The sequence below is a fragment of the Salmo salar genome, chromosome ssa20, assembly GCF_905237065.1.
Source record: "Salmo salar chromosome ssa20, Ssal_v3.1, whole genome shotgun sequence".
Taxonomy (NCBI): Eukaryota; Metazoa; Chordata; class Actinopteri; order Salmoniformes; family Salmonidae; genus Salmo; species Salmo salar.
In genome coordinates this window covers 60786676-60901977 of record NC_059461.1, presented here as the reverse complement: position 1 = coordinate 60901977, position 115302 = coordinate 60786676, and the positions used below count along the sequence as shown (strand labels likewise).

Below are 115302 nucleotides of genomic sequence, written 5' to 3'. Positions count from 1 at the left end.
ATCAACTCACTAGGGGAGAGTGTGTTAAGTTGAGCCACCCTTGTTTCTAGGAAACCATACACAAAATTAATAATTTGACCAAATATTTGGGAAGAGATCATCATTTCATGGAGTCTGTGAAGGAAGAAACCACATGGAAAAAGTGGTAAGCAAGTAAGTTCCAAAAAACAGATTTTCACCAAGTCAAATTCATTTATTGTGCTAAGAGTTAAGAGGTGTCATGATGGTTGTAACTAAACCAAAGTAGATAATTTAAAGATTTTTCTATACATCAGTTGGGGTGTCTATAAGCTTCAATATGAGGTCCTAAACCTAGTGTGAAAGTGCATCCTTGTACGTAGCTGTGTGGGCTAATAAAGTCAAAATGTTTTCCATGGGGTAAGTTGAGCAAATGGTTGACCCAATGGCAAGTTGAGCAAATTGAAATGTTTTCTTCCCAGGCCTCACGCAAGGCATTATCTCTGCGATTTGGGAAATAAAGATATGCATGGTTTTAAAAAGGTAGTGGTAATATTTCTTTCAGTGCAGAAATTTGTAGGGGTAAGTTGTGCCAAGATGCCACTTTTTTTGGAAAAGCTATGTTTTCAAAACTGTAATGTTTACATGAATTCTGATTATTTCAAGGGATACACAACATCCTGAAATATACGTATACTGAACAAAAATATAAACGCAACATGTAAATTGTTGGTCCCATGTTTCATGAGCTGAAATAAAAGATCCCAGAATGTTCCATACGCACAAAAAACTTATTTCTCTCACATTTTGTGCACAAATTTGTTTACATCGCTGTTAGTGAGCATTTCTCCTTTGCTAAGATAATCCATCCACCTGACAGGTGTGGCATATCAAGAAGCTGATTAAACAGCAGGATTATTACACAGGTGCACCTTGTGCTGGGGACAATAAAAGGCCACTCTAAAATCTGCAGTTTTGTCACACAGCACAATGCCACAGATGTCTCAAGTTTTGATGGAGCGTGCAATTGGCATGCTGACTGCAGGAATGTCCACCAGAGCTGTTGCCAGAGAATGTAATGTTAATTTCTCTACCATAAGCTGCCTCCCATGTTGTTTTAGAGAATTTGGCAGGATGTCCAACCAACCTCACAACAGCAGACCATGTGTTACCACGCCAGCCTAGGACCACCACATCTGGCTTCTTCACCTGTGGGATTGTCTGAGACCAGCCACCTGGACAGGTAATGAAACTGAGGAGTATTTTTGTCTGTAATAAAGCCCTTTTGTGGGAAACAACTCATTCTGATTGGCTGGGCCTGGCTCCCCAGTGGGTGGGCCTGGCTCCCAAGTTGGTGGACTTATGCCCTCCCAGGCCCACCCATGGCTGCGCCCCTGCCCAGTCATGTGAAATCCATAGATTAGGGCCTAATGAATTCATTTCAATTGATTGATTTCCTTATATGAACTGTAACTCGTTAAAATCGTTGAAATTGTTGCATGTTGTGTTTATATTTTTGTTCAGTATAGATATCTTTGTTAGAAAGAATACTATATTTCCCTTGATGGAGTGATGCTGAACGTAAAAAAATGGGTCAACTTACCCCACTCTTCCCTACAGGATATACAGTACCTTTTCTCATTAGATCATTAGATTCAGTGCTGTACTGTATGTATTCAAATACAGGACCACACTGATATAGTAATGTGTCCAAAATGGCACCCTATTCCCTATATGGCAACCTAATTCCTTATGGACGCTGAACAAAAGTAGTGCACTAAATAGGGAATAGGGTGCCATTTGGGACGGAGCCATAGAAAGTCACTACAACCATGATTTTGGGACTATTGAGAGAACAATTATCCGAAAAACAATGTGATAAACTTAGAACTCTGGATAGAAAAAGCCTGAATTACCTACAGTAGATGTGACACATTTTCCCCCACAATTTTTTTAAGTTTAAACAATTATAAAATCAAAGGCAGGCACAAATGATAGATAACCATTAATACATACAAAACAAAACAAATAGAAAGTGTTTCTTTAGCACCTACTGTAGGGGTCGTATACATCACATAGAAGGGCCATGTGATAGAGACAATCTAAGTACGTGTCCCAAATTACACCCTATTCCCTAAATAGTGCACTACTTACAGTGCAAAGTAGGGAATAGGGTACCATTTGGGATGCATATTACAGTATAACATCCAGTGGATTCTTAGGCACCTGTTGAACTTCAACATGAATCAGTCTCCATACTTCAGTACAGAGAGCAGACCTGGGTTTAAATACTATTTTGAATCATGTAAAATACTTCAGCTGTGATCAATTGAGCGTGCCTGTTGTAATGGAACCAATATAAAAGTCCCAATGGGCACTCCAGGCAGGCTAAAGCAAATATATTTGAAAGATTTCAAATAGTGTTTGAACCCAGGTCTGACAGAGAGCTACAATAGGACATTACAGTAGGACATTATAGTAGGACATTATAGTAGGACATATTCCCAGTGTTAGCAGACTATTGACAGTGGCTTGACACGGGATAACAAACATACACGTTAACAACTATGACAGTTCTATGACAATTTTGCGTTCATACTGAAAACTGAATACCAGGAATACCGGTATTCGACTCTGGGCCTGGAAGGTAGAAACACTTCTGGCTTTCATTCTTTCCTTCTAATCAGGAACTGATTACATTGTGGGACTCTCTAGCCAATCAGTAACATCAATCAATCAATCAATCAATCAGTCAATCAATTAACTACAAGGTAGAAAAGACAACCAGCAGTGTTGCTGCCCTACAGGCCTGGAGCTGAATAGCCCTGCTGCATTGTCTTTTACCAACTCACTGGACCACTATCCATCCTACAGGCCTGGAACTGAATAGCCCTGCTACATGGTCTTCTACCAACTCACTGGACCACCATCCATCCTACAGGCCTGGAGCTGAATAGCCCTGCTACATGGTCTTCTACCAACTCACTGGACCACTATCCATCCTACAGGCCTGGAGCTGAATAGCCCTGCTACATGGTCTTCTACCAACTCACTGGACCACTATCCATCCTACAGGCCTGGAGCTGAATAGCCCTGCTACATGGTCTTCTACCAACTCACTGGACCACCATCCATCCTACAGGCCTGGAGCTGAATAGCCCTGCTACATGGTCTTCTACCAACTCACTGGACCACTATCCATCCTACAGGCCTGGAGCTGAATAGCCCTGCTACATGGTCTTCTACCAACTCACTGGACCACCATCCATCCTACAGGCCTGGAGCTGAATAGCCCTGCTACATGGTCTTCTACCAACTCACTGGACCACTATCCATCCTACAGGCCTGGAGCTGAATAGCCCTGCTACATGGTCTTCTACCAACTCACTGGACCACCATCCATCCTACAGGCCTGGAGCTGAATAGCCCTGCTACATGGTCTTCTACCAACTCACTGGACCACCATCCATCCTACAGGCCTGGAGCTGAATAGCCCTGCTACATGGTCTTCTACCAACTCACTGGACCACCATCCATCCTACAGGCCTGGAGCTGAATAGCCCTGCTACATGGTCTTTTACCAACTCACTGGACCACTATCCATCCTACAGGCCTGGAGCTGAATAGCCCTGCTACATGGTCTTCTACCAACTCACTGGACCACTATCCATCCTACAGGCCTGGAGCTGAATAGCCCTGCTACATGGTCTTTTACCAACTCACTGGACCACCATCCATCTTACATTACAGAGGCATCTGCTGCTTTAGCACCTTTGGACAAATCATAAACATTTTTGGGATCAAATATGACATCATAAAACAAAGCAATAATAAACGCGGGCAAGTGCCTTAAACAGAACAGGTTACAGGTACTTCCCTAGTTGGGGCTGTCTCCCCATATAGATAGATTGTTTTACCTCTATGGTCTCCCCTACAGCAGAGCAGAAGAGGTGCAAGATTTCAAGTAGGTTTTTGTACGGAAATAAACTCTCATTGTTGATTGTGTTGTTTCAGTTGTCCCCTCCCTCTCTTTATGTCCCAATGTAAAAAAAAAAAAATTAAAAAAAGGCACAAAAAATAAAAAATATATCTGTCAGCGTTTATTTTTCTGTGGTGAATGTCTGTCTGTCAGTCAGTCTGTCTGTCTCAGTGGTCCTGTCGAAGGAAGTCTGTCTGTCTGTCAGACCTCTGAGCTGTCCAAGCCACTGCTAGTGAACCCTGATGTCATCATGGGCTCAGTGGAGCATGACGTTGCCGTGGGAACCTCCATCTTCTTCTTTTCCTGTCTGGACCGTACGGTTAGCACTATGACGATGATGATGAGGATGGTGAGGAGGAGGCCCACCAGGATCCCTATGATCAAGACCAGGCCGTCCTCGCTCTCAGCAGGATGGTTCAGCTCCCTGGGCACCACACCCCGAGTGAGGACCTCCCGGTCAGGGCTGGTGCGGCGCTGGCGGCTGAGGTCCAGGGAGATATGGAGAATGTTGGTGCCACGGTTGTTGTCCAGGCCGATGTCCTCTGTTAGGTCTGGCACCCCGTTTGCTGACCGCCTGGAGCGAGACTGGGACTGGGACAGTGACGGTCCTCCTGCAGCCATAGTTTGACGCTGGGTTTCTCTGTCCATGCTGCTGTGTTGGGTCAGGGAGTGGCCTCCTGAAGCCATACTGCTGTGCTGGATGAGTGTGTGGTACTCCAGACTTCTCTTCCCGATGCCCCTGTTGGCGTTCTCTCTGGAGCGGACAGTGTAGATGGTGTGGATGAACCACTCTCTCCCTGCTGACACCTGGACACCAGTGGAACAGGGTTAGTCATAAGGGCCGGGTAGTTTACTTGACAATGAAAGGAACAATTTCTGGTCCTACTGCTTATCATTAAAGCTAGAGTTTTTCATTGAAACAATAACAAAGCGACACCCTGCCTCTGTTTTGGGCCTGGAGAAATGTAATGACTCTCAAATTCATCAACAGTTGAACTAAGCTCATGAGGCATTTCTAAGTTATATTCGTCAAGAATCAATGGGTGTATATCATTCATTTATAAGTTAAAGCAGTGAAAGAGAGTGTTAGAAATAGGAATTAGACAGGGATGTTTCTTCTCCACTATTCTTTTCACGCTCGCTATAGAACCACTGGCAGAAAGAATACGTCAAGATTCAAAGATAACAGGAATTGTCATCGATAAATAGTGTGGTGTAAATAAGCAGGATGTGTGTTGTGTTATGCTGCGTAGGGTCAGGGAGACCTACCTGGAACAGTGCTGTAGAGTCCATGCTGAAGCCGTCAGATCCAGGCTGTCTGACCAGGGCCAGGGCCTGAGGGTCGTCTACAGCCAGCAGAGCCCTGAACCCTACGTTACCAAACGACCTGGCCTGGGTCTCTGGCTGGGCCTTATCCTGGAGGGGGAGAAGAGGGAAACACTAGTAAACACTGTACCAACATTGGACCATGTCAAGGTGTATAGGGTATTCATGTGAATTTACCCTGTACTACATCCTTGTCTGCATCCCAAACGATCCCCAGATAATGCACTACTTTTGACCAGAGCACTATGGGCCCTGTACTGTACAGTACTGTACTTACGATGATCTTGAATCTGTAGAGCAGCGAGGGAGCATCAGCCAGACAGCCATACTCATTGTTGTTGGGGTTGTACTTGGGCACGTATCCATCTGCGCCGGTGCACAGGAACACCTTCTCTATGTTACAGATAAAGGAATCTCCCAGGTTCTGGACTGGATCCACCATCACTCTGCCATAGATCATATCCCCTGGGAGGAGATCAGCTGTGAGTTAATACAGTAATGAATCAATCAGTCAAACAGATAGTCAATGGGGCTACCTCCATCCCAAATAGCACCCTATTCCCTGTGTAGTGCACTACTTCTGATCAGGACCCATGAGAAGGTGGTGTGTGTGAGAAGGCGGTGTTTGTTTGTAGCGTTACATTACCTTGTGAGAAGGCGGTGTTTGTTTGTAGCGTTACATTACCTTGTGAGAAGGCGGTGTTTGTTTGTAGCGGTACATTACCTTGTGAGAAGGCGGTGTTTGTTTGTAGTGTTACATTACCTTGTGAGAAGGCGGTGTCGCTCTCCTGTCCGAAGCCCATGGATCCGTCAGACAGCCACAGAGTTCTTTTAGACAGCAGCAACATCTGAGTGTTCAGACTGAACTCAGCCGCAACCGGGTCACTAACCTGGGATAGGACACACACAGTACAACGTTTTACCATCTTAGTATAGGACAACACATACCATTCAGTTACCATCAGAGAACACAGACCAATCACAGTGTTACCATCAGCCTACACCTCCTAAGCTGTTTCCCACTACAGTACATCTCTGTGTGAACTCAAAGATTGTCATCTCACAGACACTTTTAATGACATGATATTGATGTACACTCTTAGAAAAAAGGGTTCCAAAAGGGTTCTTCGGCTGTCCCCATAGGAGAACACTTTTTGGTGTCAGGTAGAACCAATTTTGAGTTCCATGTAGAACACATTCTACAGAGGGTTCTACATGGAACCCAAAATGGTTCTACCTGCAACCAAAAAGGGTTTTCTTATGGTGACAGCCAAAGAACCCTTTAAGGTTCTAGAAGATAGCACCTTTTTTCCCTAAGATTGTAGTAACGTTAATCCTAGGATGATCTGACCTGCTGGAAGCGTATGTCCAGGTCGAAGGTGACAGGTTCTCTGGGGTTACAGACAGGAGGCAGGGAGTACTCCAGACTGGGGGGAGAGGTACAGGGCAGCAGCTTCACTGTGTAGGTACCTGAGTAGTCACGCACCTGGGACAGAGAGGGGGCACAAGACACAGTTATTTACTTCGGGTTGAAACTTAATTTAATCAGGTCATTTAGAACAAAAATTATCTTTTTACTTTTAGTTATTTTACACAAGTGCCGATAACACACTACAACTTAAGAAAGAAATTCTGTAAATGACATATGCTACTCCCAAGTCTTTACACTAAAGACAGAGAAACCAGATTAAAAAATAAGAATATATTGATAACACAGTATTAAAGATAAAAGAAAAGAAGATGCTGTCCTCACAGCGAAGTCTGATGTGAAGGTCCACTGCTGCATGGGCTGGTTGTAGGTGGGCTCGCTCCTCACCAGGCTGAGGTTAAAGGTCACCCCAGGGTGGTCCGCACACATCACCATGGACGACAGAGAGGACGCTGGGTACAGACACAGGTAAGGCTAGGCTAATAGAGAACTGAAGGGGAATATGTACAGATTCAAGCGTGTCATAGTAGGAGTGCTGACTTAGGATCAGTTTTACATCACAATGTTTAAGATTACACGGACCTGATACTAGATAAGCACTCCTACTCTGAGACACTTGATACATACGGTGGGTTACTAGTTTAAGCCGTGGATGTACTGTATGAAAAGAGTAGATAATGTGAACATACCAGAGTGTGATATGACAAACAGTCCTCTGAACCGAGCCTCAGTTCTGAAGTTGACCACCAGACGACCCTGTTCGTTGATACGCATACTGGTGGGGTACAGGGCTCCTACAGAATACAGCCAGTCAGTCTCCCTGACACACTGACCTAACACATCCCTACTATTATAGCCCACCCACAGAGGAAGGTGCGGTGAAGGACACCTGCAGAATGCAACCCGTCGGCCTCACTGTCACACCAAACTAACACATCTTCATTCATTGCTGTAAAAGATATCACATAGCCATATCATCTGTGCTCGAAGCACACCAGACAGTGTTGTATTTTTTTGTTTGTTTTTGCCTCATTCTGTAAAGAATGAAATTACTTTTGAATATGTTTAATTTGATGTGAGACTTGCCTTGTAGCTCAGCCTCAGGAGGGCTACCGATGCCATCCCGCCACAAGATGGCAGTGTCGTATACGAAGGTGAGTCGTAGCTCAGACTGCAGGTCAAAATGCTGCCAGCCCCCTGCCCCCACCGGGGAGTGGAACACATAGGAGACATGGAGGGGCACCCGGAGGGTCACATAGGACTGGACCAGGTTCAACACCTAGAGAGAGATATACATCAAATCAAGCTGTATTTAACATGCATTTAAACATCAATACACTTTACAGTAACTTTACAGTAACACAGAATACTAGCAATAGTAGGTTCAAGCTACAGAGAGACAGAAAAAAGAGGGAGAAATAAAGAGAGAGAAATAGAGAGAGGAAAACAAAATAGTGAGCGAAATAGAGAGGAAAATAGAGAGAGAGAGAGAGAGAGAGAGAGAGAGAGAGAGAGAGAGAGAGAGAGAAAAAGAGAAAGAAAGCGAGAGAGAGAGGGCATATAGCAGCACCTATATATTCTGCATAGATTCTGTCAGACCTGGGCCCTGACAGTAAATCTCAGTAAGACAAAAAAAATGGTGTTACAAAAAAAGTCCAGTTGCCAGGACCATGAATACAAAGTCCATCTAGACACCATTGCCCTAGAGCACACAAAAAACTATACATACTTCGGCCTAAACATCAGCGCCACAGGTAACTTCCACAAAGCTGTGAACTATCTGAGAGGCAAGTAGGGCCTTCTATGCCATCAAAAGGAACATAAAATTCAACATACCAATTAAGATCTGGCAAAAAATATTTGAATCAGTTATAGAACCCATTGCCCTTTATGGTTGTGAGGTCTGGGGTCCGCTAACCGACCAAGAATTCACAAAATGGGCCAAACACCAAATTGAGACTCTGCATGCAGAATTCTGCAAAAATATCCTCAGTGTACAACGTAAAACTCCAAATAATTAATACAGAGCAGAATTAGGCCGATACTCGCTAATTATCAAAATCCAGAAATGAGCCGTTAAATTCTACAACCACCTAAAAGGAAGCGATTCCCAAACCTTCCATAACAAAGCCATCACCTACAGAGAAATGAACCTGGAGAAGAGCCCCCTAAGCAAGCTGGTCCTGGGGCTCTGTTCACATACACAAACAGGCCCCACAGAGCCCCAGGACAGCAACACAATTAGACCCAAACCAAATCGTGAGAAAACAAAAGATAATTACTTGACACATTGGAAAGAATTTACAAAAAAACAGAGCTGCACTTCCTAACCTCCTGCCAAACATATTTCCCTCAGATTACACAGACCCACAAAGAATTCGAAAACAAATCCAATTTTGATAAACTCCCATATCTATTGGGTGAAAGACAGTACTACAGTGTGCCATCACAGCAGCAAGATTTTTGACCTGTTGCCACAAGGAAAGGGCAACTAGTGAAGAACAAACACCACTGTAAATACAACCTCCATTTATGGCTATTTATTTTGCCTTTTGTACTTTAACTATTTGCACATCATTACAACACTGTATAAAGACATAATATGAGATTTGAAATGTATTTTTGGGGGAACTTTGTGAGTGTAATATTCACTGTTCATTTTTTAATGTTTATTTCACTTTTGTTTATTATCTATTTCACTTGCTTTGTCAATGTAAACATATGTTTCACATGCCAATAAAGCCCTTAAATCGAATTGAATTGAAAGAGGGGGAGAAAGAGAGAGAGAGAGAGAGAGAGAGAGAGACAGAGAGAGAGAGACAGAGAAGGGGAGAGAGTGATAGTGAAATAAAAAGAGAAAGAGAGAGAGAGAAATAGAGACTGATAGAAGTACATACATTACATCAAACTTTGCTAAATGCATTTAAGCATCCACACACTTAAACATCCAACAAGCAGGGTGTTTACAAAAGGTCCCTAGTAATAGTTAATATATAGGCCTATGCTAAACATTCACAAGCTGCCTATCTGTATGGAGCTTGCAAATACCTCATGGGAACAGTATTCAGACCCACTCATAACTTAACAAATACCTCATGGGAACAGTATTCAGACCCACTCATAACTTAACAAATACCTCATGGGAACAGTATTCAGACCCAGTCATAACTTAACAAATACCTCATGGGAACAGTATTCAGACCCACTCATAACTTAACAAATACCTCATGGGAACAGTATTCGGACCCACTCATAACTTAACAAATACCTCATGGGAACAGTATTCAGACCCAGTCATAACTTAACAAATACCTCATGGGAAAAGTATTCAGACCCAGTCATAACTTAACAAATACCTCATGGGAACAGCATTCAGACCCACTCATAACTTAACAAATACCTCATGGGAACAGTATTCAGACCCACTCATAACTTGATATATGATTATGGCTTGGTGTTTATCTATATTCTATAGATTGATGTGATTCTGTATGTAATAAATATAGCAGGTGACATATAGAGGGTATTACGGTGGCTTATGTAGTGCTGAAGTGCATATAGTGTGATCAATGAGTGTTACTATCAGCAGACAGCATCATACCACTTAATATACACTGAGCGTACAAAACATTAAGAACACCTGCTCTTTCCATGACATAGACTGACCAGGTGAATCCAGGTGAAAGCTATGATCCCTTTTTGATGTCACTTGTTAAATCCACTTCAATCAGTGTAGATGAAGGGGAGGAGACAGGTTAAAGAAGGTTTTTTAAGCCTCTAGACAATTGAGACATGGATTGTGTATGTGTGTCATTCAGAGGGTGAAGGGGCAAGACAAAATATTTAAGTGCATTTGAACCGGGTATGGTATTAGGTGCCAGGCGCACTGGTTTGTGTCAAGAACTGCAACGCTGCTGGGCTTTTCAAGCTCAACAGTTTCCAGTGTGTTTCAAGAATGGTTCTCCACCTAAAGGACATCCAGCCAACTTGACACAACTGTGCGAGGCATTGGAGTCAACATGGGCCAGCATCCCTTTCGACACCTTGTAGTCCATGCCCTGACGAATTGAGGCTGTTCTGAGGGCAAAAGGGGGTGCAACACAATATTAGGAATGTGTTCCTAATGTTTTGTACACAGTGTAGATACACAGTGCTGTACTGTATGAGCTGTACTAGTACTACTGGAGCACTTATGGATTCAAGAGGGTTTACTCTGACATTTACACTGGCCACATTTCAGACAGATGGTATCTTTTCAACAGAGTTAAATCCAGATATATGGCAACAATAGCAAACCATTACATTTACAACTGGTGCATGTTTGGTTGTGTTATTCAATTATTGATTTGTCAACAATGAAGATAAAACCATCCCATTCTGAAGTTAATCATGCTATCAAGACATAACAATCCAGGCTGTTGATTTGTTCTATTGTACTTGGAACCCTTAAACAACAGATAGACTACAGCAAGACAAAGAACCAGAGAGAAAGAGAAAAAGAGAGAGCGAAAGAGAGAGAAGGCAGGGAGAAAGATAGATAAAGAGAGAGAGTGAGAGAGAGAGAGAGAGAGAGAAAGGCAGGGAGAAAGATAGATAAAGAGAGAGAGTGAGAGAGAGAGAGAGAAAGAGATAGAAAGGCAGGGAGAAAGATAGATAAAGAGAGAGTGAGAGAGAGAGAGAGAGAGAGAGAAAGAGAGAGAGAGAGAAAGAGATAGAAAGGCAGGGAGAAAGATAGATAAAGAGAGAGAGAGAGAGAGAGAGAGAGAGAGAGAGAGAAAAGATAGAAAGGCAGGGAGAAAGATAGATAAAGAGAGTGAGAGAGAGAGAGAGAGAGAAAGAGATAGAAAGGCAGGGAGAAAGATAGATAAAGAGAGAGAGTGAGAGAGAGAGAGAGAGAGAAGAGATAGAAAGGCAGGGAGAAAGATAGATAAAGAGAGAGAGAGAGAAAGAGAGAGAGAAAGAGAGAGAAAGGCAGGGAGAAAGATAGATAAAGAGAGTGAGAGAGAGAGAGAGAGAGAGAAGATAGAAAGGCAGGGAGAAAGATAGATAAAGAGAGAGAGAGAGAGAGAAAGAGATAGAAAGGCAGGGAGAAAGATAGATAAAGAGAGAGAGAGAGAGAGAAAGAGATAGAAAGGCAGGGAGAAAGATAGATAAAGAGAGAGAGAGAGAGAGAGAAAGAGATAGAAAGGCAGGGAGAAAGATAGATAAAGAGAGAGAGAGAGAGAGAGAGAGAGAGAGAGAAAGAGATAGAAAGGCAGGGAGAAAGATAGATAAAGAGAGAGAGAGAGAGAGAGAGAGAGAGAAAGAGATAGAAAGGCAGGGAGAAAGATAGATAAAGAGAGAGTGAGAGAGAGAGAGAGAGAGAGAGAAAGAGATAGAAAGGCAGGGAGAAAGATAGATAAAGAGAGAGAGTGAGAGAGAGAGAGAGAGAGAGAGAGAAAGAGAGAGAAAGGCAGGGAGAAAGATAGATAAAGAGAGAGAGAGAGAGAGAGAGAGAGAGAGAAAGAGATAGAAAGGAGAGAGAGAAGGAAGGAGGAGAGAGAGAGAGAGTAGAAGGATTTGAATGGTAGCTGCTCCGTCCGGTGACCTGTGAGAGGGTTACCTGTATGCACTAGCTCTCCCTTCATGATGGGACCTGCCTATGCCCTGGATGAGAGAGAGAGGGGGGGGGGGTGAGAGAGAAAGAAAAGGAGAAGAGAGAGAGAGAGAAAGGAGAGAGAGAAGGAAAGAGGAGAGAGAGATCGATCTCAGAGAACTGGTAGAACCCAGAGAGAGCTGAGACAGATGATTTGCTGTATGACCCTGGCGCTGCCTGCTGAGCCCTAATGGATACCTGTGGTCTGATAAGCTGGGGACAAAGCCTCTCGCCATGACACACAGAGAGACAGAGTCAGTCCCAGCACGGTGAGAGGCCAGTCTGGGGCCCCAAGCTTGGTCGGACTCAGTCTCTCTGTACTCCTCAACCTCTCCACTCAGCCCCCCAGCCTCCCAGTCAGTCAGTCAGACCCTTAAGAGCCTCTCAGGTCAGAGAGAACACAGGGGCACAAATAATGTTCCTCTAGACAAGAGCTATTGAGTCTTTCTGTTTGTTCTTCCTGACCACACTGATTGAAGCTTACAGTACAACTCACCTGTAGGACAGCCCATATGGATGTGACACAGGCACACAGGAAGACCCTGCAGTAGGGGTATAGGGTTTCTGGGTGAATAGAGACATGTCTGTAGTACCTGGCGGGGTCTCATTCTCTCTCTTAGTTATGGATCTTACTTAAAACAGCACAGTGATGCTTAATGCACCTAGGTCTCTGGCTATGTACCAAATGGCAACTTATTCCCTATGGGCCCTGGTCAAAAGTAATGCATTACAAAACAAAGGGAATAGTGTGCCATTTGGGCCAGTGATACTTAAAACACCTCAGTCTGTTGTCACATGGCTGCCAGAGACTAGCAACAGCACGTCAAACCTGCAGATAGGAGGGACATTGACCAAGTTAAACCAGTGTTGGTACACAGTACTAAGGCAGACCCTGACATTCAGGATTATCAAGTGCTGATCAACTCCGACCTCTCCCACAAAGCTCTGTCTTGTCAGAATATTAACTTATTTCAGTTTCAACGTAAACAAATGGGCTAACGCTGGATTACAACCTGCCAGAAGGAAAGTCATAAAGTGTGGAGGAAGTTTACTTTAGAAGAGAATGATGATCACCGCCGCCATAAATATCATTATCTTATACTTACTATGAATCTTAACTCATCCATGTTTGCATGCAATATCCATTTACAGTATCATTTATCTTGCAAAATGGAATTTCACTTTACATAGAATATAATGATATTCCATGGAGTTGGTGTCTTTTCAACCATACAATATGCTTAACCTTAAATTGGGTTAGTAGTTAGCCTCTCATAAATTCTACATGCACTGTTGATTTCTTTCCTTTACACACGCACACGCACGCGCACGCACACACACACACACATTGCTAGGGGGCTTCTAGTTGATGATCTACAGCAGGGAGGATCCGTAGCGTGAGGAGACCTTTACCACAACATGTCCTTTGCTCCTGTGTGTGTGTGTGTGTGTGTGTGTGTGTGTGTGTGTGTGTGTGTGTGTGTGTGTGTCTAGCGTGAGGAGACCTTTACCACAACATGTCCTTTGCTCCTGTGTGTGTGTGTGTGTGTGTGTGTGTGTGTGTGTGTGTGTGTGTGTGTGTGTCTAGCGTGAGGAGACCTTAACCATACCAAGACCTTTGCTCTCTCTCTCTCTGCAGGCATCTCTCCTCTCTGCAGGCATCTCTTTATGACCACAGCCTGCTTAATTAAGTGCTAGTGAACTAATAGACTGACTGGGGTTTAACTGCACTGAAGTGACTGGAGGTTTCCACGGGAAATCTACATGACAGGAGCACTGAACCATGTGACCAGCGTTTGAGATCTCCACTCAGGGAGGGAGGGAGAGAGAGAGGGAGGGAGGGAGGGAGACGGGGAGGGAGGGAGAGAGAGAGAGAGAAGTAGGGAGGGAGTTTAAGGGAGAGTTTAAGACCTGTAAGAGCGGTCCCTCCATCACACAGCAGCAGCTGTTTAAAGAGCACAGCACAGAAAAGAGCAGAAGGTTTTAATAATGGTGCTGTGAATGTTGGAGAAGCCATTTTGACAAGATAAATAGCAGGCCTCGTGATGAGTTGTGGGAATCCATAAAGCCCTGTGTTTGGTTAGTTATTAGTGGTGAGGTTAACATGGGGTTTAGAAGAACAATGTCTGGAGGAGCCTCTCAAGGGGTAGCTAACAGAGATGTGGCTGTAATGGATTCTGTCGGTGAAAAGGAAAATTACAAGAACTATTACAGGAAAGAACTGGAGGTCAAATACCGAGCAAGTAAATCCTGACATTTCAAGAAATCATCATGACACCTCTTCCCAAGAAATCATGACACCTCTTCCCAAGAAATCATGACACCTCTCCCCTAGAAATCATCATGACACCTCTCCCCAAGAAATCATCATGACACCTCTCCCCAAGAGTCATCATGACACCTCTCCCCAAGAAATCATCATGACACCTCTCCCCAAGAGTCATCATGACACCTCTCCCCAAGAAATCATCATGACACCTCTCCCCAAGAAATCATCATGACACCTCTCCCCAAGAAATCATCATGACACCTCTCCCCAAGAAATCATCATGACACCTCTCCCCAAGAGTCATCATGACACCTCTCCCCAAGAGTCATCATGACACCTCTCCCCAAGAGTCATCATGACACCTCTCCCCAAGAAATCATCATGACACCTCTCCCCAAGAGTCATCACACCTCTCCCCAAGAAATCATCATGACACCTCTCCCCAAGAGTCATCATGACACCTCTCCCCAAGAAATCATCATGACACCTCTCCCCAAGAAATCATCATGACACCTCTCCCCAAGAGTCATCATGACACCTCTCCCCAAGAAATCATGACACCTCTCCCCAAGAAATCATCATGACACCTCTCCCCAAGAGTCATCATGACACCTCTCCCCAAGAGTCATCATGACACCTCTCCCCAAGAGATCATCATGACACCTCTCCCCAAGAAATCATCATGACACCTCTCCCCAAGAGTCATCATGACACCTCTCCCCAAGAAATCATCATGACACCTCTCCCCAAGAGTCATCATGACACCTCTCCCCAAGAAATCATCATGACACCTCTCCCCAAGAGTCATCATGACACCTCTCCCCAAGAAATCATCATGACACCTCTCCCCAAGAGTCATCATGACACCTCTCCCCAAGAGTCATCATGACACCTCTCCCCAAGAAATCATGACACCTCTCCCCAAGAGTCATCATGACACCTCTCCCCAAGAGTCATCATGACACCTCTCCCCAAGAAATCATCATGACACCTCTCCCCAAGAGTCATCATGACACCTCTCCCCAAGAGTCATCATGACACCTCTCCCCAAGAGTCATCATGACACCTCTCCCCAAGAGTCATCATGACACCTCTCCCCAAGAGTCATCATGACACCTCTCCCCAAGAGTCATCATGACACCTCTCCCCAAGAAATCATCATGACACCTCTCCCCAAGAGTCATCATGACACCTCTCCCCAAGAAATCATCATGACACCTCTCCCCAAGAGTCATCATGACACCTCTCCCCAAGAGTCATCATGACACCTCTCCCCAAGAGTCATCATGACACCTCTCCCCAAGAAATCATCATGACACCTCTCCCCAAGAAATCATCATGACACCTCTCCCCAAGAGTCATCATGACACCTCTCCCCAAGAGTCATCATGACACCTCTCCCCAAGAAATCATCATGACACCTCTCCCCAAGAGATCATCATGACACCTCTCCCCAAGAAATCATCATGACACCTCTCCCCAAGAGTCATCATGACACCTCTCCCCAAGAGATCATCATGACACCTCTCCCCAAGAAATCATCATGACACCTCTCCCCAAGAGTCATCATACACCTCTCCCCAAGAAATCATCGACACCTCTCCCCAAGAAATCATCATGACACCTCTCCCCAAGAAATCATCATGACACCTCTCCCCAAGAAATCATCATGACACCTCTCCCCAAGAAATCATCATGACACCTCTCCCCAAGAGCCTCCAAGAGTCATCATGACACCTCTCCCCAAGAAATCATCATGACACCTCTCCCCAAGAGATCATCATGACACCTCTCCCCAAGAGTCATCATCACCTCTCCCCAAGAGTCATCATGACACCTCTCCCCAAGAAATCATCATGACACCTCTCCCCGAGAAATCATCATGACACCTCTCCCCAAGAGTCATCACACCTCTCCCCAAGAGATCATCATGACACCTCTCCCCAAGAAATCATCATGACACCTCTCCCCAAGAAATCATCATGACACCTCTCCCCATACTTATTTTGCAATTGGTCAGGGGTATGGTGGGATTGTGGGGTGGGGCAGCTCACCTATCTGTCTGTCTGTTCTGATAGTGCCCCCACGGGCGCACACACACACACACACACACACACACAGCTCTCTCACCTGTCCGTCTGTACCGATGGTCCCTCCACAGTCTGACAGTAGCTCAGACATGTCATAGTAACTAGTGAACTCCCATAGACAGGCCTCTAGGTTGAGGTTCCTGTAGAAGCGCAGTATGCTGGATCCCCTCAGGGGGGCGCTGTACTGGTAGGGAGAGGTCTCCCCTATCACCTCAGGGTTCTTGGTGGCGTTGGTTATGAAGCCGTGGCGGGTCTTGACCTCGGTGTAGTCCAGCAGGTTAGAACAGCGGTGGTTCCCCACACGAGTACCATCAGGACTCAACGTCAGCTCAAAGTTAGACAGAGGACGGGTGGAGACCACGGGGAGCATGCCTGGGAGAGGAGAGGAGAGAGGAGAGGGGAGACAAGGGGTTAGGAGAGAGAAAGGCAGGGGCGGGAGATAGAGTGAAATAGAGAGTGAGAAAGAATGACAGAGAGAGAAAGAGTGTCAGAAATAGAGAGCAAGAGAGAAAGAGAAACTAGAAGTCTCTCTGTGTTCCTCACCGTCTATGTGTGGCATGGTGACAGTGATCTTGATGAGGTTGGGGTGGTCTGGGTCCTCTGCTCCGGTGTAGCGTAGCTTGGCAGAGAAGGGCTCAGCGCCCACTGTACCCACCACACGAGGCTGGCACATACCATTCTCTATACTGATGGAGACTATGGAGCTGCTGAGTTCCAGGCCCTCATCTCCATTAGAGTTCACAGCCCGGGCTGCACACTGCACCCTAGAGCCAGCCTGGAGGGAGAGACACACATCTCAAATCAATACAGTCAACTGGATCATTCACTTAGTAGTGGTGGGCATCTCACATCAATACAGTCAACTCAATCACATCAATACAGTCAACTCAATCACATCAATACAGTCAACTCAATCACATCAATACAGTGATCTCAATCACATCAATACAGTCAACTCAATCACATCAATACAGTCAACTCAATCATTCAATTTAGGTATTTTCAGAGGTTCAACTCTTTGACTGAGCCAGTCCAAATTCACACTCAGTTCACTGATAATGTGTTCTCTACCTGGAAATAGACAGAGTCCAAGGTGATGATCTTGGAGGAGGAGAAGAAGGTATTAAAGTCCACCTCTCTCATGGAGCTGGTGACCCCGTCCAGGCTGGTGGGAGCGCTGACCAACCATCGGTAGTGTGTCAGTGTGTCATTGATGTGCTCGCTGATACAGATGGAGCCAGTCTTGTCGTAGTCAGGGTACTTAGGGTTACAAGCCTGAGGGAGGGAGAGAGGGAGGAGGGAGTGGGAATGAGGCAAAATATACTGTCATGTAGTCCAAGGGAAAATGTGCATTGTTCATCAACATCACTCACCTGTGCTTCAATATTAAATTAAATCCTAATTGAATCCTAATTGACACATTCCTAAACCTAAGAAACAACTTAGTTTTTAAAGTAAATTAAGACCAGACAGTGAATACAATGATGCCATGGTCTTCGTCCTAAATGGCATCCTATTCCCTATATAGTGCACTTCCCTATGGGACTCTGGCCAAATGTAGTGCACTAAACTGAGAATAGGGTGCCATTTGGAACGAACCTCTGGACTGGGAGGTTAAAAGTCCCTGATAAACCATTATCCGTACCGTGACACAGACAACGGGGTAGCCTGCCACTGGGGGGGTGTGTCTGGCCCTGGAGGTGTCGTCATACTGCAGTAGGGAGAACACCTGGGGGACGGAGGGGAAGGTGACGTCCGCCATGCTGTTGGTCTCCTCTATGTAGATAATGGCCTTACTCATCTGGGGACGGACAGAAAATAAACAGATCAAACAAAAGTGTTGTTAAAGGTAGTGATACACGACGTAAACAGCATTATCGGGCCAACTAACGCAACAACGAAACTTCTCTCTTGTTCTTGTCCCTCAGCTATCATGTTGAAGGTAAGTGAAGCGTACCCGCTTATCTGCAATATTCTCAGTTCATCCTGCTACTTGTGTCAACGTCATATTGCTGAGTCTATGTGATGTTATTGTTCCAGTCCTCACCTGCGTCTCAGCCACCATGTTCTCATCAGGTTTCAGGTGGACAGTGAAGGCTTCTCTCATCTCTCTGACTCCATCATACAAGATCTCTACCTCGATGTAGTGCTCTGTGTCACCCTCCTTGAACTCAATGTCTGGGGTAAACAACAACAACACAGCTCTAAGTTAGACAGGAAACATCTAAACACTGCAGATACCGAGTTACCTTATCAAGAGGATTATTTCCATAGGGTCAGTATCCTAATCAGATCACACTGTCAGGAAAAACTCATGGCCTTATTGATGTGGGAGGTTGTGAGATGTTGATGTGTGAGATGTTATAACATTTCTCACCTTCAGATACAGGATGGTAGTCCTCTCCGGAGGTGGCTGATCCGTCCTTGGTGTGGACGCGGACCACAGAGACCTTGGAGGTGTCTCCTACCCTCAGCACTGGGATCTTCACCATGGACACCTGGCCTGACCCGCTAGGCTCACTCACACTGAACTTAGTCTCCCCAAACTTGATGATGGCCTCTGGGGAGAACATGGATGGGAGTCACAGAGTCAGACATGGAGCAGTGTGAACTCAACAATGTTACAAACAGACACACAGAGTAGAATGAGTTGAAGACACACACCCTCAAACAAATTAACAAGATGCAGACTAGTATATTATGAACTTGAGAAAATAAGGGAAGTAATGCAATATGTATCTGGGAATATTATAGAGTGTGCAACTTGTATTTTCTACAGATGAAATTATTCCATCTATGAGTCAGTCAGTCTTACTGTCTGCTTCGTCCTTGATCTTGACCAGAGTCTCGTTCTGTTTCCCGATGGACGCTCCGAACGGAGACTCACTGCGGGGCGACCCCAACACCAGCCTCAGCTCCTCCTCCTCCTCATGCTCCGTGTCATCAACCAGGGACAGAACACACGGCTTCTCCACCTCCCCTGGAAAGAGAAGGAAGGGATAGAGAGATGGAGATGGGAGGAAAGAGAGAGAGAGAGAGAGAGAGAGAGAGAGAGAGAGAGAGAGAGAGAGAATTGAGATCAAGAGAGAGAGAGAGAGAGATTGAGATCAAGAGAGATTAGCCAAAAATGAGTAACCAGTTGTTGAAAAAAACGATACCCTTTTGGCCTACGAGGTGTTCCTTGTGATACAATTTTTTTTACAGTGTTTTACAGAATAGTTTTCAGTGTTACGTGTTTTTTTACAGCGTTTTACAGAATAGGTTTCAGTGTTACCTGTTTTTTTACAGCGTTTTACAGAATAGTTTTCAGTGTTACCTGTTTGTTTTTTTACAGCGTTTTACAGAATAGTTTTCAGTGTTACCTGTTTGTTTTTTTACAGCGTTTTACAGAATAGTTTTCAGTGTTACCTGTTTGTTTTTTTACAGCGTTTTACAGAATAGTTTTCAGTGTTACCTGTTTTTTTACAGAATAGTTTTCAGTGTTACCTGTTTTTTTACACTGTTTAACAGAATAGTTTTCAGTGTTACCTGTTTTTTTGACAGTGTTTTACAGAATAGTTTTCAGTGTTACCAGTTTTTTTTACAGTGTTTTACAGAATAGTTTTCAGTGTTACCTGGTAGGAAGGTGATGATGGAAGCGTCTGTGTTGGGTCGTTCGTTGAAGTCCATCATGACCTGAGCGGTACCCTGTCTGGTGTAACAGCGGACCGTTGACCTGTAACTGATGTCTCCACTACGATACACCACGACTGAGATCTGACCTGAGTTCTCATGCCCCATGTACATGGCATCACGGAACTGCACCTTGGGCACTGTTAGAGGACAATCACATCAACAAATCATCTACATTAGATCAAGTGCATCGTGAAACAGTGTTGATCATAACCATGACATACTGCTCATAACTGTCTACAGCTGATCGTATAATGCACTATAAGCCTTTATAAAAGCTTTATAAATGCATTTATATGGACACCTACAGTATTGAGATACCAAAGTTTTTTTTACGTATCCAATTTTTTGTGGTATCCAATTGTTAGTAGTTACTGTCTTGTCTCATCGCTACAACTCCCGCACGGACTCAGGAGAGGCGAAGGTCAAGAGCCATGCGTCCTCCGAAACACAACCCAACCAAGCCGCATTGCTTCTTAACACAGCGCGCATCCAACCCAGAAGCCAGCCGCACCAATGTGTCGGAGGAGCACCGTACACCTAGCGACCTGGTCAGCGTGCACTGCGCCCGGCCCGCCACAGGAGTCACTAGTGTGCGATGAGACAAGGATATCCCTGCCGGCCAAACCCTCCCTAACCCGAACGACGCTGGGCCAATTGTGCGCTGCCCTGTGGGCCTCCCGGTCACAGCCAGTCGTAGCCGGACCCAGAGTCTCTGGTGGCACAGCTAACACTGCGACGCAGTGCCTAGACCACTGCACCACCCGGGAGGCCCTTTGATACCAACGTTTTAATTGGCAGCATTGTTCAATCGTCTTTACTGGTGTTGGTATGTTTCAGAGATGCCCTGTTTTGTCAGCGCAAGTTATGATATGTTTCTAAACTTCTGAGTGAAATGCCAGTGCCCGTTTTAATCTATATTTATAGTTCATTGATAATTAGACGCATTCTGACAAATCAGATACGTGGTGACTAAATCAGCTAGGTTCACTCACAGTCAAGATACGTTGTGACTCGAGCCTATGGGCCCTGGTTAAAATTAGTGCACTACATAGGGAATAAGGTGGCATTTGGGATGCAGAATATCAGCAAGATTCACTCACGGTCAGAGACGGAGTCGTTGATGAGGATGGTGGCCTTCCCCGGTTCTCCCAGGATGCCGTTCATGGGCATGCGGAGGACCAGCTCGAATGTCTCGGTCCCCTCCAGCACCGGCTGACCCAGGTCATCCAGGATGGTAACCCTGAACGTCTGCTGGCTGACCCCCGGGGCAAAGTCCAGGTTCCTGCTGATACCGACGTAGTCCACACCAGCTAGAGGAGAGGAGAAACAGTCAATACCCACTAGAGGAGAGAGAGGGAGAGAGAGAGCGATCAGAGGGAGGGATGAGAGAACGTCTGCTGGCTGACCCTCGGGGTAAAGTCCAGGCTACGACTGATCCCTACGTAGTCCACACCGGCTAGAGGAGTGAGAGAAGAGTGAGGGATGAGTGGGGAGAGGGATGAGACAGGATGATGTATTTTATGTTATTTTAACACCAGGGGCTGTATGTATCAAGCGTCTCAGAGTAGGAGTGCTGATTTCAGATCAGGTACTCCCTGTCCTTAAACAATCTTGTTCATTTTTTATCTAAATGGCAAAACTGATCCTAGATCAGCACTCCTACTATGAGACACTTGATACATATGGGCCTAGATCTCCTATGACTCTATAATTCAATGGAGTATCATCAGTAGAGGTGAGTTAGATGAAAGGAAATACTACAACATGTTGATCAAATGTTGCTTCCTCTCAACAGTACATAGCAGTGAGGGAGCACTAGGAATCTGTGTGAGGATTAAGACTGCAGTGGCGTGAGACATCTGATATCTCCCTAGGTCACCAGGAGGGTGTAAACATGTTCTTCATCCACTCAGAGCTATGAAGAGACAGGGTGTTGATGGGATGGCCTTTACCCCCCCCGACTGCTTCCAACCCTACAGTAGCTATGGACGTCTGACCCACAGACCCAACTATGTGTTGCTGAACCAGCTGTGTGTGTCCCTCTGCTTGGAACTGCATTATAAAGCTACAGTATGTGTGTCTGCTTGGGATGGCAGTCTCAACAGATTAGATAGGATAGAAATAATATTTTGCTGAGGGCTGGAGAAGAGATAATTAAGAATTGAGAGGGAAAGAGAGACAGTGGGGAGGGAGAGAGAAAGGGAGGAGTGAAGGAGGAGGGGAGGAGAGAGAGAGGAGTTAAGAGGAGTGAGAAAGAGAGAAAGAGAGAGACAAAGAGAAAAGAGAGATAGAGGAGGATGAGGAGTGCTCGGGGCAGGAGATAAGAAGAAGGCTGCAGGCAGGGGGAAGGTTTTAGTTTCAGGAGATATATAGATACTCTCTTTATCCAGACTTATACACCAGACTGTGAGGGATTCAGTCTACATTCCTCTGTCTTTACTCAATCTAGCTTTATTCCCACCACTGTCCCTCCCAACTCTGTCCCCCCCAACTCTGTCCCCCCCAACCTTGTCCCTCCCAACCTTGTCCCCCCCACCACTGTCCCTCCCAACTCTGTCCCTCCCAACCTTGTCCCCCCCACCACTGTCCCTCCCAACTCTGTCCCCCCCAACCTTGTCCCCCCCAACCTTGTCCCTCCCACCACTGTCCCTCCCAACTCTGTCCCTCCCAACCTTGTCCCCCCCACCACTGTCCCTCCCAACCCTGTCCCTCCCAACTCTGTCCCTCCCAACTCTGTCCCTCCCAACTCTGTCCCTCCCAACTCTGTCCCTCCCAACTCTGTCCCTCCCAACCTTGTCCCTCCCAACCCTGTCCCTCCCAACCCTGTCCCTCCCAACCCTGTCCCTCCCAACCCTGTCCCCCCCAACCCTGTCCCTCCCAACCCTGTCCCTCCCAACCCTGTCCCTCCCAACCCTGTCCCTCCCAACCCTGTCCCTCCCAACTCTGTCCCTCCCAACCTTGTCCCCCCCCACCACTGTCCCTCCCAACTCTGTCCCTCCCAACCCTGTCCCTCCCAACTCTGTCCCCCCCAACCCTGTCCCGCCCAACCCTGTCCCTCCCAACCCTGTCCCTCCCAACCCTGTCCCTCCCAACTCTGTCCCTCCCAACCCTGTCCCTCCCAACCTTGTCCCCCCCACCACTGTCCCTCCCAACTCTGTCCCTCCCAACCCTGTCCCTCCCAACCCTGTCCCTCCCAACCCTGTCCCTCCCAACCCTGTCCCTCCCAACCCTGTCCCTCCCAACTCTGTCCCCCCCAACCCTGTCCCTCCCAACCTTGTCCCTCCCAACCTTGTCCCCCCCACCACTGTCCCTCCCAACTCTGTCCCCCCCAACCCTCCCAACTCTGTCCCTCCCAACTCTGTCCCTCCCAACTCTGTCCCTCCCAACTCTGTCCCTCCCAACTCTGTCCCTCCCAACCCTGTCCCTCCCAACCCTGTCCCTCCCAACCCTGTCCCTCCCAACCTTGTCCCTCCCAACCTTGTCCCTCCCAACCTTGTCCCTCCCAACCCTGTCCCTCCCAACCCTGTCCCTCCCAACCCTGTCCCTCCAACTTTGTCCCTCCCAACCCTAAAGGCCTACCTTCCTCTGCACCTTCCAACAGCTACCAGACTGGGGTTAAGTATCAAATGGCACCCTATCTGCTGTGGGTCCTGGTCAATAGCTGGGGCTGAGCAGAGCACTGTTTACATTCCAGAGGTCATATAACATCCCAACACATCCAACCTGCGTTGCTCTGGGCGTTCTCTCTGCTTCCACACCACCAGAGTGACAGACAGACAAACCCTGAGGAGTACTAAAGCATATTGTTCCACCTGGTTAACCTTTCCCTAAGCTCTATATGGCTCTTTAAATACAGCGCTAAAACCAGTGTGCTGTAACACAAAGGCAGTGGATTGTAGTACAGTCCCCTGTGTGAGAGCAGTGTGTTTTATTGTAGGGACAGGAACACCGACCTTCAGCAGACAGTGTGCTGTCATAGACATACAGAGGTTTGTGTTGTATAGTGTTGTATTGTATCTACCTTCAGCAGAGACAGGGTCTGTTTTCCTGGAGCGTACAGTGACCGTGGCTGTTTTAGAGAGGTCAGTGCCTGTCCTATACACCTTGACCTCCACATAACCATCACTCTCATCCACACGGTAGTCTGTGCCTCCGAAGTAGAATACTGGAGCTGTGGAGGAGAGGAAACACAGGAAGATGTTATACATCAGGATAATGTTTCAGTCAGTTTCACAGCTGGATACCGTCTGATGTAATTATTGAGTTGAATTTGTAATGACCCACTTTTTAACTACAATTGCTTCTGAGGACAGAACTAAATGACTGCACATTGAGCTACTAGCTGGCACACAACACAACACTAGTAATTTCTAGCCCTTAAAGCACCTGAATTACAGTATAGTACATTTGAGTGGATGTTATTCTGTAAGATGTACAGAATGTAAATGTAAAGACTAGAAGCCTGAAGGCATTGCTCTATTTCTGTGTCTGGTTGAAAGCTCTATTTCTGTGTCTGGTTGAAAGCTCTATTTCTGTGTCTGGTTGAAAGCTCTATTTCTGTGTCTGGTTGAAAGCTCTATTTCTGTGTCTGGTTGAAAGCTTTACTTCTGTGTCTGGTTGAAAGCTCTATTTCTGTGTCTGGTTGCAAGCTCTACTTCTGTGTCTGGTTGCAAGCTCTACTTCTGTGTCTGGTTGCAAGCTCTACTTCTGTGTCTGGTTGAAAGCTCTACTTCTGTGTCTGGTTGAAAGCTCTACTTCTGTGTCTGGTTGAAAGCTCTATTTCTGTGTCTAGTTGAAAGCTCTATTTCTGTGTCTAGTTGAAAGCTCTATTTCTGTGTCTGGTTGAAAGCTCTATTTCTGTGTCTAGTTGAAAGCTCTATTTCTGTGTCTGGTTGAAAGCTTTACTTCTGTGTCTGGTTGAAAGCTCTATTTCTGTGTCTGGTTGCAAGCTCTACTTCTGTGTCTGGTTGAAAGCTCTATTTCTGTGTCTGGTTGAAAGGAGCTGGTGCAGTGTAGTCGACTCTGGTAGAGGAGTGTGTTTGTGTGTGCGATGTAGACGAGTTGGAGGAGTTCAGGCCTGCCTGTCTGCAATTAGTACTTTCCTGAGCCCAGATTCCTCTAGAGTCAATCTCCCCCACACTGTTCTGTTCCTCTCACACTCTCTCACTTTCTCTCGCTTTCTCTATCCCTCTCTCTATCTCTCTTTATCCCTCTTTCTCTCTCTTTATCCCTCTCTCTCTCTCTCTTTATCCCTCTCACCCTCTCGGGACTTCGCATGCTGTGAATAGGGCTGGTTCTTGGGAAGTTGCTGTCAACTAACATCACAGCTGACTCAAACAACCAGAAACACAGGGAGGGTGTTGATTGAGCGTAACGGCCCTCACAGTAAGAGTAGGACCCTGGGCTCATTTACTGTACGTTCTGGGAAAATAAACAGCTTTGAGGTAAACTGGAGTGGCAGTTGTTGGCTCTGAACTATATGAATTATATGAGTGCTTTACTCATTTTTTTGCGTGTGAAAATGGACCAGACCAACCCTTCTCTCCAGACTACTGAACAGTAGAAGCCTGGTCCTTCACAGAGGAACTGGATACAGGCTCGGTCCCAAATGGAACCATATTCCCTATACAGAACACTACGCAGGGAATAGGATGTCATTTCAGACACAGCCATGGTGAATACATTAATGAATTTAATGGTGGTGATATCGCCACAGGCATAAACCCTGTTTCCATGACGATGATCACACCTCTAGGCTGGTCTGGTGTTTCTCATCTCAAAGTGACACAGATAAATGGGATGATAGGAGAGGAGGAGAGCAGAGAGAAGGAGAAGAGGCTAATACTGGATGAAAAATACCTCTGCATAGAACTAATGTGTCCATCTGATAAAACAGTACTGTAGTAACTCAGCCAAATACTCATTTTATCTGATGCATTAACTTAATCTAAATAAACACTGTAAAAGGAAATTATACATGAACAGCTTTTCAAAGCATGTTAAATAACAGAGATATCTGTTACTGTATACTGTGTTCAAGCAAAACACCTGATACCTATTTTTATCAGACAGGCTGATATCTATGTTTATCAGACAGGTGTAAAGACGTAAATTATATCCCTTCTAACACCTTACTAAGTCACACATAATCCTTGACTCAGAGAATACCATAACACTTTTCAACAATTTAAACAGGGTTGGATATCATCATCTCACAGAATTAGCCAGTCAGACAAGCTGCAGAGGGAAAACTGTTGTTTTAGACAAAGCCTGAGGATTTGTGGTTGAAGGCATTGTTGTCAGGTACAGTATGAAAGTGCCTTGAATTGGTAGTAGGCTTACAGGGTGCACAAACAGGACAAATACACCTGTCCTCCTTTATCTAGGTCGAGAACAAACCTAGAGTGTGTGTGGAGAACAAACCAAGAATAAGTATGTGTTACAAATGGCATCCTATCCCTTATATAGTGCATTACTTTTGAACAGAGCCCTGTCCAGAAGGAGTGCACTATGTAGGGAATAGGGTCCCATTTGGGATGCAGACAAAGTGTGCGACATGATCAAACCTAGACAAAGAGTGTGGGGAGTCAGGGTTTATGCAGCTGCCAGTGTCTTTCCCTACAGACAAATCAAACAAGGCAGGCTTTAGACTGGCTCAGCACCATCTCTGCGCTTGTGCGGTAATCAGATCTGTGTGTGTGGGTTTGTGTGTGGAGTCCCAGACCTGCAGTTGTAGTAATCAGATAAGGTTGGTTTGTACAGCAGACAAACACCATCTTCAAAGAGGCACGGCCCATTAGGTGTAAGATAAACCCTGGCTCCTGGCCTGAGGGAGGACCCCCCTAGACACAGCACCACCACACCCCAGGGCTTACCTTTCTCCTACCCAGACCCAGGCACACATCTCTCTGAGTAGTTACCTGAGGTCAAGGCAGGTGGAGGTTTAAATAAGTGGCATCCTAAATGGGACAAAAACAAGGCTCAAGCTGTGGCCAAAGACAGACTCCAGTGGTAGACGATTGTTGCAGCCTTATTTCTCACCCAGGACAAAGAGGACTAATTAAGTCATCCAAAATTACACAGATTTGGATGAATAGGGTGTCATTTTTGAAGTACTAAATCTGTTCCCACCAGACAGTGAGGTGCCATTTATAATCTTGGGAAAACAAACCATTGTTTAATAGGAAGTACAATCATTTCCTTGAATTTTACAGAGTGAACTTTGTTGTGTAAATTAACCTCTGAACATGAGATCAGAATACAAAGGACATGTTACAGTAAAGCATTGGTGTTAATGACTGTATGTGTGTGTGATGACAAGTGGCGCACACACACACACACACACACACACCCACACACCTCCATCGACACCTCCTTAAAGGGACTGTTGTACTCCTCCAACTACACAAGCTGCTTGATCAGTGTTGAACTTTAGTTGGCAGTCCCACAGCGCTGAATGCCTTATCTAACAGTCCCACAGCACTGAATGCCTTATCTAACAGTCCCACAGCGCTGAATGCCTTATCTAACAGTCCCACAGCGCTGAATGCCTTATCTAACAGTCCCACAGCGCTGAATGCCTTATCTAACAGTCCCACAGCGCTGAATGCCTTATCTAACAGTCCCACAGCGCTGAATGCCTTATCTAACAGTCCCACAGCGCTGAATGCCTTATCTAACAGTCCCACAGCGCTGAATGCCTTATCTAACAGTCCCACAGCGCTGAATGCCTTATCTAACAGTCCCACAGCGCTGAATGCCTTATCTAACAGTCCCACAGCGCTGAATGCCTTATCTAACAGAGGCAGCATGGTTACTGCTACTTTGCCTTCTGTATAACACTAATCCCAGTTCTCTAATAGAACGCAGTGTAGCAGCAGCTGTATATCAAACCTAAAGTCATCTAAAATTATACTGGATAATTCAATGACCTACTATAACTACACTGAACAAAAATATGAATGCAACATGCAACAATTTCAAAGATTTTACAGAGTTACAGTTAGTTCATAAAAGGAAATCAGTCAATTTAAATAAACACATTAGGTCCTAATCTATATATTTAACATGACTGGGAATACAGATATACATCTGCTGGTCACAGATACCTGAAAAAAAAGGTAGGAAAACCTGTCACTATCTGGTGTGACCACCATTTGCCTCATGGAGCGCGACACATCTCCTTTGCATAGAGTTGGTCAGGCTGTTGATTGTGGCCTGTTGAATGATGTCACACTCCTCTTCAATGGCTTTGTGAAGTTGCTGGATATTGGCGGAACTGGAACACGTTGTCGTATACGTCGATCCAGAGCATCCCAAACATGCTCAATGGGTGACATGTCTGCTGAGTATGCAGGCCATGGAAGAAATGGGACATTTTAAGCTTCCAGGAATTGTGTACAGATCCATGCGACATGGGGCTGTGCATTATCATGCTGAAACCTGAGGTGATGGCAGCGGATGAATGGCACAACAATGGGCCTCAGGATCTCGTCACGGTATCGCTGTGCATTCAAATTGCCATCGATAAAATGCAATTGTGTTCATTGTTCGTAGCTTATGCCTGCTCATACCAATGTTGACATCAGCAAACCGCTCACCCACACAACGCCATACACGCTGTCTGCCATCTGTCTAGTACAGTTGAAATCGAGATTAATCCGTGAGGAGCACACTTCTCCAGCGTGCCAGTGGACATCGAAGGTGAGCATTTGCCCACTGAAGTCTGGTACGACGCTGAACTGCAGTCAGGTCAGACCCTGTTGAGGATGACAAGCACGCAGATGAGCTTCCCTGAGAGGGTTTCTGACAGTTTGTGCAGAAATTATTCGATTGTGCAAACCCCCAGTTTCGTCAGCTGTCCGGGTGGCTGGTCTCAGACGATCCCGCTGTTGAAGAAGCCCTGATGTGGAGGTCCTGGGCTGGCGTAGTTACACTTAGTCTGCGGTCGTAAGGCCGGTTGGACGTACTGCCAAATTCTCTATAACAACTTTGGAGGTGGCTTATGGTAGTGAATGTATTATTACATTCTCTGGCAACAGCTCTGGTGGACATTCCTGCAGTCAGCATGCCAATTGCACGCTCCCTCAAAACTTGAGACATCTGTGGCATTGTGCTGTGTTACAAAACTGCACATTTTAGAGTGGCCTTTTATTGTCCCCAGCACAAGGTGCACCTGTCTAACAATCATGCTGTTTAATCAGCTTCTTGACATGCCACACCTGTCAGGTGGATGGATTATCTTGGCAAAGGAGAAATGCTCACTAACAGAGATGTAAACTAATTTGTGCACAACATTTGAGAGAGATAAGCTTTTTATGAGTGTGGAACATTTCTGGGAGCTTTTATTTCACTTTACATGTTGAGTTTATATTTTTGTTCAGTATATTTAGCTATATTATACTTGAAAGTAGTCAGATTTGTAGGTTCACTCTGTGAGTGCATCCCAAATGGCACCCTATTTGCTATATAGTGCACTACTTTTGACCAGAGACTAATGGGATGTATAGGGAATAGGGTGCCATTTGAGACATATACTCTTTCTGCCACGTTGGCAGGCCTGCAGGCAGCGCTGGTCTCATGGAGATAGTAGTGGATGTTCTTAGTCAGAACCACAATGGAGGATTCAGAAACATCATTCACACATACGCGCACACACACACAGACATGAACGTACAGACACACACATGAACGTACAGACACACACACACACAGACATGAACGTACAGACACACACACACACACATGAACGTACAGACACACACACACAGACATGAACGTACAGAGACACACACACAGACATGAACGTACAGACACACACACACACACACAGACATGAATGTACAGACACACACACACACCCATGAATGTACAGACACACACACACACGACATGAATGTACAGACACACACACACAGACATGAATGTACAGACACACACACACAGACATGAATGTACAGACACACACACACAGACATGAATGTACAGACACACACACACAGACATGAATGTACAGACACACACACACAGACATGAATGTACAGACACACACACACACAGACATGAATGTACAGACACACACACACACAGACATGAATGTACAGACACACACACACACAGACATGAATGTACAGACACACACACACACAGACATGAATGTACAGACACACACACACACAGACATGAATGTACAGACACACACACACACAGACATGAATGTACAGACACACACACACACAGACATGCATGTACAGACACACACACACACAGACATGAATGTGCAGACACACACACATGAATGTACAGACACACACACAGACATGAATGTACAGACACACACACAGACATGAATGTACAGACACACACACAGACATGAATGTACAGACACACACACACAGACATGAATGTACAGACACACACACACAGACATGAATGTACAGACACACACAGAGACATGAATTTGCACACACACACACAGACATGAATGTACAGACACACACATGAATGTACAGACACACACACAGACATGAATTTACAGACACACACACAGAGACATGAATGTACAGACACACACACAGACATGAATGTACAGACACACACACAGCTCTTCTGCATGCACAGACAGCTATCCCCATATCCCCATATCTCCTTATACATCCAGGGAAGTACCACATCCACATGCATATATTTACAGTATGCAGTACACCTGCCTGCCAGCCTACCTGCCTTCCGTACGTATGACAGGACGTGTCCTTTCACGCACAGGTAATTGCTGTTTGATAGAGACTCAATCGCCCGTGCATGCCACGCATCCGGATGCACCGCGGGGAAGGAGAGCTGTGGTATGGAGCCACCGGGGCGGGGTGTGGGGTGGAGTGGGACAGTAAAACATGAGAATGCTTGTAGAGCAGAATTACAGTCTTGTATTTATGCAGTGGTGTCACTGGTCTGTAAATCTCAGGAACACTCTAAGGTCTGTAAGGTATGATTATGGTTCTGGTGAGAGTGGGACATGGGGTGGGTCTGGGTCCTGGACGAGGATGAGAAGTTGGCTGACCCTAAACCCTGTTATTACCTCCCTACCGCCCCATCTGGATTCACCAGGATTCCAGGTCACACAACAGATGTGCTGCAGCATTTTGGGGAGAGATTGTGTAGTGTTAACTGTAGTGTTACAATTACACCTACAGGGCTAGACTGCATGTTCAGCAAGCTCTACAGTAGGTCAGAGTATCATTTCTGTATTCCAATAAAACCTGTCGCCCGTCTGTTACACACATGATCCTAGTAAATCCTGATTATAATCAGGCGGGGAAAGGCAGCTCCTGTCCTCGGGGGCCTGAGTATCTGCAGAAGATTTTTGTTCTGTTTCAGAGCAGCGTTTTAAACCTGGGGCAACTCCATGACCGATCATATTTCTGGGGATAAAAAGTGAAAAGCAGCAGACTCCAAGTACCAGAGTTGCCCTTTACTGATTGAGATCATAAACAGTTTACAATCGGTACCTATAATACAGTTTTAGTTGGGTTGTATCTCTGGCTGTGTTTGGATAGAAGGGACACTGGCTACATCTACATCCAGCTCTAATGTACATCCTTTTCTCTCTGGAAGTAGAAGGGCTGGGGGTGTCATTTGTCAGGGGGGAAACAGTCACCTCCTAAAGCCCCTGACTGTTTAATGGGACTGGGTCAGTCCAGACGGGACCGGGTACAGCTGCCAGCTGCTGAAACCTCAGCCGGAGGTTTCAGCCGGAGAGGCACGGCAGGACCATCACAGGACCATCACATCCATGCACGTACCGTCCCAAAAGACCACCACTTCAACAGTACAACACACAGAGGAGAAATACTGATTCCATGCTCTGCCTGTACTGCCTGAGTATCTGTGTCATGTGTGGAGGAAAGGAAGCAGGATTACATGTTTATAATCCCTTGTACTGTATCGTACACTACTTTTGACCAGGGTCCATGGGGAATAGGGTATCATATGGAATGTACCCATGGTCTGGGAGAACAGTAATATATATTGATTTATTTCTTAACTCTGATTTGACAGCTATTCTTTTCATTGTGAGTTAACTGTGTATTAATGTTTAGATAGCAGGTCAAGGATGTTTGAGAGGCCGGTAGGACGGTGAACAGGGAAGACAGATTTCCTATAAGCACCCTGAGATGAGATTAGCTAACTGTACTGACAATCATCACCATGCTATACATACTACATCGCCCTTTGGTCACAGTTTGAGAGAGTGGGCTGTAATCTGTGACTGACCGGCAGTGTGCTGGCCATGCTGGTACAACAACCACTGTGTCAGATTAATACAATCACACTACAGACTGGAACAGAAACTTGTTCTAGAATATAAAATATATAAAATAGATAATTCCAAATGTATGGAACTGAAGTTCCTCTTGGCATGAACTTAAGTTGTGGCATGTTTTGTGTCTTGGTATAGAACACTGTCATTGTTCTAGTTAATTAACAACCAAAACAACAAGAGACGAGGCTTAATACGTCCCCAGTCGTGAGATTAGTTTACCTCAGACAAAGAGGCTCCCCATGTTAACAGCAGTCACAGTCTCTCCTCTAAATCTTCCTTCAGTACTTATCTGTCTGACATCATCGTGCTCTCAGAGCCGTGGCCCGGGGCCTCGACAAGGCGTCTGACTGACAACCAGGATCCTCTCCCTCCTGCATATCAGTTTGTCGGATGGAGTGGTTAATTCAGGTTCATGTATAGAATGACACACACACACACACACACCATAGAAGGGGTAGGTAGGGCAGGGGGAAATACATACTTTGTGGAAACTTGCTTTGTGTACCAACGTATTGTTATCTTAGAATGGGATCCTGATTCTGTCTGCATGGCGTCAAGAATCAGATGAAGACAAAGGGTCAGAGAGGAAACCATAGCCTGAAGCTACTGTCTGACAAGCTGTCTAACCCCCTCACTAGTGACGTCAGGAGCTGTAACCTGATCAACACAAAGAGGGCATGAGGTAAAACAGTGAGGTGGCACCTCCCCAGAGCATCCTGGATCAGGTGCTGAGGGAGTTTAAGGTGCCAGGATATGATGAGATGGAAGGATGGAGAGACAGAGAGATAGTCCTGGAGAGACAGGGCTGATGTCAGCCTATAGATAAACTTGTCAAGAAGGAGGTGATAATGGAAAGGACTGTGCTCTGTTACATGAAATAAGGAGTAGAGGGAGGAGGTAGAAAGGCCTGTCTGTTGAAGGAGAAGAGCAGTACTGTAGATTGATTACCTGTCAGATCGTACCTACAGTAGGGAATAAGGTGTGATTTGGGATGCACCCCAGATCATTGCTAAGGCATGTGTTAGAGTGTATGTTAGAGTGTGAGTGAGAGTGTGAGAGTATTATGTTCATACTGACCGTGACAATTCAGTGTGTTGTCTAGAAACCAGCTCCCCACTACTACAACACTTCCTACTGAAAGGAACCCTGTTTCATTGGGAGGAACACTGTGAAACTGTGACATTCTGAACAGGATTAGAGGTGAGTTACATTCCATGGCTGTTATACAGGAGTACAGACTCTTATAGGGTTGTTATATACGGGTACAGACTCTTATAGGGTTGTTATATACGGGTACAGACTCTTATAGGGTTGTTATATACGGGTACAGACTCTTATAGGGTTGTTATATACGGGTACAGACTCTTATAGGGTTGTTATACAGGGGTTGTTATACAGGGGTACAGACTATTATAGGGTTGTTATATACGGATACAGACTCTTATAGGGTTGTTATACAGGGGTTGTTATACAGGGGTACAGACTATTATAGGGTTGTTATATACGGATACAGACTCTTATAGGGTTGTTATACAGGGGTTGTTATACAGGGGTACAGACTATTATAGGGTTGTTATATACGGATACAGACTCTTATAGGGTTGTTATATACGGATACAGACTCTTATAGGGTTGCTATACAGGAGTTGTTATACAGGGGTACAGACTATTATAGGGATGTTATATACGGATACAGACTATTATAGGGGTGTTATATAGGAGTTGTTATACTGGGGTACAGACTATTATAGGGTTATTATTCAGGGGTACAGACTATTATAGTGGTGTTATATAGGAATTGTTATACAGGGGTACATACTATTATAGGGTTTGTTATACTGAGGTACAGACTATTATAGGGGTGTTATATAGGAGTTGTTATACTGGGGTACAGACTATTATAGGGTTATTATTCAGGGGTACAGACTATTATAGGGGTGTTATATAGGAGTTGTTATACAGGGGTACAGACTATTATAGGGGTGTTATACAGGAGTTGTTATACTGGGGTACAGACTATTATAGGGTTATTATTCAGGGGTACAGACTATTATAGGGGTGCTATACAGGAGTTGTTATACAGGGGTACAGACTATTATAGGGTTGTTATATACGGGTACAGACTATTATAGGGGTGTTATATAGGAGTTGTTATACTGGGGTACAGACTATTATAGGGTTATTATTCAGGGGTACAGACTATTATAGGGGTGTTATATAGGAGTTGTTATACAGGGGTACATACTATTATAGGGTTGTTATACTGGGGTACAGACTATTATAGGGGTGTTATATAGGAGTTGTTATACTGGGGTACAGACTATTATAGGGTTATTATTCAGGGATACAGACTATTATAGGGGTGTTATATAGGAGTTGTTATACAGGGGTACAGACTATTATAGGGGTGTTATACAGGAGTTGTTATACTGGGGTACAGACTATTATAGGGTTATTATTCAGGGGTACAGACTATTATAGGGGTGTTATATAGGAGTTGTTATACTAGGGTACATACTATTATAGGGTTATTATGCAGGAGTTGTTATACAGGGGTACATACTATTATAGGGGTGTTATATAGAAGTTGTTATACTGGGGTACAGACTATTATAGGGGTGTTATATAGGAGTTGTTCTACAGGGGTACATACTATTATAGGGTTATTATACAGGAGTTGTTATACCAGGGTGCATACTATTATAGGAGTGTTATATAGGAGTTGTTATACTGGGGTACAGACTATTATAGGGGTGTTATATAGGAGTTGTTATACTGGGGTACAGACTATTATTGGGGTGTTATATAGGAGTTGTTATACTGGGGTACATACTATTATAGGGTTATTATACAGGAGTTGTTATACAGGGGTACATACTATTGTAGGGGTGTTATACAGGAGTTGTTATACTGGGGTACAGACTATTATAGGGGTGTTATACAGGAGTTGTTATACTGGGGTACAGACTATTATAGGGTTGTTATTCAGGGGTGTTATATAGGAGTTGTTCTACAGGGGTACAGACTATTATAGGGTTGTTATATAGGAGTTGTTATACTGGGGTACATACTATTATAGGGTTATTATTCAGGAGTTGTTATACAGGGGTACATACTATTGTAGGGGTGTTATACAGGAGTTGTTATACTGGGGTACAGACTATTATAGGGGTGTTATATAGGAGTTGTTATACAGGGGTACATACTATTATAGGGTTGTTATACAGGAGTTGTTATACAGGGGTACATACTATTATATGGTTATTATACAGGAGTTGTTATACTGGGGTACAGACTATTATAGGGTTGTTATACAGGGGTGTTATTTTTTATAAATGTTTTATTTAACCTTTATTTAACTAGGCAAGTCAGTTAAGAACAAATTCTTATTTACAATGACGGCCTACCGGGGAACAGTGGGTTAACTGCCTTGCTCACGGGCAGAAAGACAGATTTTTACACTGTCAGCTCGGGGATTAGATCCAGCAACCTTTCGGTTACTGGCCCAATGCTCTAAACACTAGGCTACCTGCCACCCCATACAGGGGTACAGACTATTCAAACCGTTGACACTTTAGTTCAGCGTCCCAACAGCTGCTCTGACACTGAGGGGAATACCAGGGAATAGTAGGGGATAAAGATCTTATGCTCACACTGGTAGAGGTCCCTGTACACCATCTTAGGTTACAGAGGAAGGAGCTACTGTACAGTAGAGAGCCATCTCAAGTATGCCTCCTGTGGCAGCCATGTCTCACACGCACGCACACACACACACACACACACACACACACACACACACACAGTCTTTAAGTAGTGTGTCTGCCTCTGTTCCCGAGGAGGCTATAAGAGTACCTGTAACCCGGTCTGAGTAATGCAGTGGGACCACTTATCATTGACTAAGCTCTCTTTCCCACAGGTCAAAATATGTAACATCATTTCCTGCCAGTGTCATTCAGCACACAGGCACACGATGCTGAATGACAATGTCCCCTGGGAATATGTGACTAAGAACGTCACTACGGTCTGAGACTCAATGGCTAAGAAACTATTTGGACATTAAACAACGAATGCTAGAATAAATACATGCCCCAAAGTATTTGGGATAGTTGAATTGGAGATCGAAGACTGAAACTAAATAAATTTGTTTCTATTCTAAAATCAGGTTGTTTAAAATAAGAGGTAACACAAAATCACACTCTCAAACAATGATTAAGTGGAATTTCTATCCAATGGGATAAGATGTTATTGAATATGTCATACAGTCCATCCTTTATGTACCGCATTTGACTGATATCCTCCAGAACGTCATGGTTCTTGCCTTGACTAGGGAGTGAAGCTCAAATATAATTTACTATGAGAGGGACTGACTGTTAGAGAGACATGTTTGGTAAGAGGGGAGTTGTCCTGTCTAGATGGTCTACCCTGTGAGAGAACATCTGGTGAATCTTTACTCAGTCTGAGATGGTAGATCAGACCAGTGCTACGTCTCAAATGGCACGCTATTCCCTACATAGTGCACTACTTTTGACGAGGGCCCATAGGGCTTTGAGCAAATTAAGTGTACTATATAGGGAATAGGGAGTTATTTGGGACGTGGGCAAAAGTAGTGCACAATTTAGGGAATTGGGTGCCATTTGAGATTCCCCCCGGTATAGATATAACCATGTTTACTGTATCTTAATGATCTGCATTAAACAATGTTTTCTTTCCATCTACAGGCCTCCTACATTACTTTTAGGACTCAATTAAACTCCTGCAGCGAGGTTTTGGATGCTGAGGGGAGAGTTGCATCACCCCAATTAGTTATGTTTCAGATGGACGTTTTGATGGTGTTTGTATGCAGCCAGAGAGTTTTGATGAACGTTTGAAAAGGACGATTCAGTGATTATACAAACGGATTTTCACATCCACTGTTCCCTGCCTGCCACCCCTTCACAGCGGTGCTTCCTTTAGATGTCCAGGGTACATACACACACACCCCCCCCCCACACACACACAGCCAGGATTTATAGGGAGAAGGGAGAGAGGGAACTAGCCAGGCAGATATGTAAAAAAGTAATCTCCAAGAGCTGCTGTTGAACAAAGGCCGTTTGGAAGATATGAGATTGTCAGGGCTTTCGGAAGAATCGGACCAATACGCAGCGTGATCGTAGTTCCACATCTTCTATTCAGTCATGAAACTAAATGCAATAAACCATAAACTTGAAATACAAAAAAACAAGAAAGCCGTGACGCAGAGCGGACATACACTACTCACAAAATAATCACCCACAAAACACAAGTGGGACAAACATCAACTTAAATATGGCCTCCAATTAGAGACAACGACAACCGGCTGCCTCTAATTGGAGGTCATGCCAAACAAAAACTAACCTAGAAATACAAAACTAGAAACTAAACATAGAAATACAAAAACGGACAAACACCCCCTGTCACGCCCTGACCTACTCTACCATAGAAAATAACAACTTACTATGGTCAGGACGTGACAGAGACACAGGAGACTATCAGATGTGGATATGAGCCTTGCGATAAGGGCTTCCCTCTAGCAAGAAGAGACTCACAGGGGCTGTGTCCCAAATTGCACCCTACTTGTCATGGCTGTCTGAAGAATGGGACCAAAGCGCAGCGTGTGTATCGTTCCACATTTTATTATAACTCTGAAACTATGCAAGACATACAAATAAACTAACGAACAAAACAACAAACCGTGACAAAGAGGTGCAACATACACTTACTCAAAATAATCTCGCACAAAACCTAGTGGGAAAAACAGCAACTTCAATATGATCCCCAATTAGAGACAACGATGGCAGCTGCCTCTAATTGGAGATCATCCCAAAAAACAACAACATAGAAATACAAAAACTAGAAACCCACATAGAAATACATAAACTAGACAAAAAAACAACATAGAAAAAAATAAACTAGAACCAACATAGACATAAATAAACTAGACAAAACCCTCTGTCACGCCCTGACCTACTCTACCATAGAAAAAATAAAAGCTTTCTATGGTCAGGACGTGACACTACTCCTTACATCGTGCGCTACTTTGGACCAAAGCACGACCTGGTCACTCACATGCACATACACACACTTACACACAAGCCACAATTCCTCTATTGCAGGTATTCCCAAACTGGGGTACGAGCAATGCATTCAGGGTACGCCACCAAAATGTAATATATATATATATTTTTTTTTTCACATTTTCAAACAGAACATTTCTATTTTCCAACGGGGCTATACATTTGTGTGATTTTTTTTCTCTCGCCTGATTAGCCTCGTTTCACTGGCAAAAATAAAATTAAAGCATCTAGTGTTCAGCGAAATAACATCACTATGTCAAATGCAGGTAGCCTAGTCACATAATTAACATCCAATCACATTAACCGTTACTCTCTCGGGGGAATGTGGCAACCTGGCGGTTCTGACCTAGAATATGTGGATAACTACAAATACCTAGGTGTCTGGTTAGACTGTAAACTCTCCTTCCAGCCTCACATTAAGCATCTCCAATCCAAAATTAAATCTAGAATCGGCTTCCTATTTTGCAACAAAGCCTCCTTCACTCGTGCTGCCAAACATACCCTCGTAAAACTGACTATCCTACCGATCCTTGACTTCGGCGATGTCATTTACAAAATAGCCCCCAACACTACTCAGCAAACTGGATGTAGTCTATCACAGTGCCATCCGTTTTATCACCAAAGCCCCATATACTACCCACCACTGCGACCTCTAAGCTCTCGTTGGCTGGCCCTCACTACATATCTGTCGCCAAACCCACTGGCTCCAGGTCATCTATAAGTCTTTGCTAGGTAAAGCCCTGCCTTATCTCAGTTCACTGGTCACCATAGCAACACCCACCCGTAGCACACGCTCCAGCAGGTATATTGCACTGGTCATCCCCAAAGCCAATACTTTCTTTGGCCGCCTTTCCTTCCAGTTCTGTGCTGCCAATGATTGGAACGAATTGCAAAAATCACTGAAGCTGGAGTCTTATATCTCCCTCTCCAACTTTAAGCATCAGCTGTCAGAGCAGCTTACCGATCACTGTACCTGTACACAGCCAATCTGTAAATAGCACACCCAACTACCTCATCCCCATATTATTACTTACCCTCTTGCTCTTTTGCACCCCAGTATCTCCACTTGCACATCATCATCTGCACATATATCACTCCAGTATTAATGCTAAATTGTAAATATTTTCGCCTCTATGGCCTGTTTATCATCTACCTCCCTACTCTTCTACATTTGCACACACTGTACATAGATCTTTCTATTTTTATTTTATTTAGTGTTATTTACTGTACGTTTTTTATGTGTAACTCTGTGTTGTTGTTTTTGTCGCACTGCTATGCTTTATCTTGGCCAGGTCGCAGTTGTAAATGAGAACTTGTTCTCAACTGCCCTACTAAAACATAACAAATAAAAAGTATGTAGCCAAACGTAGCTGCTGCTCATTCCGTTTGCTAGAAAATTGATTAATGGTTAAAAAAAGTAGGGCCCGCCTCCATAGAGACACATACCAGCTCTACTGGTAGTACTGCTACCAGCAGTAGTACTGCTACCTGCACCTGTCGATGACACAAGTTGTTCTGCTTCCATGAGCAAATCCAATGCTAGCATCAGTAATTCTACATTTGTTGTTAGCCCAGCTAGCGTGGACACTGACAGTTGTGAATCTGATGCAGCCGAAGAGCTACTGCCCCTTTAACCTGTTGGGTGTAGGGGGCAGTATTGACACAGCCGGATAAAAAATGTACCCGATTTAATCTGGTTACTACTCCTGCCCAGTAACTAGAATATGCATATAATTATTGGCTTTGGATAGAAAACACCCTAAAGTTTCTAAAACTGTTTGAATGGTGTCTGTGAGTATAACAGAACTCATATGGCAGGCAAAAACCTGAGAAGATTCCTTACAGGAAGTGGCCTGTCTGACAAGTTGTTGTTCATCTTGGCTCTTTTTATTGAAGACTGAGGATCTTTGCTGTAACGTGACACTTCCTACGGCTCCCATAGGCTCTCAGAGCCCGGGAAAAAGCTGAATGATATCGAGGCAGCCTCTGGCTGAAACACATTATCGCGTTTGGCAAGTGGCCGATCAGAGGACAATGGGCTTAGGCGCGTGCACGAGTCGACCCCGTGCTTTATTTTCTTTCCTCTTTTTACCTAAACGCAGATTCCCGGTCGGAATATTATCGCTTTTTTACGAGAAAAATGGCATAAAAATTGATTTTAAACAGCGGTTGACATGCTTCGAAGTACGGTAATGGAATATTTAGACATTTTTTGTCACGAAATGCACCATGCTCGTCACCCTTATTTACCCTTTCGGATAGTGTCTTGAACGCACGAACAAAACACCGCTATTTGGATATAACAATGGATTATTTGGGACCAAACCAACATTTGTTATTGAAGTAGAAGTCCTGGGAGTGCATTCTGACGAAGAACACCAAAGGTAATCAAACTTTTCTAATAGTAAATCTGACTTTGGTGAGTGCTAAACTTGCTGGGTGTCTAAATAGCTAGCCCTGTGATGCCGGGCTATCTACTGAGAATATTGCAAAATGTGCTTTCACCGAAAAGCTATTTTAAAATCGGACATATCGAGTGCATAGAGGAGTTCTGTATCTATAATTCTTAAAATAATTGTTATGCTTTTTGTGAACGTTTATCGTGAGTAATTTAGTTAGTTTAGTTTTTTGTAAATTCACCGGAAGTTTGCGGGGGGTATGCTAGTTCTGAACGTCACATGCTAATGTAAAAAGCTGGTTTTTGATATAAATATGAACTTGATTGAACAAAACATGCATGTATTGTATAACATAATGTCCTAGGTGTGTCATCTGATGAAGATCATCAAAGGTTAGTGCTGCATTTAGCCGTCTTCTGGGTTTTTGTGACATTATATGCTAGCTTGAAAAATGGGTGTCTGATTATTTCTGCCTGGGTACTCTGCTGACATAATCTAATGTTTTGCTTTCGTTGTAAAGCCTTTTTGAAATCGGACAGTGTGGTTAGATTAACGAGAGTCTTGTCTTTAAAATGGTGTAAAATAGTCATATGTTTGAGAAATTGAAGTAATAGCATTTCTAAGGTATTTGAATAACGCGCCACAGGATTCCACTGGCTGTTACGTAGGTGGGACGATTTCGTCCCGCCGGCCCTAGAGAAGTTAACCGGGAAAACACCGAACAACAGACAGGGACATTGGACCATCGAAGAGGCGCAAATATGATGACAACTACATTGATTTGGGGTTCACTTATATTGGGAGTAGTGCCTTTCCTCAGCCACAGTGTGTTATATGTGCAAAAGTACCATCTCACAACTCGATGAAACCTTCACTCTTGCGCAGACATTTAGAAAAATAAAACATACCAATTTGAAAAATAAGCCATGGGAGTTTCTTGAGCGAGAATTAAGACAACTTTCGAGTAGTAAGATGTATAAAAGCAACAGATGGAGGACTTCATTCTTCCTGCTGCCACAGATATGGCTGGGACAATGCTGGGGGAAAAGGCCCAAAAAACGATACAGACAATTTCTCCATCAAACAACACTGTTTCACGACACATCAGTGACATGGCAGGAGATGTTTTGAAACAATTACTGCTTCACATACAAGCCAGTGAATTCTATGCGTTACAGCTGGATGAGTCAACAGACGTGGCGGGCCTGGCACAGCTCCTGGTATATGTCCGTTACGTTTTTTGGGGGGGTCAATTAAGGAAGACATCCTCTTCTGCAAACCACTGGAAACCAGGACAACAGGAGAGGATATTTTTTAAGTACTGGACAGCTTTGTGACATCAAATGGACTTTGGTGGTCAAGATGTGTTGGTAACTGTACTGATGGTGCAAATGCCATAACATGGAGACATAGTGGAGTGGTAACATGCATGCAAGCAGTTGCTCCCAACGCCACTTGGGTACACTGCAGCATCCACCGAGAGGCTCTTGCTGCCAAGGGAATGCCTGACAGCTTGAAATACGTTTTGGACACTACAGTGGAAATGATTAACTTTGTTAAAGCAAGGCCCCTAAACTCTCATGTATTTTCTGCACTATGCAGCGACCATGTAACGCTTTTACAACATACAGAAGTGCGCTGGTTATCAAGGGGCAAAGTATTGACACGTTGTTTTGAATTGAGAGACGAGCTTAAAGCTTTCTTTACTGACCATAATTTTCACTTATCTGACCACTTGCATGATGACGAGTTTCTCACACGACTGGCCTATCTGGGTGATGTTTTTTCTCGCCTGAATGATCTGAATCTAGGATTACAGGGACTCTCCGCAACTATATTCAATGTGCAGGACAAAATTGAGGCTATGATTAAGAAGTTGGATCTCTTCTCTGTCTGCATTAACAAGGACAACACACAGGTCTTTCTACCATTGTATGATTTTTTTCTGTGTAAATTAACTTAAGCTTACGGACAATGTCAAATGTGATCTAGCGAAGGATCTGAGTGAGTTGGGTGCGCAATTACGCAGGTACTTTCCCTAAGCGGATGACACAAACAACTGGATTCGTTATCCCTTTCATGCCCTGCCTCCAGTCTCACTTACCGATATCTGAACAAGACAGCCTCATCGAAATTGCAACAAGCGGTTCTGTGAAAATTGAATTTAATCAGAAGCCACTGCCAGATTTTGCTCAGAGTATCCTGCCTTGGCAAATTGCGCTGTTAAGACACTGATGCCCTTTGCAACCACATACCTATGTAAGAGTGGAATATCAGCCCTCACTAGCATGAAAACTAAGTAAAGGCACAGACTGTGTGTGGAAAATGATTTAAGACTGAGACTCTCTCCAATACAACCCAACATTGCAGTTATGTGCATCCTTTCAAGCATACCCTTCTCATTAACCTGTGGTGAGTTATTCACAATTTTTGATGAACAAATAAATACTTTTTTTTAATGTGAGATGGCTAAATGAATAGCAAAATGATTGATTATTATTATATTCTTATTTGTGTCCTGGTCCTATGAGAGCTCTTTGTCACTTCCCACGAGCCGGCTTGTGACAAAAACTCATTCATTCTTATGTTTAATATATAGTGTGTGTGTGGCAGGCTTACAATGATAGCAAAAACAACACTTGAGAGTGTGCTGACCCTGGTTCTAGAGGGGGTACAGCTGGAGGTTGAATGTTTGAAGGGGAACGGGACTATAAAAAGTTTGGGAACCACTGCTCTATTGGTTTCATTCAGTTGGTACTACATAATTTGTGTACTTCATGTTTACCTGTATCCGTCAGCATAGTACCACATAAGTCATTAATTATACCAATAATTTTTTCTTTCATAAGTTATTTAAAAGTTTTGGGTTTTCTGTTCATCTAAAGGATACAATTAAACAATACATAAATTCAAAACCACATCCAACAGATGGGAGTCTGCTTTTATTGGTAAAGTCATGAATTCACTTTGCCTGAGGTGTATAGGTGGGTGGGTGTGTGTGTGTACCTTCGAAGGTCCCCTGATCTATCTGTTCTAGATGTTTCATGAATACTATTAAAGTGTAAATGTATCTTTTTACACTGTCTCCTTTGCTTATAAGCAACATTAAATACCAACACGTCTGCTAACATTGTTGTCTTAACATAATCTGCCAGAGGTGACAGGACAGGAGCAATCTTTTTTTTCTTACTCTCACATTGTGAAAAATAAATGACCCAAATGGCATCCTATTTCCTATAAAGTGAACTACTCTGGTCGAAAGTAGTGCCCTACATAGGGAATAGGGTGCCATTTGAGATGCAAGCCTAGTCTATTCAAGAGCGATATTAACACTTTCCTCAGCTGGTAACTATTATCCTGTCTTCCAGGCGAGAGGTTTGAAAGGTCAAAGGTGAAAAGTGAAGGGCCATCTTACCATCATCCAGGTCAGGTATGATGGTGACCCTGGCAGTGTGGTACTCCTGTCTCAGACGGCCTCCCATGGGCATACTGAGGGTAACGTTGAAGCTCTCCTCCTCTTCATACAGAGAGTCATCTATGATCACCACACGACAGGAATTCTCCGTCTCGCCCTTATCGAAGCGCAGGACACTGTTGTGTTCCTCAGGTCTGGATATGTAGTCAGAGTAGGACAGGACTGTAGAGGGGATGGTCCCTGTAGCTGTGGCTGTAGGAGAGAGGAAAGGACAGATGGATGAGAAGAGAAGAGAGGGAGGTGTGTGTGTGTGTGTGTGTCGACTGTACCTTGCTGTGTGTAGCAGATGACCATGAGTTCCTGTGTGACATCACCACTCCTGTGCACTGGGATCAGCAGCTCCCCGATGTCCTCCTCTATAGAGTAGACTTTAGACGGGATAAACACTGTCGACTCTGGGGAGGGGAAATAGAGCGAGGGGGTGGTGAGACAGAGGGAGTGAGTCGGGGGGAGAGAGAGAGAGGGGGAGACAGACAGAGAGAGAGAGAGAGGGGGGGGGACAGAGAGAGAGAAAGAGCGAGAGAGAGAGAGAGAGAGGGGGACAGAGCGAGAGAGAGAGAGCGAGAGACAGAGAGAGAGAGAGAGAGAGCGAGGGACAGAGAGAGAGAGAGAGAGTTAAACCATCACATCCTTCTCACTGTGTACATATTTATTTCATTAATACAGAAGTCATGCTGATGAGAAGAGGGTACAACAATGTGTTGAACATTTCTGTCTATTACAATATGTTGCTGCTGGTGCTCTGGTCCAGGCTCCTCTCTGAGGACAGAGTTCTATAAAGGATGTGTTGACCCAGTGAACTGAGGCAGAAGACATAGTCTGCGTCGCAAATGGCACCGTATTTCCTATATACAGTAGTACACTCCTTTTGACCAGAGCCCTATGTAGGCCCTGGTCAAAAGTAGGGCACTATATTGGGAAAAGGGCATAATTTGGGATCCATCCAGAGGATATGATGACTAACATCAGTGGTTGGCACAGACAACTACCCATCAGCCTCTCTTATTTGACAGCTGACGCACAGGGACCAATCAGGGAATACATATACATTTAATGACTTGTTAATAGGAAAAGTCCAGCTTCCGTACTGTAGACTTTGAATGTGAAGAAGGACAGTTAAAGTGGGCGTGGATAATAAACCTGACGTGTCTTGATTCTGTTAGCAAGCAGAGACCTGTTCAAACCATTGGTCTTTTTTTACAGTCTGTGTTACTCACTCCCCCGTCCTGTCCTTGCCTCTCCTTATCTCCTTCTCTCCTCTCCTCCTTTACTCTGCATAGCGTGACTGTGTCTACTGTAAGTTACTAGACCTGAGTTACATCCCATAGGCCTACACTAAGTACCTACCCCACATAGACAAGTTTACAATATTCTCTCTATCACTGTTATGCTTCTTCTTAAAACCTATTCTTTACAGTAATTGTGCATCTGGTCGTCTGTGCTAATAAGGTGCCAGTGTGCTAGCAGGGCCTGAACTCTCACAACCCCCAACAGTCCCACCTGACCAATTACTGACTGACCAGGACACTGGACCAATGGCTCCCTGCCCTTCCCAGCCCGGTCTTGACTAAATAAGTAGATGTTCTACCTCCTACTCAGGCTGGCAGAACCTACAAGCTTATAGCCCTTAATACCAGCTCCTACCAAGGCTGACAGGACTTAATATGGAGAGCTTCTTCTCTCTCTCTCTCTCTCTCTGACTAAATGTGAACTCTTCTGATAGTTGAAGAGATTCACATTTAAAGGAGCTGCTAGAACCTGGGTCAGCTGTAATGTAAGTCCCAAATGGCACCCTCTTCTGTATGTAAAGCACTCCTTTTTACCTGGGCCCATAGGGCTCTGGTTAAAGTAGTGCACTAAAAAGGGAATAGGGTGCCATTTGAGACAGAGACGTATTCTGAGAAGCTGGGAAATCATGGAAATCTAAAATAGCATTTTGATATGTTAATGTGTAAATATACATGTTTGTGGTCATGAAGCAACATTATATGTTAATGTGTAACGGCAAAATCATAATATTGATATTACAGCTGCACCATCGAGAGCATCCTGACTGGTTGCATCACTGCCTGGTATGGCAACTACTTAGCTTCCAACCGCAAGGCACTACAGAGTGTAGTGCGTACGGCCCAGTACATCACTGGGGCCAAGCTTCCTGCCATCCAGGACCTCTATACCAGGCGGTGTCAGAGGAAGGCCCTAAAAATTGTCGAAGACTCCAGCCACCCTAGTCATAGACAGGTCTCTCTGCTACCGCATGGCAAGCAGTACCGGAGCGCCAAGTCTAGGTCCAAAAGGCTTCTTAAAACCTGTTGGGGCTACAGGTTAGCAATGAACCCCGAGTCGGGATTGCTAACAAGGCTGGAAATTCAAAACATCAAAAATCGAATAATTTCAATTTCTCAAACAATCAACTATTTTACACAATTTAAAAGATAAACATCTCCTTAATCTAACCACATTGTTCGATTTTCAAAGAGGCTTTACGGCAAAAGCATAAAGTTAGATTATGTTAGGACAGTACATAGCCACAAAAGTACAAACATCCATTTTCAATTCAAGGTCAGGCGTCACCAAAAGCAGAAACCAGCTAGAATTATGCACTAACCTTTGTCAATCTCCATCAGATGACACTCCTAGGACATTATGTTATACAATACATGCATTTTTTTGTTCCATCAAGTTCATATTTATATCCAAAAACAGCATTTTACAGTAGCGTGAAATTCAGATTTTTTTCTTCTCTGAAATGCTTCCGGTGAACATAACAAAATTACTATTCGAAAACATTGGTAAATTATAATATTGTCATTCAAAGAATAATATATTATCATCTCGTAATTGCTACCGAATGGCCAGATCTCAAAATAACTTTACTGGGAAATCACATTTAGCAATAAACGGGGTGCTATGCTAAGAACAATAAGCTATGCTATACAGTTAGCATCATCTAATATCGATAATAACATTGTAAATATCCCCTTACCTTTGATTATCTCCATCAGAAGGCACTGCCAGGAATCCCAGGTCCGGAACAAATGTGGTTTCTTTTGACAAAGTTCATAATTTATGTCCAAATAACACCAAGTATTTAGCGTTCATTATGCTCCCACAAAACGTGGTGGGGGGGGTGTAAAATCACGCCGAAAAGCTAAAAAAAACCTAGTAAATAATCTATTTACGTTCGTTCAAACATGTCAAATGTTGTTTAGCATTAATCTTTTGGTCCATTTTTAACGTTATACATCAGTAATATTTTCACACAACCTATCCTATGTCTAGATTAACAATAATGACAAAATCACGCTTCTCAGATTTATGCGCAGGCGCAAAGAAATGAAGTGACGACATGTCAACTTCCTTGCATTCTAATTTGCTCTCTGTTTATCATAGACGCTTCAAACAACTTTATAAAGATCGTTGACATCTAGTGGAAGCCGTAGGTGTTGCGAAATGAATCCTTTCTCACTATGGTATCTATAAAACAATGACACTAAATAGTACAGTCACAAAATCCACATTTTTTTTGAATCTATTTTTCACAGGTTTTTGCCTGCAATATGAGTTTTGTTATACTTACAGACACCATTCAAACTGTTTTAGAAAATTCAGAGTGTTTTCTATCCGAATGTGTTAATAATATGCATATCCTAGCTTCTGAGTTGGTGTAGGAGGCAGTTAAAAATGGGCACATATTTTTTTCAAAATTTCTCAATACTGCCCCCGAGCCCCAACAGGCAAGCTATAAGACTCCTGAACAGCTAATGAAAGGCTACCCAGACCCCTCTTTTACTCTGCTGCTACTCTGTTTATTATCTATGCATAGTGACTTTAACTCCACCTACATGTACATATTACCTTAAACCTCATTTCTTATATAAACATTTTTTTTTCTTTTTTATATTTTTGTATTATTATTTTTTTTGTTGTTGTTTTTTCTCCATTTAAATTTTTTTTCTTCTTTTTTTAAAATATTTATATATTTTTTTGTTTAGGTATTTTTTCTTAAAACTGCATTGTTGGTTAAGGGCTTGTAAGTAAGTATTTCACTGTAAGGTCTCCACCTGTTGTATTCGGCGCATGTGACTAATACAATTTGACTTGACTTGATAGCTGCATGTTATCTTAATTTCCCTCAAGGGACTAGAGTGTTTTGTGAGACAAACAATACCATCCTCCATACATTTTTTTTTTTGATCCTGTAGGTTCATGCTCTACAACATTCGCAGAGTACGACCCTGCCTCACACAGGAAGCGGCGCAGGTCCTAATCCAGGCACTTGTCATCTCCCGTCTGGATTACTGCAACTCGCTGTTGGCTGGGCTCCCTGCCTGTGCCATTAAACCCCTACAACTCATCCAGAACGCCGCAGCCCGTCTGGTGTTCAACCTTCCCAAGTTCTCTCACGTCACCCCGCTCCTCCGCTCTCTCCACTGGCTTCCAGTTGAAGCTCGCATCCGCTACAAGACCATGGTGATTGCCTACGGAGCTGTGAAGGGAACGGCACCTCCATACCTTCAGGCTCTGATCAGGCCCTACACCCAAATAAGGGCACTGCGTTCATCCACCACTGGCCTGATGGCCCCCCTACCTCTGAGGAAGCACAGTTCCCGCTCAGCCCAGTCAAAACTGTTCGCTGCTCTGGCACCCCAATGGTGGAACAAGCTCCCTCACGACGCCAGGACAGCGGAGTCAATCACCACCTTCCGGAGACACCTGAAACCCCACCTCTTTAAGGAATACCTAGGATAGGATAAAGTAATCCTTCTAACCCCCCCCCTTAAAAGATTTAGATGCACTATTGTAAAGTGGTTGTTCCACTGGATATCATAAGGTGAATGCACCATTTTGTAAGTCGCTCTGGATAGGAGCGTCTGCTAAATGACTTAAATGTAATGTAAATGTAATTTTAACCAACGTAAGTTGTTGACAGAATATTCCTCCTCTCACACAGTGGGACCCCAGAGGGGGACGTAGAGGAGAGGCATCATTTATATGTACATTATGCAAGAGCTTCCCTCCCTCAGCCTTCCAACTACAGTATCACAGAGGAACGAACGGCTTTTAAAAACCCTGTTTGTCTGAACTGTATTTAGATACTTTGACTACTGTACGTCCCTAATAGCACCCTATTCCCTATGTAGTGGGAATATGGTGCCATTTGGGACACAACCATTGTGTAAACAACATGAGAAGCCTGGGAAGGCTCCAGTCTAGTATTCTCCATCCATACCCTGGGTCTGACCCTAACCTTGGGATTCTCCATACCCAATTTAACTGTATTTATTTATTTAACCTTGTTTATTTACCTTTCTGGAGGAAACAACTTCCCATATGGACTATTGTTACAGTGTTACTGATCACTAAATCTAACCTGGGGTTGCAAAACTCGGGTAACTATTCCAAAATTCCCAGGCTCTGGAGCCAGGCCAGGGATTGATAAGAGGTAGGAGCAGCTTCACTAACAGAGAGCAGCGTCACTAACAGAGCAGCTTCACTTACAGAGAGCAGCTTCACTAACAGAGAGCAGCTTTACTTACAGAGCAGCTTCACTTACAGAGCAGCTTCACTTACAGAGAGCAGCTTCACTAACAGAGAGCAGCTTCACTAACAGAGAGCAGCTTCACTTACAGAGAGCAGCTTCACTAACAGAGAGCAGCTTCACTTACAGAGAGCAGCTTCACTTACAGAGGGCAGCTTCACTAACAGAGAGCAACTTCACTAATAGAGAGCAGCTTCACTTACAGAGAGCAGCTTCACTAACAGAGAGCAGCTTCACTTACAGAGAGCAGCTTCACTAACAGAGAGCAACTTCACTAACAGAGAGCAGCTTCACTTACAGAGAGCAGCTTCACTAACAGAGAGCAGCTTCACTTACAGAGAGCAGCTTCACTTACAGAGAGCAGCTTCACTTACAGAGAGCAGCTTCACTAACAGAGAGCAACTTCACTTACAGAGAGCAGCTTCACTTACAGAGAGCAGCTTCACTAACAGAGAGCAGCTTCACTTACATGGGACACACTAATGAGGCTGACGAAGGTATTAGGTATTTATTAGGATCCCCATTAGCTGTTGTAAAAGCAGCAGCTACTCTTTCTGGGGTCCACACAAAACATGAAACATAATTCAGAACATTAATAGACAAGAACAGCTCAAGGACAGAACTACATACATTTTCTTTGTAAAGGAACAATACAATACATACACACAAACTATCTAGGTCAAATAGGGGAGAGGCGTTGTGCCGTGAGGTGTTGCTTTATCTGTTTTTTGAAACCAGGTTTGCTGTTCATTTGAGCAATTTGAGAGGGAATTTAGTTACATGCAATAATGGCTCTATATAATACTGTACACTTTCTTGAATTTGTTCTGGATTTGGGGGGGAAAAAGACCTCTGGTGGCATGTCTAGTGGGGTAAGTGTGTGTGTCAGAGCTGTGTGTAAGTTGACTATGCAAACAATTTGGGATTTTCAACACATTAATGTTTCTTATAAAAATAAGAAGTGATACAGTCAGTCTCTCCTCAACTCTTAGCCAAGAGAGACTGGCATGCATAGTATTTATATCAGCACTCTGATTACAATTAAGGTCCATGTTTTGTTATCCACTGACCTGGATGTTCTCACCCACCTACTATAAAACCCTGCCTCTCCCATAGAGATACACTCAGACCAATCATCTCTGCCAAGACTGATGAAGAACCTACCTGTAGTAATGACTTATAAACCATGAGCCATTTGAACACAACACTGTTAAGACTGTTAAAACAAGCTACTCTGGATCATGGACCTGTAGTACCCACCATCAGCTGGATCATGGACCTGTAGTACCCACCATCAGCTGGATCATGGACCTGTAGTACATACCATCAGCTGGATCATGGACCTGTAGTACATACCATCAGCTGGATCATGGACCTGTAGTACATACCATCAGCTGGATCATGGACCTGTAGTACATACCATCAGCTGGATCATGGACCTGTAGTACATACCATCAGCTGGATCATGGACCTGTAGTACATACCATCAGCTGGATCATGGACCTGTAGTACATACCATCAGCTGGGTCGAGGATCTCCACAGTAGCTGTGTCAGGGAACTCCAGGGCAGCCATGACAGGTTCTGACAGAACAATCTGGAAGGTCTCAGACTGCTCGTACACTCCATCCTGCAGGATCCTCACCCTCCATGTGGCCATGGTCTGACCTGGGTTAAACTGGACCTGCTTCTGGGCTTTACCACGGAAGTCCTTATCCTTCTCCGCCGTACCATCTCTGGTACTGATGCCTGGGCGAGGAGGGTGGAGAGGAGAGAGGAGAGGAGAGAGGGGACATAGAGGAAGAGGAAATTATTACATGTACTGTCCATAAAACATTTGTTCTTATAATGTGGAATTCAACCAGATAAGATCAAAAGGTAGCATCCAGATCTAATAACCGGTCAATAACAGAGCCCAGTCAGAGATGGGTCAGAGAAGCAGTCAGTGTTAGATGAAGTTGTGACGTGTCGGCTAGCAGATGGCCCTTACGTGGACCAGGAGGAGGGAGTATGGTAATCAGGACGTCACTTTCAATCTGGCCCCTAGTGGTCTGACTGAACACAGGACACTGTAATACATATTCAATCTTACCAAGGTCAATTACCTACCATGCCACATTGGGAGATAATTTTGCTTCCTTTCAAGCTACATTAGCTTGACACAATTAAGCTATATTGTGGGTAAAGCAGAATCAACTGAAAACAAGGTTGTCTATGCAGGTGGTGTAGAAGTATTGTTAGATCGACATTGTAGTTACTGCCCAGCCTACTGAGTCTAGCCTGCCCAGCTTGCTGGTGGTAGTTTGTGCCAGTGCTGTTTGATCAGACCTGCTGTCACTGAGGGCTGGTGATGATGGCAGGACTCCTGCTGTTCAGCCAACTACACAACCAGCTAGCTTCACTGGCTGGCTCGCTCTGAGATAGACCAACAAAAATATTAATGAATTAATAATAATAATAACAACAAACAAACATAAATTAAGAACCTAGATAAAAGAGCAAGAGAGAGAGAGAGAGAGACCGAGAGATTCAAGTGAGAAAGAGAGAAGATAACACTAAAGAGCTTCAACGGTGCACAGATGGAGGCAGAAATGTATGAGTTGGGGTATTGGACCAAAATTACCATTTCATTCTTTGAAGTGAGCTTTGATATGCCTACACCAAGAAGGGAAATGTACCCTGTACGTGTTCATGGGGCTGCTACAGTTCTTGCTGACATGTGTTCATAGATAACATGGATGAGCTCAACAGAGCCGGAATATATATCACCTGTCTTCAAAGAGCAGGCAGAGAAGCGGCTCCCTAACTCTGTCTGAATCCAAAATGAGACCCTATCCCCTACATAATGCACTACATTTTACCAGAGCCCTATTTGGGTTCTGGTTAAAAGTAGTGCACTATATAGGGAATAGGATGCTATTTGGGACGCAAGCTCGGTCTCTCTCACAGCAGAAGGAGGACTACAGCTCCCTGATCCCAGAAGCAGCTCTGAGGCCTAGCAGCAGGCCTGGGTTTAAATACTATGACATTTTTGCATTAGCCTATATAGCAGCAGGCTAGCTCTACATAGCTGCTATACTAGCACCTCCCGTGATGCACACAACTTTACCGAATGACTCACAACGTCCAATAAAGAACCAGGAGTCCAGTTAAAAGTAGTGCGCTATATAGGGAATAGGGTGCCATTTCAGCTGTACTCTAGGTCTTGTGATCAGGGCTGGCTCTGGCAGGCCAGCAAGCAGGGCTGGGATGGAGCAGATATCCTCTGTCTCCTCTCTGTGTGAAGCACTGGCCTGAGATCAGTCAGCGTGTCATCTCAGTACCAAGGCAGATGGATAGTGGGTCTGTCAGACTGACTGTGAGTCTGGTTCATCTGAAGGCTTGGCTTTCTCTTTCCATTTCCCTTCATCCTTTGAGGTTTGAGATCCATTAAACACATTGAGGAGCAGAAAGGACTGCCAGTGTGCGGTGTGTGCTTCTGGAGGGTTCTGTGTCCCTAATGGCACCCTATTCCCTCTATAGTGGCCTACCATAGGTCTCTGGTTAAAAGTAGTGCACTACCTAGGGAATAGTGTGCCATTTGGGATGTAGACCCACATTTCTCCTGTTCCGTCCTGTTCTAACCTCCTATAAGCACACAGCTGGAGAGACAGAACATTTCACTGATGCAATGATGTTCGTCTGAGAAATATATCCATGAACTCTCAAATACTAATATCTTTAATATTTTTTAAAAACAGCTTCAGAAGTTTCCACAGTATGGAATTGAGTTATTTATCTTCGTAATCAGAAATGCTAATCAGTCAACCCATTAGAAGCGGGATAGAACCCTCTTCTTTGTGTTCTTCAAGAACAGTTCCATAACTTGAATTATCTCTTGAAGAGGGCAGACCCTTGAGATAGTCTAATGGTCATATTATCTGCATATTATCTGCATACTCCCCTGAGAGAGAGCGAGATCATTAGCTAGCAGAGACACAGGGCTGCTTCCCAATTGGTACCCTATTCCCTATTTAGTGCTGTACTTTTGTCCAGAGCCCTGTGGCCAACAATGGGCCCTGGTCAAAAGTAGTGCACTATATAGAGAATATTTCAGGCCATTTGAGATGCACACAGGAACAACGTAACACACCACAGCCTCAACGCTAGCAGATACACAGGGAGACACAGCTGGGGACAACTCAATACACCATCTGATCTGACCTCAAACTTCAGCTATTCAAACTAGCACAGCTTTATTGACATCCCAAACGTATTAGGATTCTGGACAAAAACAATGAAAACAATACCAGTGGTGCCAGTAGTAGTCAACCATAAAACCTTTGTTATAAACCCTGTGTATAAACTTTGTGTTATAAAACTAAGGTTTACTGTTGTTATAAACCCTGTGTATAAACTTTGTGTTATAAAACTAAGATTTACTGTTGTTATAAACCCTGTGTATAAGCTTTGTGTTATAAAACTAAGGTTTACTGTTGTTATAAACCCTGTGTATAAACTTTGTGTTATAAAACTAAGGTTTACTGTTGTTATAAACCCTGTGTATAAACTGTGTAATAAAACTAAGGTTTACTGTTGTTATAAACCCTGTGTATAAACTGTGTAATAAAACTAAGGTTTACTGTTGTTATAAACCCTGTGTATAAACTTTGTGTTATAAAACTAAGGTTTACTGTTGTTATAAACCCTGTGTATAAACTTTGTGTTATAAAACTAAGGTTTACTGTTGTTATAAACCCTGTGTATAAACTTGTGTTATAAAACTAAGGTTTACTGTTGTTATAAACCCTGTGTATAAACTGTGTAATAAAACTAAGGTTTACTGTTGTTATAAACCCTGTGTATAAACTTTGTGTTATAAAACTAAGGTTTACTGTTGTTATAAACCCTGTGTATAAACTGTGTGTTATAAAACTAAGGTTTACTGTTGTTATCAACCCTGTGTATAAACTTTGTGTTATAAAACTAAGGTTTACTGTTGTTATAAACCCTGTGTATAAAATGTGTGTTATAAAACTAAGGTTTACTGTTGTTATAAACCCTGTGTATAAAATGTGTGTTATAAAACTAAGGTTTACTGTTGTTATAAACCATGTGTATAAAATGTGTGTTATAAAACTAAGGTTTACTGTTGTTATAAACCCTGTGTATAAACTTTGTGTTATAAAACTAAGGTTTACTGTTGTTATAAACCCTGTGTATAAACGTTGTGTTATAAAACTAAGGTTTACTGTCCCATCTTTTGTTGCACTGTGTTTACTCCCTATTCAGTCCAGGACAGTACCATTTAAGGAATGTTCACAGAGAGAGGCGTCTAACTCGGTAACAGCGGGCGTCTTTCTGACGACTACCAACTCTGCGTAACCTCTCCCATGAGCCCTTGCTGTCCCCAGGAGGGTTGGCTAAAAGGGTATATCCTGCCCCAAGGAGAAGGGTCAGGGATGAAAGGTTGTGACAAATGGCACTCTTCTATTTTTCTCCAAGGCTATGTCCCAAATGGCATATAGAGTGCACTACTTTTGTAGTAGTCAACCATAAAACCTTTGTTATAAACCCTGTGTATAAAATTTGTGTTATAAACAAAGGTTTACTGTTGTTATAAACCCTGTGTATAAACTTTGTGTTATAAAACTAAGGTTTACTGTTGTTATAAACCCTGTGTGTAAACGTTGTGTTATAAAACTAAGGTTTACTGTTGTTATAAACCCTGTGTATAAACGTTGTGTTATAAAACTAAGGTTTACTGTTATTATAAACCCTGTGTATAAACTTTGTGTTATAAAACTAAGGTTTACTGTTGTTATAAACCCTGTGTATAAACTGTGTTATAAAACTAAGGTTTACTGTTGTTATAAACCCTGTGTACAAACTGTGTTATAAAACTAAGGTTTACTGTTGTTATAAACCCTGTGTATAAACTGTGTTATAAAACTAAGGTTTACTGTTGTTATAAACCCTGTGTATAAACTTTGTGTTATAAAACTAAGGTTTACTGTTGTTATAAACCCTGTGTATAAACGTTGTGTTATAAAACGAAGGTTTACTGTTGTTATAAACCCTGTGTATAAACTGTGTTATAAAACTAAGGTTTACTGTTGTTATAAACCCTGTGTATAAACTTTGTGTTATAAAACTAAGGTTTACTGTCAGGACATCCATTAACATCCCTTTCCTTTAGAAAATGTGTGAATTGGACCAGGAGTGACAGTTGGCTTACTCAGCCATCTGCTACATGAACATGAAAGGCTGAAAAGCTGTGGAGCTTCCCTGGAGAGATAGAGCCAAGGATGCCATGAGGATGTCTATGGATGTCCTGACTCTGATGGGAATAGAGTGCCATTCGGGACGCAGACAATGTGTATAAGGATGTGTATAATAAGGTAGTTTGACTCACTGACGAAGGACGTCTCTCCCAGGTATCCTCGTCGTTTGAGGACCACCTCCAGGTACTTGGCCTCCTCGTCCACCACATAGTACTCCTTCTCCAGGGAGACCCAGGCCCAGTTCAGCCTGAACACCTGGTTCTTCAGCCTGTTGCCTCCTAAACACACACACATAGAATCAGTAGTTTGAGAGAGGATCACTTAATAATCTGTCTTATAATGTGTGTGTGTCCCCCCCACCACACACACACATTTGGAAAACTTTATTAGAATCCACAAATTACATTATATCAAGTGCTAGTGTTGTTCTGTGTAGATGTTTGTGTTTGTAAACAAAAACAGTCAACAACAACAAAAATGAAGATCGACATGAGAGGGAATTCATTCAGCAAAGACAACAGAAGCGTTTGAGTTTCTGAACTCATTATTTGCACTTCAAAACATTTATAATGGAAAAGCTGTTTGTTTTCAGGACATGTCCTATCTCAACATCTTCTCATTAGAATAATTACCTGGTGGTTTTATGGGTGCCTGTGGACAGCTAGGCTGCCTCCCTGTATTGGTTGGGAGGCATCAGTACCAGCACAAACACACGCACATGCATGCGCCCACACACACACAAGCGTGAGCAGACACACACATACATACACACCCACACACAACCTCCCTGCCAGTATATTCAGTGGGAGGTATCAGTGCAGTAGAAGGTCTAATCGGCATCATTGTAATTAAGAGATAAAGGTTAGTCTGTGTGTGTGTGTGTGTGTGTGTGTGTGTGTGTGTGTGTGTGTGTGTGTGTGTGTGTGTGTGTGTGTGTGTGTGTGTGTGTGTGTGTGTGTGTGTGTGTGTGTGTGTGCTTGCATGCATGCACGTTCATGCTCGTGTGTGTGTGTGTCAGGGTTGTTTTATCAGTCCTGTTTGAAGTGGAATTCAAAGCTCTGTATTCCTGGAGGACAGCACTGCCTGTTACCGTATCGACCACAGAGAGAGCGACACCACACACAGACATCAAACACACACAAAATGACAAGTCATAGCACGTAGGCGCTTACACACACACACACACACACACACACACACACACACACACACACACACACACACACACACACACACACACACACTATTGCCATTAACAGCAGGGTTATAACAGTGGCTCCAAGCCCCTCAGCCTAAATAGAACAGTGTGAAATGAGGGATGACGGGAATGGAGTGAATGAAGGGAGAAAATGGAGAGGAGAGAGATGGAGGATTTCAGGGAGAGGAAGGATGAAGAGAGAAAAGAGAACGGAGGGATGAAGAGGGAGACAGACCCAGGTGTTTCAACAGTACAGCTGGACAGCTGGCAGATGTGAGGTGGGAGGAATGAAAGAATGAAAGAGAAACCACAAGGAGGGTCTCATCCTGAGTCCTGAATGGCACCCTATCCCCTATATTCCTCAAATTCTCATTTGGACATCAAAGCCAGTTCCACTGCTTTTTTTCTGATCTCCCCCTCTAATCAGGGACTGAATTAGGCCTGGGACACCAGATGGGTGCAATTCATTATTAGGTCGAACAGAAAACCAGCAGCAGTCCCTATGGGCCCTGGTCAAAATAAGTGCACTATATAGGGGATAAGGTGCATTTTGTACACATACTGAGGGTATTGTTCTGGGTTTACAGACAGCTGACTCTGTTTGGGGTTGGCTCCACTACTGAGGCCATAACCTCTCTCTCTCTCTCTCTCTCTCTCTCTCTCTCTCTCTCTCTCTCTCTCTCTCTCTCTCTCTCTCTCTCGCGCTCTCTCTCTCGCTCTCTCTCTTGCACTCTCTCTCTCGTGATCTCTGCCTCCATTCTGTTCTCCCCTCCCCACACTGAGCCTACCCTACCTTTCTCTCTCTCTATATCTATCACTCTCTCTCTCGCACTCTCTCTCTCGCTCTCTCTCTCTCGCACACTCTCTCTCTCAAGCTCTCTCTTTCGTGCTCTCTGCCTCCATTCTGCCCTCTCCCTCCCCCCACTGATCCTCCCCTCCCTCCCTCTCTCTCTCTCTCCTCTCCTCCATTCTGCCCTTCCCCTCTCCAGTTGTCATGGTCAGTAAATCTGTCATGTCCAGTCGACCACTCTGCTATGTAGCCTTTTCTTTTTCAAGAGAGGGTGAGACCTACACATTCACAAGGGCGTTATTGTTTTATTGTGTGTGTGCGTGTGTGTCATACCAGGTCCAGCAGAACAAACACACAGTAGAGGTCAGAAGAAGAAGAGAGAAGAAGAAGAAACTGTAGTTTTTCGTTCACAACTAAACTCATTAGACATCCTGATTCTGTCAAGAAGACTCTGTGGAAGAAAACATAACTTTATCATGAACCAACTCAGACATCACTGCCTAAACCATGGAGTAACTATACTGAACCACAACATGGCCAAAAGGACAAAGAGAGAGAACTAGAGGAGAGGAGACAAAACTCATCAGATCTGATTCTGTCAAGAAGACTCTGTGGCAGGTGGAAAACCTCATGACTTCATCATGAACCAATGAACCAACTCAGACCTCACTGCTGCCTGAACCTCTGCCTGTCTTCTTCTGAACCGAGAGAATAATGTGAAAATGACAATCATACAGCTGAACTGACAGAGAAGATGAAGGTTAACAAAGTGAAGATGACGAAGGTAGAGCTAAATAAAGTGGAGATGATGAGGATACGGCTGAACTAACTCAAGGGCAGACGGTTTTCTGGCTGATGCTCAAAGTCTGATTGTTTCCATGGTAATGGGTTCCGTCTACACGGTTCTAGATGAAAGAGAACAGAGAAAACAGGGGTATCCTAGAATTACAAGGTCCAGCTGCTAATGGTTCGGTACTACAGTTGAAGTCGGAAGTTTACATACCCCTTAGCCAAATACATTTAAACTCTGTTTTTCACAATTCCTGACATTTAGGAATGTAAGAATTCCTATGTGAAATGTCAGAGAAATAGTGGAGACAATTATTTATTTCAGCTTTTATTTCTTTCATCACATTCCAAGTGGATCAGAAGTTTACATACACTCAATTAGTATTTGGTAGCATTGCCTTTAAATTGTTTAACTTGGGTCAAACGTTTTGGGTAGCCTTCCACAAGCTTCCCACAAAAAGTTGGGTGAATTTTGGCCCATTCCTCCTGACAGAGCTGGTGTAACTGAGTCAGGTTTGTAGGCCTCTTTGCTCGCACACACGTTTTCAGGTCTGCCCACGAATGTTCTATGGGATTGAGGTCAGGGCTTTGTGATGGCCACTCCAATACCTTGACTTTGTTGTCCTTAAGCCATTTAGCCACAACTTTGGAAGTATGCTTGGGGTCATTGTCCATTTGGAAGACCCATTTGCGACCAAGCTTTAACTTCCTGACTGATGTCTTGAGATGTTGCTTCAATATATCAACATAATCTTCCTGCCTCATGATGCCATCTATTTTGTGAAGTGCACCAGTCCATCCTGCAGCAAAGCACCCCCACAACATGATGCTGCCACCCCTGTGCTTCACGGTTGGGATGGTGTTCTTCGGCTTGCAATCCTCCCCCTTTTTCCTCCAAACATAACGATGGTAAATGTGGCCAAAAAGTTATATTTTTGTTTCATCAGACCAGAGGACATTTCTCCAAAAAGTACGGACTTTGTCCCCAAGTGCAGTTGCAAACCGTAGTCTGGCTTTTTTATAGCGGTTTTGAAGCAGTGGCTTCTTCCTTGCTGAGCGGCCTTTCAGGTTATGTCGATATAGGACTCGTTTTACTGGGGATATAGATACCTTTGTACCGGTTTCCTCCAGCATCTTCACCAGGTCCTTTGCTGATGTTCTGGGATTGATTTACACTTTTTGCACCAAAGTACGTTCATCTCTAGGAGACAGAACGTGTCTCCTTCCTGAGCGGTATGACGGCTGCGTGGTCCCATGGTGTTTATACTTGGGTACTATTGTTTGTACAGATGAACGTGGTACCTTCAGGCATTTGGAAATTGCTCCCAAGGATGAACCAGACTTGTGGATGTCTATAATATTTTTTTCTGAGGTCTTGGCTGATTTATTTTGATTTTTCCATGATGTCAAGCAAAGAGGCACTGAGTTTGAAGGTAGGCCTTGAAATACATCCACAGGTACACCTCCAATTGACTCAAATGATGTCAATTAGCCTATCAGAAGCTTCTAAAGCCATGATATAATTGTCTGGAATTTTCCAAGCTGTTTAACTTCTTTGGGATAGGGGGCAGTATTTTCACGGCCGGATAAAAAACGTACCCGATTTAATCTGGTTACTACTCCTGCCCTAGAATATGCATATAATTAGTAGATTTGGATAGAAAACACTCTAAAGTTTCTAAAACTGTTTGAATGGTGTCTGTGAGTATAACAGAACTCATATGGCAGGCCAACACCTGAGAAGATTCCATACAGGAAGTGCCCTGTCTGACAATTTGTTGTCCTTCTGTTGCATCTCTATCAAAAATACAGCATCTGTGCTGTAACGTGACATTTCTAAGGCTTCCATTGGCTCTCTAAAGCCGCCAGAAAGTGGAATGGGGTGTCTGCTGTCTCTGGGCAAAGAACAGCAGCAGAATTTGTAAGTGGTCAGCCTGGGGACAGTGAGACTGAGATGCACTTCACGAGACTACTCCATTTTTTTCTTTCAGCCTTTGAATGAATACAACGTTGCCCGGTTGGAATATTATCGCTATTTTACGAGAAAAATAGCATAAAAATTTATTTTAAACAGCGTTTGACATGCTTCTAAGTACGGTAATGGATTATTTTGAACTTTTTGTCACGAAATGCACTCGCGCGTCACCCTTCGGATAGTGACCTGAACGCACGAACCAAACGGAGCTATTTGAATATAACTATGGATTATTTGGAACCAAAACAACATTTGTTGTTGAAGTAGAAGTCCTGGGAGTGCATTCTGACTTAGAACAGCAAAGGTAATCCAATTTTTCTAATAGTAATTCTGAGTTTAGTGAGCCCCAAACTTGGTGGGTGTCAAAATTGCTAGCCGTGATGGCCGAGCTATGTACTCAGAATATTGCAAAATGTGCTTTCGCCGAAAAGCTATTTTAAAATCTGACACCGCGATTGCATAAAGGAGTTCTTGTAACGGTTGTCGTCGGGAATAGAGGACCAAAACGCAGCAGGAATGTGGATGCTCATCTTGTTATTTATTTTTAAATAAAGAGAACACCAAAATAACAAACCAAAAAACGCACGAACAACAAAACAGTCTTGTCATGCTCACACAGGCAAAACAAGAAACAATCTCCCACAACACCAAACCAAACAATTACCCATATATAGGACTCTCAATCAGAGGTAACGAGAAAGCACCTGCCTCCAATTGAGAGTCCAACCCCCATCAACCTAAACATAGAAATACAACAAACCAGAAAGAACATAGAAATACAAAACATAGAACATAGACCAAAACCCGGAAATAAATAAATCAAACACCCTACTACATAAATCACCACCCCGAACCACATAAACAAAATACCCTCTGCCACGTCCTGACCAAACTACAATAACAAATAACCCTTATACTGGTCAGGACGTGACAGTTCTGTATCTATAATTCTTAAAATAATTGTTATGTATTTTGTCAACGTTTATCATGAGTAATTTAGTAAATTCACCGGAAGTTTTCGGTGGGAATACATTTTGTGAACATCACACGCCAATGTAAAAAGCTGTTTTTTGATATAAATATGAACTTGATTGAACAAAACATGCATGTATTGTATAACATAATGTCCTAGGAGTGTCATGTGATGAAGATCATCAAAGGTTAGTGCTGCATTTAGCTGTGGTTTGGGTTTATGTGACATATATGCTTGCTTGGAAAATGGCTGTGTGATTATTTGTGTCTATGTACTCTCCTAACATAACCTAATGTTTTGTTTTCGCTGTAAAGCCTTTTTGAAATCGGACAATGTGGTTAGATTAACGAGAGTCTTATCTTTAAAATGGTGTAAAATAGTTGATTGTTTGAGAAAATAGAATTGTGGTATTTTAGTTGGTTTTGTATTTCGCACCGTGCGATGCCATTGGCTGTTGGCTAGGGGTTCCGCTAGCGGAACGCCTGTCCTCAACAGGTTAAAGGCACAGTCAACTTATTGTATGTACACTTCTGACCCACTGGAATTGTGATACAGTGAATTATAAGTGACATAATCTGTCTGTAAACAATTGTTGGAAAACGTACTTGTGTCATGCACAAAGTAGATGTTCTAACCGACTTGCCAAAGCTATAGTTTGTTAAAAACCTGTTGGGGCTAGGGGGCAGTATTTGCACGGCCGGATAAAAAACGTACCCGATTTAATCTGGTTACTACTCCTGCCCAGTAACTACAATATGCATATAATTAGTGGATTTGGATAGAAAACACTCTAAAGTTTCTAAAACTGTTTGAATGGTGTCTGTGAGTATAACATAACTCATATGGCAGGCAAAAACCTGAGAAGATTCCATGCAGGAAGTGGAAATCTGATTTGTGGAATCACCTTCAACACTTTGCCTATGAAACACACCGTGAGTTAGGATTCATTTAGCACTTCCTACGGCTTCCACTAGATGTCAACAGTCTTTACAAAGTGGTTTGAGTCTTCTCCGGTAAAGACCGACCGAACGAGAGGCCTGGAAAGTTGGTCATAGGGGGAGGGCCATTACTACTATGATGCGGGCGCCCGTGGGTACCCTTTCGTTCTGAAACGTTTAGTAAGACAATGCAATCGTCCGCCTTGAATATTATTGAAGCTCTGATTGAAAAAGGCCCTAAAGATGTATGTTATACAACGTTTGACATGTTTGAACGAACGTAAATATATTTTTTTAGCACATTCGTGATGACAAGTCCCGCGCGCCTCGTACATTATGAGTAGCCTTCGGAACGCGCTAACAAGAAGGAGCTATTGGGACATAAATTATTAACTTTTTTGAACAAAACTACATTTGTTGTGGACCTGGGATTCCTGGAAGTGCCTTCTGATGAAGATAATCAAAGGTAAGGGAATATTTACAATAGTATATTTGATTTTAGATGGTTCCAAGATGGCGCTAACCTGTATCGCCTAGCCTATTTTTCTGAGCATAGCACCTCGTTTATTGCAAAGTGTGATTTCCCATTAAAGTTATTTTTAAATCTGGCAATGCGGTTGCATTCACAAGATGTTAATCTATAATTCTTTGAATGACAATATTACATTTTAACAATGTTTTCGAATAGTAATTAATAAATTGTAGCGCTGATTCACAGGAAGCATTTGAGGGAAAATATTTTCTGAACGTCACGCGCCGATGTAAAATGCTGTTTTTATATATAAATATTAACTTTATCTAACAAAAAATGCATGTCTTGTGTAACATGATGTCCTAGGAGTGTCATCTGATGAAGCTTGTCAAAGGTTAGTGCTGCATTTAGCTGTGTTTTGGGTATTTGTGATGCATGCTAGTTGCTTTGAAAATGTCAGTGTGATTATTTTTGGGAGGGTACTCTCCTAACATAATCTAATGTTTTGGTTTTGTTGTAAAGCCTTTTTGAAATCGGACAACGTGGTTCGATTCAGGAGAGGTCTATCTATAAAATGGTGTAAAATAGTCATATGTTTGAGAAATTGAAGTTATAGCATTTATGAGGTATTTGTATTTCGCACAACGCGATTCCACTGGCTGTTGACTAGGGGTTCCCAGACAGGTTAACAAGAAATTTGTTTTAATGACTCCAACCTAAGTGTATGTAAACTTCCGACTTCAACTGTATATGAACGTAAACCAAGCAACTACATCCATGCCACCGGCCCCATGTTTCCCAAGCCTGTCCATTCTCAGGGGTTAAGGCCATACCGGGAGTTGGGTCTAATCTCTCTCTACTTTAATAACTCCTGCAGGTAGGATGTCTGCTGGAGCGAAAAGAGCTTTTCCCCTGTGTGTGTTCTGCCTGACTGCTGGAAGAGAGGGGTGTGTGTGTGTGTGTGTGTGTGTGTGTGTGTGTGTGTGTGTGTGTGTGTGTGTGTGTGTGTGTGTGTGTGTGTGTGTGTGTGTGTGTGTGTGTGTGTGTGTGTGTGTGTGTGTGTGTGGTTAGATCTCCCTTCTTTGTACTAGGGCTTAGAGGGAGCAGCTAGACCCATGCCACAGGTAAACACAGTGTGTGTGATCTCTGAGTCGTGAAGTCTACTGGTCTTAATCATCTGGCCCTCTCCCACCACAGATCTCCCACCCATCTCTTTATGGAAAACTGCCACAAGGTCCTCATTTCCTTCCAGAACTCAGGAGTGTTGTGAAGGCTACTGGCCTTATACCTAGCACATGAATCAGCCGGCTCTACCCCACCACAGCAGTCATAGACAACCACAGAAACTCGGCTACAAGCTCCTCGTTTCCTTCCAGAACTCCTTCAACAACCCGTAGAGTTACACAACTACGCTAATAACCACTCACAGCTGTTGTAAGAGACTTCTAACCGACGAAAATGACGTTAAGAGAAGACGGATCTTCCTAACTTCCTGGGTATGCTGGATTAACGTTAGGATCTTGTTGTGGAAAGCTTGGCATCGTCTCTATGTTTACACAACATTGTTAATGTTAGCTTGATACACATCTGAGATGAGAGGAGATGAATAGTACCATTAAAGGCTTTGGGTTCCCTATAGTGTACTAAACTCAGCAAAAAAAGAAACGTCCTCTCACTGTCAACTGCATTTATTTTCAGCAAACTTAACATGTGTAAATATTTGTATGAACATAAGATTCAACAACTGACACATAAACTGGACAAGTTCCACAGACATGTGACTAACAGAAATTGAATAATGTGTCCCCGAACAAAGGGGGGTCAAAATCAAAAGTAACAGTCAGTGTCTGGTGTGCCACCAGATTAAGTACTGCAGTGCATCTCCTTCTCAAGGACTGCACCAGATTTGCCAGTTCTTGCTGTGAGATGTTACCCCACTCTTCCACCAAGGCACCTGCAAGTTCCCAGACATTTCTGGGGGGAATGGCCATAGCCCTCACCGTCCGATCCAACAGGTCCCAGACGTGCTCAATGGGATTGAGATCTGGGCTCTTCGCTGGCCATGGCAGAACACTGACATTCCTGTCTTGCAGGAAATCACGCACAGAATGAGCAGTATGGCTGGTGGCATTGTAATGCTGGAGGGTCATGTCAGGATGAGCCTGCAGGAAGGGTACCACATGAGGGAGGAGGATATCTTCCCTGTAACGCAGAGCGTTGAGATTGCCTGCAATGACAACAAGCTCAGTCCGATGATGCTGTGACACACCGCCCCAGACCATGACGGACCCTCCACCTCCAAATCGATCCTGCTCCAGAGTACAGGCCTCGGTGTAATGCTCATTCCTTCAACAATAAACGCGAATCCAACCATCACCCCTGGTGAGACAAAATCGTGACTCGTCAGTGAAGAGCACTTTTTGCCAGTCCTGTCTGGTCCAGCGATGGTGGGTTTGTGCCCATAGGCAACGTTGTTGCCGGTGATGTCTGGTGAGGACCTGCCTTACAACAGGCCTACAAGCCCTCAGTAAAGCCTCTCTCAGCCTATTGCGAACAGTCTGAGCACTGAGGGATTGTGCGTTCCTGGTGTAACTCGGGCAGTTGTTGTTGCCATCCTGTACCTGTCCCACAGGTGTGATGTTCAGATGTACCAATCCTGTGCAGGTGTCGTTACACATGGTCTGCCACTGCAAGGACGATCAGCTGTCCGTCCTGGCTCCCTGTAGCGCTGTCTTAGGCGTCTCACAGTACGGACATTGCAATTTATTGCCCTGGCCACATCTGCAGTCCTCATGCTTCCTTGCAGCATGCCTAAGGCACGTTCACACAGATGAGCAGGGACCCTGGGCATCTTTCTTTTGCTGTTTTTCAGAGTCAGTAGAAAGGCCTCTTTAGTGTCCTAAGTTTTCATTACTATGACCTTAATTGACTACCGTCTGTAAGCTGTCAGTGTCTTAACAACCATTCCACAGGTGCAGGTTCATTAATTGTTTATGGTTCATTGAACAAGCATGAGGAACGGTGTTTAAACCCTTTGTAATGAAGATCTGTGAAGTTATTTGAATTTTTACGAATTATCTTTGAAAGACAGGGTCCTGAAAAAAGGCAATTTCTTTTTTTGCTGGATTTACTTTTGAAAAGTAGCGCACTATTAAGGGAATAGAGGTGCAATTTGGGATGCACATTTTGACTTCAGTGTCAGTTACCCACAGGGACGTCCTGAGACCATGTATAGGTATAATACCACACCAGTCTGCCTGTGCCTCGGTCATATGTCTCATTGTGAACATTACATGGTGGCATGATGTCTAATCATTTACATTACGCTGGAGACATAAACATTCACATCAAGCTAAGCTTTCTACATTATGCACTTTAAAGAAGACCTGCTTGGGATCAGGAATAGTAACATGGAGAAGGCAAAATCCAAATATGTGCAATGCCTTCAGAAACATACTTTTTACATTCATAATTAATGACTCCATGAATACATTCTTTATCATATGAGAGAGTCATCATCAGGTTTGGGAAGCCAAAATAACCACACCACTGGTGCTTGTGTCAGGCAGCTGAAGTGTGTTGGTGCATAGAGGTGTGTTGGTGCAAGTAGCCAGAGGTCAATTTCCCTCCATAAGTTTTTTTTTTCAGTAATTAAGATAAGCAGGAGTTGAAGTAAGAACACTTCAAAGAGGCCCTAGAAAAACATCTTGGTTAATCTTTAACCGCTGCCCAGGGTCAACCTGCTGAGCTGGAGGTTAGTTGACTAAATTGGTTTCCCATATTCCTCCTCATTCCCAGCCAATGGATAAGCAGTCACTAGCCACTTTTTTCAAAAGTATACACCAGACTAAAAACCTAACTTAGCTAATGTCCCCTGTTGCCAGTTCCAGAGTAACTTTAGATTAGACTCTTGATCTATGTACAGTGCATTCAGAAAGTATTCAGACCCCTTCCCTTTTCTACATTTTGTTACGTTACAGCCTTATTCTAAGGCTTGATTTTTGTTTTTCCTCATCAATCTACACACAATGACAAAGCAAAAACAGGTTTTTAGAAATTGTAGCAAATTTATATATAAAAAAACTTCAATAAATATTCAGACCCTTTGCTATGAGACTCAAAATTGAGCTCAGGTGCATCCTGTTTCCAATGATCATCTTTGAGATGTTTCTACAACTTGATTGGAGTCCACCTGTGGTAAATTCAATTGACTGGACATGATTTGGAAAGGCACACACCTGTCTATATTAGGTCCCACAGTTGACAGTACATGTCAGAGGAAAAACCAAGCCATGAGGTCAACGGAATTGTCTGTAGAGCTCCGAGACAGGTTTTTGTCGAGGCACAGATCTGGGGAAGGGTACCAAAAATGTTTTGCAGCATTGAAGGTCCCTAAGAACACAGTGCCCTCCATAATTCTTAAATGGAAGAATTTTGGAACCACCAACACTCTTCCTAGAGCAGGCAGCACGGCCAAACTGCTCAATCGTGGGAGAAGGGCCTTGGTCAGGGAGGTGACCAAGAACCTGATGGTCACTCTGACAGAGCTCCAGAGTTCCTCTGTGGAGATGGGAGAACCTTCTAGAAGGACAACCATCTCTGCAGCACTCCACCAATCAGGCCTTTATGGTGGAGTGGCCAGACGTTAACCACTCCTCAGTAATTATTATATATATTGTTTTAATGTAACTTTTATTTAACTAGGCAAGTCAGTTAAGAACAAATTCTTATTTACAATGACGGCCTACACCGGCCAAACCCGGGCGATGCTGGGCCAATTGTGCGCCGCCCAATCACGGCCGGTTGTGATACAGCTTGTATTTGAACCAGGGTGTCTCTCGTGACACCTCTAGCACTGAGATGCAGTGCCTTAGACCACTGCGCCACTCGGGAGCAGTCTAAAAGGCACATGACAGCCCGCTTGGAGTTTGCCAAAAGGCACCTAAAGGACTCTCAGACCATGAGAAAAAATATTCTCTGGTCTGATGAAACCAAGATTGAACTCTTTGGCCTGAATTCCAAGTGTCACGTCTGGAGGAAACCTGGCACCATCCCTACGGTGAAGCATGGTGGTGGCAGCATCATGCTGTAGGGATTTTTTTCAGTGGCATGGACTGGGAGACCAGTCAGGATTGAGGGAAAGATAAACGGAGCAAAGTATAGAGAGATCCTTGATGAAAACCTGCTCCAGAGCGCTCAGGACCTCAGACTGGGGAGAGGGTTCACCTTCCAACAGGACAACAACCCTCAGCACATAAACAAGACAAACACAGGGGTGGCTTCGGGACAAGTTCCTGAATATCCTTGAGTGGCCCAGCCAGAGCCAAGACTTGAAACCGATCTAACATCTCTGGAGAGACCTGAAAATAGCTGTGCAGCCATGCTCCCCATCCAACCTGACAGAGCTTGAGAGGATCTGCAAAGAAGAATGGGAGAACACCCCCCCCCCAAAAAAAAGAATACAGGTGTGCCAAGCTTGCAGTGTCATACCCAAGAAGACTCAAGGCTGTAATCGCTGCCAAACGTGCTTCAACAGAGTACTGAGTAAAGGGTCTGAATACTTATGTAAACGTGATATTTCCAGTTTTTTTTTTACAAGTTTGCAACAATATCTTAAAACCTGTTTTGCTTTGTCATTATGTGGTATTGTGTGTAGATTGTTGAGGAATATTTTTTTAAATACATTTTACAATAAGGCTGTAAAGTAACAAAATGTGGAAAAAGTAAAGGGAACTGAAAAGTTTTCGAATGCTCTGTAAATGGAGACACACTGTGCTCATTATAGCGGGACGGTCACATTAATAGAAAATAAATTAGATTAAATAAGTTAATTCACCTATTCTCCCATGTCACTCTAGCTTTATTGTTGATACTAAGGTGTGTCAGCGTGAAACCTTCATCGTGGTATTGTACTGTTAACAGTAACTGTAGTGGGCTGTGTTGTAATGGACAGGAGAACTCTGTGAGGGAGGCCAGTTAATATAGGCAACTGACCTGAGTTGTGCCACTGCCAACTCTGTGCCCTTGTCTCCCACACAGACACTCTCTCTCTCTCTCTCTCTCTCTCTCTCTCTCTCTCTCTCTCTCTCTCTCTCTCTCTCTCTCTCTCTCTCTCTCTCTCTCTCTCTTTTCTCTCTCTCGCTCTCTCTGTGTCCTTGTCTCTTGTCTCCACACACAGCAGACGGTCCTTATTTGGTCACCCTGGGGGATCTGGGGGCCAGGATGCCCGACGGGTCTTCCCACTCCACTCTCTCTCTCTCTCTCACCAGCCAGCAAGCAGGTCCTCCTTCACTCAGTCATCCCCTCTCACCCAGCAAAGTAGGCAGGCACAGCAGACAGCCCTCGACCCACTGAGCTGCTCTACACTGAGTAGGCTGAGTTAAAAAATAGACTACACTACTGTATACACTAAGATGTTTACCTCGAGTGAGTAGTGGACACTGGTCTAAAGTATTGCACTATATAAAGGGAATAGGGGGCCATTTGGGCCAGGGGCAAAGGGGATATTATTTGTCTGTTTACCTAAGCACAGGACTTGACTTGGGCAGGAGCTCACTGGAACTGAGTACTGGCAACTCAAATGTTCTTCTGCTTGAATTCCTGCACCTCCTATTGAATATTAACTCCAAAGTATTAAGGAGTTCCGGCACTTAATGTTACATTCATTACCATGCTACACTGTATAAAACTCCCATTACTCTGAGGACATATCTCTCTGTTACATTCATTACCATGCTACACTGTATACAACTCCCATTACTCTGAGGACATCTCTCTCTGTTACATTCATTACCATGCTACACTGTATAAAACTCCCATTACTCTGAGGACATCTCTCTGTTACATTCATTACCATGCTACACTGTATAAAACTCCCATTACTCTGAGGACATCTCTCTGTTACATTCATTACCATGCTACACTGTATAAAACTCCCATTACTCTGAGGACATCTCTCTCTGTTACATTCATTACCATGCTACACTGTATAAATCTCCCATTACTCTGAGGACATATCTCTCTGTTACATTCATTACCATGCTACACTGTATACATCTCCCATTCCTCTGAGGACATATCTCTCTGTTACTTTCATTACCATGCTACACTGTATAAAACTCCCATTACTCTGAGGACATCTCTCTGTTACATTCATTACCATGCTACACTGTTTAAAACTCCCATTACTCTGAGGACATCTCTCTGTTACATTCATTACCATGCTACACTGTATAAAACTCCCATTACTCTGAGGACATCTCCCTCTGTTACATTCATTACCATGCTACACTGTATAAAACTCCCATTACTCTGAGGACATCTCTCTCTGTTACATTCATTACCATGCTCCACTGTTTAAAACTCCCATTACAGAGGAGTACAGAGGATCCTACTGCTGAAGGAGAGAGAGCTAGAAAGAGAGAGAGAGATGCAGAAAGAAGGAGAGATGCAGTCTAATCAGACTAAACTCTATATAAGCAGTAGCGAGAGAAGAGGAGGAGGAGGTAGAGGAGGAGGAGGATAGGGGTTGAATTAGAGAGGAGGTGGGTATGGGCTGAGAGATTTAGTGCTAATCTCTTTTCACTGTTCACTAGCACAGCCGTTCCCAACCTTTTCCTTTCCAGGTACCACCGGATCACTGTCAAAAGCTTGAGGACCACCATGCGTTGAATCAGAGATTCTATTTTACATAAGTCACATGCATCATTGAATGAGGTCAGATTAAAGAGTTATTATAACAGAGGGATGTTTATTAGACAATTGTGAACAAAGGCTACATATCCTTAACCCTTGTCCACAGGCAGGACTAAAATACCTTAACCCTTGGCCACTAGCTTTAACTCTTTAACCCTTGGGCTTATAGGCTTTCAGAGCGTAGGACAGGCATAAATCAGACACAAATCTGGATTTTCATCTGGCCTATTATGTCATTGCCTCTGGCCTATTTTGACATTTTAGTCATTGAAGAGGACACTCTGGTCTTTGGTACAGAGGTAACTCTGAGGGACACTTTTTCAATTTGATTTGAAAAAGTAGCAAAAAAAGGCATGGCCTGTTTCTTAAGGTACAAACAAATTCACCATTGGAATCTCATTAGAAATGTAAGAAACAGGAATATTCATTTACCAGAAAATCCACCTCAGATTTCTTGAAAAACATCTAAATTAAACCTCTCAAACAACAACGTCTTGCCTCTGACTGTTGTTGTTGAGAAGCACAAAGCACCCATCTCTTCCTGTCCCCTCTCGCTCTTCTTTGATTCCAGATTGCAGTACAAGGTTGTTGTGGAAACCACTTCTTCCTGGGTCACAAAGGCAGGAGCCCATCTCTTTAGGGGGAGGCAGGGGGAGGTAGGAGCCCCTCTCTTTAGGGGGAGGCAGGGAGGAGGCACGGGGAGGCAGGGGAGAGACAGGAGCCCTTCTCTTTAAAGGAGGAATTGCCAAGCTCTGATTTCAGATGGGGCTCCTTTATTTGAATCCCAGGGAAAAGAGAGGGAAGAGGGGGGAGACTAGAGGGAGAATAGCATGGGGGATTGCCAGGAAATACAGTGTGTCCAAAGGTTGCTCCTGTCCTGGCCAGACATGGGTTAAAATTATATTTGAAATCTTTCAAATACTTTGAGCGTTTGCTCTAGCCTTCCTGGAGTGTCAAACTGTAAACCTACAAGGAGGTTTACGGTTTTCAGACTTTTCTGTTGCTTGATTGTGCCAGGCAAGCTCAATCAAGCACATATAAATGATTTGACATCATTTCAAATAGTATTTGAACCCAAGTCTGATCCTGGGAGTCTGCTGCTCCATGCTCCAGCTACCTCACTGATGACACCATTCACCACACACTGAATAAACTCTCCTACACAATGTGTAGAGGAATACATGCTATGGAGAGTGTTAAGTACATACTCCACTCGCTAGTTATCCAGAGCAACTTACAGTAATGAGTGCATACATTTTCGTACTGGTCTCCCGTGGGAATCAAACCCACAACCCTGGCGTTGCAAGCCAACTGAGCCACACGTTAGCCTCAGACGTCCAGGCTTTGCTTAGTTCAGTCAATGTGATAAGGTTTGGAAGGATGGCCTCGCGAGGCTGCTTTCTAGTCAGCTTACCAGGATTGAATGAGATGAGAAATATTATGAAAAGGATATAAAAATAAGTCAAATAGGCTGATTTCATATAAGTATGGATGAGAAACCAGTAGAAAAGGTTTCCCCAAACATGCAGAACAATATGCTAAAGTATCCTGTATGTTTAACCTTAAGGTACTTTGGTAAAGGTCAATATGTTCAATGTGACGGGAAATGTGTGGCATGTGCACATATAACCTGAAACCTACAACCTGATTTTGGAGAAAATTACCTGGAAAGATTCCTACTACCAAATATTCTTATTTCCAAGGTCTATACAGCAAATGCTCTAGCAAACCAACAACCAGCAAAATAAGCACAAGAAACCTGAAATCATCATCCAACCTGGAACTGAGTGAGTAATGTTTAGTCTGAAGCTGCTTTTAAAGCCAAGAAGAAAAATAAATTACAATGATATATTTTACTTTATAAGGACTGAATGCTAAGTTAAGGCTACCAAGCTTGCTAGGACAGAACAGATCAGATCAATTAGCACGGAGGTGTGAAGTGAGAGGAATCAAACGCCCAACAATAGCAGCAGAGTTTCACACGGTGAACAGAGACTTGCTAGCTACGTTAGCTAGCTAGCTGGGATTTTCTACAAGGAATCTGCCTCCCGAAAAAAGCATTTCCCAAGTGGGTGTTACACCTACTCCAGTTGCCTGCTGCACTGCTGCTTGGATTCCACCTGGCGATCTGTTCACCGTCTGCCATGGCCTGTCTCCCCCTGTCTGGTACAGGTACCCCCGCCACACTCCTCCCTCTCTCCCGAGCTTTCACCAGCCTCCAGCACAGACGCACTGTTGGGGCGAGTGATTCTGAACTTACAATGGCTAGCCCCAAGTCGTTATACATTTTTTTATTGTGCTTTATGCTATTTGCCTCATGACTCCTTTGTGCTTTGTTGACTATGAGCTTTCTTGTTTACCCATCTGTGGGACAGACTATGTTTGTTCCCACACTCGGGACTCTGACTCTCTATTGGTCACACGGACTCTTGGCCTCCCGTCTTATTCTAATCACCTCTCGCCAGCTTTGTATTTATGTTACCTGATGATATTGCTGTGCAATATGATCTTGTTGCCATCTAATGCACATTCAAATGTCATAAATCAAAACTACAGAGCTCTCACTGCCCTCTGCAGTGAGAGCTGCTGATGATATCTGTAAATGTGCATGTACACCCTGGCCCATCTACTGTTGCTAGCCCCAATTCTGACATGATTTCTACTCTAGTAAAAGCCTGGGTTTTCTGCACCTTAACACTAGAAGTTTATTACCTAAAATTGATCAATAGAAAGTGTGGGTTCACAACTCCAATCCAGATGTCTTGGTCATTACTGACACGTGATAAAAAAAATAGTGTTTTGAACACTGATGTTAACCTTTCTGGGTATAACATTTTTCGTCAAGACAGATCTTCCAAAGGTGGTGGAGTAGCAATCTTTACAACAACAAAAAACGTCATTCCTCGGTTGTCTCCATCAAGTCTGTCCCCAAACAATTAGATTTTCTGGTTTTAAGCATTAAACTTTCAAATAGCCCTTTGTTGACTGTTGCTGGGTGTTATCATCCTCCATCATCACCGGCCTGTACCCTAAATGTCCTAAACTCTCTCCTGGCCCCTTACACTAAGTATGAATTTGTCCTGCTAGGTGACCTAAACTGGGACATGCTTAAACCACCAAGTCCTAAAGCAATGGGAATCCCTAAATCATTCTCAGATTATTACCAATACCACAAGGATTTACTCCAAACACCCAGAAAAAGTTACTCTCCTTGATGTAATCCTCACAAATAATTCTGATAGGTATCCGTCTGTTGTTTTTGGTAATGACCTTAGTGATCACTGTTTTACAGTCTGAGTTCGTAATGGCTGCTCAGTGAAACGATCTGTCCTGATTTGTCATAGACGCTTGCTAAAAAACTTGAATGAGCAAGCCTTCCTTCATGACCTCTGTAAATTGGTATAGAATAAGCTTGATCCCCTCTGTTGAAGACACTTGAACCTTCTTTTTTGATATTTTCAGAGGTATTGTTAACAAACACGCCACCATAAAGAAAATGAGAATTAAACAGGTTCAGCCCCTGGTTAGACCATGATCTGGCAGCGTTACTCAAGAATTCCATTTGGCGAAAGGGTCGGCACACGCATACTCAGGCTGACTGGCTCTCATTCAGGCAAATGAGAAATAAGTGCACTCAGGCTATCTGGAAGGCCAAAGTTAGTTACTTTAAGGAGCAGTTCTCTCTCTGTGGGTCTAACCCCAAGAAGTTCTGGAAAACGGTTAAAGATCTGGAGAATAAACCCTTCTCCTCACAGCTGCCCATGTCCCTTAATGTTGATGATGTGGTTGTTACTGACAAGGAGCACGTCTGAGCTCTTTAATCACCACTTCATTAAGTCAGGATTCCTATTTGACTCAGCCATGCCTCCTTGCCTGTCCAACATTTCTTCATCTCCCACTCCTTCTAATGCAACTAGCCCCGATGCTCTTCCATCTTTTCCCCTGCCCTGCTACAAAGTTTCTCCCTGCAGGCGGTCACTGAGTCCGAGGTGCTGAAGGAGCTCCTTAAACTTGATGGTTTAGACCCTTTCTTCTTTAAGGTTGCTGCCCCTCTCATCGCCAAGCCTATCTCTGACCTTTTTAACCTGTCTCTCCTCTCTGGGGAGGTTCCCATTGCTTAGAAGGCATCCACGGTGCATCCTTTATTTAAAGGGGGAGATCAAGCTGATCCTAACTGTTATAGGACAATTTCTATTTTGCCCTGTTTATCAAAAGTGTTGGAAAAACTTGTCAATAATCAACTGACAGGCTTTCTTGATGTCTATAGTATTCTCTGTCGTATTCAATCTGGTTTCCGCTCAGTTTATGGATGTGTCACTGCAACCTTAAAGGTCTTAAATGATGTCACCATTGCCCTTGATTCTAAGCAATGTTGTGCTGCTATATTTATTGACTTGGCCAAAGCTTTTGATACGGTAGACCATTCCATTCTTGTGGGCCAGCTAAGGAGTATTGGTGTCTCTGAGGGGTCTTTGTCCTGGTTTGCTAACTACCTCTCTCAAAGAATGCAGTGTATAAATTCAACACATCTGCTGTCTCGTCCACTGTCTGTCACCAGGTGAGTAGCCCCATGCTCTTCTCAATTTACATCATCAACATAGCTCAGGCCTTAGGAAGCTCTCATCCATTGATATGCAGATGATACAGTCTAATACTCAGCGGCCCCTCCCCGGATTTTGTGTTAAACGCTCTACAACAAAGCTTTCTTAGTGTCCAACAAGCTTTCTCTGCCCTTAACCTTGTTCTGAACACCTCCAAAACAAAGGTCATATGGTTTGGTAAGAAGAATGCCCCTCGCCCACCGGTGTGATTACTACCTATGAGGGTTTAGAGCTTAAGGTAGTCACCTCATACAAGTACTTGAGAGTATGGCTAGACAGTACACTGTCCTTCTCTCAGCACATATTAAAGCTGCAGGCTAAGGTTAAATCTAGACTTAGTTTCCTCTATCATAATTGCTCCTCTAACACCCCAGATGCCAAACTAACCCTGATTCAGATGACCATCATATCCATGCTAGATTACAGAGACGTAATTTATAGATCGGCAGGTAAGGGTGCTCTCGCGTGGCTAGATGTTCTTTACCATTCGGCCATCAGATTTGCCAGCAATGCTCCTTATAGGACACATCACTGCACTCTATACTCCTCTGTAAACTGGTAATCTCTGTATTCCCGTCACAAGACCCACTGGTTGATGCTTATTTATAAAACCCTCATAGGCCTCACTCCCCACTATCTGAGATACCTACTGCAGCCCTCATCCTCCACATACAACACCAGTTCTGCCAATCACATTCTGTTAAAGGTCCCCAAAGCACACACATCCCTGTGTCGCTCCTCTTTTCAGTTCGCTGCAGCTAGCGACTGGAATGAGCTGCAAAAAAACACTCAAACTGGACAGTTGTATCTCCATCTCTTCATTCAAAGACTCAATCATGGACACTCTTACTTACAGTTGTGGCTGCTCCGCGTGATGTGTTGTTGTCTCTACCTTCTTGCCCTTTGTGCTGTTGTCTGTGCCCAATAACGTTTTTTTACCGTGTTTTGTTCTGCTGCCATGTTGTGTTGCTACCATATTGTTGTAATGTTGTGTTGCTGCCATGCTATGTTGTTGTCTTAGGTCTCTCTTTAGGTAGTGTTGTGGTGTCTCTCTTGACGTGATGTGTGTTTTGTCCTATATTTTAATTGTATTTTTAATCCCAGCCCCCGTCCCCGCAGGAGGCCTTTTGGTAGACCATCATGGTAAATAAGAAGTTGTTCTTAACTGACTTGCCTAGTAAAATAAAGGTTAAATAAAAAATTAAAAAATAAAAATAAAAACCCTGCATGGCTTTTACACATAATCCTATTAGTCCTGCCTTGGAATATTAGCTCCTACAGCTGCAGTGGTCTCAAATGAAACCCTATTCCCTTTATAGTGAACCTCTTTTGACCAGGGCCCATAGGACTCTGGTCATAAGTAGTGCACTATATACGGAATAGGGTGCAATTTGGGACACACCCTAGCTCTCATAGCAGGTTATACAGAACACCTTGTGGATAAGACAGCCACTCCACACTGCAGACTGCAGATGATTGGGTCTGTCGAGAGACATCCAGACCAGACTGGTCCAGACCAGACCAGGGGCACAGTGTGTCCTGCCAAGCCCCAAGGTCAGGACTGATCCCTGGCCAAACCCACCTCATCATTTTGGTCTGTTTTATCCTTTACAGCTGCAGGATTAAATCCTTCAGACTTGGGTGGGCACGAGATATTCAACACGGTTCTCCTTCTTTCTTTCTCTCTCTCCTTCTTTCTTCTTGGGTTTCCTCTTACAAAGCTAATGTCTACTGAACAAAAATATATAACGTGTTGGTCCCATGTTTCAAGAGCTGAAATAAAATATTCCAGAAATGTTTCATATGCACAAAAAGCGTATTTCTCTCAAATGGTGTGCACAAATTTGTTTACATCCTTGTAAATGAGAATTTCTCCTTTGCCAAGATAATATATCCACCTGACAGGTGTGGCATATCAAGAAGCTGATTAAACAGCATGATCATTACACAGGTGCACCTTGTGCTGGGGACAATAAAAGGCCACTCTAAAATGTGCAGTTTTGTCACACAGCACAACGCCACAGATGACACAAGTTTTGATGGAGTGTGCAATTGGCATGCTGACTGCAGGAATGTCCACCAGAGGTGTTGCCAGAGAATGTAATGTTTATTTCTCTATCATAAGCCACCTCCAATGTTGTTTTAGAAAATTTGGCAGTACGTCCAACCGGCTTCACAACCCGCAGACCTTGTGTAACCACGTCGCGCCAACCCAGCACCTCCACATCTGGCTTCTTCACCTGTGGGATTGTCTGAGACCAGCACCTGGACAGCTGATGAAATTGAGGACTATTTATGTCTATGATAAAGCCCTTTTGTGGGGAAAAACTCATTCTGATTGTCTGGGACTGGCTCCCACCCATGGCTGCGTCCAAACCCAATCATGTGAAATCCATAGATTAGAGCCTAATTAACTGATTTCAATTTACTGATTTATATGAACTATAACTCAGTAAAATCATTGAAATTGTTGCATTTTGTGTTTATATTTTTGTTCAGTATATAAGGGTTTGCTGAGTGACTCGGGATCATGATTATTTTTGTAAATAACTCATCCACGATAACAAAAACAACAGCAGTGTCTCTCTGGGATGAAATAATAATTCAATTTCCTAGACCTGATTTGAGGAGCTAAACCAATACAAGTGTGCATGTCATAACCTGGGGCAGAGCTGTGTGTGAATGCTGAAGTGAAGTTAGGAATAAAAGCCCTTGAAGGCCATCCTCATCTATCAGAGTCATTCCCCTGAGTTGGTGCAGACAGTAGAGAGGAGAGGCCTGAATCTTAACGACGTTGGAAACAACAACAAAGAACTACATGGTTTAGTTCCTCTAGGTATGCATCCCAAATGGCAACCAATTGCATAATGGGTCCCTAATCGCCCTGGTGAAAAACAGTGTACTATATAAGGAATAGGGTGCCATTTGGGATGCATTCCTAGGTCCCACCCATAAAGGTCACTGCAGGTTAAATACTGAGGTTCTCTCGAGCTGCTCATTACCAGTCAATTATGCATGAGCGCTCTTAGCCTCACAATGACCGCTCCTACTGTCCACAGCCATTGCTCCTGGAGGCATATAAAATTCTCCTCAGAGACCCTATGGACACAATATGCTAAACAACACTCTAGTTAACACACATGCAGGCCAGAAAAATTGCTTACAATGTCTGTCCATTCACCATCTTAGAAATCCAACCACTACACTCTTAGAAAAAAGGGTTCCAAAAAGGTTATTTGGTTGTCCCCATAGGAGAACCCTTTTTGGTTCCAGTTAGAGACCTTTTCGGTTCTGGGTAAAAAACCTTTTGGGTTTCAGGTAGAACCCTCTGTGGAAAGGGTTCTACACTGAGTATACATAACATTAGGAACACCTTCCTAATATTGAGTTGCACCCCCTCCCCCTTTTGCCCTCAGAACAGCCTCAATTCGTCAGGGCATGGACTCCACAAGGTGTCAAAAGCATTCCACAGGGATGCTGGTACATGTGACTCTAATGCTTCCCACAGTTGTGTCAAGTTGGCTGGATGTCCTTTGGGTGGTAGACCATTCTTGATACACAAGGAAAACTGTTGAGCGTGAAAAACCCAGCAGCGTTGCAGTTCTTGACACAAACCAGTGTGCCTGGCACCTACTACCATATCCCATTCAAAGACACATAAATCTTTTGTCTTGCGCATTCACCCTCTGAATTGCACACATACACAATCAATGTCTCAATTGTCTCAAGGCTTGGAAATCCTTCTTTAACCTGTCTCCTCCCCTTCATCTCCCCTGATTGAAGTGGATTTAACAAGTTTATCAATAAGGGGTCAATAAGAGATCACCTGTTCAGTCTATGTCATGGAAAGAGCAGGTGTCCTTAATGTTTTGTACACTCAGTGTACATGGAACGCAAAATGGTTCTACTTGAAGCCAAAAAGGGTTCTTTAAAGGGTTCTCTTGTGGGGACAAATGAATAACACTTTTAGGTTCCACTTTTGTCTAAGAGTGTACGCAATCTTTGCCCCAAGATGAATTCCATCATACTCCTTTATTAAAAACTACAGATTGTACCGATCTTCCTCTTTCATTAAGAACTACTGTAGATCATTTAAACAGACACCTGTTTTGTTGCTCAAAGCAGAATATGTTACAACCCCTTGGGATGACTGGCTTGCAAAACAAACACCATCTTTCAAGTTATGTCCAACACATTTGTCACAGTTCCCACTTGTAGAGAAGACAGGAGTGGAGCATAATGTCTGTAGTCTGTTGAAATAAGGGATGTTTACCATACCAGAGGGTACAAAGCAGAATATTGTTACTAACACAAGTGTGAAAGACGTTTCAACTCATGAGAGAGAAAGAGAGAGAGAAAGAAAGAAAGAAAGAAAGAAAGAAAGAAAGAAAGAGAGAGAGAGAGAGAGAGAGAGAGAGAGAGAGAGAGAGAGAGAGAGAGAGAGAGAGGGAAAGAGAGGCAGAGAGCGAGAGGGGGAGAAAGAGTGAGGAGAGAGAGGTGGAGGCTGTGATGAGAACAGAAGAGAAGAACCAGAAGGTAGGGGGTGTGAAAACAGGGGGAGAGAAAACAAAGCGACAGAATGACAACGCAGGGAGGATGAAGAGAATAAGTGACAAAGAGAGAAGGACGTGCTTATTGTCTTGACCTCCTTAATGATGCCTGTTTGCTCTCTTGTCAGTGAGAATAATGGTGTGCAGTTTCCTGAGGAGAGGAGAGCTGCTGTGTGAGGGAGCAGAATATAAAAACTCCAGACCCTACAGGCTACTAAGTGTGCATCCCAAATGGCACCCTTTTTCCCATATGGCTCTGGTTAAAAGTAGTGCACTATATATTATAGGGAATAGAGTGCCATTTGGGACGCAACCCTAGAGACTCTGGTCTCCATACTAATAGAGCAGGCTGTTTGTTGAGCTTGTCTCCTTTCACAGGGCTCAGAGCCGGCCCATAGGGCCCCACAGCTTTCATTTAGTGCAGCATGTCTCTACAGCATTGCACAGTTGTTACAGTTGTCTGCCAGGCTGCTAATCCTCTAGAACAGGAAGTGGAGAACACTCTGGGGAGCTGCATCTGAATGCGTCCCAAATGGCACCTTATTCCGTATATAGTGCACTACTCACAATTTTGGGACGCCACCAGTAGTTCCTAAGGAGCTGATAAATTATCTGAGGTTTTTTGTTTATGACAGGTAGAGAGGGAACTTCTAGTAGAAGCGTGCAAACCTGTCTGTTTGAGATAAGCATGTTAGTGTTTCTGAAGTATAGAATTAAAGGGGCAACCTGGGATTGATGAATAAATGTTTGGGATTTATTTTAATCTTATGGTTGGGCAGTCCTGCATCCATAGCTTCATCTATGAATTTGAGTGTGGTTACATTTCTCCAGCCCCACCCTCAGCGGTTTACCAAAATCCCAGATTGCCCCTTTAAGGCAGGTGTGTGCTGTAACTGTCTGATGGGTCAAGGCTCTTACTAACTGGAGTGTTTCCAGTCTTAGTGCAAAGGAATGAAAATACTAACTGCACTGTAAAAACCGTAGGCTTAGAAAATACTGTATGTTACAGGGAGATTACACTTAAAGAGACGTGCTCTGTTCTAACTTCTAACAACCTCAGAGCTGTTTTCACTTTGAACCACGGCAAGGATATGTCCTTAATGGCACCCTATTCCCTACAGTGCACTACTTTTGACCAGGGTCCATACGGTGCCATCTGGGACGTAGCCCCTGACAGATTGTTCCATTCAGCTGCAGTATGTCAACAAGGTCATCTATAGGCATCTCACTATGATCATTCAAAGTTACCAAATATATGTGTAAACATCATCACGTAGGAACCAAATCCTCTCACTATAGTTGCACATTGACCATTGAGCCCTTTGGACAGAGAGTGGAGGGAGAGGGAGGGAGGAGAAGGGGTACACTCCCCAGAGTCCTACCATGTTGGCTCTGGGAACACAATGATGGGAGCTCAGGCCTCTCTCTCTCTCTGTTACTCTGTGTATTATAGACTGGGTCTATGAGGTCAGACCTCTGTGTATACTAGGACTATGAGGTCCACTGCTCCCTGCTCACCCCAAGACATCCCACCCCTCTCCCTCAGCCTCCCTCTACTTTTCACAGTCCCCTCAGCCTCCCTCTAACTTTCACAGTCTCCCTCAGCCTCCCTCTACTTTTCGCAGTCCCCTCAGCCTTCCTCTACCTTTCACAGTCCCCTCAGCCTCCCTCTACTTTTCGCAGTCCCCTCAGCCTCCCTCTACCTTTCACAGTCTCCCTCAGCCTCCCTCTACTTTTCGCAGTCCCCTCAGCCTCCCTCTACTTTTCGCAGTCCCCTCAGCCTCCCTCTACTTTTCGCAGTCCCCTCAGCCTCCCTCTAACTTTCACAGTCCCCTCAGCCTCCCTCTACCTTTCACAGTCTCTCTCTCCTAGCCAGCCCTCCTGACTAGTGGCCTAGGCCCTGCAGGAGTGCATCCCAAACGACACCCGATTCCCTATATAGTGCACTACTTTTGACCCATATCCCAAATGACACTCTATTCCCTACATAGTGCACTACTATTGACCAAAGCCATATGGGCCCTGGTCAAAAGTAGTGAACTCAATAAGGAATCGGGTACCATTTGGGATACAGACCAGGGCTCTCCCAATAGCTAGATCTTTCTGCCTGCATGTCTCTATATGCTAGAGGAGCAACAGGTCTGTACGGAGATGTCTGTCTGCACTAGGCCACATTCTTGGGAGTGCTGGTGCCATAATGCAGAGAGGTGAGGGGGAGTTCAGGGGGGAGCCCCTCTCTCTCGCTCTCTCTCTCTCTTTCACTCTCTCTCCCTCCTCTCTCTTGCTCTCTCTCAGCTCTCGCTCTCCCTCCCTCCACCATACTGACCTCACACCCCCATTTATTGAAGAGCAACAGAGAACACCCAGAGACTGAGAGAGAGGAGACTGAGAGAGAGGAGACTGAGAGAGAGGAGTCAGGGTCAGTCATCCACTACTGATCCCCACCGCCACTCTAGCCAGCTATAGAAATACTTCTCAGGCCGCTATACAGTACATACTAACTACTAATTACAATGAATCTTATGTTGATTCATGAATAACTATTTTCACTACGATTATACTTCCAGTATGTTTCAATAATGGGAATTCTTCAATGAGTGTAAAAATACATACATTTCAGGTATACAATAATGCAGTATTTTAATTACCTGTAGGAATAGACAAAAACAAGTCTATGTGATGGTAGTTACATATTAAAATATTTAACAGAGAAAGACAATCTATCTGCACTGTCACCAACATTGCTGCCAGTGACATGTTAACTGAGGATCCCTTGTGCATGTGGAATGCCCTTTACAGAATGGCCAATCCACTTTTATATAGTTACTGCAGAGAAAACCGTCTTAGTAACTCAGCTGGCCCAAAACGGACAATTACACTGTCCAGGAATAGGGCCAGAACAGCACTATATACCCTGTTTATAGTCTGATTCCTCAATCATCCAATACAACGTTCTGAATTATTAATAATCCACTGGATTAAAGCGCCTTTAAAAAAAAATCAGGGACACTGTATAACAGAGAAAAAGAAAAGGATAAACCAATGAAAGCAGTGTAGCTGAGCTAGGGGCTAACTTGTGCTGAAGGGAAAGCCAGACTGAAGAGGTGGGTTTGGAGTTGGGTTTGTGAATAACATTACTTTATAACCTGGAAGATGAGCCACTAATAAAAAAAAGAATAATTACCAGAGAGGTGTTACAGACCAATTATCTGCTGATAGGGTCTGAGCTCTAACAGATTACAGAGGGGATTAGGAAGCAGAAGGATACAGCTGTATTGTTGCTTCGGCGTCAAGTCCTTTTCCCTCATTGTCTCTCTCTCTCTGTCTCTCTGTTTTCTTTTCTGTTCTGTTATTTCCCTCCATTTGCTAATGTAGCTCCTCTCCCTCTCCACAGCCTTAGGTGCTGCTGGGTAACTGCTGTGTAGAGAGATAAGTCCAGGCACGGACTGACAGGTTCACTTCAGACACACAGAGAGAGCGAGAGAGATTCCTCCTGAGACACATACCTCTATAGAGGGAGGGTTGAGCCATAGCTCTGGGCCAGGATTAGCCATTTAACTTAAGTATAGCATATAGAATAGCCCTAAGGGGACAAATTATGTTGTTTGAATTACACGTCTGATGATTCTGCTGTAAGAGCACGGCTGTAGAAGTTCTCTGTTGGTGGAGATAAAATGGTATGTCCACACACTCGGTGTTCAGACGTGAAGCTGTGCTGCCTACAGCCCTATAAAAGGTGTCAGGGTTAGCTGGACTGATTTACACAGAGGTGTCTACATTTACAGGCAGACACAATTGGTTTTCACTCTCCCTCTATCCGGGTCACACAGATGCACACACATGCACGAGCGCATACACAGACAGATATGCGCGCTCACGTACGCACACAGGCATGCATGCACAAACTCCCTCTATCCGGGGTCACAGGGTGATGGCTCTGTCTGTCTGTCTGTCTGTCTGTCTGTCTGTCTGTCTGTCTGTCTGTCTGTCTGTCTGTCTGTCTGTCTGTCTGTCTGTCTGTCTGTCTGTCTGTCTGTCTGTCTGTCTGTCTGTCTGTCTGTCTGTCTGTCTGTCTGTCTGTCTGTCTGTCTGTCTGTCTGACTGGAGACTCCAGGACAACATCTCTGTTTGGCTGCTTGTAGAAACCTGAGGTCTCCGGTCATTAAGTGAGAGCAATAACTTCAAGAAAATGATCAGCCAGACAGGAGGAAAACATGTGACATGTTCTCTCTTCATCTCTTAAAACAGACACAGTATTTTAATCTACGAAGTATGAAGGGAAACCTAGTCTGGTAAACAGGATTTGCTCCCTACAAGCCAGAGAAAACCATTAAAACCATTGCATGTGTTCCCTGGTCAAAAGTGGTGCACTATATATGGAATGGGGTGACCTGTTGGACTCAGCTATGGTCTTCATTTAAGGCCTGTGTTGGTGTGTTTCATTCAGTCTCCATGAGCTCTGTAGGATCCCTTAGAACGTGCCTCTACAAGCCTGTTTAGAGAGTAGAGCTGCACTTCAGCACATTAACAGCATGGCTGCAGGCTGCAGACAACACACGCACACCAGGAAAAACTTCCAGTCCAGTCTACACCTTTCATCTCCTACAGTCTGCTCCTCCCTTTCGCTTAATTTCCCTACCAGATCAATCGCCACCTCCTGCCTACCAGTCTCCGCTTGGGGAGGAGAGGAGGAGAGGAGGAAAGAGAGAGGACAGGAAGAGGAGGAGTGGAGGAAAGGGAGAGGACAGGAAGAGGAGGAAGAGGAGGAGTGGAGGGAGTAAATCCCAGAAGATAATCGACGCCACCTCCTCCTCCACACAAACCCTTAGGGGGTATGCTGTCTGTCTGACTTCCAGTGTGAGTCTTTTGTGCCTCCTCCTCCACACAAACTCTTAGGGGGCATGCTGTCTGTCTGACTTCCAGTGTGAGTCTTCTGTGCCTCCTCCTCCACACAAACCCTTAGGGGGCATGCTGTCTGTCTGACTTCCAGTGTGAGTCTCCTGTGCCTCCTTCTCCACACAAACCCTTAGGGGGCATGCTGTCTGTCTGACTTCCAGTGTGAGTCTTCTGTGCCTCCTCCTCCACACAAACCCTTAGGGGGCATGCTGTCTGTCTGACTTCCAGTGTGAGTCTCCTGTGCCTCCTTCTCCACACAAACCCTTAGGGGGCATGCTGTCTGTCTGACTTCCAGTGTGAGTCTTCTGTGCCTCCCTCCACACAGCTGGAATAGTCAGGAGTTTAGGATTGCATCACAAATGGCACTCTATTCCCCATGTAGCACACTACATTTGACCAGAGCCCATGGATAATAGGGTGCCATTTGGGATGGAAGCAGGGAGTTAAAGATGCCATCCTCAAGAGACTACAAAGATTCCCTTCATACCTTTTCATTATCTTGGCCTACAGCCCATCATATTAAAATCCCGTAATGATGTAGTCTAGTTAGGAACAGCTAAGCAGACAAAATTACAGCACACAGATCAAACACTGTGACTATTTAATATAAAAGACCTCGCTGTTATCAAACTAGAGTGTAGTTGGTGGACTAATATCTCATGGCAGTGAGGCCCAGCGGGAGAAGAGAGGGCTGCCAACCAACCAAACCAACTGTCAACAGTTTCTCAAAGAAGGCTGTCCAGCCCCCACCACAGCCCTGTGTGTGTGTGTGTGTGTGTGTGTGTGTGTGTGTGTGTGTGTGTGTGTGTGTGTGTGTGTGTGTGTGTGTGTTACATGCGTGTGTGTGTGTGTGAGCAGTGTGCTGCCAGAGAGCCACCAAGCACCACTGCGGGGAGCCAGGGACCTAAACACATTATCCTTGCTGATTTACGGAGCCAAAGCTGCTGTGAAGACAGAAATGTCAGAGAGTACCAACCACACAGGACCCTCTAGAAATTGATCATCGCCCGTTTCAGTCGCAAACCATGAAAGAGGGTGTATGTCTGGGTCCTTCACCGAGGCTCTGAGAAATAGCCTGAGAGGGAGAGAGGGTCTGCGTCCTGAATGTCAGCCTGTTCCCTATTTAGTGCACTACTTTTGACAAGTAGTGCACTAAATAGAGAATAGGATGCCATTTGGGATGCACTCCTTGACTTTCTATCAGTGTCTCTCTTTCTGCTGTTTTAATCCAAGGACAAAGGAATGCACAGCCTTCTCTGCTACAGAGCTTAACTGTGCTGTCTGAACAGTCCTGAACAGCCGGTGTTCTGCTAGAGTGACATCCTAAGGCTGGATGACGACATACGTCATCCTCCCCAGAACAGAACAGGCCTGGACTGGACCTTCCATCCACTGGGGAATTTAGGCTCCCTACATGTGAACCCTAGCTGGCTCCAGTCCCTCTCTTCTCTCTCTGGTAGATCTCTCTCTCTCTATGTGCTCACACACACACACACACACACACACACACACACACACACACACACACACACACACACACACACACACACACACACACACACACACACACACACACACACACACACACACACATTATGCACTCATAGAGTCACACATACACACACTCCTGATGCACGGGCGGACACACACCCCTGACACACACACATTCATATAAATACACAATCCTGACACACACATACACACTGATGGAGTTGCACTCCCTAATAGAGGTACAGTGTTAGTACAGCCAGAGGACCTTGGCAGGTCTCAGCACACACACACACACACACACACACACACACACACACACACACACACACACACACACACACACACACACACACACACACACACACACACACACACACACACACACACACACACACACACACAGTACCTTGGCAGCTCCCAGGACCTGTCTCTCTGCTCTCCAGATAACTAGGTCAGATGAACACCATGGCTACATCCCAAATGGCACCCTATTCCCTATATTGTGCACTACTTTTCATCAAGGCCTATAGGGCTCTGGTCAAAGGTAGTGCACCATATAGGGAACAAGGTGCCATTTGGGATGCAGAAACATGCCACCCAGGTTATAACAGAACATGCCAGTCTCCCTCTCTCACTTTAATCCATATTCACACCCTAATGTCTCACTCTGCCTCTGTCCCTCGAGGCTCCATGATTGGCACTCTGGCAAGGGGAAGAGGGCAGGAGAAGGGGATGAGGGAAGAAAGGGGAGGGAAGGAGGGGGATGAGGGGGGAGAGGAGGAAATGAGGAGAAATACAGTGCAGGGAAATAAATGTTTAATCTGATCTAACTCTCCCCAGCTTGGCATGGAGAGCCCTGACGATGGACAGAGGACAAGAGTAGAAAAGAGGAGTGTTGACCTGAGGAAGAACGAGAGAAAGAGAGAGAGAGAGAGAGAGAGAGAAAACAGACAGCCATACCCTTTGTGCCAGATCAACTCTTTCTTATTGCCAGACACTACATGTACAGCCAGCTCTGGAAGCCATCCGGAACGTTTCTCCCTACTGCACTACTTACTATCATTCATCTGTCCTGGTCATTGATGTGTGTTTATGTTGTAGTTGAAGTGAGGGTAGTGTTTAGGAAACAGTGGAAGCAGAGAAGACAGACGGGTTGAGTGTTTCACTGTACAGAAAGTAACAGTTAAATGTAAAGAGGATTGAATGTTTAGGAAACAGCAGAAGCAGAGAGAACAGATATTTAACTCTCAGACAGCAACTCACCTCTAACTGAGGAGCTATGCTGAGCTACACATGAAATCAATTAGAGGCCTTTAAACTCTGCTGGGCTGGAGGAGAGTATGATCAGCATTAACTCAGCATTGGGCTGTATCGTACAGTACACAAACATGCCAACACATTATGAAGCACGTTGGTTCCTGGTGGGCAAGTGATGACATGTTTGACAGACTACCACAAACAGACTTTCATCCAAGAGAATATTTATTTATCTGGGTCTTAATCGGTGTCTTTGATAGTGAGAGAAGAGGAGAGGAAGTGGGGGGACAGAGAATCATGTACCTGCTGGGATATAAAGGCAGGGTAAACTGTGTGTAGTGGAGCCACTGGTTCAGGAGCAGAGCAGATGTTACTGTGAGCATCAGTCTATAATCAACACACACTGTTCCACAACACAGGATCACTAACCAAACGGTTAAAGAGGGACAGACAGACAGATAGACAGCAGCACAGGTGGGGTGTGAGGGGATGCTGATGTCTTCCACATCTTAAAACAATATCCTGGCTGGAACTTCGTAAAACATCTAGAACGATCCTTACTGTGTAATTTACTCCTTACTGAAGCCCAATAGCAATGTTTTATTTCCTGAGGACACATACACGCTCCATTAGTGTGTGTATATGTGTGTGTGTGTGTGTGTGTGTGTGTGTGTGTGTGTGTGTGTGTGTGTGTGTGTGTGTGTGTGTGTGTGTGTGTGTGTGTGTGGTTTAATTAATTATGGAATAAAGAACATCAAGGGAATTTTGCAGAGTCATCGTTCTCCTGGGCTGAGGCGAGGGGATTACACACACACACACACACACACACACACACACACACACACACACACACACACACACACACACACACACACACACACAAACACACAAACACACACACATTCCTATTATTCCCCCATCCCACACACACTTCCTGACCTCCTGCTGGAGTGTGAGTGCTTGTTCCCTGTAACCTGCAGCATGGCACGCAACCAGACACAGCCAAAATACCCTGAGATTACACAGCCAGAGACAGACAGAGAACGGCAGAGACGGTCCATATATGTCTTCAGCAATTACTAGTGTTCAGACAGTACCAATGACAGCCTCCAAAATGGCACCCAAATGGCACCCTGGTCAAAGGTAGTGCACTATGTAGGGAATAGGGTGCCATTCGGGACATAAACAAGGTATTGGCAGACCTTGCAACAGACATCAGCTCCTGAACGGTTCTGAGAACCTGGGGAGGAACATCAAGGTGTTTACGGTGGTGATCTGAACTTATCCAGTTTCACAAGGCAGAACTTAGGAACACCTAAAACTGGCCTGCTGGGACTGTCATACTGTGGTAACTGGATAGGAGAGAGACAGATTCCTCTTTTTATCTGGTGCTGTATGTACATATCAATGGTCTAGTTTGGAATGCACTTTCTGCTTTACCCAGCAGCCCTACTTTATTAGACAATTCAAAATCCTTAGTTAAAGATTCAACTGTAACACTTGTATTCTCATAGCTCAACCTTGAAGACTCTTAGCTGTATTCTCATAGCTCAACCTTGAAGACTCTTAGCTGTATTCTCATAGCTCACCTTGAAGACTCTTAGCTGTATTCTCATAGCTCAACCTTGAAGACTCTTAGCTGTATTCTCATAGCTCAACCTTGAAGACTCTTAGCTGTATTCTCATAGCTCACCTTGAAGACTCTTAGCTGTATTCTCATAGCTCACCTTGAAGACTCTTAGCTGTATTCTCATAGCTCACCTTGAAGACTCTTAGCTGCAACTGGGAGATGATGTGCATACAGTTGACTGTGACTTTTAAGGCAGGTACTGGTTATGAAGTCAGTGAAAAGTCTCAAAGACCTGTCAGCTGAGCCCTGGAGCAGCAGGCTAAGAGGGAGGGAGAAGGAGAGAGTGTATGCTCTGAAGAGAGGGAGAGAAAGTATGCTCTGAAGAGAGGGGAAAAGAGAGAGAAAGAAAGAAAGAATAAAGAAAGAAAAACAAAAGTCAGGGCAGGGTATGTGTCTGGGACAGACAGGGACAAACAGGGAGCCAGTTCAGTTCAGCTCAGTTCCACAAACCCTCTCCTGTCTGGGAATGAGAGATGCTGCCAGGGCCTGTGTGTCTGTGTGCTCAGGTAAGCCCACCTGAATGCCCTGACAGACGAAGAGGTGAAGGAACTCCAAAACACAACAATTAACCGGCTTAAACATGACAGGTGCTCATTCCCCTCTCTACCCCCATCATGTCCTGGTCTAAAAACAGTTCTGACACTTTGTAAGGAATTAAAGCAGTTTCCTATTGCTGGGCATCATCTCTGAGTGTGTGTGTGTGTGTGTGTGTGTGTGTGTGTGTGTGTGTGTGTGTGTGTGTGTGTGTGTGTGTGTGTGTGTGTGTGTGTGTGTGTGTGTGTGTGTGTGTGTGTGTGTGAGTGCGTGCGTGCGTGCGTGTGTGTGTGTGTGCATGCGCATGCGTGGCCTTGACAGGAGAGGAAAACAGCTGAGAAGTTTGAAGCCACAAACAAATGTGTGTAACTTGAACCCTCAGTGATTATTCATTCAAAACCTTGACAAGCCTGACGCCTCCGTGACTGTGACCTCTGTCACCTCTTTTAGCTCAGGATTCAGCCACTGCAAAAACAAGACTAAAGACGCTCTGTGCTTCCTTTATTAAATGAATGGTTAAGCTCCTATTCTTTTCATTATGTTCCAGTTATGCGTCAAGCACAGCAACGGGCATTTAGCAGTGACTAACAGTCAGTGCATTCAACTAAGTTAGGTAAAACAACCACACATATTTAGGTTATCTAAATAACCAATCCCCCAAAATCTCCCCTGCAAGTTGGGCAGTGTTCATCCCCTTTCGGGATGACATCAATCACTCAACAGGGACGGCATCTGGCAGTGACCCAATTCTAACCGGTACAAAGGTTATGAGCAGCTTTACAAGTACAACTTTACATGGATAAACACAGACACACACATATACTGTACACACAAATAGGCTAGTACACGCACATACATGCACGCACACACGCACACTCTCCCCACTGGATAGAATTCACTTCATAGTTCCAGCATACCTTGGCATGCATCTGACAAGAACTCCCAGTACAGTCTATATCACACAACTCATCAATAGTCAGCTCATCTCTGACAGGTAAAATATGTAGTCAATTCCCAGCGTAAAGTGGCATCATTTATCAATTGAATGCATTAATTTATGGAACTGAAGACTTCAACTTTGCCACAATGAATAGCCCTGTGGTTTCATGCAAACAAGAACTAACATCAGTCTTGTAATACAGCATTATGGAAAGCTCGGAATTTCGCAAACATTCTACCACAGAGGGGAGAAAGGAATCGACGTCAAGCAAATGAGAGGACTAATGCCTTGTAATGAGTTCTGTGTGTGAGTGGGCTGCGGCTGCTGCATGCTTTCTGTAGAGGTTTATGTTGGCTGTGAAAGCAGTAACACACAAACACACACACAAACAAACACAAACACACACACAGGGGAGGCAGCCTCCAGCACTGCTCAGATCATTACTAAAACCACTCATGAAAGATAAGCAGCAAGTGAACAATTATTGACTGCATTTGACATTCACCTACTCCTTGTTGAGTGCCTGTCTGGCTGCCAAGTGACTGATGAAACAAGCTCTGCTAATGAATGAGTCTGAAAGACAGAGAGCCGACAGAGAAACTCTTGCAGTGTTTAGAGGGGAATAGAGAAAATCCTTCATGGTTTATAAGACGAGATAGAGAGTGAGAGATAGAGAAAGAGAGAGAGATAGAGAGGGAGGGAGGGAGGGAGGGAGGGAGGGAGGGAGGGAGGGAGGGAGGGAGGGAGGGAGGGAGGGAGGGAGGGAGGGAGGAAATGGGAGGGAGAGAAGGCCCAGATCCACGCCTTTTGCGCAAAGAAAAGACGGAGGAAAAGGGGCCGCAGATCGGGCAGCCTTCTGAGAATCCGTAGGCGAGCGAGTAAACTCCCATTGCCATCCATTCCTCTTGCTAACGTGCAATCATTGGAAAATAAAATTGATGACCTATGATTAAGATTATCCTACCAACAGGACATCAAAAACTGTAACATCTTATGTTTCACCGAGACGTGTCTGAAAGACGATACGGACAATATAGAGCTAGCGGGATTTTCCATGCACCGGCAGAACAGAGATGTTACCTCTGGTAAGACGAGGGGTGGGGTTGTATGTCTATTTGTCAATAACAGCTGGTGCGTTCTGTGATGTCTAATATTAACCTGTTAGGGCTAGGAGGCAGTATTTACACGGCCGGATAAAAAACGTACCCGATTTAATCTGGTTATTACTACTGCCCAGAAACTAGAATATGCATATAATTATTGGCTTTGGATAGAAACCCTAAAGTTTCTAAAACTGTTTGAATGGTGTCTGTGAGTATAACAGAACTCATATGGCAGGCAAAAACCTGAGAAGATTCTGTACAGGAAGTGCCCTCTCTGACCATTCCTTGGGCTTCTTGACTCTTTTTATTGAAAACTTAGGATCTTTGCTGTAACGTGACACTTCCTACGGCTCCCATAGGCTCTCAGAACCCGGGAAAAGCTGAATGATGTCGAGGCAGCCCCTGGCTGAAAAACATTAGCGCTTTTGGTAAGTGGTCTATCAGAGGACAATGAGACTGAGGCGCGTGCACGAGGCGACCCCATGTTTTTATTTTCTCTCTCTTTGTACTAAAACACAGATTCCCGGTTGGAATATTATCGCTTTTTTATGAGAAAAATGGCATAAAAATTGATTTTAAACAGAGGTTGACATGCTTCGAAGTACGGTAATTGAATATTTAGATTTTTTTTGTCACGAAACGCGTCGGGCGCGTCACCCTTCTTTACCCTTTCGGATAGTGTCTTGAACGCACGAACAAAACGCCGCTATTTGGATATAACTATGGATTATTTTGAACCAAACCAACATTTGTTATTGAAGTAGAAGTCCTGGGAGTGCATTCTGACGAAGAACAGCAAAGGTAATAACATTTTTCTTATAGTAAATCTGACTTTGGTGAGGGCTAAACTTGGTGGGTGTCTAAATAGCTAGCCCTGTGATGCCGGGCTATCTACTTAGAATATTGCAAAATGTGCTTTCACCGAAAAGCTATTTTAAAATCGGACATAGCGAGTGCATAGAGGAGTTCTGTATCTATAATTCTTAAAATAATTGTTATGTTTTTTGTGAACGTTTATCGTGAGTAATTTAGTAAATTCACCGGAAGTTTGCGGGGGGTATGCTAGTTCTGAACGTCACATGCTAATGTAAAAAGCTGGTTTTTGATATAAATATGAACTTCATTGAACAAAACATGCATGTATTGTATAACATAATGTCCTAGGATTGTCATCTGATGAAGATCATCAAAGGTTAGTGCTGCATTTAGCCGTCTTCTGGGTTTTTGTGACATTATATGCTAGCTTGAAAAATGGGTGTCTGATTATTTCTGGCTGGGTACTCTGCTGACATAATCTAATGTTTTGCTTTCGTTGTAAAGCCTTTTTGAAATCGGACAGTGTGGTTAGATTACCGAGAGTCTTGTCTTTAAAATGGTGTAAAATAGTCATATGTTTGAGAAATTGAAGTAATAGGATTTCTAAGGTATTTGAATAACGCGCCACGGGATTCCACTGGCTGTTACGTAGGTGGGACGAAATCGTCCCACTGGCCCTAAAGAGGTTAAAGAAGTCTTGAGGTATTGCTCGCCTGAGGTAGAGTACCTTATGATAAGCTGTAGACCACACTATCTACCAAGATAGTTCTAATCTATATTATCTATATATTTACCACCACAGAACGAAGCTGGCACAAAGACCACTCTCAACCAACTCTGTGAGGCCATAAGCAAAGAAGAAAATGCTCACCCAGAAGCAGCGCTCCTAGTGGCCCGGGGACTTTAATGCAGGCAAACGTAAATCATGTCACATGTGCAACCAGAGAAAGAAAATCCTAGACCACCTTTACTCCAAACACAGGGATGCATACAAAGCTCTCTCCCGCCCTCCATTTGGCAAATCTGACCATAATTCTATCCTCCTGATTCCTACTTACAAGCAAAAACTAAAGCAGGAAGTACCAGTGACTCACTCAATACGGAAGTGGTCAGATGATGCGGATGCTACACTACAGGACTGTTTTGCTAGCACAGACTGGAATATGTTCCGGGATTCATCCAATGGCATTGAGGAGTACACCACCTCAGTCATTGGCATCATCAATAAGTGCATCGACGAGGTCATCCACACAGTGACTGTACATACATATCCCAACCAGAAGCCATTGATTACAGGAAACATCCGCATCGAGCTAAAGGCTAGAGCTGCCGCTTTCAAGGAGCGCTTATAAGAAATCGCGCTATGCCCTCAGATGTACCATCAAATAAGCAAAGCGTTAATACAGGATTAAGATTGAATCCTACTACACCGGCTCTGACATTCGTCGGATGTGGCAGAGCTTGAAAACTATTACGGACTACAAAGGGAAACCCAGACGCGAGCTGCCCAGTGACGCGAGCCTATCGGACGAGCTAAATGCATTTTATGCTTGCTTCGAGGCAAGCAACACTGAAGCATGCATGAGAGCACCAGCTGTTCTGGATGACTGTGTGATAATGCTCTAAGGTAGCCGATGTGAACAAAACCTTTATACAGGTCAACATTCACAAAGCCGCTGGGCCAGACAGATTACCAGGACGTGTACTCAAAGCATGCGCGGACCAACTGTCAAGTGTCTTCACTGACATTTTCAACTTCTCCCTGACCGAGTCTGTAATACCTACATGTTTCAAGCAGACCACCATAGTCCCTGTGCCCAAGGAAGCGAAGGTAACCTGCCTAAATGATTACCGCCCCGTGGCACTCACATGTATTATCTCACATGAAGTGCTTTAAAAGGATGATCATGGATGGCTCACATGAACAGCATCCTCCCGGACACCCTAGACCCACTCCAATTCGCATACCGCCCCAACAGATCCACAGATGACGCAATCTCAATCGCACTCCACACTGCCCTTTCTCACCTGGACAAAAGGAACACCTATGTGAGAATGCTGTTCTTTGACTACAGCTCAGCGTTCAACACCATAGTGCCCATGAAGCTCATCACTAAGCTAAGGACTCTGGGACTAAACACCTCCCTCTGCAATGGATCCTGGACTTCCTGACGGGCTGCCCACAGGTGGTAAGAGTAGGCAACAACACGTCTGCCACGCCGATCCTTAACACTGGGGCCCCTCAGGGGTGTATACTTAGTCCCCTCCTGTATTCCCTGTTCACCCACGACTGCATGGCCAAACACGACTCCAACACCATCATTAAGTTTGCTGATGATACAACAGTGGTAGGCCTGATCACCGACAACAATGAAACGGCCTATAGGGAGGAGGTCAGAGAACTGGCAGTGTGGTGCCAGGACAACAACCTCTCCCTCAATGTGAGCAAGACAAAGGAGTTGATCGTGGACTACAGGAAAAGGCGGGCCGAACAGGCCCCCATTAACATCGATGGGGCTGTAGTGGAGCGGGTCAAGAGTTTCAAGTTCCTTGGTGTCCACATCACCAACGAACTATCATGGTCCAAACATACCAAGACAGTCGTGAAGAGGGCACAACAAAACCTTTTCCCACTCAGGAGTCTGAAAAGATTTGGCATGGGTCCCCAGATCCTGAAAAGGTTCTACAGCTGCACCATCGAGAGCATCCTGGCCGGTTGCATCACCGCCTGGTATGGCAACTGCTCGGCAACTGCTCGGTAAGGCGCTACAGAGGGTAGTGCGACCAAGCCAGTACATCACTGGGGCCAAGCTCCCTCCCATCCAGGACCTATATAACAGGCGGTGTCAGAGGAAAGCCCATAAAGTTGTCAGAGACTCCAGTCACCCAAGTTATAGACAGTTTTCTCTGCTACCGCACGGCAAGCGGTACCAGAGCACCAAGTCTAGGACCAAAAGGCTCCTCAACAGCTTCTACTCCCAAGCCATAAGACTGCTGAACAATTCATAAAATTGCCACCAGACAATTTACATAACCCCCCCCCCCCTTTTGTACACTGCTGCTACTCGCTGTTTATTATCTATGCGTAGTCACTTAACCCCCACCTACATGTACAAATTACCTCAACTAACCTGTACCCCCGCACACTGACTCGGTACCGGTGCCCCCTGTATATAGCCTCGTTATTCTTATTGTGTTACTTATTATTATTACTTTTTATTTTAGTCTACTTGGTAAATATTTTCTTAATTAACTCCTCTTGAACTACACTGTTGGTTAAGGGCTTGAAAGTAAGCATTTCATGGTAAAGTCTACACTTGTTGTATTCGGCGCATGTGACAAATAAAGTTTGATTTGATTTGATACAGAAGAGAAAGAGAGAGGCAGATCCATGACATTAAGCCAACTGAGAGGATAATACAGGCATTGACTGAACTTGACTCCACAGCAACAGGAAGGACTCTGAATCGGCTTGACTATCACCAGCATGATAAAAACCCATTCAATCTTCTCTATGATAAAAGCTCAAAATGATTGCACTTTACAGGGAATATGGTGCCATTTTGGGATGCTGAACCCCCTGATGTAATAACCTGTGTATTATCTCACTGAACCCCCTGCTGTATTAACCTGTGTATTATCTCACTGAACCCCCTGATGTAATAACCTGTGTATTATCTCACTGAACCCCCTGATGTATTAACCTGTGTATTATCTCACTGAACCCCCTGATGTAATGACCTGTGTATTATCTCACTGAACCCCCTGCTGTATTAACCTGTGTATTATCTCACTGAACCCCCTGATGTAATAACCTGTGTATTATCTCACTGAATCCCCTGATGTAATAACCTGTGTATTACCTCACTGAATCCCCTGATGTAATAACCTGTGTATTACCTCACTGAATCCCCTGATGTAATAACCTGTGTATTACCTCACTGAATCCCCTGATGTAATAACCTGTGTATTACCTCACTGAACTCCCTGATGTAATAACCTGTGTATTACCTCACTGAACCCCCTGATTACTCCCAGGTCGAGGGTAAGGGTGGGTGGGGTTGGGGGGGGGGGTGGGGGGGTGTACAGGAGGTGTTTAGAGGCCCAGAGAAGAGCCTGTGGGAAAAGAGGCCCTTGTCTGAGGACCTCTTTGTATTCCATCAGACCGTCACGGCCGTGGAAGAGCAGAAGAAAGAACACACTGTCAGCCACTCTACTTAAACTAATCATGAAGCACCAGCCGCATCCACCACCATTTACACCGCCTCACACGGCAACTACATCCTGAATGGCACCCTACTCTCTATATAGTGTACTACTTTTCACCAGGGCCAATAGGGCTTTGGTCAAAAGTAGTGCACTATGTAGGGAATAAGGTGCAATTTGGGACGCAAACACTACCCCTCATCGCAGACACTGCCTCTCATCGCAGACAGAGCTCAAAGTGAGAGTATTTTTCTGCTAATTCAAGTGGCTCAATGAATGTTACTTTTATTACATTGCTGAGAGGTGTTCAACAGGAGTCCTGTGAACTGGACTTGTGCTACATAATGATCCAACGTATACAATTCCAGCCTGCTTCCACATCCCCCTTAGAGAAACCTCACAGTACTCTAGGCCTACATGCTAAACGTGATAAAATCATGCCCCAACAAGCTGCTGGAACAACTGAAGATTCCTTCCTGCCTCAAAGAACAGTTCCTGCCTTAAAGAAAAGTTTGTCGACATGTTTTAAACAGATTTCCATCAGAGTCCACTATCTGGCCTCCCTCAAGCAGAACTTCAAGAGGGGGGGACTTCAACGTTGTTTTATATACTGCTGTTGTTGTTTAAAGGGATTACTTGCTGCTTGGTTCTGTTCCACTATGTTATATCTAGAGCCCCACTCATGCCAATGCACTCATCTACTGCAGCTTAGATTTTCTCCTTCACTGAAAAGTTTAGGCTACAGCTGGAAACCCTCCATCCACAATGTTGGCTCACAAAAAGCCCCTCAACTATTAAAATGGTTAGATGTGGTATTACTTGATGTAAACAAGCACCATCAGTAAAATATTTATAGAATGACTTACCATTGTCCTCAATGGAGAAAAAGAAGATGTCGCTCGTAGCATTGCGACCATCTCTTAGCACGTAGCAAATCTTCATGTCATCAATTTCAGCTGAAAAAGAAAATCAGATTGATGTGATTTACTCTTCTACTCGTCTAGAAACATATTCCGCTTGAATTTATAGTTCATGCCTTGCATGTTGCCTAATAGACTAAGAAAGACTGAGAAAATGAATAACGCTGATATGGTAGGCAGGGTACATAATACAATACAATATTACATTTGATATGCATATCTGTGATGAACTGTTGTTAGACAGTTCTCTATTATAGCTTTTCTGATGTGGCTTAAGACTACTTCCACATATCATATCACTGAACTACTACAACCTACTTGCCTGGTGTGGCAACTGCTTGGCCTCAGACCGCAAGGCACTACAGAGGGTAGTGCGTACGGCCCAGTACATCACTGGGGCCAAGCTTCCTGCCAAGAGGAAGGCCCTAAAAATGATCAAAGACTCCAGCCACCCAAGTCATACCCTGTTCTCTCTGCTACTGTACGGCAAGCGGTACCGGAGGGCCAAGTCTAAGTCCAAAAGGCTTCTTAATAACAGCTTCTACCCCCAAGCCACAAGACTCCTGAAAAGCTAATCAAAGCACTATCCAGACCCCTCTTTTACTCTGCTGCTACTCTCTGTTTATTATCTATGCATAGTCACTTTAACTCTACCTACATGTACATATTACCTCAATTAACTCAACAACCGGTGCCCCTGCACATTGACTCTGTACCGGTACCCCATGTATATAGCCTCGGTATTGTTATTTTACTGCTGTTGTTTAATTATTTTATTATTTTCAATTTTTTACTTAACACTTATTTTCTTTAAACTTCTTAAAGCATTGTTGGATAATGGCTTGTAAGTAAGCACTTCACCGTAAGGTCTACAGCTGTTGCATTCGGCGCATGTGACAAATAACATTTGATTTGATTTATACGCTGTTGGACAACTTATATGGATGAAGCCTCACCAGTAAAAAAGAAGAAGAACACAGGAGAGGAGAGCTGAATGAACTCAGGCTGTTTAGTGTCTGTCTATCTATTAGTCTGCTGAAAGACAGGGACCATAAAGAAGAGGCAGACTGCAGAAGCTACACCACATCACATCACGTCTGTCTGCCGCATCCGCTAACAACGCTATGCTGGAGTGGGTTCTTAAGACTGATACTATCTAGGAGGAGGGTTGGTTCTGGAGTGGCTTCTTTATAGGTCGGGAGGCTGCTATCAGGGAGGAGGGTGTGAGGTGTATTACTGCTATCTTCTATATTTGATGTCAAAACATTTCCCTTCAAAGCGGCCGGCTCATAAAAATGTAAAGCCAGTTTTGGGACACTGCCGCCGGCTATGCCGGATAAGCTAGAGTTATTTACTGTCTGTTTACCAGCGATGGATCTGCCTGAAATATTGAACAGGTCTGCAGAAGGAGAAAGCAGCGGGAGGAGAATGGGGATGAATGGGGGTCAGTAAATAAAGGAGAGAATGGGTCTACGTCCCATCCAAATGGCACCCTATTTCCTATACCGTACAGTACACTACTTTTTACCAGAGCCCATAGAAGTGCACTATATATGGAATAAGGTGCCATTTGGGATGCAGCCATATAGAGATCGATTGGGGTCTAATTCATACATTCCTTACTATTTACTTAGCCTACCTTTTTTTTAATTTGTAATGCTGTATGTATGTAGTTGTTCTAAACGGTAGCTATTTCTGCGGCTTAAACAAATGTTGGCATGCTGTCACTGTGAGTGAAGTTAACACATTCTCTCTCTCTCTCTCTCTCTCTCTCTCTCACACACACACCCTCTCTCTCTCTCTATCTCTCTCCCTACCTCTCTCTCTCCCTCTCCTCCACTCTCTCCCTACTGTATCTCTCCCTACCTCTCTCTTCGCTCTCTTTCTCTCTCTCTCTCTCTCTCTCTGCCTCCCTCACTCTCAGACAGGGTATTAATGTTCTCACTCTCTATTCTTCATGTCTGTGGCCCCCTACCTTCATGTAAGGTCAAATCTGCTGGTATTTACTGAAGAGCTGTAATACTCTATAGAAGTTTACTAGATGAGGTTTGGGGTAGGAGAAACCACTGCCCTGTGAAACCCTATCTTTCTGTTTGAAGAAATTGTTGAACTCCATTCATGGACGACTCTAGAAAGACAAAATATTTCTCTGTCAAGTTAAGCTTAATTTCTGAACACCACTGTGCAGTTGCGGCCAATGACCATACTACAGTAGTTACATAGTACCATTATACAGGTAAGTAAGCTCTTAATCCATTATAAGGGCAACAGCGCTACAGCTCTAAATAAGATCTGCTCAACAGCTTATGAAGAATGAAAAAAAACATTGGAAAATAAAGTTATATTGTATTTGTAAAAGACTAAAGTATAGTAGAGTATAACTTTTTATTTAAAGTAACGGTCGTCTTACCTTGAGTGAATGTGGTGACGGTAGCGTTGCCTGTACCCAGGTTGATGAGGTATCCATGCTCTGGTCCCACGGTGATCTTAAAGGTAACAGACAGCTGAAGACTATCCCTGTCCTCTGCCTTAAGAGTCTTAGAGGTGATGAGGAACCCCAGGTGACCCGTCTCTAACACCCTCAGGGTGGGCCCCCCTTTATTCACCACGATCTGGGGCACGCCGTCATCCACTGACAGGACCGTGATCTTCATCATCTGGGGGCGCCGCGTCTCGAACACGGTGTCTGGGAACACGTAGAAGTCGGTGTGCGTCCCGTCACTCACGGTAAAGGAGAAGGAATCCTTGGAGGACTCAGTACCGTCATGTTTGTAGCTGATGAGGTTCTCGTTCAGGTCCTGTTTGGTGAAGGAGGTGACGGGATGGGTGTTGTTGAAGAGGAGGCGACCGTGGACAGGGACCTGCGTGACCGTGAACTTCAGGAGGGGGTCAGCCGTGTCGCGGTCCTCTGCGGTCAGCTCGAAGGGCGTGATGAGTTTGTTCTCTCCCTCGTTAACCACCAGGCTGTGAACCGTTAGAACCGGTTTCTTGTTGTCCACGTCGGTGATGGAGACACGGAACGTGCGGAACACAGGGTTGTAACCGTCGGTGACTTCGAACTCAAAGCTGTCCATCTTCACCTCATCATCGGCCGTGTGTATGTAGTACACCTTTATTATAATAAAAATTGCACACAAGGAAAAGACAAAACAATAATCCATTGAAAATGTTTACAGAAAAACAAAGGATAAAATCATGAGTATTTAAAAAAATTATTGAGAATAACACAAAGGAAAAAAAACATAAGATCGAAGTACCTTGCTCCCAGCTAGCTGGAGCTGGGTAAAGGAGGAGATGGGCATTCCAGGGCCATCGGTACACTCCAGATGGCCTCTCTGTGGGGCTCTGGTGATGGTGAAAACCAGGTGTTCGTCGGGACTGTTGAGGTCGCTGGTGCTGAGCAGGTCTGTGGTCAATGTTACTCTACCGCCTTCTTTCAGAGAGACCCCCTTACTGACCACGTCAGGGAACACCATGTCGATGCCGCCCACCGTCACGTAGAAGTACCTGTCAAAAGACAAAAAGAATATAACAAATAAACAAAACAAACAATTGCAAGATGATCCATAAGGAGACACCTTGACAAACTGAAATGTCAAACCTAGTAGCAAGAATCATAATCATTTTTTTCAAGTTGTTTATTCTATTGTTGTAGTTGTAGTATATTGTTTGTATTTTTGAAAACCTCAATAAACACATTTGTAAAAATGAAGTACCTGTCGATCAGAGGGTTGATCCCGTCTGTCACGTCAAACTTGATAAGGTCCCGGATTCCTTCCTGCCCGTTGTGGATATAGACGATGAGAGCCTGGTCCACCTGGTACTGGGTGAAGTTCATCCCCACTGTGATGTTCTCTAACGTCCCATAAGGGGTTCTCCTCTGTAACAACCCCTGGCCCGGCCCGTAGCGAACAACGTACGTCAGAGTACTATCCTCAGAGTCCAGGTCGGTGGCTTTTAAAACGTTGTTATCGATCACTTTAACGTCTCCTATCTCTATCTCCAGACCGTCGTTGATGGCCATCCTGGGTGTCTCGTCATCTACAGGGATGATCATAACAATGATGGTCTTCTCCACGGTATATTTACCTTCCGTCAGGATTAAGTCAAAGCTGTCCTCCTTGGTCTCCGAGTCATCGTGTTCATACACTATACTGGAGGCTTCCCTGATCTGGTCCAGGGTGAAGTTGGTAACTGTGACAGTGCCGGTTGTCAGCTGGTTGAGGATGAAGCCGTGCTTTGGTGGTTTGGTGATGATGAAAGTGAGTTCGTCCGAGGGGATGTCCGCGTCGGCTCCGTTCAGGATGGGTGTGTCGATGACGATATTCATCCCTTCCATGACGACAAACTCCCTCATATAGATCTCTGGCTTCTCATCATTGGACGGGATGATAGCGATGGGGAAGAAATGTCTCTCGGAGAAGTTGATGCCGTCGGAGCATCTGAACGTGAACCTGTCCTCTACCGGCTCCACTCTTTTATGGATGCTTTGGACGTAGTAGATGTGGTTTTGTCTGATGTCCTTGATGGTGAATGCACTGATCGCTGTCCCAGACCTGGACTTCTCTGAGCCTGGGGCCGGGGAGATGTTCTCCACGTAGCCTGACGTGGGCTGGACGATGATGGTACAAAGCAGGTCGTCATTAGGAGTGTCAATATCATCAGCGCTAATGTGAAAAATCTCAATCACATTCTTCTCTCCCTCTACGACAGTGAACTGTGGGCCTACGAACACCTCTGGAGCCTGGCTGTCCATGGGGAGGATGGTGATCTGAACCCTGACCCCCGTGACCCTGTTGCCCCCTATCGTCCACTCATCAGACATGTCTGTCAGCATCAGATTAAAGTAGTCGTATTTAGTGGTGAGGCCGATCTCTCCGCTTGTGTGGGCATACACCACCAGTCCGTTGATGATGTCAGCCTGGGTGAAGCTTCCTGATTCGACCCCGTTCACCAGGATCTCCCCGAAAACTGGTGAGTCCTCCAGGATGAAGGTCAAACGTAGGTCGTCTGTGTCCTCGTCCCGCCCCTGGATGACTTTAGTCGTGATCTCAGTGGCTCCATTCTCCAGGACATCAATGTAGGATCCGATGGTTCCGGCCGGCAGGCTGATGGTCGGGGTCTCGTCATCAATGGGCTTCACGGTAACCCTGATGGTGATGGTCACAACATGGACGCCGTCACTGACATCCAGCTGGAAGAAATCGCTGGTGGACTCGTCTCCGTTGTGGATGTAAGAGATCCTGTCATTAGCGATGTCCAACAGGTTGAACGCGTCTCCTTTGGTCAGGTCGGTGAAGGTGTACTGGACCGTGCCGTGCTGAGGGGGCTGAGTTAGAGTGAAGGAGATCTGGCTACTGTCCGTGTCTAAGTCCACAGTATCCAGCTCAGCTCTGGTGATTTTGTGCGTTCCCCGCTCTAATATAGTGAAGCCAGTGTTGGTTATCTGAGGCGGCTTGTTGTCGACAGGCTGCAGGAATATAGAGAACGTTCCGGTGACAGTATTCCCTGACGTATCCTCCACCGTGTACTGGAACTGCAGAACATGGGCTGTGATCCCCAGTTCCAGGTCAGGTGGTTTGTATGATATCTTATGGTGATTGACCTGAGCCTGAGTAAACTCAGTCACTACAGTGTCTGGACTCTCTGTTAACACAATAGACCCCAGTACCACAGGGCTGTTCTCGTCTGTGTCTGTCGGGGGCTGGGAGACGGTGTACTTCAGATCTCTGTCCTCTGAGTCCAGGTCAGTGTAGCGGAGAAACTTCTTACGGAAGTAGGTGAGCTGGTACTCGTGTACGGTCATCTGGAGGGTGGTACCAGGATACAGCTCAGGGGGGATGTCATCCACAGGCAGAACCTTGATGATGAACGAGCTCTGTTCTGATTGGTTAGGGGGGACATTATCATCCTGGACCCGGAATACAAACTGGTCCATGACTGTGTCAGCGCTGTGAGGTCCTGTGTGTCTGTAAAACAACTTCCCATCTGTGATATCCTGCTGCAGCCACTCTGTAACCTCTTTCTCATACAGCTCATCCTCAGCATTGAATTTCCAGGTAGAGGGGTCCTCTGGGGCCTCTGACTGCCTCAGCAGCACCTCCCCTATAGGCGAGAACGGTGCCTCTATGGTGAACCTGATAGTGGAGTCCTCAGAGTCGATGTCTGCAGCACTGAGTGTGAGTGGCGAAATGAGCATCATCTGGTTCTTGAAGAGGATTAACCCCGTGTTGGCATTGATAATGGGCGGCTCATCATCCGTGGGAACGATTGTCAGGGGAAACAGGAACTCCACCTCGTGCTTCCCATCCGTCATCCGGAAGATAATGTTGTCGCTGTACGTGTCGCTGCCGTCGTGCTGGTAGATGACCACGCCCCCGTCCAGATCAGCCGGGGTGAAGAACTTCCTGCGTGACCCGAGCACTGTCAGCTGGCCATGCCGCAGCCCGTCGACCACCGTGATCTTGACATCATCCAGGTTGTCCTCGTCACTGACCTCTAGGTTGTGAGAGCTGGACAGTGGTCTGGACTGACCCTCGTAGAGAAGCTGACCCGTATTCCTGGTGACTACTGGAGCAAGCGTGTTCATAGGCTTCACTACAATCATGAAGGCGAACGGGTCAGACACAGCCCCCTCAGTGTCCACCACCTCAAACTCTATCTGGAAGATACGTTCTGTCTCAGCGTCCACAGACGGAGGATTGTAGGCTATCTTTAGTTCTTTGAGGTCTCCCTGGTAGAAAGAGGTGATGGGCAGGTTCCGGTCATCTGTACTGACTATGTACCCCTCCTCGAAGGAGAGGGGGGAGGTGATGTTGAAGATAAGGTTGTCAGGGTTAGACTCAATGTCCTCAGCAGCCAGCATGTCGGGAGTGATGGCTGTCATGACAAACTGATCCACCTCCATCATCATCATGGCCACGAAGCTGGGTTTAGGATCCGTGTTCTCCTCTCCATCCTTTATACGCACCATCATCTGGAAAAACTCCTGCTTCAGCAGATTACCCTCTTTATCTTGTAATTCCACAATCATTGGGAAATAATCTCTATTGGGTGATTTGTGTGCAGAAGTGTGCTGATAGCGGATATTCATTTTAATAAATTCATCACAGCCCACCATTTTTCCAAGTTTTCCCTCATCCACAAGTTTCCCATACCTGGGTAATGCACTGCCACTGGAGAGAGACGTTATTTTACACTGAAGTTCACTTCTATCATAGGTGAACTCCAGAATCTTACTGTCAATGGGGTTACTAGTGCCAAGCAATTTGTCAACAGTCAGAGGCATGTTTCTTGTTAACACTTCCAACTGTGTGAAAATCACCTCCACTTCCATCATAAACGGGATGATTATGGTGTCGGTATGAGTGTCATATCTGAGCTGTAACCTCACCCTATCCCGCGGGGGGCTTCTGGACCCGAAGTGAGAATACTTTACGTCATTGGGACCAAATTCACAGGGAAACTTTTTGGGAGAGAGCTGCCCGGGCCTCTGGGAGAGCGGGTCGTTATCCAGAACCGTTATACTACATCTGTCTCCCGGTTGTACTTGGATTACCAGATCATTGATAGGATCAATGAACACTGCTCTCCCGAAAGGCACGCGTATTCCATTGTTGGCCACCAATATAGCATCCTCTGACAGTTCCGATCTCAATGCGTATGACAATCCATAACTGTCGAAAACCTGCGCAGCGGAGTCCCCTGTCACAATCACCGCGATCAAAGCAGAGAGCACAAAAACAGCGCCAGTACCAGTCCCTTGGCGTTGCAACAGCGGAGAAATAATCCAAGCCATTTGGAGAGAGAAGCCAATGCAAAGACGCGTAAAATTTGGCACATAAAATCCAGAAAAAAAATACGAGCAGTGCAGCTAAAGTTATGAGAGTATAAAATGAGTGTTGATAAATATCTCACTCGCATCCGCGCTGAGGTGTAACATTCTCTCTCTCTCCGCTGCTCTCTTCTGTTCAGGATAAACTTCATACACTTGGAGCCCCGGAGTGAGAGATACGCCCTCTCGTCCGCCGATTGGAGGATATTTAGGCTGGAATGCGTTTATTGATTTTTGAATGGAAGGGAAAGATGTCAATCAAAACCCGAAAACGCTAGTGCATGGGTTGGATTTGAAGAAGCCGGTTGAAAAAGGTGCGAAATTGTACCGAAAAATACATTTAAACTTGAATAGGAATGATGTGTGCAGCCAGGTAGGCCTTAATAAACCACTTTACCTTAAACGGGCAATCTGCAGTTAAAACAATGACAAAGCAGTCAGGCACCCCCGCCACTGATTTGTAAATAGCTGCGTGATGGGGCTGGAGACATTTAACCACTCAAATTTCATAGTCAAAGCAATGGATACAAGGACTGACCATCCATGAGATCAAAATTATCGTTTTAACCATGTTTTGAGGCGATACAGTGTTTGTTTACAGTTACTTTGTTTACAAACAAAGGAGTAAAACAAGCTTATATTTTAACACAATTTAACTAAGGTTATGAGGCATGTATACATTGTTTTTTTCAAAGAATCCATGGGTATAGATAGGCATATGGGTATTTAAAAGTCCACAAATGGATATAGCAATCATAGATTGCCCCTTGAATCTATTTTTTTTGTAATTAGATGACAGTAGGCCTAAACACAAATGTCCAAAACATATTAGGCTTAATTGGCCCTCTTCAACAGCAATGGAAACGCTGTAGGTAAGTCGGTTATTATTGAGAAAAAAAAATTACAACATTTTAATAATAAGCCTATATATAACAAGTCAACACAGTATATCAATAAATAGGATTTAACTATGTTACATTAACATAACGAATCTCCATCAACATTTCATGAAGATATTTTTACAAAACATTTGCATCAAATAGTTTACACATTATATCCTAAAATAGAGGATGATATGTGTATAAAAATCAATGTAGGGTAGAGTTTAAGGAGACGTGTTCGAGCTCCCTCTTGTGGTGTAATAGAATGTATCGTTTTGGGTAGCTCTGGTCCAGGGCAGAGCCATCTACAGTATACACTACCGTTCAAAAGTTTGGGGTGTCCTGGTTTTTGAAAGAAAATCACATTTTTTGTCCATTAAAATAACATCAAATTGATCAGAAATACAGTGTAGACACTGTTAATGTTGTAAATGACTATTGTAGCTGGAAATGGCAGATTTTTAATGGAATATCTACATAGGTGTACAGAGGCCCATTATCAGCAACCATCACTCCTGTGTTCCAATGGCACGTTGTGTTAGCCAATCCAAGGCCAATTGATCATTAGAAAACCCTTTTGCAATTATGTTAGCACAGCTGAAAACTGTTGTGCTGATTAAAGGAGCAATAACACTGGCCTTCTTTAGACTAGTTGAGTATCTGGACCATCAGCATTTGTGGGTTCGATTACAGGCTCAAAAAGGCTAGAAACAAAGCACTTTCTTCTGAAACTGGTCAGTCTATTCTTGTTCTGAGAAATGAAGGCTATTCCATGCGAGAAATTGCCAAGAAACTGAAGATCTCGTAAAACACTGTGTACTACTCCCTTCACAGAACAGCGCAAACTGCGCAAGCCACACATAAACACCCTGGACCAGAGTTATGGTTTGGGCTAGTAGTATGCCCACCTTAATAGTTCCACTGGGTATAAAACAAACTGGTAAAGTTTTTATTTTTTTATTTCACCTTTATTTAACCAGGTAGGCCAGTTGAGAACAAGTTCTCATTTACAACTGCGACCTGGCCAAGATAAAGCAAAGCAGTGTGACAAAAACAACAACACAAAGTTACACATAAACAAACGTACAGTCAATAACAATATAAAAATCTGTATACAGTGTGTGCAAATGAAGTAAGGAGGTAAGGCAATAAATAGGCCAATAGTGGCAAAGTAATTACAATTTAGCAATTTACACTGGAGTGATATATGTGCAGATGAGGATGTGCAAGTAGAAATACCAGTGTGCAAAACAGCAGAAAAACAAAACCAAATATGGGGATGAGGTAGGTAGTTGGTTGGATGGGCTATTTACAGATGGGCTGTGTACAGCTGCAGCGATCAGTAAGCTGCTCTGACAGCTGACGCTTAAAGTTAGTGAGGGAGATATAAGTCTCCAACTTCAGTGATTTTTGCAATTCGTTCCAGTCATTGGCAGCAGAGAACTGGAATGAAAGGCGGCCAAACGAGGTGTTGGCTTGGGGATGACCAGTGAAATATACCTGCTGGAGCGCGTGCTACGGGTGGGTGTTGCTATGGTGACCAGTGAGCTGAGATAAGGCAGAGCTTTACCTAGCAAAGACTTATAGATGACCTGGAGCCAGTGGGTTTGGCGATGAATATGTAGCGAGGACCAGCCAACGAGAGCATACAGGTCACAGTGGTGGGTAGTATATGGGGCTTTGGTGACAAAACGAATGGCACTGTGATATACTGCATCTAATTTGCTGAGTAGAGTGTTGGAGGCTATTTTGTAAATTACATCGCCGAAGTCAAGGATCGGTAGGATAGTCCGTTTTACGAGGTTATGTTTGGCAGCATGAGTGAAGGAGGCTTTGTTGCGAAATAGGAAGCCGATTCTAGATTTAACTTTGGATTGGAGATGCTTAATGTGAGTCTGGAAGGAGAGTTTACTGTCTAGCCAGTCACCTAGGTATTTGTAGTTGTCCAAGTCAGAACCGTCCAGAGTAGTGATGCTAGTCAGGCGGGCGGGTGCGGGCAGCGATCGGTTGAAGAGCATGCATTTCGTTTTACTAGCATTTAAGAGCAGTTGGAGGCCACGGAAGGAGTGTTGTATGGCGTTGAAGCTCGTTTGGAGGTTTGTTAACACAGTGTCCAAAGAAGGGCCAGATGTATACAGAATGGTGTTGTCTGCGTAGAGGTGGATCAGAGAATTACCAGCAGCAAGAGTGACCTAATTGATATATACAGAGAAAAGAGCCGGCCCGAGAATCGAACCCTGTGGCACCCTCATAGAGACTTCCAGAGAAGGTTTCTCTGGAAGTCTCTATGGGGGTGCCACCCGCCCGCCTGAAAAATAAAGGAAATTCTTGCCTACTTCACCCATATTTTCTTTTATTTAAAAAAAAAAAGTAGTGTGTAGTTCCAGTAGTTAGCTACACCGCTACATGGCAAAACAATTATTAACTACTGAAACCACTATCTAGATTTACATTTAGTTTAACTACCACCAAGCTACTGCAAACTTGAACTACATGTAGTTCACTACTCCCCAACACTGCTAAATAGGCCTACTGTATAAGGACATATTGCACATACAAATTCATAATACTAATAATTCCTTATACCAATACACATACATATTCCTCATTCTACATATTCCACATACTAGGCTTACATTATGACCCAATGGGTCTCACCCAGGACAATCATCTGAAATATGTGATATGGGATATGTGTGTCGTTGACTGACATGTCATGCATAGCATTGCATAGCTTTGTACAGCAAATCTGAGTGGGGAAGGCAGCTAGCTGCTTATAATGAATGTGAGAGAGAACATGGACAACAGGCTGATGTCAACACCATCAGAAAGGGAAGTATTGAGTATTCTAGTCTGCTGGCACACAGTTAATTAATGTCTCGCTGCATGCATCACCAAATTGCACCTTGTTCCCTACATAGTGCACTACTTTTGACCAAAGCCCAATATCATTAGTTGTGGTTGATTTACTCTATCCTGCAGAGTTTAGCAGTGCTAAGAGCCATGCAGTGACTTCCTCAATCTGTGTCCTTCCTCCCTACCTCCCTCCATATGTCTCTCTCATCACCCAGGTCTTCTAGCTGTCAGATGTTTCCTAAACAGAGCATTCTGCTCCGACAGCTGTCAGGCACGGTCAGGGTGCCTCTACCTCTCTCCACACCCCTGATCTTTCTCTCTTCCCTCTGCTAATCTGACGCTCCGCTCATCTCTCCCCATTCTCCCCCAGTCAGAATGTCTCTCTCTCTTTCTCTCTCTCTCTCTCTACACCCCTCATCTCTCTCTCCACACCCATCGGCTGGCAGCTAAATATTGATCGAGAGGCTCCAGTCAGTCAAAGACAATGGAAAGTATGATATGATACTGCCAGCTCATCTAAATGAGCTCATTAGCATGCAGAGGAGGAGGAGGAGGAACATGGGGGTTATAGATATAGATATTATAGATAGGCCCACAGTTGTTTTGGGTCACATTTACTATGCAGTTTAGTTTTAGTATGCAGTATAGCACATGGGTATAACTTGTATTCATTCAGCGAGTCAATTGAGCAATGCAAACACAAAATACATACAACACTCAAACAAAACATGCATTCCTCTATGAGCAGGTGTCCTATTAATGTCTTAAAATAACAACATTTTCAGAGCTTAAGTGTACCCTGAGGCTGGAGTAGTGTAGCCAACAGACCAGAAGCCGTGACATGTCCATAGACTTGCTGGAGGGAGGCTTTTAGACATAATTGCACTGTTTAATGAAGAAAAGGAGACCGAATGATGTCCTTTGCAAGGCCCTATCTGATGCTAAAAGTAATCGAGTTAAACAATGATATAGTGTTCCAGTCAGTTTGACAGTATACTTACTGTATGAGTGTCAGCCATACAGCCACTTAGGTTGTCATTCACCACCTCATCCATGCTCTACTGTACATGTAGAGAGGGCCTCGCCCTGTTTATATATTGTGCAACCCAAATAGCACCCTACACTCTCTCCTATATAGTGCACTACTTTGACCAGGGCCCATAGGTAGTATACTATATACAGTAGTGGATAAGGTGCCATTTGGGATATAGACTATCTACTTAGATTAATGTACATACTGTCATGGTTCCATCTGTCACCAGAGGGCAGCAGAGACCGTCCTAAAGACATTGACGACACTCAGGTGTGTCCTATTTATTCATTATGATTTCCCTGTTAAAAGAGGTGTGTTTTCTGTTGTCCTTTGCTGAAGCTTGAATTATGTGCCGTGTGTTTGTCTCCTGAGGGAGTTTTCGAGACTTAGTGTTTGTTGTTTTCCCAGTGTTACTGTGATCCTTCTTTCACCATGTCTCAGTAAAATATTAAGTATTATGCTGATTCCTCGTCTGGTCTCTTCTCTCTCTCTCTCTTGTCACAACAAGCTTCAGCTCAAAACATGGACCCAGCAGAGATCACCCAGATCAAGAATGTTGTAACCCACCAAGGAGCACTGCTGAGGTGGCAGCAAGAACAACTCTTCCAGATATCAGAAACCCTCCGGTCACTTCCCGATTCCCTCCAACCACAGTCCAAGCCCCCCGAACCCAGCATTGAAGAGCCCATGCAGCTGGGACGCTCATATTTGAGCCCACAGGAGCGTGACAGGCGCATGCGCAAAGGCTGTTACCTCTACTGCAGAGGTCTTGGGCATCTCCGTGCTACACGCCAGGGCTCGCCGGGACAAGGGGAGACCCTGATGAGCTGTGCAGTTACCCCCCGGCTACCCAGTCACTGTCTGTCACTACCCACAATCCTCCACTGTGACAACCGCCAGCACCAGATTCAAGCCTTCGTGGACTCCGGGGCCGCAGATGATTTCATTGATCAAGACTTCGCCAGAGAATTACAAATCCCCTGCATGAAATGTCCCATTCCTCTGCAGATTCAAGCCCTGGATGGACGCCCCATTGGCTCCAGACCAGGTAGAATATCAGACCAAGCCCATTCTACTGCAGGTTGGGGTGAATCACTCAGAAGCTCTTAGTTTTCTTTTTGTCACGGCTCCCGAGAACCCCCTTATCCTAGGGTACCCCTGGCTAAAGCTAAATAACCCACTACTCTCCTGGTCCACGGGACACTTACTAGACTGGGGTAAGAACTGCCAGACTAAATGTATAAGACCCCCACCTAGAGCCTCGTCCCCCTGCATCCAAGACCAAGACTTCTCCGCACTCCCTACCCAATACTTCGACCTCCGGGAGGCAAGCCGCCACCCTCCCTCCTCATTGTCCATACGACTGCTCCATATAACTCCTACCAGGCTCCACCCCTCCCCGGGGCCGTCTTTACTCCCTCTCGATCCATGAAGCTGCAGTCATGGACAATTACATCCGGGAGTTGCTGGAGGCGGGTTTCATTCGCTCCTCAACATCCCCAGCTGGTGCAGGTTTCTTCTTCATGTGAAAGAAGGATGGAGGTCTGCGTCCCTGCATCAACTACCGAGGGCTGAATAGGATCACGATTAAGAACAGTTACCCCCTACCCCTGATGTCTGCTGCCTTAGAGCTGGCCCAGAGGGCCCAATTCTTCACCAAGCTGGACCTCCACAACGCTTACAATCTGGTGAGAATCAGGGAGGGAGATGAATGGAAAACTGCCTTTAACACCCCTAGTGGCCACTATGAGTATTTAGTCATGCTATTCGGATTATCGAACTCACCGGCAGTCTTCCAAGCATTGGTCAATGACACTCCAAGCATTGGTCAATGACACACCATTCAGGGGTTAATCAGACACGAGTTCCTGAGGCAGACATTCTGGTGTCCTAACATGATTGATGATGTGAGATCCTTTGTTGCGGCCTGTTCCACCTATGCCCAAAGCAAGTCCTCATGACAGCGACCGGCCGGGTTGCTCCAACTTCTGCCCATCCCCAGACGGCCCTGGTCCCACCTGTCCATAGACTGTATCACAGGGTTATCTCCATCCCAACGGCTTACCCATTACATTACATTTAAGTCATTTAGCGGACGCTCTTATCCAGAGCGACTTACAAATTGGTGCATTCACCTTATGATATCCAGTGGAACAACCACTTTACAATAGTGCATCTAAATCTTTTAGGGGGGGGTTAGAAGGATTACTTTATCCTATCCTAGCTATTCCTTAAAGAGGTGGGGTTTCAGGTGTCTCCGGAAGGTGGTGATTGACTCCGCTGTCCTGGCGTCGTGAGGGAGCTTGTTCCACCATTGGGGTGCCAGAGCAGCGAACAGTTTTGACTGGGCTGAGCGGGAACTGTGCTTCCTCAGAGGTAGGGAGGCGAGCAGGCCAGAGGTGGATGAACGCAGTGCCCTTGTTTGGGTGTAGGGCCTGATCAGAGCCTGAAGGTACGGAGGTGCCGTTCCCCTCACAGCTCCGTAGGCAAGCACCATGGTCTTGTAGCGGATGCGAGCTTCAACTGGAAGCCAGTGGAGAGAGCGGAGGAGCGGGGTGACGTGAGAGAACTTATCCTGGCGGTCGTTGATCGGTTCTCCAAGGCAGCCCATTTCATTGCCTTACCCAAGTTTCCCTCAACGAAGGAGTCCTCTGATCTCATGATTACCCATGTCTTTTGACTACATGGACTTCCCCAGGACATTGTTTCGGATCGTGGGCCCCAGTTCGTCGCGCAGTATTGGAAAGCTTTCTGCTCCCTGTTGGGGGTGTCGGTGAGTCTCTCCTTGGGGTTCCACCCCCACCTCGGGGTTCCAGTCGAATGGGCTAATGGAGCGGGTCAACCAAGAGAGTTCCACCTCTTTTTTGTCTCCACCCAGGCCAGCAACTGGAGAAAGTTCCTCATCTGGGCGCAATATGCTCACAACACACTGCCGAACTCATCCACTGGACTATTGCCGTTCGAGTGTCAGTTCAGGTTCGCCCCCTCTTGTTTCCTGAACAAGAGGCCGAAGCAGGGGTGCCATCAGCCGAGGCATTCATTCAATGATGTCGCCGCACCTGGATCAGAACGCCATCCTCCTTGCTCCGCTCATCTGCCTAACACCAACACCAGGCAAACTGGCACCGAAGGCCTCTTTGGCTCCTCCGACTGGGTCAATGAGTGTGGCTGTCCACCCTCGCAGAAGCTCGCTCCACGCTGCATATGACCATTCAAGATCCTGAGTCACATCAACCCGGTCACCTATTATCTCCACCTTCCCAGGTCTATGAGGGTCCATCCTTCCATGTATCCCGTCTCAAGCTGGTAAGGACCAGTCCCTTCTCTCCCCCCACACCTGCCCCTCCACCCCCTCGACTTGTCGATGGCCGCCCGGGCCTACACTGTCCGGTGTCTGTTGGAGGCTGGCCGGGTCCAAGGCACCCTGAAGTACCTTGTTGACTGGGCGGGTATGGCCCTGAGGAGCGGGCGTGGGTGCCTGCCCGGTACATCTTGGATCCGGGACTTGTTCGGGACTTCAACCAACTGCGTGGTGGCTCCGCGGCTGGAGCTGCTGCAGGAAGGGGGGTATGAGTGAGTTTTCAAGACTTAGTGTTTGTTGTTTTCCCAGTGTTACTGTGATCCTTCCATTACCGTGTCTCAGGGAAGTATTATGTTTATCCTTAACCGCTCATTAATGGTCTGGTCTCTTCTCTGCACCTGGGTTCAACCTCACCATGTAACACATACCTTATGCTTCCCTCCGGTTGGAATGTCCCTGCAGCTTTAGATGAGCTGAGAAAGTTTGACATAAAGTATGCCACCACTGAAGGAGCTGTCACTGGGCTGTGGCTCCACCGTGGCTCCACCGTGGCTCCTTGGCTTCCATTTGGAGAACTGCCATCATTTCATCCACTGGCTCCAGGGTTCAGCCTCTCTGTCTGGCTGGCAGGAAAGATGGACATGGGATTTAAACAATGTGATCCTGGATTATGGAGAACGTTCTTTGTTTATGAACATATTTGACTGCTTTACAAAAGAGACGTGCATGACAGATGGCACCCTATCCTGGTGCGATGGCACGCAGACATGGAGAACCTACAACATTTATAAACCTATTTGACTGCTTTACAAAAAGCAGATAAACCCTCTCCCAACTAACACGTGTTGAATTCTGTATATCAGAACACATCAGGATGGTAGGTAGGAACACATCATGGGTGCTTCAGGCCTTTCTATCAGGGCCCAATTAAAAACACATGAAAAGAGGATGACTGCAGAGCGAAGCCCCCAGCCATACAGGGCCTAGAGGAAAAAGATAGACAGAGAGTGATAGAGGGAGGGAAGGAAGAAGAGTAAATAACTGTATTGTACTATGTTGGGGCACTCGCAGTGCTAAAGACAGAGAAATATGGACTGGTGCTGTGCAGATGTTGTACAGGAAGATTGTTCCATTTATTACATTTAAAAAAATTACTGAAGCACAGGTGACTTAT

General features: G+C 44.5%; 1 protein-coding gene across 1 annotated transcript; it reads right to left on the bottom strand.

Annotated features, from left to right (window-relative positions):
* Positions 1-906: 906 nt before the first annotated feature.
* Positions 907-106201, bottom strand: LOC106581006 (FRAS1-related extracellular matrix protein 2). The gene is made up of 26 exons (XM_045703719.1): positions 101940-106201; positions 101481-101730; positions 100634-101333; positions 98170-98259; positions 56581-56727; positions 51705-51935; positions 44916-45041; positions 44587-44838; positions 24383-24532; positions 21462-21671; positions 20301-20498; positions 19502-19666; positions 19064-19246; positions 18734-18864; positions 18332-18487; positions 17758-17961; positions 17230-17461; positions 16727-17058; positions 7779-7971; positions 7382-7486; positions 7017-7144; positions 6615-6749; positions 6027-6153; positions 5541-5728; positions 5207-5353; positions 907-4744 (listed from the first exon to the last, which is right to left on the bottom strand). The coding sequence occupies exons 1-26, from the start codon at positions 106019-106021 to the stop codon at positions 4139-4141; spliced, it is 9468 nt and encodes a 3155-aa protein (XP_045559675.1). The 5' UTR covers positions 106022-106201; the 3' UTR covers positions 907-4138.
* Positions 106202-115302: the final 9101 nt, after the last annotated feature.

Coding starts and splice junctions, on each gene's coding strand:
- LOC106581006 (XM_045703719.1), bottom strand. CDS start 106,021: ATGGCTTGGATTATTTCTCCGCTGTTGCAACGCCAAGGGACTGGTACT. Junction 98,260..100,633: donor CGTCACCACATTCACTCAAG/GTAAGACGACCG, acceptor TTTCTTTTTCAG/CTGAAATTGATGACATGAAG. Junction 24,533..44,586: donor CATACCTGACCTGGATGATG/GTAAGATGGCCC, acceptor TCTCCTCCACAG/CTCCAGTATTCTACTTCGGA.